This window comes from Lynx rufus, unplaced genomic scaffold (assembly GCF_022079265.1).
Source record: "Lynx rufus isolate CCGP_SWC_20201006 ecotype Redwood Valley unplaced genomic scaffold, mLynRuf1.p SCAF_1, whole genome shotgun sequence".
In the NCBI taxonomy this organism is placed as follows: Eukaryota; Metazoa; Chordata; class Mammalia; order Carnivora; family Felidae; genus Lynx; species Lynx rufus.
The window spans coordinates 218922646-219066824 of record NW_025814823.1 but is presented as its reverse complement, the minus strand read 5'-3'; the positions used below and the strand labels follow the sequence as shown (position 1 = coordinate 219066824).

The 144179-nt window shown below is 34.0% G+C and overlaps 1 pseudogene; it reads left to right on the top strand.

The window, feature by feature from the left end:
• The first annotated feature begins 38236 nt into the window (after positions 1 to 38236).
• Positions 38237 to 38875, top strand: LOC124510404 (GTP-binding protein SAR1a-like; annotated as a pseudogene).
• The last annotated feature ends 105304 nt before the right edge of the window (positions 38876 to 144179 follow it).

Genomic DNA, 144179 nt, shown 5'->3' with positions numbered 1-144179 from the left:
AATGAGGACAGACAATAGAATTTCTATAAAAGTCATATTTTACTCATGGTTACTCTTAAAAATAGATTGTTATAAGTTTGTTTAAAAGCAAATATATACCATTTCCATGTTTTGTAAAGTTTGTCCAACTACACACCTGAACATGAACATGTCAAAAACTAATGGGGCGCCTGGGTGGCGCAGTCGGTTAAGCGTCGGACTTCAACCAGGTCACCATCTCGCGGTCCGGGAGTTCGAGCCCCGCGTGGGGCTCTGGGCTGATGGCTCAGAGCCTGGAGCCTGTTTCCGATTCTGTGTCTCCCTCTCTCTCTGCCCCTCCCCCGTTCGTGCTCTGTCTCTCTCTGTCCCAAAAATAAATAAACGTTGAAAAAAAATTTAAAAAAAAAAACTATTGATAACAACGTAAAAAATCTGTCAATTAGTGTGTGATAAAAAGTAAACCTACAACTCCTCATATCTGAAAAGGATTCATTAATAATTATTAAAAGGATAAAATACCAGTACATATATCTTATGAAAAATAGAGGCTATGTATAATATGTAGTGGGTGGTATATAAGTAATTTTATTTTCTTGGTAAATGCCACATGTATTTATATACTTGCAATAATGTTCATTACTTAGCTTTTGGAAGGCAGTTTACAAAGTGTTTATGTAAAAAGTCTGGTTGAATAATCATACTATAAGCCTATTCTCATTTCATACACAACAATAAGTCAATTCCCCAAGGTCATATCATTAAGAACTATCAGTGGCAGGAATTTATCCAGGCCTTCTCTGTATCCCTCTATATAATATGTATATAGAGATGTGTGCAATATATATACTATGTCCCTGTATATCAAATATCTACTATTAACTCAAGGTCTTTGCTTCACAACTTCACACATCATAGCTATTAATTTTTTATTTGCTAATTTCCGTCAGTAACAAGATTATTACTATTTTTTATGCAAAATAATACCCAAGAAATAGAGTTTCAATTGTGGCATTCTATTTATGCCTAAGCTGGGGTTTCATTCAAATTTTTTTGCAAAATGCATACTTGCACTTAGACGCAGCAACCTATAAGAGTTCACAAAACTGTAATTTTTCTGTAGTGTTTAATCAAGCCAACAAAACTCATAAGAAAGACCAAATTATGACAATTCATGATTAAATTAGCAGCTCACATGTAAAAAAATGTATTTAATAATTGAGAAGCAGGGACGCCTGGGTTGCTTAATCGGTTGAGCGTCCAACTTTGGCTCAGGTCATTATCTCGTGGTCCCTGGGTTCGACCCCGCATCGGGCTCTGTGCTGACAGCTCAGAGCCTGGAGCCTGCTTCAGATTCTGTGTCTCCCCCTCTCTGCCCCTCCCCACTCATGCCCTGTCTCTTTCTCTGTCAAAAATAAATAAACATTAAAAAAATTGTTAAATAAATAAATGATTGAGAAGCACATAAAAATACAATACCTTTTTATAAAGGTATTTCATTTGTTGTAGCCCATTTTGCCTTCAATTCTGATTATTCAACTGCATTAAGGGTTGCTAATAATAATTTACTTATTAATATATTTTAATGAAATTCTGTTTTACATAGTTCTAGGTATTGCCACCAACTTAAGTAAATAAAAAGACCAAATTTTAATAAGTTAAATACTAATGTATATATCCTGAGAATAAAATACTCCCTAAGGAAAAAAAAATGTCTGGCAAAGTATTTAAAGTTAAAATTTAAGATAAATAATAAAGAGATAGGTAGGTGGATAGATGATAGATATATAGATGATAGGTAACAGATAATAGAAAGATAGACATCAATTATATATAAATATATTAAACTAGATGATAGTAAGACAGATACAGAGAAACACAGATACATATGCACATTCTTACATTCTATAAAACTCCCGTTCCTTTCCATTTTTTCAAACAATTTTATTGGGACATAAGTCACTGTACTGTGCACACATAGGCAGAGGAACCAATTAGACATTTTACAAAAAATACATATGAATGGCCAACAGGTATATGAAAAGATGCTCAACTTCCCAATATATGTAAATATTATTTAGTCATGAGAAAGAAGGAAACTTTGCCAATTGAAGAAAAATATAGATGGACCTTGAGGGCTTTATGCTAAGTAGATAAATCAGACAGAAACAGATATTGTATGATCTCACTTTTATGTAGAATCTTTAAAAAGGCAAATTCATAGAACCAAAGAATAGAATGGTGGTTGCATGGGGCTGGGATTTGGGGAAATTGAGGACGTGGTGATTAAAGAGTACAAATTTGCACTTAGAAGATTAATAGGTTCTGAGGATCGAATGCACACATTTTGATTATAGTCAACAATAAGTATTATATACTTGAAAGCTGTTAAGAGACTTGATCTTAAATGGTATCACCACTAAAAAGAAATGATAATGATGTAAGATAATGGGGTTGTTAATTAACACTAGTGGTAATCATATTGCAGTATATAAATGTACCAAATCAACATGTTTCACACCTTAAATTTAGAGAATGTTATATGTCAATTACATCCCAATTTATATATATTTTCTTCTTTTTTTTACTCATAACATTTTCAAGGTCCATCCATGTTATAAAATGTCTCAGAACTTAATTCTCTGTCATTTTAAGACTATTTTTCTAGAATGGTTTTGCATTTACAGCACAATTGAGAGGAAAATATGAAGATTTCCTATCTATCTCCTTCTCCCGTGCATGCATAGGTCCCTTCATTATCTCCATCCCCCAAGAGAGTGGTACATTGGTTGCAATTATTGATTCTACCTTGATACATCATAATCACCCAAAATTCATAGATTACATTATGATTATTCTTAGTGTTATAGATCCTATGAGTTTGAAAATACCTATAATGACACATAACCTTCATTAGAGTATAATGCAGAGTATTTTCATACCCAAAAACTCCTCTGTGCTTTGCTTATCATCCGTGCCCCCAACCCCCAAACTCCTGGTAACCACCGATCTTTTTACTGTCTCCACAGTTTTGCCTTTCCCATAATGCTTTATAATTATAATTATACAGTACGTAGACTTTTCAGATTGGTTTTTTATACCTTAAATATGCAATTAAGGATCCTGCATGTCTTTTTATGGCTTAATAGCTTATTTCTTTTTGGTGCTACACAATATTCCATTGTCCTGCTGTATCACCATTTATATATCTATTCACATACTGAAGGATATCTTGGTTGCTTCCAAGTTTTCGTTATTATAAATAAAGCTGCTATAACATTCATGTGTAGGTTTCTGCATGGGCATAAGTTTTAAATTCCTTTGGGTAAATACAAAGGAGTACAGTTGCTGGATCATATGGTAAGGATATGTTTAGTTTTGTCAGAAACTTCCAACTTGTATTCCAAAGTGGCTCTAACATTTTCCATTCCCACCAGAAATGAATGAGAATTCCTGTTCCACAACATATGATACAGTCAGAGTTTGAGATTTCGGCCATTCTAATGGGTATGTAGTGGTTCTCATTGTTGCATTTCCCTGAAGACATATGATGTGGAACATCTTTTAACATACTGTTTGTCATTTGTATATCTTCTTTAGTGAGGTGTCTATTAAGGTCTACCTTATTTTTTAATCAGTTTTTTTTCTTACTCTTGAGATTTAAGAGTTCTTTGTGTATTCTGGATAACATTCTTTTACCACATGAGTTTTATAAATACTTTGTATTAGTCTATGGTTTGACTTCTCATTCTCTTGATGTAGTCTTTCACAGATCATAAGTTTTTAATTTTAATGAATTTTAATTTCTTTTATTAATTGTGCTTTGGTGATGTATTTAAAAATCATCTCTGTAACCAATATCATGTAAGTTTTCTCCTATATTATCATCTAGGAGTTTATATTTTGTGTTGTACAATTAGTTCTGGGATCCATTTTGAAGAAGTTTTGGAGAAGATGTCAAGTTTTGTCTAGATTAATTTTTTTTTGGCAGGAGGATATCCAGTAGGTCCAAAATCATTTGATGAAAAAACTATTTTTTGTCCATTATATTGTCATTGTTTGTCAAAGATTAGTCAAATATACTTATTGTGGGTCTATTTCTGGGTTCTCTGTTCTGTTCAATTTATTTATGTTTATTTTTTTAAATACTGTGTCATGATTACTGTAGCTTTACAGTAAGTCTAATAGTTCAGTACTGTCAATCCTTCAAATTTGTTCTTCTCCTTCAGTGTTATGTTGGCTATTCTGGATCATTTGCCTTTCTATATAAACTTTATAATCAATTTATCAGTATCCACAAACAACTTGCTGGGATTTTCAATGGATTGCTGGAATCTACAGAACAGTTGGGAAGAAGTAACATCCTGACAATATTGAGTCTTCCCTTCATGACTGTGGAATATATCTTCATTTATTTACTTCTTCAAACTAATAAGCAATTCTGGCAAGGATGTAGGATACAAGTTATTATACAAAATTCAGTTGCTTTTATATATGCCAGCAATGAGCAACTATATCTATATCCATATATCTGTAGATATACATATCTATACACAAAATCCTGGTGAATGAAATTAAAGAAATAAATGGAGGGATAGTCCATGTTACCCTGTGAGTGTTGGGGCATGGGAACCAGGGCTAACATGGAAATAGAGGGAAAATTCTATACCATAGGGGAGAAAAAAAAACTTACATATAAATCTTGGAGTTTATATAGGAGCTTCTTAGTAGCCAACAGGAGAGAAGGAGAGAATGTGATCAAATGGCTCTGGGGAAATACACAACCTCTAACTTGCAAGGAATATTTATCATTCAACATTTTTTTAATGTTTATTTATTTTTGAAGGAGAGAGAGACAGAGTGTGAGTGGGGGGTGGGGGTAGAAAGAGAGACAGAATCCTAAGCAGTCTCCAGGCTCTGAGCTGTCAGCACAGAGCCTGACCCAGGGTTTGAACTCACAAACCATGAGACCCTAACCTGAGACAAAATCGGACACTTGACTGACTGAACCACCCAGGTGCCCCTATCATTCAACATTCTTTACCCTAGTTTACTTTCTCAGAAAGCCCTTAGAAATGTTTTACAAAATTCATGTAGCTTGGTTTCTTGATAGACACATGTTTGAAATATCAAATCTTTTAACAAACTATGAGATGTGTATTTACACATCTAAACTGTAAAATAAAATATGTAATAAAGGATACAATAAGTCCATGTGCTGTTAAATGCAACTATTTCTTTAAATATCTACAAGTTTCTCTAGATAGCTTTGAACTATCTTGAAGTTTTAAGTAAGGCTTAAGAAACTAATGAAATGAATACTGAAAAGCAAAATGTTTTGTACAGTATTTTTAGAAGAGTTTTTCCAAAGTAATTTTCAAGCTATGAAAATATTTATATGTTCTACATCATTATTTATGAATTCAGTTGTTATATTTATCTGTTAAAAGTGAAAATGATTTTTATGGAAAAATGCTTTACTCAGTAAATTTTAGAAACCCCTTGAGAAGTTCATTTTAACAGTGGGAAAAAAGGCAAAGTAAAACTTTTTTTTTTCCAAAATGTTTTTGCTTATTGTTTTCTGAAATAAGAAAAATACAAATATTTTTGGTGAGTGTGGGGATTTTATACTGCCTAAATTTTTATTTTATGAAATTTAGCCTATAATCTATTTTTTCATAACTCCTCTGAGTATTCCTGTTATTCAAATAAATACTCCATGCATTATATTGCTTCTCCTTCAGGTATCTTAAAAATAATAAGCCAAAATCCCTACCAGTTTACCTTTATTCAACAAGTTCTGTAAATTTCAACAATAAGGCATTCCATGTTTTAATAGTGAAGATTCAGAAAGCAATTTTTATGAGACTAAACTAAGGCTGTATACAATGGTGGAAGCTATTTGAGTTGATATATTTCTAAAGATTAAAGGAACACTTAGTAAACCCAGGCATGGTTTTCTTTTACATAAAATGTTATTTATAACATAGTATCATGAATTATTTACAAGCAGTGGAGTCACTTGCAACAGGAGTAAACAGAATTGATGATGACCTTCAGTTCACTGTACTGCACAGAAAGCAATTCTCTCATTAGGTTTACACTGGAGAATTAAAGAAGCCTTTGCCTCGTGAAAAACTCACTGCTTGCTCCCTCAATCCCTTTATTTCACCATAGAGTTGAAAATACAAGTGTATTACATATAGATTGCTTCCAAATATAATGAAAAAAACAATTGCAAATGAGTCTAATCCTAGCCCTCTATTAAATAGATCTGACCATGGTCTCTCTATTAGTATATCACTTAGAAAGATCCACATGGACTTTTGACCTGAAAGTAAACGTCAGATAAATGAATAGACATTTTTGCCATTGTTAATGAGTCTTTGGGGGCTGTTCATTGATTGGAGCATTAAGATTGTGATAAAAAAATTTCCTAAAGCCATCCTGAATGTTATTATAATGAGACATTTTCCTCCCAGGGATGAACGATTTTCAGGGTGACAAAGAGTTTCTTGACCAAACTTTAGTCACCCTCTTCTGAGCCCTCTGCTCACCAGGTCTACTCTTGAGCTTCTGTCTCTGTTCTTGTCCAGTCCAGTTTTAGCAAGAATCTTGCTAAATCAGTTTTGAGAGAATATCCACCCTAGATATCTGATCACCCTCAATATCTGACCAAATGTCTCATCCCTCCAGGATCATCCCACAGGGAAGAGCTGATCACCCTGGCCTGCCCTTAGCTAAAATCCTATTGGGTCAACTTATAGCAAAAGTTGCCTTAGTCTCTTGGTAATTTTCCATGCACTAACCCCTTCAATCTCTCTTGGCCATAAATCCCCACTTTTCTTTTTTGTATTCAGAGCTGAGCCCCATTTTATATTGAGGTATCCTTCCCCTACTGCAATAGTTCCTGATAAAATTTGCTTTTACTGCTTCCACTGCTATCAAGGCTCTCCTTTGTTTCTTTTGTTAGCCACAAGTCCTGTTCCCCAACTTGGGTTCTTGAGTTAAGCCAAGAAAGATTTCAGAGCAAAGCTCTTAAGCAAGCAAGCATTTAATAGCGGTCAAAGCGAAAGTGCACTCTTAAGGTGTCACACCCAGAAGAGGCAACTGCACCAGAGGTCAGGTTTATCTTGTTTTTTTATACTTTCATGAGTTATGGGTCATAGCCAGGCTGTCTGTGACTGATGTTGCCTCCAATCACCTAAAGAACTCCCCTGGTGGGGAGGGAGAGTTTTTTGTATCTGCATGGTTCTTGCCATGACTCATGGAAGCCATCCTCCACATCATAACCCCAATGTAAATGTGTTATAATGAAGCTATAGGTTACTTCAGGGCAGCTTTTATAAGAAAGAGTGCATACATGTTTTCTAGGGTTTTCCCCTTTTGTTAGCTTTCTGCAGGTGATTGGTGGTTTCTGTCTTTTTCAGTGATTGGCTAGTCCTGTTTCCTGCTCATATCTAGCTGTATATTAGTTTTTGTTTTGTTTTGTTGCTTATTTTTTTAATTTTTAAATTTTAATTTCAGTATAGTTAGCATTCAGTGTTCTATTAACTTCAGGTGTACAATATAGTGATTCAACACTTCTGTACATTACTCAGTATTCATCATTTTAAATGTATTCTTTAATCACCTAGTTCATCCATTCCCCCACCCTCCTTCCCTCTGGTTACCATCAGTTTGTTCTCTATAGGTGAGCCTGTTTCTTGGTTTCTCTCTCTCTCTCTCTCTCTCTCTCTCTCTCTCTCTCTGTCTCTCGTATTTCTCTTTTTTGTCTTTTTCTCTCTCTTTTTCTTGTTTGCTGATTTGTTGTGTTTCTTCAATTACACATATGAGTGAAATTCGTATGGTATCTGTCTTTCTCTGACTTATTTCACCTAGTATTTTACTGTCTAGCTCTATCCATAATGTTGCAAATGATAAGATCTCATTTTTTTTTATGACTGAATAATCTTCTTTATCCATCCTTCTTGTCAATGGACTGTTGAGGGTGCTTCCATAATTTAGCTATTGTAAATAATGCTGCAATAAACATAGGGGTGCATGTGTCCCTTTGAACTTGTGCTTTTGTATTTTGGGGGTAAATACCCAGTAGTGTGATTACTGGATTATAGGGTAGTTCAATTTTTAACATTAGAGCAATCACCATACTCTTTTCCACAGTGGTCGTACCAGTTTGTATCCCACCAACACGGTATGAGGGTTCCTTTTCCTTCTCATCTTCGCCAACACAGATTTCTTGTGTTTTTGATTTTAGCCATTCTGATGGGTGTGAGGTGACATTTCTTTCTAGTTTTGATTTCCATTTCCCTGATGATGAGTGATGTTGACTATCTTTTCATGTGTCTGTCATCTATATATCTTCTTTGGGGAAATTTCTGTTTTGTTTATTTTGTTTTTTGTTTGTTTTTGCTTTAACAAGAGAGAGATCTGTTTATGATTTGTGAAAATATTATTTATTATTTTTAGTAAAATACACAAAACCGCTATTAACACTAAGTGAATGTTCTAGTGGAAAACTCATGCACTTAGAGCAAGTTACTGAGTATCTGTGCATTTCAGTTTTCCATGAATATCATCTCTCTTTCTAAAAGGTTGCTATGAGGTTTAAGTGAGATGCCATGTAAAATAGTTATTCATACTTAAGAGATATACAGTACATGTTAAATCTAATTGAATTTTTTTCTGAGTTTTGCTCAAATTAGGGTAGCTAGAACTGGGAAACTTCTATGAAATTTAAGGGAAAATTATATGATCAATATATATTAGTCTAGGGATATATAGACATTATCTGGGAAAATAACAATTAAGCATATGATAAGAACACAGACACAATATTTGTTGAATTGAGTTAAACTGATTTTATGGCTTGTAAATATGACTTTTACATAGCTAAATATGGCTATTTTATAATAGACGTTGAATAATAGCTGAAAAAAGATGATTTGATAAGTTTTGGGGGAGAAAAGAAATGAAAAAGAGACATAAAGTAAGAGAAGTATTAAGTCTGAAGATGTAAAAGACAGAAGAGGTTAAAACAGGATTTTATTCTTACCTTCTTTTCTCACTGATTGATTACTATAATCACTCTCCTGGGTTTGTCTAGGTGGTTTTCTTATATTAAATGTGTTGTAGGGTCCCCGCCTAAGGGAAGAAAAAAAAAAAGAGGGGAAAAAAAAACCCTCAAGGTAACCTGACTAGGAGCATATGTGACAACATCCCTCATGACTTTGTAACATGAGACCACTTAATCAGATTACATGTTTGTGTGTTACCATATATGGGAGACAAAGAAATAGAAAATGTATAAAAAACTATGCCATGTGATGTTCGGGGCTCAATTCTTTGGTATGAACCCAACTGAGTGGTGCTGGCACGAGTAAAGTTGCTTCCTGGAAAGAAAAGCCTCCGTGTCACAACTCTGTGTGAGAATCCTGCTACAGATGAACATCAGTTTAGTCAGGGAGAAGGAAGATGCTGGCGTCAATTAATTAAGAGAGAATTGCCCAAATATCACCAAAAAATATTCTCTAATAATCAAATCATGAAATAGTTATTTCTAGAAAAAAACTATCTGGATGCCCATCATAACCAGAAAAATTGAAATGCAAAAAATATAACTTTTAATATCAAGATTGTCATTTAAAGATGGTCCATGTATATATAGTACTCAAACCATTAATGTATTTGAAAACCAAGTACCATAGCAGAACTCAGCTCCAAGAGGTAAGATGAGCCTTATTTTGTACAGTTTGTTTTTTTCAAATGAAAAGAGGTTTGTTGTTTCTAAATTTGCTGTTTTCTTCTTATTTATTTCAAATCTTGTATTTGTTGTGTATGTTTCTGGTTTTCTGATTTTTATAGTAGTGCGTTATACCATATATTCATGTAAATAATGGAAATATATGGTTTTTGCATTGAAGAGAGGTAAGATATGAATTTTACTGTTATTATAATATCCCCAAGCATCTAAAATTGGGTATGTATCTTTATTGACGTTATAACTTCATTTGTCTTGAATTTAAAATAGTAAATATTCATTCACTTTCATTAGCATATTTTCAAAAAGGTATGTAAATAGAAATCAACCTTGCACTGTTTCAATGATTATAGAAAAAAAAAATCATGTACCATATGTAACACTGGTGTGAGTCCTGAATTCATATTCCAGTAATCATATTTTTCACTCAACACATTTTGAAAGTGTATATATTCCAATTCTTTAGTCATGTATAATCCAGTGTCTAAACTACATTTAAAATTATTTTTCAGTAAAATTCTAATGTCAACTTCAAATATATGAGTACATTTCTACTTCATGTTATTCTGACTAGGAAAATAAATCTCAAATAATGTTCAGTGAAATGTGTATCTTCCAAAAGAAAATTATAAAAGTGCGTGCAACAAAACTTTATTAAACAATTGTCAATTCAGTTTTTTCTCACTTCTTTCATGAGAAGAATTTCCGTGTGCTTGTTTACCTGAAATTGTGGAAGACATGACATTTCCCCCATTAAACACAATATCTATTATTGTTGGCAGTGATATTAATACATTTTACTATTTCTCATAAACTGACAAAAATATGAGCTTTGGTTTGGTGATACTTTAATAAATGCTGTATTTTTATAATTACATCAAGACTGTTAAGTAAGGTTGTGCCTTTGTTTTGAGTGTGACAGTGGTGGGTATTGAAGAAATGAAGAAAGTGAGCAAGCAAAAATTTCCATTTCAGTAGAGATCACAGACCCAGGGAGAGATTTGTGTTTGAGCAGGAATGTAGTAGCTCTGAATAAAAATAGGATCAATTTTTAATTTAATTTGGGTTGAACTTTCTAATCATTGAAAATATAAAGTGACTATCCTGTTAGCTGGCAGAGATAACAGAAGGTATAGATCACTGACCAAGTGATCTTCTGGGAGTAGGAAAAAATAACCCATTTAATGATTCTTTCCCACTGAGTTTTTCCTATTTAATAAGCCAACAATGCTTTTTTTCAAGTTATAGAAAGTAATTTTAGGGGGGCCTGGGTGGCTCAGTCAGCTAAACATCCAGCTCTTGATTTTGGCTCAGGTCATGAATTCACAGATCATGAATTCAAGCCCCACTTTGGCTTTGCACTGACAGAATGGAGCCTGCTTGGGATTCTCTCTCTCCCTTCTCTGTCCCTCTCCTGCCCATCCTGCTCTCTCTCTGTCTCTCAAGATAACTAAATATCCTTTTAAAAAAAGTAAAAGAAAGCATTTTACTTTCATTAGTATTATGTGCTATAGAGTAAGTATATTTTGATTTTCCTCAGAAATCCCTTCTCCTCAAAACAAATACAGTGTGGTTTTTTTTTTTCTCATTTTTTACTCACATCAGGACTTTCAGAAAATGTTGATCAAACTGAGTTAAATACACATAATTAAAGAAAAGCAAATTACTTGTGTTCTTTTATTTGAAATTTATTAGACAGATATTTATGTTTATGGTTAATTCCACGTCTAAAATGTTGGTGGTGTTGTTTTTTATTTTTATTTTTTTTTACTGTTTGACTCAAACAATGCTTGTAAGGGGGGGGGAAATGCTATTTCAAGACAAAAATTTGTATCTGAAAGTATTTTGTGTAAAGAGCCATCACTTTATTTTTCTATGCTGCAAAAAAATATGAAAGGAAAATGTATCAACTGTCCTTTTTCCTTGACTCCATATAGGCTATCACAGTGTATTTTCACTTGCAACTTCAAGTTCCTAGTAGTTAGTTTTAACGTGATTTGGAAACCAAGGACAATTCTATTATTTTTGGTTGATTTCATTTTCTAGAGGCAAAAAAGTAAATGCTGTGTCTTAAAATTAACAATAAGTTATACCTAAACTGCTGTATAAAATGAGATACGACAAGAAAGAATTTCCATATACTACTCATTTCATAGGATAGGGTCAAGGTTAGATATTTGCCTTCTGAAAGTGACCCTCATTAATCTTGGGCTCCACCAGGGTTTTGGAATCTCCTACCTGTGTGCCAAGACTCCCATAAAGGCCTTTTTTTTCCCCCTGTGGATGGCTGACAAATTATGTTTCTATGGGGGAAGATGAGGAATGTGGACCTCCTATTACACCATCTTGCTGACATCATTTCAACATTAATTTTATTTGTTTTTTTTTATTTTTTTAACGTTTATTCATTTTTGAAAGATGGAGAGAGACAGAGCATGAGGGACAGAGAAAGAGGGAGACAAAGAATCCAAAGCAGGCTTCAGGCTCCCAGATGTCAGCACAGAACCTGATATGGGGCTTGAACCCACAAACTGTGAGATCATGACCTGAACTGAAGTTGGACACTTATCTAACTGAGCCACCTAGGTGCCTCTCAACATTAATTTTAAAGTATAAATTTACAATATTTATACTTTAAAATTAATGTTAGTATCACCTTAATATATTTATTTCTCTTTTAACCAGCTGAATAATTGAGAAGAACAATGTTCACTTTATTCTGCTAGAATGTTCACATAACATAACCTAGACTATTTATAAATTTATAAGTAGGAAATTATGCAAATAAAATATACTGTTATAACTTATATCATTTTCTCTATCCTAATTTAAGATCCATCAAAATGAGAGGTATAATTATTTGATGAGACACATCTCCATTACCTAGTTCTGTCCTCTAATTATGATATGTTTGCATTGCCACTGGTAATGGAGGAATTAGTTTACCCAAGCAAGAAATCAATAATTCAAACTTATAATTAAATTTTATTATAATGAGAAAATTCATACATTAATGTGGACTCAATCTATTTCTTCTCAATAGTTATTTTCTAACCCATGCATAATTAAATATGCAAATTAAAATATCTAGTATCAATGTTATTATATTTTTATTAAAATCAATAAGGGAAAACACATAGAATAGTTCTATAGTTTTATAGATATGCAATAAAATGAAATTAATAAACACCAAAGAATATTTTTCAAATGTGTCATTTATTGCAAATCAATGCCAATTAAGAAATGAGTTATCCATTTTCTTTCTGGAAGTCTTACATATTTTAATATGAGTTGGTTATTTCTTTATCAGTAATCATGCTTATCCATTGCATATAGGACTAACCAAAAAATTTGTGGGGCCTAGTGCAAAATGAACATCTTGGGGCCCTTGTCCCAAATTTATTGCTAATTTCAAGAAATGGACAGCCAGAACATTAAATTCAGTGTGGAGTTCTAAATGTTGTGCCCTGCGGTAACAGCAAACATTTTTTTTTAAGTCTTAACATCAAATCTTCCTCTTCCAGAATGTAGAATACATAACCTCTTCCAGAATGTAGAATGGGAGGAAGGACTTTCTTACTTATTATATGAAGCTACTATTACCTTGGTAGGAAACTACACAGAATAAAAGAAACATAGAGTCCAGTATCTTCATGGATGTAGATACAATTCTTATCAAAATATTGTCCAAGAGAACTTAGTAATATATAAAAACATTATACATTATTCCCAAGTGAGAATTATTGCAGAGATACAGGTTGGTTACTATTTAGAAATCAATGTATTTTACCCTAAAATTAAGGAAGAAAAATCACATGACTCTATCAAATAATACGAAAAATGATACAACTCAACACATCCTCAAGAAAAAAAAACTCAGAAAATGGGAATAAAGGACAACCTCTTTAACTTACAAAATATATAGTTACAAAAATATATAGTTACACTTACAAAATATATAGTTAATATATAGTTATACACTTACAAAAATATATAGTTAATATCACATTTAATAAAAGACTAGATGCTTTATTCTGCTAGTTACAAAAATATATAGTTACACTTACAAAATATATAGTTATATAGTTATACACTTACAAAAATATATAGTTAATATCACATTTAATAAAAGACTAGATGCTTTATTCTGCTAGAATGGGAATAAACCAATGGAGAATGGGAACAAGCCAATGATGTATTGATACACTCTTATGTAATGTAATCCTGGAATTTTAGGTAAAGCAAGAAGGAAAAAAAGACATAAAAGTTCTCTGTATCAGAAAGTAAAAATTACACTATTCTTATCTGTAAATTACATGATTATTTATGTAGAAAATCTCATGGAGTCTATAAAACTCATATTTCTAACTCCTATAGATAGTAACTGGGTTTAGCAACCTTACAGGATACATGATAATATACAAGGATCAGTTGTATTTGTCTATACTAACAATGAATTATGGATACCAAAATTAAAATATATTAATTAAAATACAATAAAATTTGTATCAATATATTTAATATAATTGCTTATAGTAACATAAATGAAACTTTAGAAATGAAAAGAGAGGAATCAGTAATCTACTTGACTTCAAGAATTGTTATATAGAGTTATCAAGACTGTGTGATATTGTTGAGACATAGATCTTTAGAAAAATGATACAGAATAAATAAACCACAAATACACACAATGAGGTTCACACCTTGTACATACACTATTTCAAAATGTATCATATAATTCAATGTCAAATTTAAAACCATAGAATATTTATTAAATAAATGGAAAACTTGATGAATTGGACTGCAATGAAATTAAAGGAAAAACAAAACTTTTGCTCTACAAAAGACCCTGTTAGAAGTTGAAATGGCATTGTCACGTAGTATTCCATTGTGTATATAAACCACAATTTCTTTATCCATTCATCAGTTGATGGACATTTAGGCTCTTTCCATACTTTGGCTATTGTTGAGAGTGCTGCTATGAACATTGGGGTACAAGTGCCCCTATGCATCAGTACTCCTGTATCCCTTGGGTAAATTCCTAGCAGTGCTATTGCTGGGTCATAGGGTAGGTCTATTTTTAATTTTCTGAGGAACCTCCACACTGCTTTCCAGAGCGGCTGCACCAATTTGCATTCCCACCAACAGTGCAAGAGGGTTCCCGTTTCTCCACATCCTCTCCAATATATACACAATGGAATACTACGTGGCAATGAGAAAAAATGAAATCTGGCCTTTTGTAGCAACGTGGATGGAACTGGAGAGTGTGATGCTAAGTGAAATAAGCCATACAGAGAAAGACAGATACCATATGGTTTCACTCTTATGTGGATCCTGAGAAACTTAACAGGAACCCATGGGGGAGGGGAAGGAAAAAAAAAAAAAAGAGGTTAGAGTGGGAGAGAGCCAAAGCATAAGAGACTGTTAAAAACTGAGAACAAACTGAGGGTTGATGGGGGGTGAGAGGGAGGGGAGGGTGGGTGATGGGTATTGAGGAGGGCACCTTTTGGGATGAGCACTGGGTGTTGTATGGAAACCAATTTGTCAATAAATTTCATATATATATAAAAAAAAGAAGTTGAAATGGCAAGTTACATACAATTTGACAGAAAACATTTTCAAACCACATATCTAACAAAACATTATAAAGAAATTTTATTAATCAATCATAGAAATTTCTGATAATTGGCAAAATATATGAAGAAATATTTCATAACGGAGGATATGTACATGGTAAACACATAAAAAGATTTTAAACATCATTAAACGTTAGGAAAATACAGGTTTTTACACACCTATAAGAATGTCTAGAGAGAGAAATAAATTGGATGCAGGCCTGGATCACTTAAACATTGTATGTGGAAATGTAAGGTGATCAGCCAAAAAACTAACTAAACATGCACCTAACAGGAGCCGGAAATTGCACTCTTTAACATTTATCCTAAATCAATGCAAAATTCATGCAAAAATGTGTACATACATGTTTAGCAGCTATATTCTTAATAGCCTAAAAGTGGAAGCAACCCACATACCTTCAACAGATGGTTGGGTAAACAAACTGTGATACCATCTTACAATGGAACACTAATGAGCAATAGAAAGGAACACACTCTTGATACGAAGTTGATGAACCTTATTGAATATCCAGGGAATTATATTGAGTGAAAAAAAAGCCAATATCAAAAGATTACACACTGTATGGCTCTATTTTATAAGATTCTTGAAATAACAAAATTTTGGAAATGGAAAACAGATTATTGTTTTTTAGAGATTGGAGTTTGGAGACAAGTAGATGTGGCTAATCTAGAGCAATATGAGGGATGTATGTGATGATGAAAATGTTCTGTGTCTTGACATTCTCAATAGCAATATCCTGATTATGATATCATTCTATAGGTTTACAAGATGTTACCACTGGGGGAAATAGTAACAGGTACCAAAAATCTCTTTGTGTTATTTCTTACAATATGATTCTATAATGATCTCACATCTTAATTAAAAAAAAAATAGGGTCATTTTGCTTATAAAAGTAAATGTGAAAAATGAATAGTATTTCTAAAGTTCATAAATTTATATTAATACCTGAATCAGGATTAAAGGAAAATTTGTCCAAAGAAAGAATGACTCAATTGTAAATAATCTGTCAATATAACTTATCAATGAATAAATTAAAAATCTGGGTGGTTATTTAATATACACCTGAAAGATAAAATTTCCTTCTGTTTCAACTTTAAAAATAAGTTCAATATATATAAATATATATGTATCTATCTATATATATGTATGTACATATATCTTGGAAAAACTCATCAGTTTGGAAACAGTAAAGGATTTCCTTAATTTGTTAATGTAACCAGAAGTCTATAGCAAATGTTGTAAGAACAAGAGGGAAAAAAAGGTAAGCAGATTATTATCGCTGCTTTTTTACTATTGCTCTAGAGGAGCTAGTATAACCTTACAATAATGTAAAATGAAATAAACAAATATTTTAGAAGAAATAAACCTGCAATTATCAGTAATGTAATTATCTATATAGAAAAAACAACAGAATTTATAGAAACTGATTACAAAGTTTAACAGTATGCTACGTAGAAGATCACCATATAATCTATACCAGCAATAATCAACCATTATTAAAAATAAAACAACATTCACAGTGATAACACTGGTTGTAATTTGAACAAATTAATTTAGCAAATAATACAGAGAAGCGCAATAGAGATAAATATTCAGCTCTATAAAATAGACTAAAATTTTATGTTAAGAATAAAACGTTGTAATGTGGGGGATGTAAAATTATATTATAAAATGTTAGGATTTATACACAAATTGGTTATGCAATGAAAAATCAATAAAAAACTCCACTATTTTCTGAACTCAGTACATTTCTTCTGAAACGTTTATGGTGTCCAAGTCTCTTGACAAACTCCTACCACATGAAGACTTTAGAGTGCGAAAAGTGTGCAGTGCAACGTAAGAGAGAACAGTCGGGTTGTAAACAATAAGATCATTCACCAAAAAAACCCAAAATTATGTATAAGCCAAGAGCATCCCTATCAGGTTAACTCAGGAGCAGAGGAAATGGAGTTCATGAGAAATGTGACACTGTGGGTGAAAACTGGCTGCCAGACTCTTATTGATTATTACAATGTTTTTTTTTTTTGGATGAGTGTTGACTTCTCTAAGTCTAATGTTTTTTTGTTATCAAAATTAACTCATAACAATGAGAATTTATGACCTAAAGAAACAAAATTAGAGCCATATTTACCTCTAACACAAACTCCTGATATTGTATGTGAAGAAACAGACGTGCAGGAAATTTAAGAGATTTTCTCAAGGGCACTGAGCTAAAATGTGACAGGTTTACAGGTTTGGAATTAGAACTTCTTTCTCCTGATACCTGTTTCTTTCTTCTTTCCACCAAATCAAATGATGTTGTTTTACCTTGTGTTCACATTCCTGTTTTTGCATACAATCCAAATAATTTATTCTTAGCTGAGGAGGCTGGGTGCAGTGAATCTTTTTCTAACTATAGGTCTTGTTGCCACAACTCCTAGTCTCTGGTCATTGCACCAAATGGTCAGATTCAATCATGTATCAGAATCTTTGGATGACTTTGATGGATACATTTATTGTCATCAAAATGAAAAGAGGTAAAATGTTTATTGAGTAATTTTTCACCTTTAATAAATAATTTATGTTAACTTCTAAAGTATACAATATTTTTTTTATGTTTATTTTGAGAGAGAGACAGAGTGCAAGTGAGGGAGGGGCAGAGGGGGAGGGAGACATCTGAAGCAAGTTACAGGTTCTGAACTGTCGGCAAAGAGCCCGACGTGGGGCTCGAACTCACAAACAGCAAGAAGTTGGAAGCTCAACCAACTGAGCCACCCAGGTGCCCCTAAAGTATAAAAATTAAATGCATCTCATTAATTCCTTCACTGATGATTTCACTCAACCCTTGGTAACTTTCTGTTGCTATGCTCACTGCTAGGCATACAAATATTAGAAAAATTCAGGGGAAGAGAAAAACATTGAAGAGAACCAAAACCAATCATGAGACTGTTTTTGAAGCTTCATTAAATAACACTTGAGTGATAAACTATTTTTTTAAATGAATGTTTATTCATTTTTGAGAGTGAGAGTGTGAGCAGGAGGGGGGAGGCAGAAGATCCAAAGCAGACTCTGCTGACAGCAGTGAGCCCCATGCAGAGCACGAACTCAGGAAACGTTAGATGGACCCTGACCTGAGGTGAAGTTGGGCACTCAAATGAGCCACTCAAGTGCCCCAGTGATACTTTTTAAAATTTTTTTCTCGGTACCAAGTTTCCTTTTTCTGTTTTGACAAATGTACCAGAAATGTAGTGGCTTAAAACAACATATGTTTATTTTCTTACAGTTTCGTAAAGTGGCACATGGATACCATTGGGCTAAAATCAGGGTGTCAGTCGGGCTGCATCCCTTTCTGGAGACTGTAGGGAAGAATGCAGTCCATTTCTTTCCCTTTCCTAACTTCTAGAGGCTGCTCACATTCCTTGTTCATCTTCTCCTTTGTCTATCTTTTTTCTCTAGCAACTTTGTATCTCCTTGACCATTCTTCTGTAGTCATTATCTCTCTCTCATCACAGCCATCAAAGGTTCTTTACCTTTTAAGGATTCATATGATCAGATTGAGCCTACCTGGAAAATACAGGCTAATTGCTTAATTTTAAAGTCCTTCAATTAATCATAACTATAAATTCTTTTTTGCCATTCAAGGTAACATAGGCATAATTTCTGGGGATAATGATATCGATGTTTTGAAGAGGTCATTATTCTTCCTACCATGCTGGGTGATTGGGGAATAATTTAATGAGCTGATGATTAATACATTTTCAGTTGAATGTTATGGGGCTCATATACAGGTTTCCCCACTTATCTGAAAGTTTGATTTACACCACTTTAATGTTAGGGAAGACCTACATTGGTACCTGTTTTTGCTAACTGAAAGAAATCGAAAAAGGATTTTCACTTTTACTTGTAATTACTTTGTTTATTCCATTTCAGCTTATGAAAGTTTTCATAAGAACGTTCTACTTTCAAACAGCAGGCAAAACCTGTACCAGTCCTTGTGACTGTTGCTATAAAACCAAAGAATCGGGAAGAAATAGTGATGTAGGGTTAAAGCAAAGAGTTAAAAATAATAAATGGTTATAGGTACAGTGGGCGGGACTGAGGTGAGACTGAGCCTGTTCAGGAAGTTTTAACTAGAATTGCAAAGAATACATTCAAACAATTAGAAATAAATCAGTTGTTATAATATGATTTCATTTCAGGAATTCTTCCCTTTTAGTTCACTTAGTCTTAGCGGGAGAGTCCTCCCTAGCACTGTTAACCTAAGATGGGAGAGGAGACCCAGCACGAGAATCAAACACAGGAGGTTTACAAAGTGTTCATTCTACACCCCTTTTTAATGTCACATGTTTGGATTTCAATTTTTGTAGTTCTAGCGAATTAATTTGGGGAAAAAAAGTCACCACTAATAAATAAATGAATCCTATTACCTCCTATCCTTCTATCTTGTAATCATCTTGTACATAGCTCAGCTCAAAATGACATATTAATTTCTGAAAATACAGCTGCCATTTTGATATTTATTCAGCAGATCTCCTGCTCTGTAGCTCAGTAGTTTGATTAGTCTTCTGAGTTGAAAGCATTTAAAATGATACAATGTCACAAATTTTCCAGCCAACCATGCAGCAAAAACTTGTTTTTGCATTTAAATATTTACAATTCATGCATCAGCAGGGAAATTTGCTTTCTTTAACATTGTATGAAAAATGTGACTGTAATTTCTGTATTGAAAACTGATCTGCTTAATCAAAACTAACCGCTTCTTCCAATATATCACAAATATATACACAATGAAATAAAGACACATTTGGATGAGACAGCTGGAATACTAGCTTTACATTAAATGCCCCTGCTCAGGCAGACATTTTAAAAATATATTTGACTTACAATTTGTTATTTAAAACTGAAAAATTAAGTCATTGATTAAGTCGTCTGCTTTGTGGAAGCAGAATTTAGGGCAACAAATATATCAACGTAGGATGGACTTAGAAGCTACAAAATTTTTTACATGGAGAAATCATGTCTAGACTTGGAAAAATGTCAATTCTACTACTTACACAAACACACTTATTAAGTGAAACTCTACAGAGAATTAGCACTTTATTTTTTTGTCACTGAGGCTAATTTTGCTCAGACATTAGATAATAGGAGTAATTGCAAACTTTTATCAGGATTTTCATTTTTGCCATGATGTGAAGCATATTAAAATCCTGGTTTCCAGGGGCGCCTGGGTGGCGCAGTCGGTTAAGCGTCCGACTTCAGCCAGGTCACGATCTCGCGGTCCGTGAGTTCGAGCCCCGCGTCAGGCTCTGGGCGGATGGCTCGGAGCCTGGAGCCTGTTTCCGATTCTGTGTCTCCCTCTCTCTCTGCCCCTCCCCCATTCATGCTCTGTCTCTCTCTGTCCCAAAAATAAATAAAAACGTTGAAAAAAAAATTTAAAAAAAAAAAATAAAATCCTGGTTTCCATTATTATTCTTGTCCTACCACATCTCCTTTTCTCTCTTGCTCTCTTACTTTCTTGCTGTCTTGCTCACTGTCTGCCCCTCCCCCACAAGCACACACACACAAATATGCGTATATGTGTGTGTGTGTGTGTGTATACACACACACGCACACACAACCACATATACGTATATTCCATTTCTTTAAAAAAATGCAATAAGCATCACATGTACTGGCAGAACATTTGCTATTTTTTTCTTTTCTCTGAAGAAATAAAACCTAGAAAAAAATACTACCTTAGACCACCATGTTTAAAGAGCTTTCCATGGACTTTTAAAGTTTCCACTCAAACATATGAATCAAAGATCCTTGGACAATTAAAGAAAAGTTCCAAATCTGAGAGTGGTTAATAATGCATATAAATTAAAAATAAAACTCTAGGGAGGATAGGAATAATAAAGGACTCAGAAGAACACTTGAAAAAAGTTTGAGTTGAGTAAAATAAAAGCATTTGGAGAGAAATTTTATTAATGAAACTATATCAGAATATGACATAAAATGAAGAGAATAAAAATTAGGCTTTAACATCACAAATATTTTAGAAAAAATTACTTAATAGCAAGGTTGGAATATAAAGTCGAATAAATGTAACAAAAGCTAGAACAGAAAGATAGCTGTAAGTTGTAAGGTCAAAGAATAATAAGATACCTAAAAGTAGGTCCAGAAGTTCTGAAAATTATATGTATTTCAGAATGTGATAGTAACAATAAAAATGTAGAAAATTACTTTTCTTGAGAAATAGTCCAAAGTTTTTGCAGCTAAAGGATGCATAGTGCTAGTTGGATGGTACCAATAAATGTCAAGATAGGTGAAAGGAAATGAAATCCACCAAATGATATCACAGAGAAACATCAGAAACCAGTTGCAAACAAAAATACTAAACCTTACAGAGAAAATAAAATTGTGTCACTTACGAGTGAGAATTAAAATGGCACTTGGCTATTCATTGATATAGTGGGTGAGCAAAAACAAGGAAGTAATTCTCACAAAATAAGGGGACACGTTTTTACTAGTGAATTCCATACTTGATATGTGGGTGAAATATATGCACATGTCATAATAAGTAAGTGACTGAGAAGAGTGTCTTTTCATTGTTGGGGTGAATATAAATAAAACATAAATAAAAGACAGTAACACAATTAGAGAGCTCTAATAATTATTAGTCTGACCCAAATTAAGACTAGTTATATTTGAAAAACTAGAAGACTAAGAAACATATAAGGTTATAAATAAATAAACACCAGGAATCTAAACAGAAAAGGTAATCATATTTCCCACATTTTAATACAGAAATATCAATATCGAGTAATATCCTAGTGAAGTTACTAAGATCTGAAGTAAGTGAAGAGTCTTTTGAAACAATTGACTGTGTGCACAGAATGTGTCTGCATGGATTTGTGTGTGGTGAGTGATGTCCTGGTGGTGCTGTTGGTGATGCTAATAGGGAAGAATCAGTAATCAGGTTGGTCTCACAATGTCAGAAGAAATGCAACAAATTTAATTCTCAAGGTAAGAAAGTGTAAGTGAAGACATTTATAGCCAAACAATTTTTATTGAAGTACACAGAGGCAAAAAAGACACTCTCACATATACAAGAACCTAGGTAATGGAGCACCGATAAATGTTTCTTTAAAAACAAAGAGATCTGCATGGTAATAAAATCTAGCTAACTAGTATATCTCCATGAATAATATAGGATAAGCCACCTGCTGCCAGGCATCAGGCACTTTAACAGAGAGAGCGAAGGTTAAGTAACTGAGAGAAACATTATCCTAGGAAAATGTCATAAACAATGACAAAAAATAGGTATAACAAAAAGGAGTGACAGCAAAAGTAAGAAAGAAGGGTGGGGCGATGCTGGAGAGCTCAAAAGGGGCTATGAAGTGTAGTGGTGCTCCTCTTACCTTCCTTGCAAGAATTTACTGTACATTGAAGAGCTGAACATAGAAAAATAAGTTAAAAAACATGTTTTTAAAAATTTGTTTTGATTGCCTATAAGTGTTGGTTAATTATCATCTTAAATTAATGATAAAGAAAATTAAAAACAAAATTAAATCAAGATGTAAAAAGAAAAGTACAATTGCATCAATTTTTATGTCATTTGTAACAAAGCCAATAGTTCCAATTCCAATTTGGGAATCAAAAATATACATGGATGCATGTTACACAAATATGGATATGTTGTACAAACTTTGAGGTTTACTGCATATTAAGTACAAACATTACACACAAAGAAAAAGTAATGTATATACTATGAAGTGGAAAATCCCATAGCATTAAAATAGAAATGCACATAAAATATGCTAAAAGTTACAAGCTAAATATTTGATGTTCTAACGACTATAAATGGGATAAATTTAAACTTTCAAAGAAAAGAGATGACTTTAGATTAGCTAAATAACTCATCCATATATATTTATGCCAGAAATGCATCTGAGAGAAAGTGTTTCAGAAATATTTAAACTAAGAGGATGATCCAGAGTTAAAGAGTTCTTATGTCACATAACTTATACACTTAAAAATGGAAATGTAAATATATATTTCAGAAACTATATGGAGATGTTTAAAGAAATAAATTATTTCTTAGTCACTCTGACCCATTTTTTTTGAAACCGTGGCAAATCAAGTGACTGAAATCGATCAAGTAAATCTAAATCAAATCTACCTTTAATAATAAGATATACAACTTTATTTTTAACGCTCATGAAATATGTTGTTTCTTGGCCCCAGGTCAAAATTCAAATAAATTTTAAAATAAAAATAATAATGATAACGGTTTCCAATTGCATTCTGACAAAAGGAGAGATATTAGCTGCAATTAACGTTTTCATATAAGATATAATTAGCAAATCAGAAAAAATAAATATTCTTAGAGGTATCAATAAAAATATAGCATCAATAAAATATAGCATCCAAGAATAAATTTAATAAAATTATACAAATTCTTTATGAAAAGGTTTAAGCCTTTACTGTAAGAAAGTTAAAAAATTTAAATAATCACATCTACTTGGCTCAGCATACACAGTATTACAGTGATAATATCTGTGATGAACACCGGGTGGTGTATGTAAGTGTTGAATTACTATATTGTATATCTGAAAATAATGTAACACCTTATATAAACTAATTGAAATTAAAATTAAGATTAAAAAATATCCTTTACAAGTGTCTTTAGTACAGATTTTTTGATGGTGAATATTCTCAGTTTTTGCTGGCCTATAAATGTGGGTTTTTTGTACCATTTTTCTTGAAAAATTGTTTTGATGGTACACATTTCTAGGTTGAGAGTTATTTCCTCTCAGTTCTTTGAAGATGTTCTTTTCCTGTGTTCTGTGTTCTATTATTTTGAAAAAGTCTACCCTCAATCTAATTGTTGTTTCTTAAAAGAGATTCTTTCTCTCAGGCCTTTTTAAGACCATCTTGTTTCTGGTGTACTATGATCAATATTTAAGTGAATTGAAGTATGAAAACAAAGGAACGCTATCTGATTGTAAGTCACATATGTCTACAAATAGGCTAAAGTAATCTATATGCGACTTGCTGAGAGGTGAACAAAACTTTCAGGGTTTCTTCCACTTTTATTCCATTATTCATCCCCATCCTGTATGTAAAAAGTGCAAGTAAAGGGTAAGAGTAAGCCAGTGCCTTTGAGGGAAATGATGGATGTCTTAGTTCAGGTTCCCATAACAAAATACCCTAAAGTGGAGGGCTTAGAAGCAACGGAAATTTATTTCCCATAGTTCTGGAAGCAGGAAGTGCAAGAACCAGCTGTAAGCACAACCAGGTTCTGTTGAAAGCTGTCTTCTTAGTTGTAGACTGTTGATTTCTTTTGTATCCATCTACATATAGCAGAGAGCAGAGAGAGGAAGCAAGCTCTCTCGACTCATATGAAAACTGATCCTATATATGAGAGCTCCACTCTCAACCTTATCTTAATTACATCCCCAAAGTCTCATCTTCTAATACTATCAGGTCATGAGGGTGGTGAGTGGGTAGGATTAGTCAAATTGGGTGAAATGTTACAATGGTCTTAGCCAATGTAAACCATAAGTGGTCACCACTATTGTCCATTGACATAGTTCATGCTAACAATGAGAGAGTACAGAAATGTGGGTATCATTCACACAGAAGACATCATTGCCAAATTGTAACAATGCCAGTGAAAAGAAACTTTGTTTCCTTTTATCATCCTTTGAAAATTCAACTCTAGAAGAGTTAGAAGCAGTATCTAGCACACGGGGGCAGTGTGGAATGAGAACGGTGAAAGATAATGTCATATTTCCCTGTACTTTTCTTCAACAAACAAATGGGCATGGGTCTACCTGTGTGTAGAAAAATAAATTGAATGGAATTGAAAAAGTTCATTTTGATTAGACTACACTTAGTAATAATTTCAAGTGATGTTTTCAAATACCTGTATATGTTTGGAAAACATCTGGGATCTACTTAGAATTCAAAAGGTATTGAAGGCTACAGGTTGGGCTGGAACATAGTGCTTGGGGAATTACATAGTTGTTTCCTGATATGTCTACTGATGAGGGAGCATGGAGCAAGCTGAGGGCAAAATACAGGGTGGCAGCTCCCCAACCCTACCTACCCACCCCCACCCCCCACTCAGGTGGACTATGTGTGATATTCCTCAGACACTCCTGGCTACCAAAGAACAAAGGGAAGGGGTTTAAGTGCTTGCCATGGTAATGTGGGAAACTAAGGCAAATGAAAAATTAATTCCCTTACTGCCTTCGGCCCATTGACAAGTCCTTGAAACAGGCAGAGTGACCTCCCTCCAGGACCTCAGCTGCCTTGTGTTAGGGGTAAAAGAGTGATATGCCCCGATTCGAGAGACCCCCCGAAAACAAACCACCACAGTCCAGAATCAAAGCCAAGCGGCAAGGGTCGTTTATTGCAGGTTCGAAACCGGTCCTCCGCGCACTCTTGCCGGTGACGCTAAGAGGCCCCGAGCAAGGATCTTACAGCTTCTTTTATAGACAGGCACAAACAAGTTAGGGATTTTTTTGAGGTTACAGAGCTGTTATTGGTTGACATTTAAATTTGAACGCTCAGCAGAACTTGTTTGGTTCCCGCCTTTATTTCAAACCACTCAGCAGAACTTGATTGGTTCCCGCCTTTAGGTCAGACTACAACTGGGCACACCCTGGCTGGTTTCGGGGGGGGGGGGGGTCTTTTCTCTTGGTCTCTCAAGAGAACTGTAGCTTAACATTATCCCAGACTTGAGGATCCTGTAAGTATACTTCCTTTATCTCAACTGCCCCAAGAGATATGCTGGCAATTATACTCCAAGTTTATTGTCCCCCGATATACATCTGAAGCGTGTCATGACAGTTTTATTAAACAGTAATATGTGGCGTTTCTCTAGCACAGCTAGACCCTCAAGGTCCTGGAAACCTTGCTTCTTCCAAAATACCTTAGAGACTTACCCTATCCCTGACCCCATCCCAACCTGAGGGTATAAAATGAGTTGCCCATCATGACCCAAGTGCAGCTCTTTCTGCCCATGGGTCCTGTCCCCATGCTTTAATAAAATCACCTTTTTGCACCAAAGACGTCTTCAGGAATTCTTTCTTAGCTGTTGGCTGTGGACCACCCCACGAACTCCCCATCACCCTAAAACTTCATCAATACCGAATGTGCCTCTTACCAAATTATCTTGCTTCTGAAACTTATGTATTTGGAAATCTCCTAATTTAAATTATAATGAAGTGACTTTAAATATTATATCGATATATAATGGGTATCTTGTCTTTCACTTTTACAAAAATCAGAAAAAGAGCATCACTTGATTAACGCTACTTTTGTTTTGCAGCTTGCAATATCAATCAATGTAGAGTAGATATATTTGACAGTCAACTGTGTTAACAATTTACAATCTTTTAATTGTTATCTTCTCTGATTTTTCATGCAGTTTACTTCCATACTCTTTCTGCTTCCTGGATTTACAGGCAATAATAAAAACTATTTTATGGGAAAAAATTACTGTTCTCTCATTCTAGTCTATAGATGCATTTCTAATATGTGTGTGTGTGTGTGTGTGTGTGTGTGTGTGTGTGTGTAAAAGAAGTAACCTATACAGTCACCTTTAGAAATTTTAGTCTGATATGGAGTGGTCAAAGGTTTGAGTTCTAATTAATCCAAGTTTTTACGTTTAAGATACAGTTTGCAAATGTTCGAACATCATAGTGTTGCTCTAAATAAGACTGACATTAATGCGGACTGAACAGAATTAATTGGTAATGAACGTTTTGTTTAAATGTAGATATTTGCAGAACTTGTCCAATAGATTGGAAGGAGTGACATGACATAATACAGAAGTTTTTGTATTCTACTAGAGAGGAATTCTGTCTCCTCTTCTTGCATGTATTTGGTTAACTTTCTATACAGTAATTCCCTGCTTCAGGCTGGGTTAGACCTAATGCTCTTCCTCGACACCTCAGGTATTTTTTCTAACATATAAATTCACATCTTTAGAGGCAGAGATTTAAGACTCCAGGGCAGTTTCTGGGAGAAAGAATTTTCTCTTTCCTTCAAGATCCCTCTAGCTGCACTAAGAATCAAATTGGCATGAGACAGATTAACAGGAGAAAATAAAATTTAATACCATACATATGGGGAATCCACATAGACATAAAATTCCCAAAGACAGTGAGGTAATGGGATGCTTATATGAGCTAAGGAGAGGGTTAGAAGTCTGAGGATAGAAAGCAGAAAGACCCTTAGCAGAAAGGTGAGAGGAGGTGTTTGGAAAACAAAGGTTGCCCTATTATGTTGATGAGTTTCTTTGGTAAACAGGAATCTCTGTTAAATAGCTCTCTTTCTGGTACAGCAGGCAGTTGAGGCAGTTGGTAAAGAATGTTTCCTGAATCTGTTGGCTTTTTATTGCTTTTAACTCAAAATGATGTTCATGCCAAAGTGGCCCATCTTAGGGCTGCCCTTGGCCTGCCTGCCCTTGGCCTGTCTAGTAGCGAAGTTTGATCACAGTATTAGAAGACCACCTAAAGTGAAGGGAATGCATTAGGCACAGACAGGTGAAAGAAATCAGGAGACATTGGTAGTAGCATGTCTGTGTATGATTGAAAGTTTACAGGTTTTCAGGTTTGATTGCAGGCAGAAGGGCCATCCTCTTTCAAAGTAATGCCTGGATTGTGCATTCTCCAGTATGGATTCTTGAGACACAAAGAATCCTAATCTGCAAATCCATTAGTTAGAATTGGGGGAAATGATAAGAATGGAATACCTCTAGCACTTTTATAGTTATGTATCAAATAAAAAGATTTCCTCTGCCGGTCTGAAGAATCTTTTAGAACCATATGCTATGAAGTTAACAAAATGGACGTGTTCCCGTTTTGCCAGGTAAAATTATCTGGAAATACTACAGAAATTTTACCCTGTGGCCTGAAATTTCTCATAATCAATCCTGTGTTATTCAGAGTGTCAGTCCAAGCGTGCTCTACTCCATCTTCAATCTGAAACTGATAATGTAGCGCATGTGTTGACTAAATTAGTATATAGTGTTGAGTCTCCAAATTCCTAGTGATAATTAAAGTATTCCTAAAATATAAACATTATTCTTCACATGCAGATACAAATTTCAATGTTTCCTTTTCAAGATTGGTTCAGCAGCTTTTAAGAGAATTTAACATAAGGATTGAAAATCAAATGTGATTATTAAAAGTCAAACACAGGTGCTAAAAGTATTAAATGTTTTCCAAAACAAGAATTAGAGTATCATATTACATAAACTTTAGAATGTGGCAAGTTGTAAAAATTGATTTCATTTGGAAAAAAAATACTTAACACTATGATAAGGTAAAGTTAATTCCATGATAATTCAAAGGGACCTAAATTTTAATAGGATACAATTTTATGTGCCATAAAGAAAATAGATAAGACAAGAGAAGGAACGATAACATATGTGCACTAAATAAATCTGAGAAAAAGTCAAAATGAGTAGAGCCTTCCTCAATGCTGAAGTTTTGGGGTGATAGTGGGGTGGTTTGAAGCTGATGGCCAATAAAGAAAAGAGAGGGAGAGAGAGAGAGAGAGAGAGAGAGAGAGAGAGAGAGAGAGAGAAAGGAAGGAAGGAAGGAAGGAAGGAAGGAAGGAAGGAAGGAAAGGAAAGAAGGAAGAGAAAGGGAGAGAAAGAATTCTTGAAGACGTCTTTGGTGCAAAAAGGTGATTTTATTAAAGCAAGGGGACAGGACTCTTGGGCAGGAAGAGCTGCACTGGGCTTGTGAAGAGTGGCTCCTTATATACTATAAAATTGGGGGAGATAAAGTCAAAAGGGAGGCCTCTAGAGGGACTTTGATTTGCTAAAGAGGATTCCTAAGATACCTGAGGCCTTGCTATTGTCAAGCTAAGGTTTTTCCTCTACTAAGGCATTAGGACGGTAAGGGGTTCCTGGAGAAATGTTATACTTGGTATTTTCTGCAAGTGTTGTCAATGGGCTGCAGGTTATAAGGAAATTTAATTTTACCTGTCATTTCCTTCATGCCTTTGTTCCCTATATCATTATGGAGGAGTGAAGTTGGGGCTCCAGGAAACGGAGTCCATTGGCTTCTGGAGATTAAGCTATTGATAAGATTGCCTTTTTCTTGTAATTTACCAAGACATTTGTAAACTGATGGAGACTATTTCCTGCATGACTGTGATCTCTATCAGTTAACAATTATTTTTTCCTTCCCTTTGTCCTTGGGCATCCAGGAGTACCTGAGGCATATCACACATATCCCACCTGGTCTGGCAGGGGGAGGGGGGAGGGTCTAGCTTGTATTTTGCCCGAAGCTTGCTCCACACTCCTTCATCACTCTAGGGAATAAAAGATAGCTTGTCACACTTTGCCTGAGAAGGAGAATGAGAAAGGCAGAGAAAACTATGTAGCAGAAAATGTGCTGTGTCTCTTCATAAAAAACTCATATGGTATTTCCAGAATCCAGAATTCTGCCAGCAACTACATTCTCTTAGCTAATTAGAATCAAAGGAAGTGTTTCAGGCCAGGTCTAGCTGATGTTAAAACGTCATTATTTCCATTATAATTCATTGCCTTGGTAGCTTTCCTAATGTGTGAAAATACTATTTTTAACTGAAAAAATAATGAAAATTTATTTCTTTTATTATATCTTTTTATTTATATCTTAAAAGTATTAAACACTTATGTGACATGTATATTTATATGATATTTCACTTAGAGAAAAAAGACTAGAAAAATTTCATCAAAAATATTGACACCATTGGGGCGCCCGGGTAGCTCAGTCTGTTAAGCATCAAAATTTGGCTCAGGTCATGATGTCACTGTTTGTGAGTTCAAGCCCCGTGTCGGGCTCTGTGCTGACAGATCAGAGCCTGGAGCCTGCTTCATGTTCTGTGTCTCCCTCTCTTTCTGCCCCTCGGCCTCTCGTGTTCTGTCTCTCTCTCTCTCTTTTTCAAAAATAAATTAGCATTAAAATATTTTTTAAAATATATTAACACCATGATTCTATGGGTATTTGGGTTAAGTATATATTTGTTTTTTGTGAAGAACATACCCTCTTCTGTTCTTGTTTCCAGTTAAGTAGTTAAGTAAATCCCCTCACCTGGTTCTTAATAATAATAATAATAATAATAATAATAATAATATGGATACTAACATGATTCCACCCTAGTTATAGATTTTGGTATACTTTTAAAAAAATTTTTTTAATGTCTATTTATTTTTGAGAGAGAAAGAGACAGAGCATGAGTGGGGAGGGGCAGAGAGAGAGGGAGACACAGAATCAGAAACAGGCTCCAGACCCTGAGCTGTCAGCACAGAGTCCAACAAGGGGCTCTAGCCCACAAACTGAGATCATGACCTGAGCTAAAGCCGGACGCTTAACCAACTGAGCCACCCAGGCGCCCCAATTTTGGTATATTTTAGATTGTGACTGCTTCTTCCTCTAGCTATCAATCAATTAAAAAGTTAATAAATTCAGGCACTTCTTAATTATTCTGGTTCACTCAGCATAAGCATACTTTTACACAGCATTCTATCGTTCTCCATTGCAAAAGGTGAGATTTAAAAAAAAAAAACTCTAAATGTGACATTTTGATATCAGAATGGACTCTTTCTTTCACAAGTTTATGTCACAAATTTGTGATGTTGTGCTAACATGATGAAAACTTTGAGAATATAGGTATTATCAGTAATCCATGAAATAAACGGGTACTACACATAGGCAGCATTCTTAGAATTATCAACAAAGCTTCAAAACATTCCTTTTCCTTAAAATTGTCCACAAATATAATTTACATAGTGAACCCTAGAGCTACAGAAACTGAATATGAAAATGAGTTGAAACCTTATTATTATTATAGAATTTCAAAATGAAAAAAAAAGCCATTAAATCAGTGTGCCCATCCTCAAGAAATGTAGAGCATTATTTCCTCAGTTATATTCCCCCACGATTTGTCCAACCTAGTTTTAAATGACTAAACCAATGAGGCTTCTTCTCTGCATCCTTTGGGATACTATCCCATAGCCTAATTCTAAGTACTATGAGGAATTTTGGTAGGTATGTGAATTCTCACGACATTTTTATGCCTTGTTTCAGCAAATTGCTGTTCACGGATGACTTCATCAAAAAAAGAAAAGGTGTCTGTGTATAGAATCAGAAGATTGAAAACTCATGCTGCATTTTGCATGATTTTTGATAGTTATTACCATCCTGAATAATGTGTACTTATTTCCATGACTCATTTTCTTCTATTATGATTTTATATAGTTTGTAAATAGAGTTACTGTGAACTGTCTCATGATGTCTAATAATGGAAGATGTGGAAGTTAAATGCAATCAAGTGAGAAAGATTAATTAAAAAAAGAAAAAATTGCACCCTCAGATAGTTATCAAAGATTTTGATCTTTTTATTGTTTCTGTGATGTGATTACTAATTGTTACAAATAATAGACTTGACATTCTCAGCATGTTGTTTCAGGAAATAGTGATCATAGGCCAGAGAGCAAATATGTATTTGTAGGTACTTCATGGGCACACATAGGTATATAGATACACACACATCTAAATTATAAAACTAATAAACATATACAACTGTATCTATCTATATATGTGTATTTATATATATTTCTTTTTCTGTATCAGTAATACGATAATAATCACTGCTATGTAGAGATATTAAGGAGAGGATCTAGGTTAAAATATAAGTTGGAACTATCTCCACATTAAAATGGTAACTAGAGTCATTTAAAATAGATGGGAATGTCCCAGAACTAATGTAGGATTGTGGGTAAAAAGGGGGGGAACAACAGGAAAGATTTGTGGGTGTACCACCATTGAAAGAAATTTTAAAGAATAAGGAGAGTCTACAAGGAAGTCAAAATGACTCATCAAGATGAGTTGCATCTGCACCAACTATCTAGCATTATGTAGGCATCCCAATGCCGGAAAGCTTCATCCTCATCCCAAGCAAAAGAAAGGCATAGTTAAGGACATTACAGATTTGAAGTGTGCATTAAATACAACAATGTTTAAATTCCTGTGAAGTGTAAAGCCATTTTGGATATTATTTTATTGTGCATCCCATTAATCCTATAATTAGATTTTTGTTGGAAACATCAATTTGCAATGACAAATGAAGAATAAATTATTATGGGAAAAATAGAATAATGTGTTCAACTGACACTAAAAGAAAGAGTCATCTAAGTGTATAGATTTTTGTCATATACATTACATGTGGTGCATTATGCTTACTATAGAATGCCTCCATTTTATACTTTTTTTGGTATTTAGGTCAACAACTGAACCCAGTAAAATATTCACATAAAAAGAAAAAGTAGGGGCACCTGGATGGCTCAGTAGGATAAGCGTCCAGCTTTGGCTCCAGTCACAATCTCAGAGTCTGTGAGTTTGAGCCATGCGTCCGGCTCTGTGCTTGACAGCTCAGAGCCTGGAGCCTGCTTCGGATTCTGTGTCTCCCTCTCTCTCTGCCCCTCACGCACTTGTTCTATGTCTCTCTCTCTGGTTCTCAAAAATGAAAAAATCATTGGGGCACCTGGGTGGCTCAGTGGGTTAAGTGTCCAACTTCAGCTTCAGTTCACAATGTCACAGTTTGTGAGTTCGAGCCCCACAATGGGCTGCGTGCTGACAGCTCAGAGCCTGGAGCCTGTTTCAGATTCTGTGTCTCCCTCTCTCTCTACCCCTCCCCCGCTTGCACTCTGTGTGTGTCTTTCTCAAAAATAAACATTAAAAAAATGAAAAAAACATTAATTTTTTTAAAAGAAGTAACATAATTAATTGCTACTACAAGCTAAATTTGATCAAAACATTTCACCACATTTTTGTAGCTAGCATCTGGAAATTCTTATTTTATTTTATTTTATTTTATTTTATTTTATTTTATTTTATTTTATTTTATTTTATTTATTTTTGAGAGAAAGCGTGAGCGGGGGAAGGGAAGAGAGACAGGGGTACCAAGGATCCGAAGCAGGCTCTGCACTGACAGCAGAGAGCCCGATACAGGGCTCAAACTTACAAACCATGATATCATGACCTGAGCCAAAGTCAGAGACTTAACCAACTGAGCCATCATGAACCCAAAATTCTTTTTATTTTAAATAGCAATAGTTTGTCCTCTAAGAATTATTTTATTATTTTCCATATATACAAATTTGAGAATGGTATAAATTTTGGTAAATAAATTATCCTGTTCACTACATCATTTTTGTAAATATGATTTCTGCAATTTTGTGTCCCTGCCATTACTACTTTGTCATTGTATATGTCCCTAAAAGATTGAACCATTAAGCTGAGTTAGCTCTGACCTTTAAGGTGAGATTAGGGGGAAAAAAAAGAATAGTCCAGTTAAACTGTTATTCAGCCATTTAGTTTAAAAAATGTGGGATTTAGGGGCGCCTGGGTGGCGCAGTCGGTTAAGCGTCCGACTTCAGCCAGGTCACGATCTCGCGGCCCGTGAGTTCGAGCCCCGCGTCGGGCTCTGGGCTGATGGCTCAGAGCCTGGAGCCTGTTTCCCATTCTGTGTCTCCCTCTCTCTCTGGCCCTCCCCCGTTCATGCTCTGTCTCTCTCTCTGTCCCAAAAATAAATAAACGTTGAAAAAAAAAATTTAAAAAAAAAATGTGGGATTTATTAATTTTATCATTATTATATATACAGAGTTTTTCTTATATAAGATTACTTTAGAATAAAATCTCATGGTATTTGTTTATATGTAAAACCTAGAAAGGTCATGCTTTTGGAGACCTTCTCAGTTATATTTCAGAATCATATTATTTACATTTTTTCATAATGTTAAATGTCATTTTGTTTGCAGGCAGAGAACCAACTTCATTCCTCCATTATATTAATGGAATGAATGAAATTAAAAATGTATCATCAGATTAATGAGCCAGAGGAGAATACCTATTACTACTTTTAGACAGCACAATACTATCGATTTAGAAGGTTAAATGTTTGCTACTGCTAGGTTGTATCACATAAAATGAGGAATAATGAGTTAAGACAAATTATATGTAGTCAATACAATAATGGTTTACATTCTACGTCTAGTTTATGGATTAAAGGAAATACATATATAATATGAAGAGTTGGTGTTATCTGAACTAAAAATCTTATAAAGCTTATCTATTTCTACTATTTTAATTCACCATGTAAATATTCCCTTCCCTTATCTTTTGTATCTTACCATCCATAGAGTAGCATATATTCCTAATTTAATTTTATAATTTACTGATATATAGGTATTGCCAGGTGAATAACTTATATTAATTATATTGAAAATAAGATATGTCAGGAACATATTGAAATAAAATCAGAAATAGTGACTTTCAAGTTTAAATTTTATTTCTCTATATATTTAAAATATAGGGGATAGTGAATACTTAATTTATGTGAAGACACTAAATATATTACCATTGAGCCTCATTTAGACTTCAGACATCTTTTATTTTGACCAACTATGTCCAAAAAAATGTGCCTCTAAATGCCTCCATGGATGTTGATCAAATTCCATTTTTCCACGATCCCCAATGCTCTTTATGTCTACTGATTGGTCTGCTTTCGATGAATACATTACCACCTTATTTATAGGTATTTTGAGTTTAGCAACCTCGTTTTTCCCTCAGCAAACTTGAAAGTATAGGTATTATTGTTGTCGTTGTTGTTGTTTTTGATTTTTTAATGTTCGTTTATTTTTGAGAGAGAGAGAGAGACAGAGCATGATCAGGGGAGGGACGAAGAGAGAGGGAGACACAGAATCCAAAGCAAGCTCCAGGCTCTGAGCTGTCAGCACAGAGCCCAGCACAGGGCTCAAACCCAGGAACCATAAGATCATGACCTGAGCCAAAGTCTGACTCTTAACCGACTGAGCTACCCAGGCACCCCAAAAGTATAGGTATTATATACATGCAATCAGATAAAAAATTTTATAACTGTGACATAAAGCATTGATGTATTTACAGTAAGTTAAATATGGTTAGATTGTTTGAACAAAAACTTTAAAAATAGTTTAAAAATTAAGTGTCTTCTGGAAAATAGATAAGAACTATTTAAAACTCTGCCAGTGAACCTAGCTAATCATTGAATTCCCATACATGATAAATATGATTTATTTATTTTATATCTACACATGACAAGATATTAACAAAGTTAACATTCAAACATAATATATGAAAGCACATGACCTTTAATATTGCTTTAAAATAAGCACATCCTCAGTGAACATCTTGGGAAATAGAAATCAATTGCTGCCAAGAAAATTCTCACTTTGTCAGCTTGTTGAAGTGCCAGAATTGTAACTTAACTGAATACCCTATCTCCAAATACAGTCATCTTATAAGGTACTAGGGATTAAGATTACAGCATATACATTTTGGGGGGATGCAATTCAGCCCATAATAACCCCTCTCCCCAAATCATTACATAAATCCATAAAATTACATAAAAGAGAATAGAATAGTGATTATGTAACACTGGGTTATAATCACATATCAAAACCAGGTTATAACACTTCAATTTATGTAATTTAGTTATAATACCTTTGTACTTTGTAAGTGCATTGGTTTTGTGTGTGTGCGTGTATGTGTGTGTATAGTATCAGAAAGACCACACTAGAGTCTCAACTTACAGAGTTTATTCTGTAAAAACTAGGTTATTATAGAGTTAAAATCTAATAATATACATGGTAGTTTGATTTTAGAAGCTGATAAAATTTACAAATTTCCTAATAAATAAAATTTACTTCCCGTTTTTTTCAATTCCAAACTACTTACTTCCTTTAGATTATTGAAACCAATGAGAAAACAAACAACTCCCTAAGACATAATTGAATTTTGTTCTCTTTTATATAAAAAGAGAAAAACCCCTGAAATTTACATGCCATTCCTGAACACTAAAACATTTTTGAATTGGTGATTTGAGTTAAGTTAGCTTTGTAAATTAGAACTGCAAGTAAAGACATTGAGAATTGAGTATAGTGAGCATATACAGGAATGTGTTGTATGTGTGTATGCTGTAAGTTGTTCCATAGTGTATATGTGTGTGTGTGCTATAAATATATATATATGTATATATATGATAATATATATAATATAACATATAATATAGATAAATAAGATATATAAAAATATATATAAGATATATTAAATATACATATATATATATATATCTTACATAAGTAAGAAAATAAAGAAGAAATCATTTCCTGTATTAAATATCAAATATCAGCCTTTTACTGGCCCAAAACGTAGCTTTCTAAGATTTTTGAGTAAGATTCATATTTAATGTAAGTACCTCAAGCTGTTGGAAATATTCTCAAGAAGAAAAAAAAACTGAACTTAGTGCAGAGCCCTGCACATTCTAAAGTGTTTTGTAAATATTTGTTAAATATAAAGATCTTTAAGAATTACTGTGATGCTGCTATCCAGTTTCCCAGAAATCTTCCCTCTCTAATTAGCTACAACAAAGTCTTCTCTTTTCTGTCTTCTGGGGTCAGCCCTTTGGTGAGGAGGGAAAAAGGGTGCACAATAGGAAACAGCATAAGTGGAATACTGACAACAGGAAAAAAGAAGCCAATAAACCAAACTGAAATCTAATATATCTTATGCTACTCAAGTCCCCTCCAGATCTAAAAGGGCAACTGCTCCCTGGCCCTCAGAAACAGGAGGAAAGGATTATTGTTTGGGTGGAGTGAGATGGCTGAAAGAAGTCCTGAAATATGTTTCCTAACATTCTGGGCTACTGTATTCCTGTTTCAGGTGGTATAGTAAACAATAATGTGCATGTCCCTGTGCTTCGCCTTAATTGATGGCATGAACAGAGCAGCCAGTCTAGCAATGAAGCTGAAGTGTCTCTGGAATGGGGAGGGAAAAGGGGCAAAAGGAACATGTTCAAATCTTTGGATGAATTTCACTATTTTTATAGCATGAATCAGGGTTGTTTGCTGTAGTGTTGACTGAAACTTATCAGTAATCATCAGACATTGTTTTAGTAAAAGTGTAGAGGTCATTTGTTGCTGTTATTTGGATGTAAAAATAATGACTTTATCTTTAAAACTGTAGACGGTACTTAGAGCAGATTGTGTCAGAAAATTGCCAAGATATAGATCAGTTTGGGAGTTGGTGGCAGGAAATTAGAATGAGATACACACGAAAGTGTCAACAGCAGCAAATGTGCATATCTCTGCCTTTTTATCAGTTATTTTTAAGCAGCAAAAAGAGACCTGGGTAAACAGATCTTTAGCAAAGAAAGAGGAAAATCCTACATAGGATTCACAGAAGGAGACATCACCTGAGGGAGTAATCCTAAGTCTTTCCATATTTGAACACATGTAGAACCTTAGTCCTATGACAGATTTTTGTAGAAAATGTATGTTGCATTAAAATTAATTTCATAAGGCTATGTTAGTAATTCTCATTTATATTTTTATATATAAAATGATGAATGTTTTAAGCAAACATTCAAGTAGTTTATTCACTCTTATTCCTAAAACAGATGAAGGGAACTCAAAGTTAGTCAACACTTACAAAAATTATATCTCCTTGTGTTAAAAATCAATTCTGTAGAAAACTGTACCATAGAGGACAGCCATGTTTCAGTTAGTGTATAAGCAAGATCTCTGAGAAGGTGCAGTTAATGAATCAAAATTAAGGTTAAAACCTTAATTGAGTGACACCAAACAGAGGAAAAGACGTTTCAAACTGAGTGAATGTGATCTTAGATTATCTGTTCTCATAGCTGTCAAGAGAAAGGACATGGTTAGAAATAAGAAAAGAGAAGCAGCTGGTGGTCCTGGTGCTGCTGGGTTGTGTGTTGTGTAGGAGGGTTGAACCCTCCCCCCCCCCACTGCCACCAGAGGAACCCCTTGGTCATAGTTAAGTATTAATGATGTCTTTGAACTTTGAGTGGATCTACAATGGCTTCAGCAGTGTGCTCCAGTTCCTAGGACTCTACAAGGAATCTGGAAAACTTGTATTGTTGGATTTGGACAATACAGGCAAAACCACTCTTCTCCGCATGCTCAGTGATGACTGATTCGGCCCATAGGTTTCAACATTAGATCCAACATCAGAATAGCTGACAATGGCTGGAATGACTTTTACAACTTTTGATCCTGGTGGGCACGAGCAAGAACACCAGGATTGGAAAAATTATGTGCCAGCGGTTAATGGGATTGCCTTTCTGTTGGATTTTGCATATCGTCCTTGCCTCATGGAAACCAAAACTGAGCTAAAGGCTTTAATAACTGATGAAACAATATCCAATATGCCTATCCTTATCTTGTGTAACAAAATTGACAGAGCAGATGAAATCAATGAGGAAAAACTCCATGAGATAGTTGGGCTTTATGGAAAGTCCATAGGAAATGGGAATGTGACCCTGAAGGAGCTGAATGTCCACTTCATGAAAGTATTCATGCACAATGTGCTCCAGAGGCGAGGCTATGGTGAGGACTTCCGCTGGTTTTCCCAGTATATTGCTTGGTGTTTGGACAGTGAAAATAAGAGTTTTATTTCTCTTGACTGATCCAAGAATAAAAGGAAGGAAAGAAGGAAGGGAGGGAGGGAGGAAGAAGGAGGGAACAAGGAAGGAAGGAAAAAGAAAAGTAAAAAAAGGAAGACCATGAAAAGTAAGTTAAAACTATGAGATAATGGGGTAATATTCAACTAAATTCTTCTTCTTACAAAAAGTAATCAATCTTCCCAACCCCACCTGTTTTCCTTCCACTAGCTATTGTATTCTGGAGATTTATTATGATGTATCTAGGAATTAATTTACTAGTATTTCTTATGCTTTGGATTTTCTGGCTTCTTGGAATTACAAGTTTGTGTCTTTCTTCAATTCTGGAAAATCCTCAGGTACTGCTCTCTAAATTTCACCTTCGACCTGCCTCTTAGAGTTCCAATTAAATATCTGTTAAACCCTTGTTCTATCCTCTATACCTCTTAGTCAGTTTTCTGTATTTTATATTTTTATGTTCTAACACACTGTGATCTGACAACATTTAATATTTATATTTTCTGTTAGTTGAATTTGATTTGCTGTTAAAATCATATTTTTTAGTTTGCTTATTTTATATTTCATTTGTAGGTCCTATTTTAATCTAGGTTCTTCTTTCTGGTTTTTTTTGTTTGTTTGTTTGTTTGTTTGTTTGTTTGTTTTTGTCTTTGTTCTTTAGTGAATCATCTTTCCTGGCTATAATTTCAAGCTGGCACTAAAAAAAAAAATTAATCCCGATAAGCCTCATATTTTATTCCTTTTCCCATTCATGGTGCTTCATTTCCTTAAGAGTTAGATCAATATTAATCCTGGTTATACAATTACTAAAAATAAATTCTTTTGAATTAATCTTAGAGTTAAGGTAAATGTCACTTCTTCCAGTGAGTCTCTGATAGGTTCTATCAGGCACTTATGGTTACTGTAAGTTACATAAAAAGTGAATTCATAATGGATCATAGACCCAAATATAAGATGTAAAACTACAGGGGCACCTGGGCAGCTCAGTCAGTTAAGCATCCAACTTCAGCTCAGGTCATGATCTCATGGTTCATTGAATTCAAGCCCTGTGTCAGGCTCTGTGTTGACGGCTTGGAGCCTGAAGCCTGCTTCAGATTCTGTGTCTCCCTGTCTCTCTGCCCTTCTCCTGCTCACACTCTGTCTCTCTCTCTCTCAAAAATGAATAAACTTCAAAAAAAAAGTTTAAAAATATATAAAATGTAGAAGTATAAAACTTATAGAAATAAAAAAAGACATTGCTTTGACCTTGGGTTTGATGATGAACTTTTAAATATATCACAAAAGTACAATATATTAGAAACTGATAAATTGTACTTTATTAACGTTCTCATAAGACAATGTACAAGCCACGAATGGAAAGAAAATACTTACAAATTGCTACTGATTAAGGACATTTTTCCTGGATGTATAAAGAACACTTAAAAGCCAATAACAAGAAAATCAGCCACCCAGTACAAAAACAGATAAATGATATCAATAAACACTTCATCAAAGATGATAGATACATGGAAAGTATGTATATGTAAATATTGTCAACATCTTTTGTCACTAGGCGGATACAAATTTAAACAATAATGAAATATCTTTATGCTCTATAGAATGGTTCCAAAATCCAAAAAGATTGACAATATAAAATGTTGTCAAGTTTTATTCATGACTGGTTGGAATTAAAAATTGTATAGTCACTTTGGAAGGCTCATTTGGCAGCTAATTATAAAGTTAAACATAGCTTTACCACACAGTATAGCAGTCATGCTCCTAGATAGTTAAGTGAAAACTTACTTTTGTACAAAAACCTGTACGTTCATGCTTATAGAAACTTTGTTCATTTATAATCACTAAGAAATGGAAGCCTCCAAGATGTCTTTCCACAGATAAATGAATATATAATTTGTATTGTATCTATATAATGGACTATTTAGGGGTAAAAAAGGAACAATTTATTGATTTATGCAATACCAACTATCTCGGTAGAGACAAGTAGTTCAAAGGGCTTCGAATTTGCCTTTTTGTCATTTTCTTTCAACAAATATTATAAAAGCAATGTGAAGGTTCTTCCAGATTCTAAGAATATTCATCATAATAACGAACTCAAAAACCAAGGTAGTGATCTCATGGTGTGTCTGTATATTCATTGGATCCACTGTAAGATGGGCTTGAAACAGACTGAATTAATTATGGCTTGCCATTTACCCTTGCTGTGCTAGAGCAGGGCATGATGGTGGTTCAGGTCACTTCATAACACTCTTAGCTGAGATTATGTTCCTATAGCTCTTGAAAGGTATAGAAATTCTCCTTTGTGTCAGAAAATCTCCAGCTTCCTCCTATGTTTATCCTTTACTACCACACTACAACCATACTCACAATACTTCTAATACCAGATGGGTGTTGTTGTTTTTCCACACCCAGGCAGCTCTCTGTAACAACGTGTAATTTAACTCAATTCTAACATTATCTACCTGGAGATGGCATCAAATCCCACAGGTTAAGGACTCAGTCCCACAAGACTGCCCAGCCTCCCCACTTCAGATGCCAATCACAAATCCAGGTTGTCATCTGTGCTTCTGACTAACCACAGGTTCCCACAACCCTCACCTTGGGGTTGATTAAATTGCTAGAGCATCTCATAAAACTCAGAAAGAGTTTACTTCCTGTTTACTAGTTTTTTTATAAAAATATATGGTAAAGGATACACATAAGAGATGCATAGGAAAAGGTCCATGGGAAGGGGCACAGAGTTTCCCTGTCATCTTCAGATGCCACCACTCTTCCTGCATGTTTTTGTGTTCACCCACCTGGAAGCTGTCCAAATCCCAATAGTGGGGCTGAAAATGGAGTTAATATTTGATCATGCCTACATGATGAACCCTACAGAAAGACCCCAATAATATGCATAACAGTACATCCAGGTGGATGAGTCTTAATAATTATTAACATTGTAGCATGCCAAAAGTTATTATAATGATTTACTACCACTGATGGAATCTGTAATCCTATCTGATGAACCTCCTGAATCTTATACCAAGATTGTGCTTTCTAAGGCCATGTCTAGTAGTAAGGTTCAAGTTAAAAGCAGACTCTGAGTCAATGATTATGTTGCAAGTAATTTATCTGGAAGGTTGTTTCCGGGTAGTACCTTGAAGAAGTGAGAGAATTGAGAGAGAAATAATAGGAAATTGATATTGGTTGTGTCATTATAGTGTTCCCTAGCTAATAACAGAGCTCTTATCTGCTCAGAAACTTCTAATATAGTATCGAATATACATCGATTTGTTTCAAAAAGGGTAGGGAGGGGCAGTATTTATTCACCATCTCCCATTCCACATTGATTGAGGGTCAATCCTAGAATCCAGAACTCTCTGGATCTTTGTCAGTAACAATGACATTTATATCAGGAAGCAAGTGTGAATATCAAATAAGGAGTATTTGCAAATTACTTATCAAAGTACTTAATTATATAATAAGCCTCAGTAATAATGTTTGGTATTATTAAACATTTTCAAATATCAGACGTTTGGTAGTTATCAGTGTCAGAATGTGAGCACATATGCATAACACTTTGCTCTTTAAACTGCTTTTCACAGCATCAGAGAAGTAGCTCTTTGGTGGCATGTATTGTTCTCCAAGCTTGTTATTAATGAATATTTAAGAATTTGAGTTGTTTTTTCAAGTTCAAACTTATAAAGCATACCTGCTATTACTGCAATTTTTATAATTGTCGATTTCAAGGAACAAGAGGAGTACAATAATCTTGAATCTTAAAACAGCAAATGACCTTTGGTTAGCATCTTGTCTAGGGTTTTTAGCCTCTAGGCTTTGTGACCTACTGAGAATAAAGTTGCCTTTTTTTAATTTATTTATACAGATTTTTGAGGAAAGCATTTTTAAAGTTTGTCTGAGTTAATATTCTTCGTCTCAAAGCTACATTACACGAGCACTTCAAAACCTGACCTTTTTGACCCCGAATCTCCTTTTCTCAGAGCAGTCAACATAGAACAATATCCACCAATTTGAAACCCACCATTTCTATTCAGACCATTATCCACTCTGAGTTGGATGTTAGTCTGTGTATGTTTACATTTTCTTTAGAGTGGAGGGGTTAATGTGGAGATTTATTAGGTTAAGATACCATAGAAAAACAAATAATATAAAATCAATTAATATTTGAAAAGAGTCTAGAAATCTGCAATCTTTCACTTTGTTTTATGAATGAAGAGATGGGGAAAATTGAGACTAAGTACATCTATAATGAAAATGTTCATCATAGTGTAGATTATATTATATTCCTTAATATGTATTCATTCTAATTGCTTTATAATATTTGAAACTAACATTTCAGAAATTGAAAAATTTTAAAGATCAGAATTTTAGAATAATGATACTAGTAACAATAGAAAGACACATCTATATTGAGCCAGATAATTCTGAAATCACTATTGAATTGTTTCAGTTTACAATTTTTGTGGGAAAATTACTTCCTCCATTTTTCATATTTTGCATATACATATTTATTTGGGTGAGGGTGAAATAATAAAGATTTACAGAAACAAATATTGATGGAAAAATATGAAAGAGTTGAATTCTTAATGTAATATTTCTGTTGAATTATGTCCTGTCCTTTGAAATGCTAGCATGCCCAATCTGATGTTCATTCTTGATAATGTCCGCAAAGTAAAATGTTTTTTAAAGAAGAAAACCACCTTTATCTTTTATAGGTGTGTGTTTTATTCACTTCTATTATAAAGTGGGGGGAAAAGGCAAGATGAAAGATATTATAATGCTGAGTGGCAGAATTTGGCACGATAGCTCTGGAGTGTGTAATAGAGCCTCCAGGGAGACTAAATGCATTAGGATGTATTTATATTGACAGAGGAGTCATTCTTTGTAGTGTTGAGAAGAAGGATTCTGCCATGACCCACATAACAAATTACTGTTGTCTGACCTCATTGAAAGAGGACTTTAGTGAAGTACGGCCAGTGGAGCTGATGCAGTAGAGGTTCTTTTACCACAGCACTGCTGGAGGGCCATGATTATACCAGCCCTCATTTCCTAGACTACTAAAACACTCGATAAAGAGTATTATCACCTTGATCCCAGAGCTCTCCTACCAGGAGACAGAAAAGAAGAGGCTGTGTTGCCACAGAGTGGCATGTTATTTTCTGAAGAGTTAAGATTGCTAAATGAAAGAAAGAACGCGTACACACTGAAATAAAAACTTGTTTTTGTTGTAGCACATTCAATCAGCAGTTTGCATTAAGAAGAGTTTTTTTTTTCCCTCCTCGTTTTTTTTTTCCTTTCCCTCGTTGTATTCTGTTATCCTTCCTGTCTCATATACCTAAAGTAACCAAATGCTAATTTCCCCCTTCATCTCACCTCCACTTAAGGGGTACAATTAATTAAAAACAGATACTCCGTTATTTTTTAAGATGTTTTAAAGTTTTTTTTTTTAATATTTATTTCACACACACACACACACACACACACACACACACACTGAGTGTGAGCCGGGGGAGGCACAAAGAGAGAGGGAGACACAGAATCCAAAGAAGGCTCCAGGCTCTGAGCTGTCAGCACAGAGTCCGACGCCGGGCTCAAACTGACCAATCGTGAATTCATGACCTGAGCTGAAGTTGAATGCTTAATCAACTGAACCACCCAGGTGCCCCTTAAGTGTTTTGTTTATTTGTTTGTTTTTAATTTTTTAAAGTTTATTTCTTTTGAGAGAGAGAGAGTAGGAGTGGGGTAGGAGCAGAGAGAGAGGAAGAGAGAGAATCCCAAGCAGTCTCCACATTGTCAGTGCAGAGTCTGATTTGAGGCTCAGACTCCTGAACTATGCTATCATTACCTGAGCTGAAATCAAGAGTTGGACGCTTAACTCACTGAGCCCCCCAGGCACCCCTCAATTCGTTTTAATAAAAAGAAGACATATATAGTTTGTTTTATAATGCATTACTATTTCTTATGGATTATATTTGTCTTTAAACAGCAGTGTTTTCCTTATAATATATTTATCTATGAATTTTTTTCTATAAATATTCATTATGGACTTATTAGGTACACATTTTAATAAGATTGACTGACCTGGAGCAGACACATTAGAAATGCCTTTTCAAACATTTCCAGGGTTAGGAGCTATTTAGTTGTGAAGATTTATTTTATATATAATACCAACATTTAAAAAAAATTTTTTTTCACACTAACCATACTCGACTGAAAAATTATAAAACAATTTTTCCAAAATGAAAATGTAAGAAATTTAGGTTTTCGTTAAGTACTTCCTGTCACTACTGCTGAGCAGGCGGTTCTGCATTCACTTAGAATAACTGACAAATCTTTGGTAATTTTTCTAATAGCCAATAAAGAACCGAATCTTGCACACCACCAGACAGCTTAAAAGCTAAGCTCTTTAATTGTTGTTCTTAATGTTCCGTTTAATATTTTATTGCTGAATGTAGTCAGGAGGAAAGTACTGATTATAATTTTCATTTTGAAGTGTATTTTGTGGATTTCATTCTTACTGAATTGATTTTGCAAGAAAGTTGTTTCAAGCACTGTTTCTAGAGTGGCCTAAAATTAAATAACAATGTTGGGGAGAAAATCCAGACTGATTGGTAGTCAAGGGGGTTATCAAGGCTGAAACTCACATATATGAAAAGTTCTTTCTCACTATTATAACATCTTTAATGAAAGGGTGGAAAGTATTATAGCTTGGGATTACTAATGACTTTTGATAGGTGAGAAAAAATTTTTAAAGGTGTATTTGTGTTTCCTACATATTTTTGAAAAAAATCACTTTTTTATTTAGATTAGGGAAACTCAAAACATTGAGTTTACAATGTTTTGTAGGTTAATAAAATACAATTTGGAACGTGGAAACGAGGCACAGAAGTAACTTAGAGATGGGTAGCAACTTCAATCAACCTAGAGAAATACATATATATATATATATATAATAATATTATAATATTATATAATATATAATATATATATTATATAATATTATATATATATTATATATATATTATATAATATATATATTATATTATATAATATTATAATATATATATACACCTGTTATTGACTGAATCATGTTCCCCTAAAATTTGTTTGTTGAGGTCTTAACCTCCAATTTCACTGTATTTGAAGATAGAGGTTTTAAAGAGGTAGTTAAGACTAAATAAGGTAATAAAGGGGGGGTGTGGCCCAAGTCTAATTTGACTGGAGTCCCTAGGAAAAGAGCAAAAGACAGCAGAGAGGTGTCTGTACAGAGAAAAGGAAGTCTGAAGACACAACAAGAAGGTGGCCATTTATAAGACAAAGCAGTAAGACTCAGGAGAAGTTAAATCTTCTGGCACTTTGATCTTAGACTTCCAGCCTCCAGAACGTTGTGAAAATGATTTCTCTGAAGCTACGCATTCTGTGCTACACTATCATGGCAGCCTGAGTATACTGATGCAATGCTATGCCAAGGCAGAAAAATAGCTATTTTCCATAAAGATTACTTTTAATTTACTTAAGTATATGCATATCAAAACACATTTATCCTAATTGTCTCTGTGCTAATTCAGAACTTTTTCATTAAACTTTGATAAAAGTGTATCACTATAACAAGACATTTACCTTACAGAATTTTCATGGCATTTTAATCATGAGTTACCCAGGATGAAAAATATAAAAAGCACTGGCATTTAGTAAAATGTTAGGAAACAATATGTTTCTGCCACTTTTTTTGTGTCTCTAAATGAAAGATGCTATTACTTTCTATATACCTAGCTTTTAATTAAAAAAAATATATATATATATATGACTAACAACTTGCCCACTTATGTGCAATCCTCACACTTGATTTTATCACCATCTCTTAAAACAAGCAACCTGGGGAAGAGCTAAGTCTAATACCTTTCAAGGAAATTGAAATTTTTGTGTCCATTTGGTTTAGGATTAGCCCTCTAAAGAAGTTCTGACCAATACTGCATGGATTAAAATCTGCTGAGATTCCTCAAGAAAGGGATAATTTTGTCATTGCAAAGAACAAATACACAAGGAAAAGTTACTCTTTCCCCTGCCTCTGAATGTGGTTAGGTAAGAACATGATTAATGGGACCATGACACCCATTTGACAAACATAAAAGTGAAATTCCATGTGCTACTAGGAGACAGTGAAAATATAGACAGAGTCTAGCCCTAAATGGCATTATTGAGTTGCTGACATAAGTGTGGAGCTGCCTGACATCCAGATTGGACATAATAGGAGAAAAACACAATCCTGAATTTTAAATAATTTTTACTTATTTTTTCTGCCTCTCATATTTTTTAATGTTTTTTTTTAATTTTTATTTTTGAGAGAGGGAGAGAGACAGAGCAAGAGTGGAGGAGGGGCAGAGAGAGAGAGAGACACAGAATCTGAAGCAGGCTCCAGGCTCTTGAGCTGTCAGTGCAAAGCCCGATGTGGGGCTCGAACTCACAGACTGTGAGATCATGACCTGAGCCGAAGTTGGACACTTAACCGACTGAGCCACCCAGGTGCCCCAAAGTTTTTAGGTGGACTTTTTTTTAATGTATTCATTTTTGAGGCGAGGGGGGCACAGACGACCCAAAGCAGGCTCTGGGCTGACAGCAAGAGCCCAATGAGGGGCTCAAACTCACAAACCTTGAGATCGTGATCTGAGGGGAGGTCAGACACTTAACCAACTGAGCCACCCAGGTGCCCCTGCCACTCATATTTAAATACCCTGCTATTACTAGCTTGAATATATTTAGAATTTACTCTATAACAAAAGTAGGCTGTGATTTTATATCTTACCTTAATTAGTCAACCCAAAACCAAAGTGCCCATAAAATATAAAGTATTTTAGTTTTTCTCTTACAGTTAAGGAATACGTAAACTAAACTTTAGACAGTTAAGAAATAAGGGGCACCTGGGTGGCTCAGTCAGTGGAGCATCTGACTCTTGATTTCAGTTCACGTCATGGTCCTGGGTGGTGGGTCAAGCACTGTGTCAGGCTCTGTGCTGAGCTTTGAGCCTACTTAAGATTCTCTCTCTCTCTGTCACTCTCTCTCTCAAATAAAGTAAATTAAAATAAATTTAAAAAGAGAAAGTTAAGAAATATAATACAGGTAAAAATCCAGTGCAAACTCAAATGGTTCTGACCATGGAGCTCCATTTTTATTATCAAATTTATTCTTTGTATTTCTTTATTATATGGATATTGACACATAAGCCATGATTTTGCTTTCTATACTTTCTAAACACTGATTTATGAGTGTAAAAGTATCAATACAAGTGTTTAGTCCAATCAGATGACATTTTGGAATAATTTACTACATGTAAATTGTGTGGACAAATGAAAAAAAAAAAAAAAGCTATCCTCATACCAGAAGATATTTAAAACAGAGATGAGAGAGAAGACAAAATATAGTATGTTGTAAGTTAATGAATATTTTTATAAAATTGTCTAATTATATGAAAAATGTGACATGTGCCTAGGGGTGGGAAGAATTAAGTCTAACCTTATGGATAAAATAGTTAAATGGATATGGAAACATTGTATGCTAGTGTAAAAGGAATGTTTACATTTTCAAAAGGTAAATGAGAATTTTACTGTCTGGTCAAGATAGAGTGACCAGGACCAGGTTTACCCTCCCACCACAAACAACTAAAAGAATGGGGAAAATATATATGAAATAATAGTGCTTAACATATCGAAGATCAGGAAATGAAAGACAGTTAGCTATCCCTGAAAAAACAGAAACCAATGAGTGAACTCTAGAAATGCCCCAGATTATTGACTAGAAACATTTTCTAGGATGCTGAACAAGGAATGAAAACCAGTGGAGCCCAGATATCTCCCTAATGTGATGAGATGGGCCTTGAAGTCCATGTAAGCCAAGGTAGCTAAAGTAAACAGGACAGAGTACCAGAGAAGAGAGAGATGCCCAAACTTCAGACATCTGCGGAGGGTTATTTTGAATACTCCTTATGTATTCACAGGAGTGTGATCAGAACATGTATTTGAAGAAACTCTCTAAGGCTGGAAAAAGGACCAACTAAAATAATTACAGAGAACAGAATACACAGGGGCTGGGGAAAGTGCCAACAGCTAAAATGGAAAACTTAGTAAGTCAGGTAACATCAGTACTAAAAAGGGCATTGTGTAAGTAGTGAGGAAATGGAGCTCTAGACACATGAAGCTCTGGGCCTGACTAATGAATCTTAAAATCAAGAATTGGAAGGATCCAATTGTTCCCAATTAGTCTATCCAAGTCCTAGAAAAAGAAATCTCAAGAATATTTATAGAAATGTAAAAGTATCAATACAAAATAAAGTTAAAATTCACAGTGTCTGCATCCAATAACAATTAACAGGCATTCAAAGAAGCAGGGAAATAAAATACATAATGAGGAGAAAATGAACTCAAACTGATCAGCAATAACACAGATGACAAAATTAGTAGACAGAGACATTCAAAGAGGCATTACAACTTTATTTCATATGTTTAGGAAACTAAAGATGGAACATATTTAGTAAATAAATGGAAGATATAAAATTACTTAACACTGTACACTGAGTGAGATTAAAACAGATAAACACTAAAGAAGAAAGATAAGTGAATTTCAAGACATACTAATGTTGGAAGATGATTCTTGGTAGTTTCTCACATTTATGTCTTTTGAGGTAAGGTCTAATTGCCCTTTCTTCTGGATTATCTTTCTTTTTTTTTAATTTTATAATATTTATTTATTTTTTGAGAGAGACAGAGAGCATGAGTTGGGGAGGGGCAGAGAGAGAAGGGGACAAAGGATCCAAAGCTTGCTCCTCACTGACAGGAGAAAGCCTAATGCAGGGCTCAAAACCATGAACCGTGAGATCATTACCTGAGTCAAAGGCAGACGCTTAACTGACTGAGCTACCCAGGTGTCCCTGGGCTATCTTTTTAAGGACAATTCAGTGGTGAACAGATTTTGGAGATAGAGATCATGTTTCCCACTGGAGCAAATAATAATAAATACAGTTGACCCCTTAACTATATAGATTTGAACTCCATGTGTCCACTTACATACAGATTTTTTTCAGTAAATATACTACAATACTGAAACTGTATTTTCCTTATGATTTTCTTAATATTTTTTTCTCTAGCTTACTTTATTGTAAGAACATAGCATATAATACACACAGTATACAAAATATGTAGTAGTCAACTGTTTATGGCACTGTTATGGCTTCCAGTCAACAATAAACTGTTAGCAATTGAGTTATGAGGGAGTCAAAAATAATACACAGACTTTTTACTACACTGGTGAGGTCCAGTTGTTCAAGAGTCAAATGTACTTTGAACTTCTTTCAGTGTGCTCTGAAATTTCAGAATTGGTCCTGCCCACCAAAAAGATTCTGATAGGATTACAATAGATTCTTATGACAGGTGGTTGCTTAACTCTGGAACAGGTGGTAGTGGCTCACACTTTTCTTTTTTAAATAACAGCATTATTGAGATATATTTCACACACCAAAAAACTTACCAATTTAAAGTATATAAGTCAATGATTTTTAGTAAAGTCCGTATTTTTAGTATTTGTATCACTCCTCAAAGAAACCCCCAACCCATTAGGGTTCAGTCCCTATTTCCTCCAACTTTCTCCTACACCAACTTTCTCTCACACCAGCTTTAAGGCCACCACTAATGTCCTATCTGAATGGTTCATATAAATGAAATTATATATGTGTGTTCTTTTATGACTTGTCTTTTTCACTTAGCATAATCCTTTCAGAATTCATGTTATGCTGTAGCATGAATCAGTACTTCATTCCTTCTTATGACTGAACCATATACCATGTGTGGATAGATATTTTGCTTATCCATTCATCAGCTGATGGACATTTGAGCTGTTTCTACTTTTTGGCTATTAAGAATAATGGTGCTGTGAACATTAGTGTACAAAGTTTAAGACAGTGCAGTCATATTGAGGGTACCTCTGTGTATTATGACATCTGCAGTCTCTTTAAAATGCATATTTTCTGATGTTTGTTATGAGAATTTAACATGTCATACTATTTTTTTTCACATGGTTTCCTCTCTATAGATTTTAAAACATACTTTGTCCCTCAACTATTTACATAAGGCATACTATCATTAATGATTTCTCTGTTAAGCAACTTAATCTACTTAAAATATTTTTAAATGTATTTTTAAACAGGAACACTGTATAAATTAAAAGCTCTATTCATCACCCATGTTGGCCACAGAGTAATCTTTCATCCTGACCATTGTCAAGAGTGCCTCTATTTGTCACATGAGACAGATGGTGACAGGAAACACTAGGCATAGGTGTTCTATATTTTTTACCAAAACAGAAAATGCTAAATTTGGCATTTTAAGAATCACTTTAAATCACTTTTAATTTAACATATATTTAGTGATTGCTGAATATAAAACATAATTCCATGGGCTGGGATATGAGTAAGATGAATCAAATATGGTCACTGACCTCATACAGTATCATGATGCAGTGCAGCAAATAGGCATGCATAAAATGAGATAGCCAGTTGATTGAAAAGGAGAAAGGAAGAAGTCTGAGTATGATTGAATATGAGAATATTCAAATTCATGATTATAAGCCTGATATTGAGCCTAAGAAAACATTTAATATTCTGCATTTCTTAAATATATTTGTCCATAGCTTTTATGGGGAAGAGTAATCTTTCATTATCAGTGTATTCCAGAAATAATTGTAAAATGATAAGATATATACATATATGTGTGTGTATGCACACACACACTCACACACACACACACACACACACACACACACACACACAAATGTTATTTCTCTTTATCCTTCCCCTTCTCCTTTGATGATAACTCTTCTTCCACCTCCTTTTTCTTCTCCTTTTTCTTTTCCTCTTCCTCCTCTTTCTCCTTCTTATTTAGTTTTGTCCAAGTACTGTGTTTTAAAGTAGAGGGTACTCTTGTGTTAGAAGATAGAAGAGCACACTGAATCACTGAAGCTATTTTAAATTCTATCCTAAGGACATATCAATGCAGAAGAGTCCCCAAGGGAATGAAAAAGTCTTATAAAGGGTTTTGAACACTTGGGTGGCCAGATAATCATTCAATACAATATATGAAAAATTGCCATATATACTAAAGGCTGTGGATATTCCATTTAGAAAGTATCGATACATAGAAATCTACACCAAAATGTATAACACACATTGTGGATAACACATGACTTACCAGGATGTTCAGTCTCATTATAAATTTTTCAACTACTCTGTTTTCTCCACATTTTCCCCAGAATCTCTATGAATTGCAAGGATTATGCTACCCAAAGAATATTTTAGAATTGTGAACATGTTTTTGATTACTGTCATTTGGAGGGAAATATTGCTAGACAACTTGCAATGATCATACCTAACTATCTTAAAAAGGATTTTCAATCATGTGTGTGAAATGTTGCTTACTAAGACTGGAAAATAACAATAATTCGCTCTCAAAATTCAAATATTTTTGCACTGTTTTAGTAAATAAGTGGAATTTTCCATGAATAAAGTAAAATCAAGTGTAGCTTGTACAGTTGAATCTTGAATAATACGCATGTGGACTATGTCCACTTATGCATTTTTTTATAAATACAGTATAATATAAAAAGTTTTTTATCTTCCTTAGGAAGTTATTAATAAAATTTTCTTTTCTCTAGCTTACTTTATGGTAAGAATGTAGGATATAATATATATAACATAAAATAGTTGTTAATTGACTATCCTATCAATAAAGTTTCCATTCAATGGTAGGCTATTAATAGTTAAGTTTTTGGGGATTCAAAAGTTAAATATGAATTATTGACCGCTCAGGGGGTTAACACCCATAACCCCCACATTGTTCAAGAATCAACTATATAGGGATGCCTGGGTGGCTCAGTCTGTTAAGCATCTGAAACTTGACTTTGGCTCAGGTCATGATCTCAGATTAATGAGATTGAGCCCCACATCAGGTTCTGTGCTGACAGCATGGAGCATGGATTTTCTGTCTGCCTTTCTCTGCCCTTCTCCAGCCCTAATTTTCTTTTTTTTTTTTATATGAAGTTTATTGACAAATTGGTTTTCATACAACACCCAGTGCTCATCCCAAAAGGTGCCCTCCTCAATACCCATCACCCACCCTCCCCTCCCTCCCACCCCCCATCAACCCTCAGTTTGTTCTCAGTTTTTAACAGTCTCTTATGCTTTGGCTCTCTCCCACTCTAACGTCCTTTTTTTTTTTTTTTTTTTTTTCCTTCCCCTCCCCCATGGGTTTCTGTTAAGTTTCTCAAGATCCACATAAGAGTGAAACCATATGGTATCTGTCTTTCTCTGTATGGCTTATTTCACTTAGCATCACACTCTCCAGTTCCATCCACGTTGCTACAAAAGGCCATATTTCATTTTTTCTCATTGCCACGTAGTATTCCATTGTGTATATAAACCACAATTTCTTTATCCATTCATCAGTTGATGGACATTTAGGCTCTTTCCATAATTTGGCTATTGTTGAGAGTGCTGCTATGAACATTGGGGTACAAGTGCCCCTATGCATCAGTACTCCTGTATCCCTTGGGTAGATTCCTAGCAGTGCTATTGCTGTCCAGCCCTAATTTTCTTACTCTGTCTCTCTCTCAAAAACATTATACTTTTTTTTTGTAATTATCAACTATATATTTACTGCCCATTCTAAAAGATTCCAGTTCCAAACCTTCTGTAATGCAATCCACCATGTGTGTAGTATTTCCCTTTCTATGTTACCCTTAAAGCACTGGGGCTTGGGAACTAATAAAAATGCTGACACACTGGCCATTGCTATTTGTGTTAAAATAACAATATTTTTGTTATAATCCAGGAGACTTGTGTTTTCCAGCAGCATCAAAATGCTGTGACAGGTTAAATTGTAAGCTGGCAAATGGGGCAACATTTCACATCTTTCACAGTTGTTGACAGTTATGGTGCCAAGGATAGAAAGACAGGATGCTGAAAGAAACATAAATTTCTAAAACAAGAAGGATAAGGGCTTTGAAGAACAGCCATTGCTATTTGAAGGAAATTCATGGAAACTGACAGTAAAAACATTCATCAAAGAGTATGATTAGCATACAGTATTGCCCATTAATAAGAAGGGAATGGGGGAGGTAATCACGGGTTGAGTGCTGGGAAGAATGTTTAAAGACCTGATCTTCAGGTGAGTGGACTTCCTTGCGCATTTGGTGCTACCCCAGATTCAACTTGTCCTAGTTTCATCCTGAATGGGCAGAAGTTTCTTCCCTCCTTCAGTATTTCAGTCAATAATTTCAGAGATACAAATCTACACTAAATGTGAAAGGAAGAAAATTTGTGGTCACTATTGGTAGAAACCAGGTGCATCGTTAGAAACTTGGTTGGTTCACTTGAGAGATGAAGAGTCAGAGAATATATTGCTTATTAAGGAAGAAAGACAATAGCTGGATCATCTCACTATTCAACCCCATCCATTCTCTATTTTGCCACCATAGATTTATATGTTCCAGGAGGTGAAACCATCATAGAGAATGAGAAACTGACCCAGAGAGATATAGAAAACTCTATGCATTTATTCCTACTGCTCTGGAAAATTCACCTAGCTTTTAGATGAAGAAATAATATGTGAAGAGTTTGTAAATTTGATGAAAGCCATAAACTCATATCTCACTGAAACCAAAGTATAAGAAACATAATCAAATTGCTTAAAAATAGAGGTAAAAAGGGGCGCCTGGGTGGCGCAGTCGGTTAAGCGTCTGACTTCAGCCAGGTCACGATCTCACGGTCCGTGAGTTCGAGCCCCGCGTCAGGCTCTGGGCTGATGGCTCGGAGCCTGGAGCCTGTTTCCGATTCTGTGTCTCCCTCTCTCTCTGCCCCTCCCTCGTTCATGCTCTGTCTCTCTCTGTCCCAAAAATAAATAAATGTTGAAAAATAGAGGTAAAAGGAAAATCTTTAAAGCAGCTACCAAAAAAAGAGACACTGGTTACAAAGGAACAAAAAAAGGATGACAACAGATTACTCACTGAAGACAATGTTAGATAGAAGACAATAAAACAGCATGCTTAAAGTAAAAACAAACTGTCAACTTAGAATGCATTACCCAGTAAAAATAACTTCAAAAACAAATCTGCAATAAATATTTTTTCAGACATACAAAGACCTAAAGCTTCCATCACCACTAGACCTCAAATGTAAGAAATAAAGGAATTTCTACATTAATAAGGAATATTGCCCATTGCCCTTGTCACCTGATGGAAGCCTGGATCTATACAAAAGAATGGAGAGTAGTAGCAAAGCTTGACATTGATAAATATAAAGTTGTTTTAATTTAATCTTTTAAGAAATAAACTATTTAAGGGGCGCCTGGGTGGCGCAGTCGGTTAAGCATCCGACTTCAGCCAGGTCACGATCTCGCGGTCCGGGAGTTCGAGCCCCGCGTCGGGCTCTGGGCTGATGGCTCGGAGCCTGGAGCCTGTTTCTGATTCTGTGTCTCCCTCTCTCTCTGCCCCTCCCCCGTTCATGCTCTGTCTCTCTCTGTCCCAAAAATAAATAAACGTTGAAAAAAAAATTAAAAAAAAAAGAAATAAACTATTTAAATACAAAGTGATAATATTACACATATATTGGTTAAATATGTGACAAAAATGCACAAAGACTTAGAAAGAACAAATAGTTGTGTACTATTTTAAGGTTCTTACATATGCACAGTTTTATACTTGCAAATATCACTTAAAATTAGACAGAGATAAAACAATGATGATTCTCTAAACTGTACAATATACACAAAGATAACACAAAATAATTTTAGTTAATAATCCATCAAGAAAAAGAATGGAATCATAAAAAAAATATCCATTTCTCCCAACACAAAGAAGAAACAGAGAAAAAAAGTACAAAAACAGATTGGACAAACAGAAATCAAAAAGCAAGAAAGGAGATTTAAAACCAGTGATATTGGGTGACTGGGTGGTTCAGTCAGTTAAGCATCTGACTTCAGCTCAGGTTGTGATCTCACGGTTTGTGAGTTTGAGCCCTGGGTCAGGCTCTGTGCTGACTGTGTGGAGTCTAGAGCCTGATTTGGATTCTGTGTGTCCCTCTCTCTCTTCCCCTCTCCCACTCATGCTCTGTCTCTCTCTCTCTCTCTCTCTCAAAAATGAATAAACATTAAAATGTTTTAAAAAATAGTAAAATAAAACTAATGATATCAATAATCATTAAATATATATGGTATATATATATATATATATATGCTATTAAAGAAAGGGATTTTCAGATTAGATAAGAATGTCATGTCAACTGTATGTTGCCTACATAAAGCTTACCATATCAAGATTCAAGAGGGGAAAAACATGTACCTCACTAATGCTAACCAGAAAAAGTTGAAGTAACCACTTTGTAATATTTATATCAGAGAAAGTATATTTAGTAGTAGAATATTACAAACTTTAAAGAAGATCATTTGATAATGACCAGAGGATCAATTCATTTGAGACCATAACAGTCCTAAAAGTTTGTGCGCATAACAACAGAGCTTCAAAATAAAACTGTTAGGATTGCAAGGAAAAATAGACAAATCACAAATATGGGCAAATTTAGCATGTCTTAATTTAGCATGTCTTCCTCAATGATTAAACATTCTATGTGATGTGATAATGATAGAACATTTCTAAGTGATAGAACAAATAGAAATCATAAGTATGTAGAAGACTTGAACAACACCAACAACCAAGTCAATCTAATTATCATTTTTGGAACCCTAGAATCAATACCAAAATTAACATTTTTTTCAACTGCACATGATATATTTCCCAAGACAGACTATATTCTGGGTCAAAAAAAGACTCAATAAATTTGAAATGTTTCAAGTCGAACACAATATGAGACATCACAATCAGTCTTTCTATATTAATGCAGAGGAGATATAAATGAAGTTAAATTCATAGAAACTTCCAGCTTTGCATTACCATATGCAAGACTTATCCTCATTCCATAATATCTAGAGTATCAGAATGAGACTGTGACATAAATCTAAACTTTTTTTATTCAAGAAAATCTTATTACTGGGACCTAAATACCTTTCTAGTCTACTAGACTTCAGAATTTAAACTTTTTTTCCAACATTAAGTACTGAAGAGAAGGTGTAATGCTTCAAAGGCAAATATCAGCTTCTCTACTTTAATAAAATGTGACTAGATAGATATATATGTCCTTCCAAAATCTGAGGAAACTGTAGGTCTGTGATTAATATTTACAAATTCAAAGACCTACACACAGATCCTATAAAATAATTAGAAGAAAGTCTGAGTTTATAAAAATAAGAAAAGCAAAGTCAGCCATTAGCCATTAAAAACATAATTGCCAGAATTATTTAATCCCACTATAAATACCTGTATCACTAATATTATTCTATTCATTATTTATGGTCAACTGTCATCTGATCATATTAAAAGTAAATTAACATTTTATTTGACCTAGGTTGTAGGAGAAATTATATTTGAAATTTGATCATATCATGTAAGTGATTATTTTGTCCAAGTCAATTTTATGATTTCATTTCAGCTAAAAATAAGTTAGCATAGCCTTGCTCTTGGAAATCAGTTTTTCTTCCTAACACTGGCTCTCAATTACTGAATTTGTCACAAAGGAAAATATATGTATTCAACCTTGAAAATTTAATTCATACTAGTTTGGAAAAATTAAATATCCACAATTTTCATAGGATTTTTCTTGATATAGATCAGACACAATATTTTAAAATATATATAATAAACATTATAAAGTGCATGATTTACAATAATTAATAATACCTTTAGAGTTGTTATAATCAATTTTTTTAATTTATAATTTCTGACCATGATGTAATTTACTTGAATAGGATGAGGAAATTCTGGAATGTTGAAATAATACTAAAAGATTCTATTTGAGGGGCGCCTGGGTGGCTCAGTCGGTTGAGCATCCGACTTCAGCTTAGGTCATAATCTTATGGTTCATGAGTTCCAACCCCCCCCCCCCACCCCCGTGTAGGGCTCCATGCTGACAGCTCAGAGCCTGGAGCCTACATCGGGTTTTGCGTCTCCCTCTCTCTCTCGCCGCCCCTCCTGCCCCCCCTCAAATAAATAACCATTAAAAAATACAATTAAAAAGATTCTATTTGAGATTAGTTTAGCTACCTTTTAGTAGGCTATGCAGTATAAAAACAATCTCAAAACTCCAATGCTCTCATCACCAAATATTTCCTGCTCATTTCACAAGACGTTTTCTTTTAATTATGTCTCTTCTAGACTCTGCTGGATGCTGTGAGCTCACCTGAGTTAGGCTTGATCTGATACAACATATCATCTCTTTTCATGATATAAAATAAAAGAAAAGCCACTACTTCAGAAATGTTGCTTTTATGGTAGAGGGTTAAAACCAGAAGGGTGACCTGAAATACATCACTCTTTGTCTCTTCACCTCACAATCCATTGGTCAAAAAAAAAATCATATGGGATGAGTATAACTCCAATTAGAAGTGAGTGAACAGTCGGGGCGCCTGGGTGGCGCAGTCGGTTAAGCGTCCGACTTCAGCCAGGTCACGATCTCGCGGTCCGTGACCGTGAGTTCGAGCCCCGCGTCGGGCTCTGGGCTGATGGCTCAGAGCCTGGAGCCTGTTTCCGATTCTGTGTCTCCCTCTCTCTCTGCCCCTCCCCCGTTCATGCTCTGTCTCTCTCTGTCCCAAAAATAAATAAACGTTGAAAAAAAAAAATTTAAAAAAAAAAAAGAAGTGAGTGAACAGTCATGGAGAATATTCCAATTAGTCACAAAGATAGTACAGACTTTTATAAATGTGAGTACAACTTGAAAGAAATTAGGAAAAGATCACCCTCTGATAATTGTTCAGATAAACTTTAATCCTCAGTTTGCATATTTATTCAATATTACAGATACATGTATAGTCTGTGCATTGTTGAAAATATTTGTTGAATGCGTTTAGGATTCTGATAAAATTTATGAGAAGATAAAGGTGAATAATAAGAATATTGGAAAAGTTAAAAAGCAGTCCTATGACAAGAGAAATCTAGACGAAAATAACTAAGAGCATGAGAAGATCGATAAAAGAACCAATAAAAGACAACCACTAAGTGTCCAGAATATAGCCTCTGAGTAAAAGAAGAATGGATGGAAGAGAAAGCCTTTGCAGTGCTTTATTAAGAGGTTCAGAAAAACTTTGTTTGCATAATTTTGAGTTCAGGACATACTTTAAGAAGGAAGGATTAGATAACACAAAATTTTAAGGCAGGCAGAGTTTACACTCTCCAACAAAACAAATTGATTAAACAACGGTTTACTGAGCAGTCAAATGTGTCAGAATTTTATTAGATATTGTGGGCAGAAAGATTAAAAGAACATCTCTGCTTTATTTACAAATGGTTGATTCTCATACATTCTCATAATCTATGAATCTCATACATTAGGTGAAAAAGACAAGGAAAAACTAAATTATAACAAAAATTATAAAAACTTATATTTTAATAAGCAATTTATTCTGGTTTTCTATAGATATAGATGGTATGGAACTGATTTTTCTTCCCAATGTGCAAATGCATTATGTAGCATGTACAGTCATTAGCTATTATATCTTTGATTGCCTTTAAATTATTTTGCCTGTATAGTTAGTAATTGAAACCATCTTAATTCTCATATTTACTTATAAAAATGAAAATTTTATGAGAACATTTGAAAATGTTCTTTCACTTATGTCTTTATAATAATCTACTTACATTTCCAGTAGTATTATTTGTGCATTTAACAGTAAACTTATGCAAATAAAATCTCCAAATAATAGCTATTATATTTAAGTATAAGAATAGCCTCCTCATTGTGATAGTATAAGGGAAAAAATTAGAAATTATTTATGTTCTGGCTTCGGCAACAGATCTCGTTTTATGTCCCATCGACATACAAATTGCAATGCTATTTCCTTAGATCAGGTATCTATAAACAAGTTCTAAGAATTCTCAGTCTCAGAGTTGTTGCTCAAATATCACTAACCACAATTCTCAACTTCAGGAAACACTGATATATTCGTTTCAGTCCACTACCGTGGTTTTCAACTGGGAAAGGGATGATTGCCAAGCCCCTAGGGGAAATTTGGCAATGTCTAGAAACAATTTTTGTTGCCACAATTTGTGGGTGGTGAGGAGTACTGTCATCTAGTGGTTGGAGTCCAGGGATGTGGCTAAACATCCTACAGTGCACAGGGCAAACTCCCAACAACAAAGAATTATCTGGCTTTAAGCAACACTATTGCCCAGGTGGAGAAACCCTGACAGGCTAACATCCCCTATGTGACTTTTGCTATTTAAACATATTACCCGCCTTGTTTCTCCACAAGTAGGCAATGATATTGTATGTGTCCTTCTAGCCATTCCATTCTTTAGTCCTTGATCCACATCATGCATTTGTTCAACACATTGATGGGTTCTGCTATTTAATTTTAACATAGCTCCTTTTGTCCAATGACTCTATATGGCTAAAATATTTACTCTATGTGATTAAACACACTTTATGACTATTGAATAATATTGTTACTGGACAAGATACGCCTATTGCAAAAAATAAAGAAAAAAATAAAACACTTTACTAACCATAGACAGATAAATATATTCCAGAGACTGTTCTAGGAATTTGCATGTATTTTTTTAACTGATTTCTTTTTTTTTTTTAATTTTTTTTTTCAACGTTTATTTTTGGGACAGAGAGAGACAGAGCATGAACGGGGGAGGGGCAGAGAGAGAGGGAGACACAGAATCGGAAACAGGCTCCAGGCTCTGAGCCATCAGCCCAGAGCCTGACTCGGGGCTCGAACTCACGGACCGCGAGATCGTGACCTGGCTGAAGTCGGACGCTTAACCGACTGCGCCACCCAGGCGCCCCTTGCATGTATTTTTTTTACCACACTATAAAATGTTTCCTATTGTTCTCATTAAAGTTTTTATAAGGAAGAAGCTAGGGCACGTGGTTGAATAATCAGTAATCCTGTATTTATTTATTTTTGTTTATTTATTTAAATTGTTTTTATTTATTTTTGAGAGAGACAGAGTGCAAACAAGGGAGGGGCAGCAGGAGAGGGAGACACAGAATCTGAAGAAGGCTTCAGGCTCTAGCTGTCAGCACAGAGCCTGCCGTGCTCAAACCCAGGAATCACGAGATCATGACCTAAGTTGAAGTCAGATGCTCAACCTATTGAGCAACTGAGGCCACCCCAGCCATCCTATATTTAAATCCAAGTAATTTGCCTTTAGATAGATTTATTTAGGTTATTGATTGAAGATAATCACAGTTAATCCCTCTCTCTTGCAGAGAGAGAGTTCTCTCTGGCAGAGAGTAAGTGTTCATTAATATTTCTGCTTTTTTTCCACTAACTTTTGTTTTATATATTTTGCTTTGATTACTCAAATTGCTGACTTTTTTCATCAGCTGAATCTTATTTAGAAATTATACTATTATTTCTCTACTCCAGACCTGTGTAAGTCATCTTGTATATGCTACAATTTGCTGCTGTGCCTGAATGTTGACAAACCATATCTAAATTTGCCAGTTGAGCCCCTCTTGGTTTCCCCTAACAGAAGGCACTAAATGCTAGGATCAGGGATCATTGGGATAGGGTTGTAGAATTTTGTGCTATTCCTATCTGCTTTATCTCATCAAAATCACGATAGCAGTTATATATTTTCTTTGCAGAAATATCTATTCAAGACATTAGCCCATTTTCTAATTTTGTTACTGAAGTTTTGGAGTTTGCTGTACATTTTGTAAATTAACCCCTTATCTTGCAAATACTTCACCCCCATTCTATAGGTTGTCTAGTCACTCTGTTGATTGTTTGAATATGCTAATCAAAGAACATTAGGTTTTAATTATGCAAGATGAATAAGCTCTATAGATCTGCTGTACAACACTGTGCTTATAGTTAACAAAACTATGCTAAAAATTTGTTAAGAGGTAGATCTCATGTTAAGTGCTCTTACTACAATGAAATAAAATGAAATATGCCCAGAAATGACAATTGATTCAAATGCCAAGCTTCCCCCACAAGAACGTACATGATATAGGGCACTTGGGTGACTCAGTTGGTTGAGCATCTGACTTTTGGTTTCTGCTCTGGCCATGATCTCAGGGTCATGGGATTACGGGCCGTGTAGGGCTCTATGCTTAGCATGGAGCCTAGTTAAGATTCTGTCTCCCTCTGTCCCTCTCCCCCACCCATGCTCTCTCTCTCTCTAAAAAAAATAATAATAATTAAAAAAGAAGATATGGCTTTAATAATAATAGTAGTAGTAGTAGTAGTAGTAATAAAGAATGTACATGGTATAGCCTCATTACAAATCCCCTCTTCATCCTGAGGATGGTGTCTCAACTCCATGGGGCCCCAACTTCAAAGTCCTGACATATCAAGTCCAGTTAAACAGTGCTCCATCTCCAGAGACCTGAATACTCATTACACAAGTATTAATTGAGGTACAACCTTGTCATAGTTATTTTTCTATATTCCTGGTGTGGATACATCAGTGAAACAGACAGAAAACACCACATATCACTATCTTGATCTTATTGACATTTTAGAATGAGAGGACAGACAACGCATCATAGATATGGAAAATAAGTAAATTATGCAGTATTTCGGAAAACAATACATTCTATGAAAAAAAAAATAGAGCATGGAATGAGGTATTGGGAAAACCAAATGTTTGGGGCAGGTAGAACCCTTGACACTTGGAATTTAAAAAGAAAGTTTTAATGTTTATTTTTGAGAGAGAGACAGAGCGTGAGTGGGGGAGGGGCAGAGAGAGAGGGAGACACAGAATCCCAAGCAGGCTCCAGTCTCTGAGCTGTCAGCACAGAGCCTGATGTGGGGCTCGAAATCACCCACTGTGAGATCAAGACCTGAGCTGAAGTCGGTCCCTTAACTGACTGAGCCACCCAAGCACCCCATGTAATGCATTTCTTTAGCGAGATGCCTGAAAGAAATGAAGATGTTACCAACATCGTATCTGTAAAAAGATCACTGCAGGCAGAGAAGGCAACTAGTGTAAATGTCTTAGAGTGTGAGGATGCTTTGTATAACAAAAGAATAAGGAGAACAATGTTGCTGGAACAGAGAAGGTAGTAAGAGTCCAGAAGGGTATTATAATGGGGATGGAGGTTGGAGCCAGATTATGTAGGATCCTAAATGACTTGATTTTAAAAGAATCAATTTCATTTCTCTGTTGAAAATAGACTGTAGGAAAGCAATAACCAAATTAGATTAGACCTGTTAAAAAGGTATTGCAATAACTCAAGTCGGACTTGATGATGTCTTGACTCATAGTGGCAATAGTGCTGACAGTGAGTGAGAAGTGGTTTGATTCTGGATATGTTGTAAAGACAGAACCAGCAATATTTATTAATGTATTGTATATGGATGATGAGAAGAAACGGAAAAGTTGTGAACGACTCCAAGGCATTTGGACCAAATACCTGGGAGAATATAGGTGTTATCATTCATTGAGATGGTGATGGAAGCTTAAGAGCCAGTTTGGAAGGGAAATTAAAGGCTCAGTGTTTTAGAATGTTTGTTATTCATCCATTCAAAAAAAAAAAAAGGCAATGTTTATTATCCATGCAAATAGAAGTGTCAAGGAGATAGTTGGATTTGTGAGTATGTTGTTCAGGAAAAACAAATCTATACATATAAACTTGGAAGATACTGATAAATAAATGATACCTAAGATCAGAAAATTTAATGGAGTAAGTGTAGACAGAGAAGAGAAAAGGGCATCTCCAAAATTAAGAGGTGAGGGAGAAGGAGACAGACTAAAAACTAATTAAATACATAGTTAACCTGATTAAGTATAGAGAAGGTAACAGAATGTAAGATAAGGTTAAAAGTTTAGAGGATCAATGGATTACAATGCCATTAATGTGGGAATTAAATGCAATTAAGTTATGAAACCAGATTAGTTGGAAAACATAAGATTTTATCAGAGAGTAGGACACATAAAATTGACATAAACATATGCATCCTACATAATTTCTAAAGTACAGGAAAAATCATTTTAAATTCAGAAATAGTACAAGAGATAAAATCTTCTAAATATGACTGGCATTCCTGTTTTTCCTTTAAAATAATGAGAAAGTGGATTGCTGGCATGATGTTCTAATATGATAAAGGATAGGTTATATATCAGCTGTGTAATCTATGTATTTGTCAAATGTTATTCTAAGGATGGAGTAACCTATTTGAAATTGCAAATTGGCAACTGATGAATAGCTTTCTACAATAGCATTATTATGTTTTAAAGAATTGGGGTGAAAAAACTTCATGAAAATGAATAAAATAATATATTCATTTTCTCCGAACTCTTTATTCTCTAACATAATAGACAGCTCAAATTCCATTCTAATAGTATCTAATAAAATGAACAGAAAAATAGAATGAATTAAAAATAGGCATAGCAGTAGAATTTTGAGTGTTAATTATGGAGGGTTCACATTATAAGTTATGTGTGCATATATAGAATGTGAAATGATATCTTTCATATGGAATAGGTTATATAAATTATATCTATTAAAATAAATATATTTGTAATATATTTATGATATAATATTTATCTAGAATGTACTTATCTGTAATATATAAATATAATACAAATTTATGTGTTAAGGGTCGATTCAAATAGACATGAAATGAAATGTCTCTATAAAAACATAAACTTTGGAAATTATTCCAAAATAAAAAAATAAAAGGGATGCCAGGGTGGCTCAGTGAGTTAAGTGTCTGACTTTTGATATCATCTCACATCATTATCTCACAGTTTGTGAGTTCTAGCCCCGCATGGGACTGTCCTGATAGTGCAGAGAATGCTTGGTATTCTCAGTCTCCCTCTCTTTCTACCCCTCCCATGCTAATGCTTCTCTTTCTCTCTCAAAATAAATAAATAAACATTTAAAAAAAAACAATTTATAAATAAATAAATAGAATTGAAAGTTAAGAAAAAGTTAAAAAGATATAGAATAAATTGAAAGCAAAATCATGAAAATAATGTAGACATTGTATGATTCAGTACTGCCAATCCAAACGAAACAAACAGTCATAACCACAGAAAATAAAACTAAAAGGAACAATGAACTACTTTTCATAACACCATTAAAATCCTGATAGTAAAACTGGAAAAAGTAATTAAAATAGGACGAGACAGTGTGATTTATTAAAATGTATTTTTTAGGGGTTCTTGGGTGGCTCATTCGGTTAAGTATCCAACTTTTGATTTTAGCTTGGGTCATGATCTCATTGATAGATCACGGGTGCGAGCCCCATGCTGACACTGGGGAGCCCACTTGGGATTCTCTCTCCCTCTCTCTCTGTCTCTCCCTCTCTAAAAATAAATTAATAAACTTTAATTTATTATATATATATATATATAACTCCAAGTCATATATTAGCAAAATACTAAAAATGATTTATCATTGTTGTAGATTAGTAGTAATTCTACACTGCTCCTCTCATCTCTTCAAAATTTGATTTCATAGATTTGGTCTTCAAAGTGTGGAGTCCATTCTTTCATCTCTTGAATATGAGCTATCCTTGTGACTTACTTTGACTCACACAAAATGGTGGGAAAGATGTGATATTGCTGAATCGAGGCTTCAAGAGGCCTTCTACACTTCCAATCTCTTTTTTACACCCATTCTCCACCATGAGCCAAAGTCCAGACTTGCTTGCTAGAAATTGAGAGAACATAGAGTAAGCTAGGTCACTCTGGTTGTCCCAGCCAAACTCCACACATATAAAAAGGCACGTCTTACATTAGCAAAGTCATCTTGATGACTTAGGCACCTGGATCAGCTTAAGTGAACAAAGAGCCCAAATAACACATGGATTTATGGAAATAAACATAAATGGCTACAATAGCTAATTCATAATATTGTTTTTCTTGTTTTTTTTGTTGTAGTGAAATACACATAAAATAAAATTAAGCATTTTAAACATTTAACTGTATAATTATGTGTCATAAGCCCATTCACATTACTATCCATTTCCCGAACATTTTTATCAATCAAATGATTAAACAATACTTTCCCTAAACCTTGTCCCAAATCCCAGTAACCTATATTCCACTGTCTAAGAATTTGGCTTTTTTAGGTATGTCATGTAAGTTGAATTATACACCTGTTGTCCTTATTTGTATGGTTTATTTCACAGAGCATAATATCTCAAAGTTCATCCATGTGGTAGCATGTATAAGAATTTAATACCTTTTAAAGTCTGAAAAATATTCCATAGTGTATGTGTGTGTGTATGATATATATAAAAGAATTAAGAAAAATGAATTAAGTAATATATATATATATATATCATATATATATATATATATATATATATATATATATATATAATATTTTGATTATCTGTTCACCTGCCAATGGATACTTGGGATATTTTCACCTTTTGGTTCCTATGAATAATACTACTATAAACATTGGTGTACAAATATCTGTTTAAGTCACTACTGCCTTTTGGGTATATATTTGCTGGATCATTTAGTAAGTCTATATTTATTTTTTTTAAAGAAATGCTATACTGGTTACATTCCCACCAGAAATTCATAAACATTCCCATTTCTCCACATCCTTGACAAACTCGTTTCCTTTTTTTGTTTGTTTGGGGTTTTTTTTGATAGTATTCATCTGAATTGGTATTTTGAAAATTATTAACACTTGTTGCCTAACTTATGGTCTATCCTAGAGAATGTTCCATGTGCACTGGAGAAAAGTGTGTACTTTACTCTTGTTGGGAAGATTGTTCTGTTTGTCTGTTAGCTATAGTCATCTTAGAGTGTTATTCAAGTCCTCTATTTTCTTATTGCTTTTCAATCTTGATCTATCCATTATTGAAAGTCAGGTATTGAAGTGTCCAACTTTTATTGTGAAAACTTTTCTCCCCTGAATTGTGTCAAAGTTTTCTGCATATATTTTAGACCTCTGATGTTAGGTGCGTATGTTTATAAATATTACATCTTCTTGGTGAATACTGCAATGATGCCCATTTACTGTACAAGATAAATAAAATTCACTTTTTCAGTGCCTCAATTCAATATTGTAACCAATATCTTAGTTATCAAAACAACAAGACATACATATTTTTTAAAAAGCAATAAAAATTGAGAAACAATACAACAGCTACAATGTATTTACAGAAGATAAGAGGACTATTACAGTGCCTTGTCAAAGTTATAGGACGCCAGTATGGAAAATTTCTTGAAGAGTAAGAAGGAGTGGAATCCAAATTCTGGGTAGAGGTCAGTTCTTTTAGAACAAGAGAAGAGAGTAAGATGAGTATGAATGTAGTGAGATTTATATGATAGGAAACAAGAAGATTTGCAAGTTTCTGAAGGCTTTATTTTTCTTATGAGGTTGTATGTTGTGATCAAGAGTGGAGATCTGGGAAAATAGAAGTTGGATAAAACTAGGTGGTATTTGAAAACTTGCTATAGAAAGTGGAAAAAAAATGGCCTGGCCAGATAAAGATAGTAGGCATCATTACCAAAGCTGTAGGACAATTTAAGTGTGCCTGTTCTGGATTTATAGTAGAAAATATCAAAACTTTCATGTGACCCCTTACATCAATATTAAATTATTTGAACATAAGTACAGGCAAAGACTTGGAAACATATAGATTTGAAATTTACAGGCAGAATTTGGGAAAAAGCCAGGGAGAGGGTAAGAATTTTGTACATTAGTAAAGAAAATAACTAGAATCATGGACAAGAAATGCTAAAATAGATTAGAAAAAATGAAGACAAAGTGGAAATAAAGAAGAAACACCAGTAAGCTGAAATATCTCGAGGTCAAAAGAGATATACTGTTATACTGTGTAATTGAACATTCATGGTGAAAGTTGGGAAAAAAACAAAGCTTCAGTTAGCAATGTTGTGGTCTAACAGTTGTATGGATTGGGGTAAGTGTGTGTGTGGTTGACTATTGTATATGATCATAAAACATTAGCAATATTCCTCTTAAAAACAGGAAAAATCACAATACCCATTCTTAGAACTCTGTTGGATATTGTATTGGATGTCCTAGGAAATCACTAAAATAATTAAATTATGATTAATGATACAGGGTAAAACATAGAACTCTCATTATATTTGTGATTTTGTCCATTGAAACTATGAGCATTTCTTTCTCTTTAGAAATAATAGAGTTCAGCCAAAAGGTTGGATATATAACAAATGTACTAGGAAAAAGTGAAATTTCTCATTTGTCCTAGCACTGGAATGTGTGCTTTTGGAGTTCCGTTTACCAGAAAATAAAGGCCTACATTTTTATGCCTGCATTTTCTGGATAATCGTGCCAATTGCATGCTAATTCTAAGCCAAACTATATCCCTTATTTAGTATTGAAAATATTCTTTGTTTTATTTTTGACTTTCAAAAGGTTTAGAATAAAGAAAATTAATAGGAGTACCCTTTCCAGGTATCTTTATTTTAGGGCAATAATCGAAAGGTAAGGATGTGTAGGGAATATTTAAAATAATTACATGTTACTATTTATTAGAATACTTCTCAATCCTTTAATTTCATTTCCATTAATTACTTTACTATGTCTTACGATTTGTAATTCTGTCCATAAAGTACCTGAAGTTAATCATGATTAGCTGTTGAATTAATAAGTGATTCAAATGTATAATATAGACAGTTCTGTAAGTCAATAATGGTGTTTAGTGATGATGCAAATATTTGTACAATGAATGAATTTCAAGGTAAAACATTTTGAAATGATGAAAATGATTTTGGCAGAATTTCTGGTAAGTAATAGAGACTTATCTTGAAATATTACATTTTTCCATTTCCTTCTCTATTATTAAAATGTGATTTACCACAGGGAAACATCTGTTTAGAAAATCAGAATAATATAAGTAATCAAGTTCCTTTTGTGTTCAACTTCCATCCAGCTGTATCATATTATGAAAGCATTTCATAAAGAACATGATGATGATATCATGAATTTGTCTACCTAAACCTTTAGGGCAGACTTGTCTGCTTTTTTTTCTGTTATTTCAAAATATTTTGAACAAGGAATATTACTTGGAGAAGATTTACTACATTAAGCTAAAAACTATTTTTTTAATAATATTATAAAGAAGACACATCTAGCTTACAACAAATGACAGGATGTATACAATGGTCAAAGTTTAGGCTTGAAATAACTGCTAAAACCTCAAGGAAAAAAATTCGTATGTAAAAATAAAGTCAAGATTGATAGATATATTTCACTAAAAATTAATGTAATTATATTCCCAGGTCTTTCATTACTTCCATAGACTTGAACTTTCATTAACCCCTTCTGATGTTTCCTTTCAGCAGGAATTCATAAAACATACTCAGTCATCTACAGTAAATAGGATATTTTGTCTGTGTGGAGTGTCTGATTGGAAAAAAAACCCTATATTTTAATTTTCCTTTTCAGTTTTTATGGCAGCACAGTAAATGATTAATTTGGCATTATTATTGTAAGTTGAGATCTCCCTGTACAGGTTGCTTTAATTATTAATCCCTGGCAACTTGACTCTTTCTATTCAATTCATAAGTGGAACCTGACTTTTATTACTTCCTTTACCTTGCATTTCTATGTCTATTTGATTATATATTAAAATATATATTTAAATATATTTATTATATTTTTATAATATAGAAAGGAAATTTCAAAGGAAATTGTTAAACTATTTTACTTAACGTCCTTTCCATCTATAATTATGAGTTTAAACTCTTGTTCACATGTATCTTTTTAAATTTGATATTTCATAAATAAAGGCAATATTTGGTTGGCAAAGAATTACTTTAAAAGTGGAAAAGGAACAACCAAATGGCCTTAAAAAACATTTTTAGCAATCAACAGCCCAAGTATAAATTTTGAAAATAGTTTTTCCCAAATATTGGTCTATACTGAATGTTTTCAATATATTAGCCCATTGAATAGGTAATGACACTCATTTTTTTCACTAAGAATTTGTTATTCTTTTGTGAATAGACAGGTCCTAACTCCTATCATTTGAAAATTATTTAGGATTTTCTTCTTTTAAGCAGTAGCAATTCAAAAAATAATGTTCATTTATATTTTATCATGTAACTCATTTCTTTATTGGTTTCATTTGTTTATTGTAATTCTCTCAAAGGGCATTTCATTTTAGGTCCAGGGTTTTGTATATTATTATAAGTAGTAACCTTTCAGTTTTTTTTAAATTTCATACTTAAAATTAATTACTATTTTATTTTTAAGTTTGGAGTACTGATTGTACTTTTATTCTTTTTTAAAAAAAATTTTTAATGTTTATTTATTCTTGACAAAATGAGACACAGAGTGAGAGTGAGGGAGGAGTCAGAGAGGGAGACATAGAATCCCAAGCGGGCTCCACGCTCTGAGCTGTCTGCACAGAGTCTGATGCAGGGCTCGAACTCACTAACTGTGAGATCATGACCTGAGCTGAAGTCAGATGCTTAATTGACTGAGCCACCCAGGCACCCCTGTACTTCTCTTCTTAATCAGTAGAACTGTAAAAATTAATTAAATGTGTCTTTTCAACTATTTAACTAGAGCATAACTTCCAGGGGCATTATCAGAGTCAAATAGGGAAGGGTAATATTCAAATCCAAGTCTCTCTAGTCAATCTGTCTCACATAAGGGGGTGGAGGAGTGAGAAAACTTGTGAATATATACGAAATACTTAAAACTTAGTAGTAAGAAAATAAGCACTGGTTAAAGAGTGGACCAAAGTCCTTAATAAACAGCTCACCAAAAAAAGATATACAGAAAACAAATAAGTATATGAAATTATGTTCCATACCTATGTCATCAGGGAAATGAAATTTAAACAAGGTACCACTCACTATACACCTGGTTAGTATGGTCAAAATCCAGAACTCTGACAACACCAAATGCTGCCAAGAATGTAAAGCAACAAGAACTCTCATATATTACAAGTGGGAGTCCAAAATGGCACAGCTATTTTGAAGGACATTCTGGTCATTACTTACAAAATTACATATATTTTACCATATGATCCAGTAATCACACTCCTTGTTTTTTACCCAACGTAATTGAAAATGTATGTTCAAACAAAAACTGCACATGGATGTTTATAGGTTTTGTTCAGAATTTGCTAAACTTGGAAGCACCCAAGATGTCCATCAGTAGCTAAATAAAGGATGTTATATCCAGGCAATGGAATATTATGCAACAGTAAAAAGAAATGAGCTATTAAGTCATTACAAGACATGGATGAATTCTTTTCAAATAATTTATTTATTTAAATTCAGGTTAGTTAACATACAGCATACTATTGGTTTCAGGAATACAACCCAGTGATTCATCACTTATATATAACACCCAGTGCCCATCCCAACAATAGCTCTCCTTAATGCCCATCCCCCATTTAGCCCATTCCTCTCCCCACCACCTTCCCTCCAGCCACCCTCAGCTTGTTCTCTGTATTTAAGAGTCTCATGGTTTGCTTCCCTCTCTGTTTTTATCTTATTTTTCCAATGCTCATTTGTTTTGTCTCTTAAATTACTCATACCAGTGAAATCATATGGTATTAGTCTGTCTCTGATTTGTTTTGCTTAGCATAATACACTGTAGTTCCATCCACGTTGTTGCAAATGGCAAGATTTCATTCTTTTTGATTGCTGAGTAATATTCCATGGTTCGCATCCTCGCCAACATCTGTTGTTTCCTGAGTTGTTCATTTTAGCCATTCTGACAGGTGGTTTTGATTCTCACTGGTTTTCATTCTCACTGTGGTTTTGATTTGCATTTCTCTGATGATGAGTGATGTTGAGCTGCTTGTCATGTGTCTGTGAACCATCTGGATATCTTCTTTGGAAAAGCGTGTATTCGAAGATATGGAGGAATTCTAAATGTATAAGGGAAAGAAGACAATCTGAAAAGACTACATATTGTGTGATTCCAACTATATTACATTCTGGAAAAGACAAAATTACAGACACATTAAAAAGATCAATAGTTTCCTTGGAGGAAGGCAAAGATGAATAGAGCACAAGATTTTTCAGGCATTGAAAATATATGATATTATAGTGATAGAAATATGTTATTATATAATGTGCATACCCATATAATATACAATGATGAGTGAACCTAAGGTAAACCATGGAATTTGGGAGATTATGACATGTCAGTGTAGGTTATCTTTGGTAAAAAATGTGTAATTTATGTATAATTCCAGTGTGTGGTGTTGATAATGAGGAGGCTATGCATGTGTGGGATAAGACGGTATATGGGAACTCTGCACCTTTCTCTCAATTGGATTATATATCTAAAATACTTATAAAAGTGTGAAGTAAAAACAAACAAACAAACAAAAACCAGACATTGGTAAAATTGTTAGCAGTCACTACTCCCTGGACCTGTGTCATGACTTTTAAAATCTTAGATGCATTTTTCCTGGTTTATAACTTGTTGTCATAGGAACATGTTTATGAATAAGATTATTTGTGCATGCATTGTAAATCATTCATTCACATTGACATATAATATACCATTTGGTGAATATAGAAAAATATTTTGCTGTTGATGGACTTTGGAATTATTTCCACATTTTGTCTGTTACAAATATTGAATCTCTAAACATTCTGGTACATATGTTTTGGTGAATATATGCATGCATTATAATTAGGTATCTAAGTAAGAGCAAAATTACTGGGTGATATGTTCAGCTAAGCAGATATTCCAAGGTTATCAAAAGTGAGTATATTTGTTTTCCAGGAGTTACGTGTGCAAGTAGCAATTACTCCATATTCTTACTAATACTCATTATTATGAGTTAATAAATATATATATATATTTTTTATTTTTGAGAGAGAGAGACAGGCAGAATGTGAGTGGAGGAGGGGCAGAGAGAGAGGGAGACACAGAATCCAAAGCAGGCTCCAGGTTCCAAGCTGTCAGCACAGAGCCCAATGCTGGGCTTGAACTCACGAGCTGTGAGATCAGGACTTGAGCTGAAGTCAGACGCTCAACCGACTGAGCCACCCAGGCGCCCCGAGTTCATAAATAATTTTTATCACTGTAATAGTTATAGTGATATCTAATTATATACCAAATTTTATTCTTTTCAATTTGGAATGTGTTGAGCATCTTTCATATGTTTATTATTTAATATTCTTTAAAACACTATATAGAGAAAATACAGGCATTGTCCATATCCAGTACAGTTATAATTGTGATATATACTATAGTTTTTGGAATTGTTAACTTTTGGGTTCTTTTTGCAAATTATCAAACTGAAATGATCAATACCTATATTCTACTAGTGAAATAATAGGGTAATTCAACTGAGCAAGGTGCTACTAATAGCCATTATACTGTAAATAAATATACCACTATAATGACAGGGGCCTACCCAGGATTAGGGTAGTATAGTTCATTATTTATTGACTCTCAGTATAGAAATATCCAGACAGAGATGCTCCTACTTATGTACTTCCCTCTCTACCAGTCACGTTCATTACAAACCTTCTACCTATCAAAATCCTACACCCCCATTAATGCAAAAACGTAAAATGAAATGTATCACAACTTCCTTTTTTAACTATTTTATAATCTCATTTTGTGTGTGCATAAAACATACTAAAATATCCACCTCCCCTATTAAGATTGGGATCCAAGATTATTTATTTACTTTATTCTTTTCTTGTCTGATACTGAAGAGTCCCTCATTAATTACATTTATTTAAATATATTCATTAACTCAATTAATTAAAAACATGCTCCGAGAGCATATAATACATGATTAGATTATAAAACTATGGATGGGATGTGTAAATAATAATTTTATTGCAGACAAACATACATACAAGTAATAGCAATAAGATGTAGAGACTCAGTGTAGGAGAAAATATCAGAGGCTCAGTAGGTTAAGGAAGAGAGGGCTAAATATTGTTACACAGTAGTGCTCTATTCTGGTGAGCCAGAGAGCTTATGCTCCGACATCTGTGTCTGTGTGTTGGTAAGAGTTACTTTGCTTGATTTCATAGACCTTATCAAAATTCTTGTCCTTATTCTAAATATGGTAAAACTGAAGCAAGCTCATGTTGCTTACATATTTTATGGAACCAAAAGCTCACATAGGTAGTTTTTCTAAAGGCTTTCAAAAGTTCAATCTCATACTCAATCAGTTGTCAACCCAACTTAGACCAGATTCAAAACCATTACTGTAGACAGATGAATATATAGTTAATTTAATATGTCCATTATCTTCCTGTTTTAAGTATTGACCTTCCTGATAAACTCACTGAATAAAAGTAAAAATATAAAGACTTAAAGGAATGTTGCTTTTAAATAATTCTAGTAAGTGACCCAGTGCAGTTTCTAAGGCAAGAGTGATTATTTTCAACCTAAATAAGTACTACTCTGATAATTGATTAAATATCAGGGCTAATGACCCTAATAGCCAAATCGACATAAAAATAATCATCTCAAAAATATAAAATTTCTTTTTTTATTTCTTAGAAGGTCATAGAAAAGAAAACAGGAAGAAAAAAGAACTTCCATATCCAAACCCCTCTTTTGAAAACTTTAACAAATTTTCACACTATATATTTTTGAGAGTGCTTCAAGTAAAAATTGTGAAAATGACCTTTACTTTTATGCTTTTATTTTCTTGATGTGCTAGCTTGGATCATCATTTTATGCACTATTTATACTCCTTTTTATGGGAAAGCTGACCTTTACTGGAATTTAGATATGAACAGAATACAAATGTGCAAGCATACTTCTTATGAGTTGGAAAAAAATCAAAGGAATGATAAACAGATGAGGAAAGTATCTGTGAAAGATGCCATATAAAGTGTATCTTTCAGGCTACGGTTTATGAAAACCAATTACAGTTTTGTAGCTTTCTAGATTATTTTATCCCCACTTAAAAATGAAAAAAGATGAAGCAAGTACCAACATGAAATATGCTTGATCAAATAACTCTTGAAATTGGTTTGTTCATATGAGCACAATATACTAATTACAAATGTTTTCTTTGAAATTCTACTAAATTGGGAAATATTTGAAATGTACAGACTTTCAACTTCTTTTTTTTTGAAATGTATCATCATACCTAATTTTTAATAATCTCTGAATTGGCTTTTTACTCAGTAACATATAAGTTGATAACTTTAACTCTGAAGTAAAAGTGATGAAATATAACAATGAAGAAATAAAGCTGATTTGTATACATATTAAAATTTTATTAATTAAATATTATTCTTACTGAGAGATGTTAATTAAGAAAGATCTTAGGCAGGCTCCAGAGTAACTTAAATCAGTAGATATGATATTGTGCTCAGTAATAAGTGTAACAAAAGTATATTATTTTCATTAAAAAGTGGAAGGTTTATTTGACTGATAATAAAATTCAATGGAATGTACTAAGCTGATGATTAACTGATGCTTGTAAATGTAAGATTATCTTTGCTAAAAAATATTATTTAATATGTAATTGTAAGTAAATAGATTAAATGAAATCGTCAGTTTCCTTACTTCAGTTTTCAGTGTGGCAAAGAATGCTATTTTCCCATCAGAATCCTTTCTGCTTCTCTATTTGCAATAGAAAACATTCCACAGCTAAAGTTAGACATGGCCATGTGAATAAATACACACCACTGGAATGTGTGAGGGATAATATATGCCTGTTTCAGGCTGGCGGCCTAGGAAAACAATGGCCAAAAGGACTTTGAGAGCGATATATTGAAGCTGGCTGAGAAACCAGCATAGGGCACTGTTTCCATGGACTTATCAACCTGGGTTTGCTATAGGAGAGACACATAAATATTTATCGTGTTTAGTGATTACACTTCTTGGTCCATTTATTATAGCTTTTCAGATTATCGTAAAATAAAATAAGACCCTAACTAACATAATCAGGGAGAAGGAAAAATCGTTTTATTCACTCAATTTCTAGAATCTCTCAGCGAAAAGTACAACTTAAAGAGCTGATTTGATTTTCTTAAACCACAGAATTAGAAATTTTCATTCATTAAGAAAAAGATGACACTGTATTGCCAAACAAAAGGTATGACATCTTTTAAAATCAAATGCATGCCCTGAAAATGGCTAGTTGTGTTTGGTGCTAGTAACCAAGAAATAAATTGGAATTAATGTCACTATCAAATCATGTCTTTCATTTTGGAATCACTAGTGCTTTTTAAAAAGTTGTCTTCTCTTTTATTAAACAAGTAATAAATGGAGAATTGCAATGAATGAAACGTCTCTTTTTGCCTTTTTTGCTAAACCTATCTTCTTTTATACAAGCAATTGTCATTAATTTTGTTGGGATTTCTCCAGTAATCTTGATTGACAGACAATATAATCATAATAGTTACTTATATTAGAATGGTAGCATAGTATTCACAGACTTAATTCATATATGCTCCTTGTCCTTTTAAGAAGCCTCAATTATTTTTATTTATCCAAAGGATACAGATGTGCTGTTTCTTTTTTTTTTTAATATTTTTATTTATTTTTGAGACAGAGAGAGACAGAGCATGAGCAGGGGAGGGGCAGAGAGAGAGGGAGACACAGAATTTGAAGCAGGCTCCAGGCTCTGAGCTGTCAGCACAGAGCCCGACGTGGGGCTCGAACTCACGGACTGTGAGATCATGACCTGAGCTGAAATCAGACGCTTAACCGACTGAGCCACCCAGGCACCCCCAGATGTGCTGTTTCAAAGGGGCACATGCACCCTAATGTTTATAGCAGTGCTATAAACAATAGCCAAAGTATGGAAAGAACCCAGATGTCCACTGACTGATGAATGGATAAAGAAGATGTGGTATATATACAATGGAATATTATTCGGTGATCAAAAAGAATGAAATCTTGCCATTTGCAACAACATGGATGGAGCTAGAGTGTATTATGAAGTGAAATTAGTCAGAGAAAGACAAATATCATATGACTTCACTCATATGTGGAATTTAAGATACAAAACAGATGAACATAAGGGAAGGGAATCAAAAGAATGTAAAAACAGGGAGGGGGACAAACATAAGAGACTTTTTTTAATGTTTATTTATTTATTTTTGAGAGAGAGAGACAGGGAGTAGTCAGGGGAGGGGAAGAGAAAGGGGAGCAGAGAATCTGAAGCGGGCTCTGCACTGAACCCTGGGGCCTGAAGTCATGAACCGCAAGATCATGACCTGAACTGAAGTCAGATGCCCAACCGACTAAACCACCCAGCGCCCCAAAACATAAGAGACTCTTAAATACAGAGAACAAACAGGTTTGCTGGAGGGGTTTGGGGTGGCAGGATGGACTAAATGGGCCAGGGGAATTAAGGAGGACATGTTAGGATGAGCACTGGATGTTATATATAGGGGATGAATCATTGGATTCTTCTCCTGAAATCATTGTTGCACTATATGCTAACTGACTTGGATGTAAATAAAAAACAATTAAAAAATAAAAAAAACGAATCCTCAATTATTTTGAATATTTGACTAAATATTTGAAACCCAGTATATTTATTTGTGCAAATGGAACTAATTCTTAAGTTCTTTGCTTTTTTAACTTAGTCCATTTGGTTTTCTAGTCCTCTCTCTATATATGTATAAATATATAACTATATGTATTTATTCCTTTACATGTGGGGAATAAGCTTAGGAATTCCCTGACCTTGCACTGATGGGTTAACAAGGCATAAAGAATTAGAAAAGCCATAGGGTAAACACACCCAAGTTTGGGTAAACAAGATTAGGTAAACAGGGCTAAGGCCCCCAGTATAGGACAAAGATATAGGAATAGAAAAGCCACAGGATGAGAACATCAAAAATGAGGTAAACAAGATTAGGTATTCAGGGTGGTAACGCCCCCCAACTTAGTACAGTAGCAGAAAACTACTTTCACAGAAAGGAAGGACCAAATTAGGTAAACAGGTAAACAGGGCTATAGACCCAGAAGGGCGAAGTTGCCCAGAGGGGAGCTAAAGATGCCTTGTTGACCCTGAAGTAGCAGGCTCAGTCTTTCTTGGCCCCTAGCCCAGTTTAGGTAAACAGAGGTGGTTCCTCATGCCTGCTGTAAACAACCATCTGCCCAGTGCCAAGACTTTTTTTGTATTGACCCAAACTCCTAACACCACATATTTTCAATACCCCCCACCCTTTCCCTCACACCCATGAGTTAATGTTCACGGTTTCATTGTTTCTTTGTGCACATCCATCACACTTGTAAGCCTCCTGATCTTAATAAAAATGGAGCAAGGATGCTTACTCTTGGCTCTTGGCTCTTACCAGACATTAGCCTCTCTGGCATTTAATCCTGTGTCCACTCTCTTGCTGAACAAGAGAGAACTCCAGACCCAGAGTCTATGACATTTACACACATGTTTATGTGTATTATATTGTGTGTGTGTGTGCATAGCATATACATACAAATATATAGCACATACACATATATATATATATATATATACACACACACATAGCATATGCCTACATGTACAGAGTAAATAATGTATATGTACTTAATTCCATGATCTACATTTTATCATTGTATTAATGTTTGGCATGTATGTCTCTGTTAAGAAGTGGTTTTCTTTCAAAATTCTGGTTCTGTTTGATCCAGTGTGTCCGATATTTCTACTTTCCATATTTGATGACTTTTTTGTGTTTCTCTGTAATGATTTTAGTTTTACTCAATTATTTGTTATGTGCACATGTTTGCATTTGAGGATTTTTTTCAAGCATTATTGACTGAGCAACTAGGAAAAAATAGTTACTTTTTACAAAGATAGGGAAGATTATTGAAAAAGCTGATATAGGGAGAAAAACAGCAAATTGTGTACTTTACACAGTAACCACAACTATCCTTTTAAAATGACATTTAGATTTGTTGCTCTTCTGCTCAAAACTCCATGCCTTATGATGATACTTTAATATTAAAAGCTTCAGGGGGGGGGGCGCCTGGGTGGCGCAGTCGGTTAAGCGTCCGACTTCAGCCAGGTCACGATCTCGCGGTCCGTGAGTTCGAGCCCCAAGTCAGGCTCTGGGCTGATGGCTCAGAGCCTGGAGCTTGTTTCCGATTCTGTGTCTCCCTCTCTCTCTGCCCCTCCCCCGTTCATGCTCTGTCTCTCTCTGTCCCAAAAATAAATAAACGTTGAAAAAAAATTAAAAAAATAAAAAATAAAAAAATAAAAGCTTCAGGGGCACATGGGTGCCTCAGTTGGTTGAGTGTCCGACTTTGGCTCAGGTCACGATCTCCTGATTCTTGAGCTAGAGCCCTATGTTGGGATCTGTGCTGACAACTCAGAGCCTAGAGCCTGCTTCAGATTCTCTCTGCCCCTCCCCTGCTCATGCTCTGTCTTACTCTCTCTCTCTCTCTCAAAAATAAATATTAAAATAAAATTTAAAATTAAAAGGTCTTTTAAAAATGTATCTTTAAAATTAAAATTAAAGGTTCTTTTAATAATGTATCAGCTACAGGGCACCTGGGTGGCTCAGTTGGTTAAGTGTCCAACTCTTGATCTTGACTTGGATCATGATCTCACAGTTCATGAGTTCCAGCCACACATTGGGCTCCATACTTACTGCACGGAGCCTGCTTGGGATTCTGTCTCTCCTTTTTCTCGGCTCCATCCCCCCCCATTTGTGCTCTCTGTCTCTCTCTCTCTTTCTCTCTTTCAAAAAGTAAATAAACTTAAAAAAATAATAATTTATCAGCACTACATGATCTTGCACCATGCATACCTTTGCTCATTTGCTATTTTTCTCCCTTTTGATCAGTATGCTTTGGCCGTAATCTCGTGCTCTATCTCTGGGCTTTTGTATATACTGGTTCTTTGGTTTGGAATGCCCTTCTCCGGATAATTACACCTCACCTCTTTCAAGTACTTTCTGTGTTCTTACTGGCAAGAGCTTCACGGTCCACTATTACAGAAAGTCCATTCCTCATCTACTAATTTTTTTCTTTCCTTCCTACCCTTCTTTATTTTTTTTTCTCCATTGCATTGCTCGCCGCCAAATATTTCCCATTACTTGTATATCTGTTTCCTACCTCTTGTGTATCTGTTTCATTAAAGCAGACTTTTTTATTTAGGGAGTCATCCCAGTTCTTAGAACCAAAAAATAATGCATAATAGACCAATAAATATTTTTCCGAAATTGCAAATGAAGGTAGGAGAAATATGAAGGTTAGAGTTGCACATCTCTAGAAATATAGGGGAAAATCCAGATTCAAAATTTGGAAGTTTTAAGCATCCGGAATGCTGAAACTTACCAATTCCATTGGCGATGCTGCCATCCTGAAAGAGAGGATAAAGGAGGCCTGTAAGTTTATTAAATATGCCATGCTGAAGACATGCTTTCACAGATACATTTATGGTTCATTTTTTAGATAGACTTTTACAAGACCGATATCTTACAAAGACTACCACTGCTTACAACAGCTTAAAATGTAAATGTGTATTTGCAATGCTTATCTCAGTTAATGTAGACAGTAAAAAATTAAGCTGATTGTGCAACTTATTACTTAATTGTGATGGGAATTTAACTAAGAAAGTCCTGGAAAATTTGATGGCAAAGCCAGCCTAATCAAGCTTAGCCAGCTAAAAGTGCTCTGACATCATCTGCTACTAGGGCCAGTGTTTTAAGCACAATAGTTGAAGATTAAGTTCAAAAATCTGAAAGAGATCCAGTAAATTTTTTTTTTCCTTCTTTTACTAGAGTTGTGACTTTGGGGAAAAATATCATTAAGCCATCTAACCTTTACTTTCTTGCAACAGCATCATCTTTACCAAGTATAAATCAACCAAACATATTTTTCTTAACACTGGCTTCAGTGTCATAACACAGATAAAATATCATTAAACAGTATTCTTTTCTGTCTAAATAATAATATAATCTGGTTTATTTAATGAGATCGCTAGTCTAAAACCTTACAATCTCTCCATGCCTCAGATTTCATCTCTATAGCACACATATACTATTTGATTCCACTGTTGAATATGTGAAAGATAAATGTTATAAGAAAAATAATAAAGTACAGAAGAAACAAAGTTAAAGTTTCATTCATTGAAAATTAAATTATCATTATTTTTATAAACCTGCATAACGGGCATAAACACCATTCATATTGAATCTAAGCTCCATACATAATTTCAAGGATTTAGATTTATTCAATGTAAATCATTTGGTATTTTTGAGAAGTAGCTTAAGCTTTCAAGCATTATTTTTAATTAAAAGGGGTTTGGAAAATTCAATTTGCTGTTTTATGAAGAGTCTTCTCTCAATTTCAATAAACATTACTATAGTGCCATGTGACAACATGTTAGTTTGGCTGACAGTTTAATGAAAACTCCCATTCAGGAAAAGAAATTGTCTTTATTTTTCAGAGTGTGTTTATGTTCAAGTTCTCCTTGAACTGTGATTATATATAGTTTTTCTTTTATGACTTGCACAGTAACATTTTTCTTTTTAAATACTCTTAAAAATTGTTTATTATAAAGTCCATTATTCTTTTTAAAAATCCTCTAAACCTGAACACAATTAAGAAATTGTTGACAGGGGCGCCTGGGTGGCGCAGTCGGTTGAGCGTCCGACTTCAGCCAGGTCACGATCTCGCGGTCCGTGAGTTCGAGCCCCGCGTCAGGCTCTGGGCTGATGGCTCAGAGCCTGGAGCCTGTTTCCGATTCTGTGTCTCCCTCTCTCTCTGCCCCTCCCCCGTTCATGCTCTGTCTCTCTCTGTCCCAAAAATAAATAAACGTTGAAAAAAAAAATTGTTGACAATTGCTCCTTCACTGCCTAAATGGAGGTCTTTCACCTCCATTGTTGGGTTAATTCAACAATCCTTGCCCAGAGTCATGTCTAATGCATGTTGAATTAATACAGCAAGGTGAGTATCCACACTTTAGCATAACCCCTTTGTGGATAGTTGTTGCTATTGCCTCAATATTCCTAAATAGGTTTTAAGGTTGGATAAATTAAGTCTTCAAGAACATTATATTTGTGACTAATAAAAACATTTTTCATTATCTTACATGTATAATTTTAACAAAACCAAGGAATAGATTTTAATATAAAGGAAGCCATGTCATGACAATAGGAAAGAAAAGGAAATATGTGGAGAAGGAAGAGGGGGTGGAGTAGAACATAGAACTATTTTTTTTTAAATGTGAATTGTAATTTGCCATTAAGAGTCAACAACTTTGTTATGTGTAACTAACAACAACAAAACCTAATAACTAAAATTGTGCTCTACTCTACTAAACTGAACTTACTGCCATTAAGTAAACAATGTTGGATGATAGGGTAGTTCTATTTTTTGTTTTTGAGGAACCTCCACCCTGTTTTCCAGAGTGGCTGCATCAGTTTGCATTCCCACCAACAGTGCAAGAGGGTTCCGCTTTCTCTACATCCTCGCCAACACCTGTTGTTTCTTGTGTTGTTAACTTTAGCCATTCTAACAGGTGTGAAGTGGTATCTCATTGTGGTTTTGATTTGTATTTCCCTGATGATGAGTGATGTTAAGCATCTTTTCATGTGTCTGTTAGCCAGCTGGATGTCTTCTTTGGAAAAGTGTCTATTCATGTCTTCTGCCCATTTCTCAACTGGGTTATTTGCTTTTTAGGTGTTTAGTTTAATAAATTCTGTATAGATTTGGACACTAACCCTTTATCATATGTACCATTTGCAAATATATTCTTCCGTTCTGTAGGCTGCCTTTTAGTTAAAAGAAATTTGGGTTTGAACTTTCACCAATATCCTTTCAAATTCAGTTTCCTTATATCCTAATAAAACAAAGTTTCATTTAATATATAGAAGTTTCTAGCAATATCTTTTGGGTTTTTTTGCAGATTATCTCAGAGAAAGTGTTCAATGTTGTTCAACATTATGTTCCTTGACTTCAAAAGACTTAAAATGTATATAAATATTATATATGTTGTTCAGTGTTTCACTAGGAGAAATTGTTCTTTATGCAAAAACTTTAGGCTTTCCACCACACCTTAATATTTTGAGTGTTTTGGGTTAATATATGTTACTTTGGTTAAAAAACACCAACATTTGACAGTAAATTTATTTCTTGCTGAAAATATATGGCAAAAGTTAAGGTTTTTAGAGTGAAAAGGTGATGATGCAGTGTGAATATTTATTTTTTCAAAATAAACACTTAAATCTAAATATGCATATGTAGTTAGCCATGTATATGTTGGATGGACATGGAAACATCAGGTTAAAGAGAAACAAAAGGAAATGAATAAACAAAATTATAAAGACCAAAATACAATTTGGGCATTTTTTAGAAAAAATACACTTAAGATATGTTTTAGGTTTGTATTGAAATATTATAGAAGGTTAAACTTATTCAGTCAGAAAAAATCTTTGATTAAAAACTGTAGTGCTCATTCCTTGGGCTATGATTAAATTGTGAAGCATGCTGGCATAATTTAAAATGAAGGTCTTAGTACTCAGCAGCAGCAGCAGCAGAGAATTATTAATTGCAAAGCCTTTGCATTTCTGCCCCGTCAATCAGCACAAGTCACAAGTCAATCAGTTGGTTAGCACAAGAATGAAGGTCAGAGGAAAAAACAATTTCTGTTTTAGCTATAATAAAGTATATTTTCTTCTTTTAGTGGAAAATAGTTATTGAATAGCTTTGATTATGACTAAAATTCAATTGGAATATACATGCCTACCACAAATTTAGTGATCCAGCACATGGTTAGTTTTTCAGCTGTTTATTCTGTGAATATGTTTAATTTTAACCATGTTCAATATCCATGGTCTTATCCATCCTACCATGTCAAACACCGTTCTGGTTTTTCTAAGTGGAAAAGATAAAAAATTATGCATAATCATTGCCTAAATTCAAAAGTTGGAGAAATTCTTGTTCTTCATAATAAAATATTATTCAGAATCTAGACAAAATTTTCCCATGAAGGGGCACTTGGGTGGCTCAGTAGGTTACGCCCCTTGACTTCAGTTCAGATCATGATGTCACAGTTTGTGAGTTCAAGCCCATGTCAGGCTCTGTGATGACAGCTCAGAGCATGCAGCCTGCTTCGGATTCTGTATCTCCCTCTCTCTCTGCCCCTTCCCTCCTTGCGCTCTGTCTCTCTCTCTCTCTCTCTCAAAAATGAATACACATTAAAAAAATTAATAAAAATAAAATTTAAAAAAATCCCATAAATATTTCTGTATTTTTCTCATAGTTATTTTTTTTTAATTTTTTTTTCAACGTTTATTTATTTTTGGGACAGAGAGAGACAGAGCATGAACGGGGGAGTGGCAGAGAGAGAGAGGGAGACACAGAATCGGAAACAGGCTCCAGGCTCTGAGCCATCAGCCCAGAGCCCGACGCGGGGCTCGAACTCACGGACCGCGAGATCGTGACCTGACTGAAGTCGGACGCTTAACCGACTGCGCCACGCAGGCGCCCCTCTCATAGTTATTTTTTGAAAGAACAATATTATTCAGAATAAAATCATTGAATTTTACTAGATACATTTTGTGTGATTTAAATTTTATCAAAATTTTTTCATGCTTAGTAAAGAATACATCATCTGATTTGAAATCAGTAGAAACAGATGTTAATGCCTTAAGCCTGTTGTAGACATCATTGTATTTTTAAGCAGACTACAATCATTTTATACAAAATGTATGAGATGTATTTAATTATACAACTGAATATATTTTTAATTCTCATTTTCATTTTGAATGAATTTAATGAATATGATGTTAGGAGAAATGAACACATTACTGCTAAATCTTTATGTTGAAATTTAAAAAATACAGAAAAGGGAAATGCTGCATATAAAATTGATATTTATTTTATTCATTTTTATTATTTACAATTTTTTAAAGCTGCAAATAATATAATAAAATATTTTAAAATTCTACCCTTTAATGACCTCCTTTGACTTCTGGTAATTTCCTGTGTATATAATACATTAGATCTACTTTTTAAAAAGGTTCAAAATAGATGTGTTGAAAATTAAAAAAGTAAGATGCAGGGGCACCTGGGTGTCTCAGTTGACTAAGCGTCTGAATCTTCATTTCTTTTTTATTTGATTTTATTTATTTTTATTTTTTTTCATGTTTATTTTTGAGTCAGAGAGAGAGAGACAGAGAGACAGACAGAGCGCGAGCAGGGGAGAGGCAGAGAGACAGGGAGACACAGAATCAGAAGCAGGCTCCAGACTCCCAAGCCATCGCACAGAGCCCGATTTGGGGCTCCAACCCACAAACCGTGAGATCATGACCCGAGAGGAAGTTGGACACTCAACCGACTGAGCCACCCAGGCGCCCTTGACTCTTGATTTCTCAATCAAGTCATGATCTCACAGTTAGTGAGTTGGAGCCCCATGTCGGTCTCTGTGCTTAGGAGCCTGCTTAGGATTCTCTCTCTACCTACCCCCCCCACTTTTGCTCTCTCTCAAAGTAAATAAACTTTAAAAGATAAGGAAGAAAGTTAAGATGCGTATGACAGTATTCAAAATTCTGTATCTATTATCTACTGACTTCATGGGTATTTAACAAATGTAATATAATAGGCGATCAAATGTAGGTAGATTAAATACATAGTAAAAGGAAAAAAGGAGCTAACATTGATATGCAGTTCCATTAGTAGTCACATATAATTAACTTAGCCTAATTTTATTTAATTTATGAGCTGAATATTCATATATTCTTTTAGCTAACAGTTCCAATATGTGCCTCTACCATGGAGCTCTATGAGTTTGTTCTTTTTCCACTTTCCACAGGATACATAAAATTAAGTGAATTATTGCACATCTCTCTAAGTGCAGTCTATGAAATGCTTTTCTAATGAATTCAGATAATGTCAATACCACATATATGTGATATTGTAACAATGCTGCTAATGTCAAAGAATGCACATGTGTTAAACTACTTTAAACAAGGGAAACAAATGCATACAAACCTTATTGTGCACTCTAATGTAAACATCGTGGAAGATTGTAGATTAATTTTTCAGTGAGCTGAGTACCTGACTTTAAACTAAGGTGCCATACTTTTATGTTAAAAATAAATTATGTTAAAAATAATTAGTTTGATTGCTTCATTTTTTTTAATAGTAAAACAGATTAAAAAAAACTGGGAGACATTTATAGTTTCAAATAGTCTCTAAATTGAATATGTTAGATAATATGACTGGTCATAATTTGAGAGATCCTAATGAATAACCCCAGAAGAGAAAGTTTTATTACTGAAGTTAATAATTATATCTGTTACTTTCTAATATCAACTTTTCAGGTATTTCTAAATTCCAGTGCAAAATAGAGGCTGTGGAAAGAGTTGGTATTTCTTTTTTTTCTTTTCTTTTCTTTTCTTCCATTTTCTTTTCTTTATTTTCTTCTATTTATTATTTCCAGTTTTTAAGCCATGGAAGTAATAATAGGAATAAAAGAGAAATAAGTCAATGATATACTAGAGGGTTTCTGTTGTTTTTTATCTAATTGACCAGATAATAAATAGACTTTGTAGACCATAAAATCTCTGTCACAATTACTCAATTCTGCAATTTTATCATAAAAACACATTGGTAGCACATAAATAAATAGATATGAGTGTTTTCCAATAAAACCTCATTTACAAAAAGAGATAGTGGGCCATAATTTTCTGACTCCTAATATAATAGAACTGACAGCAGAAACAACAACAAAACATTATGGCATGAAAAAGACAAAACAATTCAATTGCCTTGGCTTTCTCCTTTTCCCTGAAGCTTTCTGTCTGTCTGTCTAAGAATCATTTAAATAATGTATGTTAAATAGGGTTTACTTTTTGCTGTCATCTTCCTTGAACATACAACAATATACGTTTGAATATATTTTGAAGGTCTATGCACCAAATTGTAAATATAAATCTGTGTTATGCCCACCACCCCCTCCTAAATTTGTTTGTTGAAGTTCTAACCCTAGTACCTTAGAATGTGACTATATTTGGAAATAGGGCCTTTAAAGAAGTAATTCATTTAAAATGAGGTCATTAGAGTGGATCCTGATTCAACATTCCTGATGTCCTTGTAAGAAAAGAAAATTTGGATATAGACACATACAAAAGGAAGGCCATGGGAAGACAAGGGAACAGACTGTTTCCTATTACTCAAGAAGAGAGGGAGAGGCCTCAAAAAGAAACAACACTGCCAACATTTTCACAACTGTTAGAAAATAAATTTCTGTTGTTGAAGCCACCTAGTCTGTAGTACTTTGTTACAGCTGCCCCAGAGAGCTTAATATAGTCTTATTGCAATTTTATCTGAAGCAATAACATAAAGTTTGTTTTGTATTTTGTGAAGACTATATGCTATCTCATAATTCAAATACAACCATCTCTGGCTTAACAGATTCTTGAGGACCTTTATGTTAAATAAAATGCTTTTGTTAATTTTAACAGGAGAATATGAATGTTTTATCTCTCTTGAGGTGCTCAGGCAACTTTCATGTGTAGAAACATATCAATTACATTATGTGCACATATTTTATAAGTTATCAATACTGATATAAACAAATTAATTGCTTCAGTGTAAGATGCAGTGTTATGAAGGATTGTCCCACTCGCCATACTGAAACCAGAGGACCAGAATGGCTGATAGCTCATGGAGAAGGACTATGGGATTATCATTGTTTCAGTGGCGCATTCTTCTTGTTCAGTTTTACTCAACAATGTTCAAACTTCTGAGGACACGTGAATAACTTATACTGCACTTACATGTAAGTGTATAACACAAAAATAATTTCGGATTAAATAATGACTGAATATATGGGCCTTCAAAATCAAGGAAATAGCAAACATTCTCACATACCAAAGAACATGCAGACATTACTCGTTTTTACTTGTCATATACATGCAAAGCAAAAAATTATGGGTTCTGTTTTATTTCCTTCTGATTAGAAACTGCTGTGTTAAATAAATTGTTGGGTGTCTTTTTCTAAATCCATGATAAATGAAATGTCCCTTTTATTATTTGGTGTGTTTTGAGGTGAAAAAGTCATTAAAATAGCCCTATATTGCCTAGAGACATAATAACTTTTGTGGCTTATAAAATAAAGCTTCTTCTCCTTTTGACCCTAACCTCTCTCAACTTATTATCTATATCAAAACAGCATGAGGGAGAAGTTGAAGTTCCTTCTCCAGAATAAATATGTCAAGAATTCCAAAGAAATTATAGTCCTGGCTAATGTGTGCAGGCAGGAAAAGAAGGAATATGAATACAAATAGATTGGGGGGAATTAAGGAAGGGGACATGATGGCTCATGGGGCTGAATATAAGGCTAATTTAGAAAGGCATTTTATAACATAGGTACACTCTCTCATGAGTCAGAATTCTGAATTTTAGCAAAAAAAAACTTGGAATAAATTTTGCTGTGGACACGAAAGTGACAGAAATTATTTGGTATATTATTCAGGAAGGGGAAGGTTCTGGTAGGTGAAAATGTTAGAATGACACTGTGAAGTAAAATCTAAGAGTCTGTGCCTGCTTATAGTTTTTTGAGTGAGACCAAAGGACACTCCTTACAGGAAGATAATGAAGAATGTGCTAGTAAGACAAGACACTGGTATTATAAGAAGCTTAGTGGTAGCTGCCTATATAGGCTGCAGTTGGAGGAAAGAAATATTTTCATGGAACTGAGATTAGTGTGAATTTGGGAATTAAAAAGTCCAGAAGATATAATTAAATATTATAGAGGCAAAGTGGATGTAATTGTAATAATAAGTAGCAAAGCCAGAGTTAATAATTGGGGTGCCTTCATCAGCAAATATCTGTGGGAACAGACAATATGTTATGATATTTTCAAGTGACATAGATATAGATTTTATTTTTGTATTTTTTTATTTATTCATTTTTGAGAGAGAGAGAGAGAGAGAGACAGCATGAGTGGGGGAGAGGAAGAGAGAGGTAGAGAGAAAGAATCCGATGTGGGGCTCAAAATCATGAAACCATGAGTTCATGACTTAAGCCTAAACCTCTAAGAGTCAGACGCTAAACCGACTGAGCCATCCAGGGGCCCCAAATTTTAAACAACACATACTTAAGTAACCAGTGAGTTGAAGTAGATATCAAAATGGATTTGAGGAAAAAACTGAGACAAATCAAAATGAAGACACACCACACCTAACTTATAGGATACACTAAAGCGGTGCTTACTGAGAAATTTACAGCAGTAAATGTCTATAATAAAAATAAAGATCCCAAATTTTTCTAATTTCTTATATTTTAACTAATCAGTATTATAACTCACATAAAGCATTACTTATTCGTGGCTCTTAAAATCTAAATTAAAGAAATAAAACTGAAAATCAAATTCAGGTAACCTAAATTTATTTTCCTTCATAGATACAGTTAAGAAAATCTTTCAACTCCAGTTTATTGTATTTTAAAGCAATTAAAGATATACATGTCTTGCTCAAAATGCTGTTTATTCCTATAATTCAAGAGAGAATATAATGAATTTTCACCCAAGGCTCCTGTAATTTAACTAATGATTATGAATTTATATTTGCAATTTTTTATAGCTCATCACATTACATATCAAGTTTATTTTTGTAGCTGTCTGCCTTTATTGAAAGTAAATTAAAGTGTATAAAGATAAATATGATGTTCACTGAACAATTAGGCTGATTTAAATGTGCCTGACTAGTGCCTGAAAAAAATTCACAAATTAGAAGTGTATTGCCTACACATATCATTACACATTTATGTAGGCACTAGATTGCATTTTGAAGGATAATATAACCAACATGTATTAAATAGATATTGGATTTTGCTACACATACTATGAAATTTTAGGGTAAAGAACTTTATGAGCAGAGACATTCATGTCTCAAGCTCTTAAGTTGATGTCAGCATACTATCATTAGTGTATACAAGTTCCTTTACTTGCTTTTCTTATTTTTTATTCTGTTTATTCCTATATTCCACATCCATTATTCAGTATATACTATTGGATAACAATTCTAATGTACCTATTTTTACTTAATTTTATATTTTACTGTTCATCTAGAGTAGTATTCATTTATTGCTCCTAACTTTTGATTTATTGTCTTTGAAATTTATGTTCATTCAGTATACCACATTTTACCTATCTAATCTAGCTATGAACACACAGAAAGCTTCCAAGTTCTTACTACAACAAATAGTACTTGAGTATATGTGTGTGTGTGTGTGTGTGTGTACACACACATATATATATACACACACACATGTATATATACATTTATATACATATATATATACATACATATATTTATACATATATGTATATATGTATATATAGTTAATGAGTTTTGTGAGAACTTCTTTGAAATATACACATACAACATTCTCTAGTGAAGAGTATATACAAGGATACTTTCTTTTTTGCTCAAAAGGCCACATTGCACTCTGAATGACTACATGGTCTATTCCATGAGCATTGAATGAGAATGCCCTTTTCTTTCCTTAATATATTTCATTGAAGACCACAGGTTTTTAGGTTTGATGAAGTCCAATTGGTAATCTTATAATTTTGACTTCATATAAATTTGACTTTTCTAATATCTTTGTTTATATAATACCTCAAAAATTGTATTTCTTCTATCTTTTCTTCTAAACATTTTATACTTTTAGCTTCTATGTTTAAGCTTCTACTTCTCTACAATTGAATTTGTGAATAGTGTGAGATTATGATCAAGGTTTGCTTTTTTCTTTCCATATGGATATCTAGTTGTTTCAGTACTATTTGTTGAAATTAGTTTTCCCCCATTGATGTGTACTGACTGTTAACTCAGTTGTAAACCAGTTTACCACATATGTGTGAATTATTTTTACTTACGATCTTTTTCACTGGTCTATATACTATCCTAAAAATAATTAGACCATGCTGAGATCAATAGATTTGCAGTAAGTTTTGATACCACTGTCTCATTTTTGTTATTCTTTATGTTCATAACTCAAATTCATTACACTACCCTAAAAGGTAAATATTGCAGTATATTTCAATGTGCTCTTTGCAGTACATACACATACATATAATGTATGCATGCATCTTAATTTACATAACTTGTATTATATATTCCATTCTGCTTTTACTTTTACTGTGCACTCAAATTATATTGTTTTGATTCCCTTATGCTATTATAGGCATATTCAACCTATAGCTCCTAACTGCTGATTATTATTTGATGTTGTATTAGTTTCCTAAAGAGTCCATGAAAAAGTGCTACAGGTGGGTGGCTATGCCTGGGTGGAACTCAGTTGTTTAAGCATCTGACTTGGGCTCAGGTCATGATCTCATGGTTGGTGAGTTCAAGCCCCATGTCAGGCTCTGAAAGCCTGGAACCTGCTTCAGATCCTGTGTCTCCCTCTCTCTCCCTCCCTCTCTCTCTGCCCCTCCCCTGCTCAGGCTATCTCTCTGTCTCTCTCTCTGTCTCTCTCTCAATCTCTCTCAATCTCTCTCTCTCTCAGAAATAAGTAAACACTAAAAAAATTTAAAAAATAAAGAAAAAGAGAAGTGCTACAAACTGGATGTCTTTAAATTTAAAAAAATTGCAGCTCTCAAAGTTTTTTTGTAAGTTTATTTATTTTGAGAGAGAGAATACACAAGAATGGGGGAGGGACAGAGAGAGAGAGGGAGAGAGAGAGAATTCCAAGCAGGCTCTTCACTGTCAGTGCAGAGACTGAGGTGGGGCTAGAACTCACTAACTGTGAGATCATGACCTGATCCAAAATCAAGAGTCTGACACTTAACCAACTGAGCCATGCAGGCACCCTGAAGCTTTCATAGTTCTTGGTGCTAGAAGTCCAAAATCAGGACCATGTTCTTTCTGAAGATTCTAAGAGAGAATCATTTCCATGCAATTTTTTTAGTTCCTGGTGTTGTCCTCAATCCTTGGCATCCCTTGGCCTGTGTATGCCAATCTCTACCTCTGTCATCACATGGCATTCTTTCTGTATGCATGTCTCTATGTTTTCATTTATTACAAAGACACCAGTACTGTTGGATTAGGACCCATCCTGAGAATAGCCTTATCTTAAATTTATTACCTTTGCAAAGACCCTATATCTAAATAAGGTAACATTCACAGATATTAGGAGTGAGGACTTTAACATACTTTTTTGGAGAACACAATTCAACCCACAATAGATGGCAACCATTTTTCTCATTTTACATATCTACTCTCCTAGCAGTTGGCCCTTGGATTCTCACAAAACAGACATTTCTCCAAAGAAGACGTACAAATGTCTAACAGACATCTGAAAAAGTGCTCAACATCACACATCATTGGGGAAGTACAAATCAAAACCACAGTGAGATACCATCTTACACCTGTCAGAATGGCAAAAATTAACAACTCAAGACACAACAGATGTTGGCGAGGATGTGGAGAAAGGGGAACCCTCTTACACTGTTGGTGTGAATGCAAACTGGTGCAGCCACTCTGGAAGACAGTATGGAGGTTCCTCAAAAAGCTATAAATAGAACTACTCTATGACCCAGAAATTGAACTACTAGAAATTTATCCAAAGGATACAAAAATACTGATTTAAAGGGGCATGGGGCTCCTGCGTGGCTTGGTTGGTTACGCGTCCATCTCTTGATTTCGGCTGAGGCCATGATCTCACAGTTGTGGGATTAAGCCCTATGTGGGGCTCTGCACTAAGAGTGGAACCTGCTTCGGATTCGTCCCCTCCCTCTCCCTCTGCCCTTTTCCTGCTTGCATTCTCTCTCTCTCTCTCTCTCTCTCTCTCTCTCTGTCTCTCTTTCTCAACGTTTATTTATTTTTTTTGGGACAGAGAGAGACAGAGCATGAACGGGGGAGGGGCAGAGAGAGAGGGAGACACAGAATCGGAAACAGGCTCCAGGCTCCGAGCCATCAGCCCAGAGCCTGACGCGGGGCTCGAACTCACGGACCGCGAGATCGTGACCTGGCTGAAGTCGGACGCTTAACCGACTGCGCCACCCAGGCGCCCCGACTGTCTCTCTTTCTCAAAATAAAAATAAATTCAGAAAAAAATAAAGGGGCACATGCACCTGATGTCTATAGCAACACTCTCAATAATAACCAAATTATTAAGGAGCTCAAATGTCCATCAACTGATGGATGGATAAAGAAGTAGTGATATATGGAATATTACTCAGCCATCAAAATGAATGAAATCTGTCATTTGCAAAGATGTGGTTGGAGCTAGAATGTATTGTGCTAAGTAAAATAAGTCAGAGGAAGAAAAATGCCATAAGATTTCACTCATATGTGGGAATTTAAGAAACAAAACAGATGACCATAAGGAGAGGGAAGGAAAAACAAAATAAGATAAAAAAAAACAGAGAGTGAGGCAAACCATAAAAGACTCTTAACTACAGAGAACAAACTGAGGGTTGCTGGAGAGAAGGTGTGTATGGAGATGGATTAAATGACAGGGCGCCTGGGTGGCTCAGTCGGTTAAGCGTACAAGTTCAGGTCATGATCTCACGGTTTGTAAGTTCAAGCCCCGCATTGGGCTCTCTGTGCTGACACCTCAGAGCCTGGAGCCTGCTTCAGATTCTGTGTCTTCCTCTCTCTCTGACTCTCCCCTGCTCCCACTCTGGCTCTCTCTTTCAAAAACAAACATTAATTTTTTTTAAATGAGTTATGGGCATTAAGGAGGGCACATATGAAGGGCACTAGGTGTAATATGTAAGTGATGAATCACTAAATTATACTTCTGAAACCAATAGTATATTATAAGTTAACTAACTTGAATTTAAATAATACCTTTGAAGGAAAAATGTTTGAATTGAGCTTTATTTTTCCTATCTTGATAGCATTGGCTAGATTTTTTCCGTTATTATATTTAGCAGTAGCATTGATAGTCTGCAGCCTTGGCTTGTACCCATCATAAAATGAATGTCACCGTAATTTATTTTTAAGTATAATACCCATTAAGCAGAATCTCCATATGCCTTATGGATAAATTACATCACATTTTTGGTATATTTCTTCTAAATTATAGTAAGAAATTTATTTGGAAGAAATTATAGTAATAAACATTTTTTAAGATTTTATCTATTTTTCAGAGAGAGAGAGAGAGAGAAAACATGAGTAGGGAGTGCCAGAGAGAGAGAGAGAGAGAAAACATGAGTCGGGAGTGCCAGAGAAGGAGACAGGAGAGCCCAGGCAGGCTCCACACTGACAGCAGTGAGCCCATGTGGGGCTCGAACTCATAAACTGTGAGATCATGACCTGAGTCGAAGTCAGACACTGGACCAACTGAGCCACCCTTAACAGGCGCCCCTATTAAGAAACTTTTGAATGAATGATGACATTTTGAATTTTCAAAAGAATCCATTAACGTGATATAACTTTACTCTTAATCAACAATCACAAAATTTGCATTTCATTTAGGAGATGCAGAGAGCAGACTTGTATATCATTTCCAGCTTTACAAATGAAAGTCTGGACAAATGGAAAATGATCAGCTTTTCTGGAACCCAACAGAGAACTATGAATACAAGACCAAAAATGAAATCCACAGACAGAAACTCATGGGGAACAAAAGGGCATGAGCATTTTATTACCTGTGATAAATGTCATGAAGCATATATGCCAGTGTGATGATTAAAATAGAGATTGTGAGGGGTGACACTTGATTTCAGCTCAGGTCATGATCTTGTGGTTCGTGAGATCAAACCCTGCATTGGCTCCATACTGACAGCACAAAGTCTGCTTGGGATTGTCTCTCTCCCTCTTTCTGTCCCTTCCCATTCATTCTCTCTCTCTCTCTCTCTCAATTAAATAAATAAACTTTAAAAAATAGAGATTGTTAACAAAGTGCTAAGTATGTTTATAGATTTGAATATAACTGTGAAGCCCCTAGGGGATCATAGATGTGGAAAATTTAACACCTACTCCTAGGAAACACTATATGTTTACCAGGAGAGTCACCAAGAACACTGAGAAAACTTCCTGTGAGGCAATAGTTCTGGTTGAGCAAGGGAACAGCAGTACTGTCAACAATCTACTGTGACCTATCTGTCCTATTTCTGAATGATGGGGGGAGAAGGGGAAAGGAGGAAAAACTGTAGTTTAAGGGCAGTGGTGGAAACCACTTAAGCTGCATAGTGGGGGCAAAAGAGCTAAATCCAAGACTATGTCTAGGAGATGGGCTTGAATACATGCCAGTTAGCAGTATTATCAAGAACAGGTACAAAAATACTGATGAAGGACACATTCTATCACCAAGAGTCAGTGTGTCTTTCTAAGACTGATTCTTAATCAGAACATCAAAGAACACTCCCTTAACTTGTCCAACCACCATACTAAAAAGTATTGAGGAAAATTAGGAAAAAATACAACTGAAAGGAGCAAGAAACAGATTCTCTTTTAGGACTAGCACAAATGGAAACACGTAAGCAGGGAGAAGTTAATAGGAGACAACTTTAGGAAAATTAGCTCACCTCCAAAACATAAGACATCAGTATAATTTTGAAATCTCTGGACTTCAAATGAGAACGTAATGAGAGAAACAATAAACTTTAAAAATCAGCCCAAATTATGTTAACCTAAATCTATACGATGAAGGCCTAGAATAAGGAAGATATGTTCAAATCCTAGCATTGTATGTGTGTGTGTATATAATCAGCATCTACTGTCCTACATAACAACAAATTTTGAGGCATAAACTAAAGTAAGAAAAAACACAGTGTGTAGAGACAATGAAATTGTTAAAATCAGACCCAAATATGACAGATATTGGGGCTATCAGATAGTAAATAAGAAAATAAAAGAAACCAAAAACTAATTAAAAAATAAGGAGTATGCAAGATCAAGTCAGTAATTTCAGCAGAGAGATGGAAAGTTAACAAAAATCAAAAGGGAATGCAAGGAATTTGAAAATAAGATACTGAGTTAAAGTATATTAGGTTCATGAGTGGACTTACTATAGTCAGTTAAATAATTGGGTTGAACATGAATATATGTCAGTAGAAATATACAAACTCAAACACTGTGAAAAAAGAGTAAATAAATGAGAACAGGGCATCTAAGAGTTGTGGAATAATATCAAATGATCTTGCATACATGTAATTAGAATCTCAGAAGACTATAAAGAAATAGAGAAAAAGACAGAATAAATAGTGAATAAATAAAAAGAAATATGCAACAAAAATTTTCCAAAGTTAATGACAGACACAATTCAGATACAAGAACCTCATGCAGAAAGGATGAATGAAAAAAAAAATAATAAGACCCCAAATTTAGGCATATCAGAGTCAAACTATAGAGCTCAAAGACAAAAAGAAACAATTACAAGTAGCTAGAGAAAAAGATGTGTTATAAACAGCAGAACATGATTAAGGAATATAATATTTCTGATCAAAATATTGCAAACAGGAGACAATGGAATAACATTTAAAATTTTTTAACGTTTATTTATTTTTGAGAGAGAGACAGAGCATGAGTGGCGGAGGGGCAGAAAGAGAGGAGGACACAGAATCTGAAGCAGGCTCCAGTCTCTGAGCTGTCAGCACAGAGCCCGATGCGGGGCTTAAATCCATGAACTGGGAGATCATGACCTGAGCCAAAGCTGGACACTCAACTGACTGAGCCACCCAGGTGCCCCTGGAATAACATATTTAAAATGATGTTAAGGAGAAAGCTAAAATTTTTATGTCTACAAAAATACCTTTCTGTAGAGAAAAATAATAAAAGATTTTCTCAAATATAATGAGCAGTCATTGTCAGCATACCTATTCAAGAAGAAATGCTAACCGAAGTTCGTTACGTAGATGGAATATATAAACAAATAAAGATTATTGGAAATATAATAATTGAGGATAATTTTAAAAATAACTTGAATTACACCAAAATATTCCTATTTAAAGGAAAACTTTTAATAATGCATTTTGTGTCATACATTTAAAAAATGTATTACATTAATAGTAGAAGGAATTAGAGGGCGGAACTGAGAATATTCTAAGGTAGGTTCTCTACGCATGAAACAGAATAATACTAATGAAAGTAGCCTCAGATTATTTAAAATATATATTGTAAATGTAAATAACCATTAAAATTTTTCAAAAGAGAGATAATATCAATAAGAATAAAAATGCTGAATCAAACTTAGGGTAGGTAGAATAATAGAATAAACAAAAAGGAAATGACTAACGGGATGTTAAAACAGCAAGATAAATTTTAATCAATGTTTTCAGTAATCACTTTATGACTGATCTAAACACTCCAGCTACAATAGATTGTCAGATTAGATTAAAAATGAAAGATATTAATCCATGCCATCTACAAAAAATTCATCCTTTATATAATATTGTTACATTTAATTTCATAATACTTTATTCTGCATTTTACACCTATATTCAGTAGAATATCTGGTTATAGTATTTTATTTTTATGTTTTGGTATCAATTTTCTATTAATTTGCTAAAACAATTGACTACTTAACTACTTTTTTTATTCTCTAGAGTTGATTTTTCAAACTTAAAATAATTAATTTAAAAATATTTGATTGTATTAACAGTCAGGGCACCTCGGTTTGAAGATCTCTTGAGGGAAGTTTTATTATTACTATGTTTCTAATTATATATTTAATTTATATTTTATCTTACTGGTTTTGGTAAATTGTAAGTTTTCTTATATTTTTTCTAAATTTTTAAGTATTTTGACACAATGTTCATAATATATTCACTTAATTATAAAATTATTGTGATTTTTAAATATCATTGTCAGTTTTGAATGCTTTCTTTTTCATTCAAGTAATGATATCTTGCTTTTATCATTCTATTGTAGGTTTGTTTTTTATTTTATTTCAATTATTTATGTTCTTACAATTTTATTCATATTTTCTTTGTTTATTTAGTTTTTGAATTCTAAACATTTTTAGCTTTTCATCTTTTTTAATATACGCTGTTATGGCTGTAAATTTCCATTCACTCATATTTTCAACTTTATCATACTGTTGTTTATATGTTACATTTTAATTGCCATTCAGTTCAAAATATATTTTTAATATTTGTTTTGTTTTTTCTTTGACCCATATATTCCTTTGAAGTGTGTTGTTTAATTTCCAAATGTATGTGAACTTTCAGTTAGTTTATATTGCTGTCTAGCTTTATTTCACAAGAGTTAGAAAACACATTTTTATTTTTAAAATATTCTTTTCATTGTTAAGACTTGTGATCAAAGAGGAAACAACATATGTGTATTTTCTATTGATGTATATTTAATGACTAAAGTTGGATTTGGCTCTGTGAGTTTACTAAAAATATTAGTGATTTTCCTAGAAATTTCCTAGAAAGTAAGTTATTAGAAAGTTCCCAAGTCATGGGGTGAACATTCCTTGATTTCCTGACCTATTTTCCTTGGGATGGTTTATCCCCTAAATTGTAATACAAAGGGAAAGGCTGAATGTTGTGTTTTACAACCTCTATTCCAAGGCCTTGTACCTGGAGTCCTAGAAAACTCACTTTGGCAACTGTTTCTTCCCTTCTTTTCTTGTCACGTGACTCAGAGCACTGAGGTTTAGCTCAACTGAATTAGGGTCTTTCCCTAATTCCATGTGAACCAGCTACCTTAATGATGCATAGGTTGGGACATTTTCATTTTCTGTCATTTTTTTATTTGGGGTGGGGGGATGTTTACCTGAAACAATGGATTATAAGATTATTGCCCTTCTTTTCTAGGATTCATAGGCCAAGGGCACCTGAATATCCTTGTATATTGGCTCATGTAGCCTTATCTCTGGGACTTTGACATTTACGGTGAGAATCATGCTGTTATCATCCCTGTAATTCAAGAGTAATTTATGGGACCTTCACATGTTCTTCACTTACAACTGAGGGTTACCAGAGGGGAAGTGGCAGAAAGAGGGGTGAAATAGGTGATGGGGATTAAGATGGCCGAAGAGCCCTAGGTGTTGTATGGAAGTGATGAATTACTAAATTATACTCCTGAAACTAATATTACACTGTATGTTAACTAACTAATATTTAAATATAAACTTGAAAAAATAAATTAAAAAATAAAAATGTTCTTCACTTAATGAATTTTTAAAGTGCAGAAGAAACTCTAAAAATTCATTAAGTGTGGAATATTCTCATTTACTCCATTTCCCTTTCTCATTTAGTCCTATTACAAAGGTATTGCATTGATATGGTAACTATTGCAATCAATGAACCAATGTAAGTCCATACTAACATTAGGATTCACCCTGTGTTTCACGATTCTTTAGGTTTTATCAAATGCATGGCATGCATCTACCAATAGAGTATCACACAGAATATTCTAACTGCCCCTAAAATCTGTTGTATTCTACTTATTCTTCTCCTCTCTCTTCACTCCATCTCCTGCCACTCCTGGCAACCACTGATCAGTTTATTGTCTCTATAGTTTTGCTTACTCCAAAATGTCATATAATTGTAATTGTACAGTGTGTAGCCTTTTCAAACCAGCTTCTTTCACTTAGCAACATGTACTTAAGGTTCTTCCTTCTTTTTTTGTGGTTTGATAGCTCATTTATTTTTTAATAAATTATTTAATGTGTATTTATTTTTGAGAGACAGAGTGTGAGCAGGGGAGGATCAGAGAGTGAGGGAGACACAGAATCTGAAGCAGGCTCCAGGCTTTGGGCTGTCAGCACAAAGCCCGATGCAGGACTCGAACTCATGAATCATGAGATGATGACCTGAACCTAAGTTGGACGCTTAACCAACTGAGCCACCCAGGCATCCTAAATAGCTCATTTATTTTTATTGTATGAATAATATTCCATTGTATGAACACACCATGATTTGTTTATCCATTCTTCTATTGAAGGACATCTGTGTTGTCCCTGGTTCTGGCAAATATGAATAAATCTATAAACATTTATGGGCAGGTTCATATGGACATAAGTTTTCAATAAACATGGAGTAAATTTGAGTAAATAACTAGGAGTATGATAGCCAGATCATATGGTAACCGTATAGTAATATCAGTATATCATTTAAAAAAATTAATGTTTTATTACTTACTTTTATTACTTTTAATACTTTTGAGAGAGAGAGACACACACACAGAGTGTGAGTGGGGGAAGGGGCAGAGAGAGAGGGAGACACAGAATCCAAAGCAGGATATAGGCTTTGAGCTGTCAGCACACAGCCTGACATGGGGCTCAAACTCACAAGCTGTGAGATCATGATCTGAGCAGAAGTCAGACACTTAACCAACTGAGCCACCCAGGCGCCCCATCAGTGTATCATTTTTAATCCCCCAATATAAGGGGCACTTGGGTGGCTCAGTCAGCTGGGCTTCTGGCTCTTGATTTGGGCTCAGGTCATGATCTCACAGTTCATGGGATTGAGCCCCATGTTGGGCTCCATACTGACAGCCCAGAGCCTGGAGCCTGCTTCAGATTCTGTGTCTCCCTCTCTCTCTTTGCCCCTCCCCTTGCTTGCTGTCTGTCTCTCTCTGTCTCTCTGTCTCTCTCTCAAAAATAAATAAAACATTTGACATTTTTTAAATAAAATAAATAAGTAAATAAATAAGGTAATAAATATCCCCCAATATAAGTAGTAGTGACAACTAAGAAAATTGACAAAGCTTTATAAAGGAACTACATGGTAAATAATTGAAATTTCTGTCATGAAGTCAATCAGAAGTTATCTTCAAAGCAGAACAGAAGATGCCATTTTCTTATTAATCCCAGGATTTTCTGATTTAATTCAAAACTTCTCAATTTTCTATAAGTTTTACAATCTTATTTTTATTTATTTTTTTTTTAATTTTTTTTTCAACGTTTATTTATTTTTGGGACAGAGAGAGACAGAGCATGAACGGGGGAGGGGCAGAGAGAGAGGGAGACACAGAATCGGAAACAGGCTCCAGGCTCCGAGCCATCAGCCCAGAGCCTGACGCGGGGCTCGAACTCACCGACCGTGAGATCGTGACCTGGCTGAAGTCGGACGCTTAACCGACTGCGCCACCCAGGCGCCCCTACAATCTTATTTTTAAACATAGAAGTGCATGCTATATAACAAAATTATTTAATGGATAGTATGTAAAAAGACTCTCACCACTGGGGCGCCTGGGTGGCGCAGTCGGTTAAGCGTCCGACTTCAGCCAGGTCACGATTTCGCGGTCCGTGAGTTCGAGCCCCGCGTCAGGCTCTGGGCTGATGGCTCGGAGCCTGGAGCCTGTTTCCGATTCTGTGTCTCCCTCTCTCTCTGCCCCTCCCCCGTTCATGCTCTGTCTCTCTCTGTCCCAAAAATAAATAAACGTTGAAAAAAAAATTAAAAAAAAAAGACTCTCACCACTAACTTTATATCATTATATGTTGTAACAGTGATTTTAAACGGAGGATTACATTTAGCTTTTCAATCACATAATCACATAATGTACTGTGTCCTGAATTTTAAAGATGGAATAAAATAACCAATATTAGAATAGAGAAAAGTAGAATAAAATACCTAAGTGCCCTGATTTTATAATATATATTTCTTTATCAATTTATGATATGCAGCAAAAATAGAAAACCATTACTTAGTAGTTACCATACATAACCTGATGAAGAGCTAGGAACACCATAAAGAAACCATATTTATCCCTAATTTAAGGATATTTAAGGATATAATTCAGGATGTGTGTGTGTGTAGAATATAGATAGATAGATATAGATATAGATATAGATATAGATATAGATATAGATATAGATATAATATAGAGATATAGATATTGCTGAGATATTTTAGAGAATTATGAGGGGATTTCCAGACTTGGTTGACTCTCCAAATATTAAATGAAATAAACAAGCAAACAATATAATCACTAAACAGAAGGAGAAAGCAATACACACAACCAAAATAATGAATAAAATAGAACATTAAAAATTTAAAAAATGAGACAACAGGATTGACCACATGTAGAATATTTATACGTATATATAAAATTAGCATTAGAAAATAGGGTAGGGCACTAATGAATGGATAAAAAGAAGTGGTATATATATACAATGGAATATTACTCAGCCATCAAAAAAATGAAATCTTGCCATTTGCAGTGATGTGGATGGAGGTAGAGTAGATTATGGTAAGGGAAATGAGTCAGTCAGATAGACAAATACCATATGATTTCACTCATATGTAGAATTTAAGAAACAAAAAAGATGAACATAAGGGAAGGAAGAAAAAAACAGAAGGAGGCAAACCATAAGAGACTCATAACTATAGAGAATAAATTGAGGGTTGCTGGAGGGGAGGTTGGCAGGGGAAGGACTAAATGGGTAATAGGTATTAAGGAGGGCACTTGTTAAGATGAGCACTGGATGTTATATGTAAGTGATGAATCACTAAATTCTACTCCTTAAACCAATACTACATTATATGTTAACTAACTAGAATTTAAATAAACACTTGAAACAAAAAAAATGTTTGAAAAATACAAAAATTAAAGAAAGTTGGGTAGGGCATGTGTTGTTCACAATTCTTTCTGGAATGGTTTATATAATGCTGCACGGTCAATAAAAAACTAATAGATGCCATGAAGACATACTATAACACATATTCACATATGAACACGTGTTAAATTATTTCATGTCACTATAAATTACAGTATGGGATTTAAAAAATTAGACAGAATTGAAGTCTCATTTTCTTGTTAATTTGCTTGTGGGCTCACATTTTGTTTAAACCATTTCAATTGTAACAACATGAATCAATGCATATTAGTTCCAAGTGTAAACCATTTACCTATCAGCTATCTAATCCAGCAACACACTTCTGTGTCCACAGGGTGTAAGGGGTCATTCTAGGACAGGCCTTTGGCAAACTATGACTTTGGCCAAATGCATTCACTGGCTTGCTTTTATTAATATAGCTTTATTTGAACACATCCAAAGCCATTCCTTATATATTGTCTATTGCTACTTCCAGACTACAGTATCAGAATTTAGTGATTGTGACACAGACTCTATGGGGCTAGCAAAATAATTTTTTGACAAAATAAATTTATATACCCATGGTTTAAAAGCTGGAAATAAAGAGAAACACAAATTAGATACTTTCAGGAGCTCTCTGTCTAGATAAAGATTCAGGAGAAAACAATATCAACTTAATGCAATGAAGTATGTGAAAAAGACATAGGTAGATTGCAAACACAAGTTACCTGGGGATGATTCCTGAAGGACTTCAAAGCAAAAACGATGCCTGAAATTTTGTCTTAAAATTTATTAATATGAATTATTTCCTCTTATTTTTTCTTTTATAAACGTGCATTTTATTTAACAAAGAATGATTATGATTTTTCCCCGTATAAGATTGAAATCTGATACAGTGTGAAACAAGTCATTTCCCCAGAACATTATTTTGCCTTTTTGGCTTACATGGTTCATTCATTTTGGCTGAAATGTAATACTCATTTTGGGGATACACTGCATTTTATTCATTTGGCTGAGATGCAGTATTCGATATGTGAGTATACTATAGTTTCATGGGTGTTTTCTTCCAGCTCTCACAAGCTGGTAAATGTGCCTCTTAATACATAAGCAAACATTTATTTTAGATATAAACCTAAGAGTGCAATTGATGTGCAGGTTTTCTAAGTATACATCTTGACAATCTCTTCTAGAGTGGATATTGTATTGATCAAGAAATAAACTTGTTAGCTTGTTAAATTATTAAGATAATGAGGCTATTTGTTATCATATAATTCTTGTCATCCTAATGAAATGGTTTTGTCACTTAACAGTCAGCTAGCAGTAAATAAAAAAGACTATGAATTCTCATCTTCTTCAGCACTTGTTATTGGATACTGTGATAGGGAGAACAATGGCTCCCGCAAAGTTGTCCATATTCTTCTAATCCCCAGAACGTATGCATATGTTATGTTACATGGCAAGGAAGGGGGAGACATGTGGTTGAAATGGAATGAAGATAACTACTCGCTCACCTTAACATAGGAGATTTTTCTGAATTATTTGTAATATATACTGGTGATATATGCTGCCTGCAGTTGTCTGCAATTCAGTGTAATCACATGGTACTTTTATATGTGGACAAGGTAGGCAAGAGTCAAAGTCAGAGTGACGCCATGTGAGAAAGACCCAAGAAACATTGCTGTCTTTGAACACAAAGGGAGCTAATGAGCAAGAGTGCAGGTAACCTTTAGAAATTATATAGAAACTCCAGAAAAAAATATAACTCTACAAACCTTAATTCAGCCTGTGACACCCATTTCATACTTCTGACCTCCAGAACTGTGAAGTAATAAATATATGTTGTTGAAGTTACTAGGTTTGTGGTATTTTTTTTAATTAGCAGCAATAGAAAACTAATATAGGGCTTTCTATTTTTTGCCAATTAAATGGGTATAAAATTTTATTTGATGATTGTATTGTTTTGAATTTCTCTGATCATTAGACACATTGAATTAGACACATTGAATATCTCTTCAAGTATATATTGGCCATATGTGATTCTTTTTTGTGAGAAATGTCTGTTAATGCTTTTTAACCACTTTTTTACTTTTTTATTCCTTCTGATTTTCTTGTAAAATTGTAAGAGTACTTTAGATATTCTTAATAATAATTGGTTCTTTGTTTTAAAAATTGCAAATATCCTTAGCAAATGTATAACATCTTTTATGAAATTTCCTTAGGGTTTCTTTTTATGAGAAGAAGTCTTGATTTAAATATAATAAAATTTTCATACATTCTTCTTTTAATTGGTAATTTAAAGTAATACTTTCCTACCTCAATATTCACCTTTTTCCTATTCAGAAATTTGAAAGGTGGTTTTAACCACATTAGGTTTTAATATATTTTAAGTTTACATATATGAGTGTGTGTGTGTATATATATATGTGGTGTGCCTTCACTATATACATTTATTTTTTGCCACATAATCTTTTTTTTTAATTCCATGTGTTAAGAAACACTATGTCTCCTCACTGATAATGGCATGCAACACATTTCATAAGATAAAGTTCCAGAGAACTTAGGTCTTTGTATGCATTCTTCATACCACTATTTCTGGTTGTATGAAGAACCCATAAAATAGTATATCTATTTCTGCAATAGTAATACAACGGTATCTTAATTACTATAGCTTCACAATAAGTCCTAATTTCTGTAATAGCAAATCACCATCCCTTGTTCCTCCTGTTCAGAAGTGGCCTAGTTATTCTGGCCTATATTGTCGTTCACATAATATATTTAGAATCAGAATGTCAATTTTTGTGTAAAATTCTATTACGCCTCTTGATTGAAATTCCATTAAATCTATAAGTCAGTTATGAGATAATTAGCATCTGAATGGTATTAAAACTACCTATTAATTAATTATTTTAAGCTCTTTAATGTTTCTTAATAGAATATTATAATTTTGTTATAAAATTATTGTGCCCATAAAATAATGCCTCTGCACTTGAAATAAATTAGAGTTTCATATATAAAGGATTCTATCATCTGTAAATAATGACAGTTATTTTGTTATCATCTTTTATCATGCTTCTTAGTCCATACACTATAGACTAAAACTGTCTCCCCACCTTTATGAAACACTCAATTACCTTTTACCAGTGGCCCAGTATATCTTATGTAATTAATCAATATAAACGTGTCTTAATGTTCTACCAATCATCCAGTCACTGAGTTCCCTGACTACATTGTTTAAATAAAGTTTTTTTTTCCTCTCCAATCCAGATACTAGTAGCCACATCTACAACCTAAAAGTTTTGAATGCAGGTGGCAAAAAAATATGATGATTGAAAAAAATGGGCACAAGCTTTAACTAAAATATCATTAGCTTCAATTAAAATGTCCATCAAAATAAATTAATTTTAAAATATAGAGCAGTAGATTACTATAAGTTTTCTTTCTAATGCTGACCAGGTCCATGCCTGCTTCTAACAAACAAACAAACAAACAAAGCTTCTCCATCTAAAAATACCAACCTTAAATAAACCATAACTGCTCCACTGAGTTTGCCATGGTTCCTAATGCAACTCTCTTCACACTGATATCTGTTGAGTTAATTATTATTGCTTGTCTAGTCACTGGCAATCGTCTGTAGTGTGACTGAACACTACATGAACTGATCCAACATTAAGAAATTAGATAGGGACTTAACATTTGATATTAACGATTCAGATTTGGATCATTTTTCCCATCTATTATGACAATTCCATGGTTAATATCAGGAGAAAATATCACATAGTATTTCATTTAGTCATTCAATGGAGTTAATATAGAAGGGGTAGAAGGAAATAGAAGTAATGGGAATCCATGAGGGCATATGAGAAACTCCAATAACCTCCTTTGCAGCAGCCAGAGATCAAAATACAAATGCGAGGTTCATATGATTCTGATGAAGGAGGTAGAGTCAATTATTTGCTTTTTTGTAAACAGTATGACCGTTGCATCCCTTTCAGTGGGATTTATGAGGAAATTTGTGGTTCAAAAGTATTCATTAACTTAGAATATAAAAAACAATTAAAGCAGGGGAATAATGATTTGATAAGTACTCCTTTGCTTTGTTTAGTTGTTCTGTTTAGCTATCAGACCTCACCATCAACATTTAAGAAATTCTGTGGCCATAGTCTTCAGCTCTTCACAATTTCATAATTGATTTTCCAATGAGATTAAACAAGGAATATAGAAGCAAAAAACAATTTGCCACCCAGCCTTGAACAAAAGAATAAAATCATATGACTTCAACACAATTTAGAAATAATTAATCTTATTTTACAGCTGAGACAATGCATTTTATTTGCAAGTATTATTATAAACCATTGTGAATTTATAATGGAAATGGCCCAAAGAAATTGCCCCAGCAAAGGATAATTTATGAAAGTATTACTTTTCTCCTATTGGTTGATTGTCTAAATCAATTTCTTCATAGATTAAGCATTAAATTAATCTAACAAGAAAATATATGTTCACTCCAAGTATCACTAATTTTGTTGGGAACACAGTATTCAAAACCACTTATTGAACCAGCTGCCCTACCTCTATGAAAGCCTCAGCAATCAAGCAGTCTTGCCTTGCCTACCTATTTATTTTGTTCTACAACAGAAATCTGTTTTTCAGGTCATCTATTTCCCTGCAACTGTCATTCCCATACCAATGTGTATAGCACCTGATGTGAATCATTTCCCCAAGGCTTTACATCCTGACAAAAGTTTTACTGTGCTTTTTTAGACTACAAAATAAGTGATCCCCAAACTCCTCTATATTCTCATCCTCTGTTTTGAATCTTCCCTTTACCTATTTCACCCAGTTGAGAACTATGCACCATCCAATGTGCTGCAGTCCTTTCCAGTGGGATTTGTTTTATTAGTCATTTTTCACATGCTCCAGGGCAGGAGATGGATTACTTATCTTTATCATTTCTCCTTGGCACTTCCTTATTACTTTTCTTCCTCTATCTTCTCTTCTTTGAAGCTCATGCCATCTAAATATATTATGTACTGCTACTCCTATTGTTGTCATCTTCTCATGAAGTTTACAATGAAGTAGGCAGATAAAGATGATAAACAATGATTAATTAATAGGTTTGTTGGAAGATAACTATTTGAGGGGAAAAGTAAGATAGAACAAGGAGGATTTAATGTTGAAGAAGCATGATTTGAAATGTAAAATAGTGTAGTCTGTGTATTTCTTAGTGAGAAGGTACCTTGGAGCAAAGACAAGTAGAATGTCTGCATATTTCAGAGAAAGTCTTTAGTGTTGTTGAAACAGAATGAGGACAATGGAGTGGGACATGAAATGAGATAAGAGAACTATAGAGGAAAGATCATTTTGAGACTTACTGGCAATACAAAGGATTTTGGTCACTTCTCCCCTGCCTGATGTTTGTTTGTTTTTTTACCTGATTTTTGCCTCTTGGCTCAAGATTTCCTTCTCTTCCCCCACCCCAATTCTTGTTACCTTTCATAACAATTCTGGACTAAATATGACTGTTTATAATTTATGTGTTCAATTACTACCTTTACTTCAAAGATGTCCAAAGAGGGTTTTATCCCTCTCTCATACATCCACTCCTGGGGCCCTAACAGTCACAAACACATTTGTCTTTCTTCACTGAATCAGTTTCAATAGCTTATAAAACACATACCTTCTATCACAAATTAACATACTTACAATTAGAAAGAAAAAAATTTCCATGACCCATGGTCCCCTGTATCTGCTTCTAATTTTTACAGGCAAACTTCAATGCTGTTTAACATTTATTTCTTTGATATGCTCACCTATTCTTGATTTACAACAATCTGGTCTCTGGTACTTGCATTTCACTTAGTTTCTTCTTTAAAAATCTACAGTTGTGCATTGCCAAGTTTGCTATGTGCTTCTAATCTAAATTAAATGGGAATAAACACACCTGACTTCTCTTACCTTTTGGCTTCCGTGGCACTACATACTTCTGGCTATCCTTCATTTACTGCAAGCCTCACCCCAATCTAACTTAATGACTCCTCTTACTCTAACCAACCTTTCAGTGCCAGATTACCTCAAGGCTCTACTCTCATCATCTGCTGTTTTTATGACATTCAATCTCATGGCATGATATGCCAATTTTTGTTTTAAGTTTGAGAAAGAGAGGGAGAACGCGCATGCACGGGTGCATGAGCAGGGGAGGGGCAGAGAGAGACAGATACAGAGACAGAGACAGAGAGAGATCATCCCAAGCAGCCTCCACGTCACCAGTGTGGAGCCAGACATGGGGCTCCACTCATGAACCACTGAGATCATAACTTGAGCCATAATGGCATTTAACCAACTGAGCCGCCCAGGCTCCCCATGGTATGCCATTCTTTGGTGAGGACACTCACGTTTTCTCTTCCAGATCAACTTAAGAATGCTGTAATTCTGTCCCAAAAACAGTTGTTTTAGAATTTCAATTTGGTGGCAATTTTGTTATATTTTGAATTTGAGCCAAACTGACAATTTTCAAATATTATATATAGCCATGGAAACATGATATATCCTTCTACATTTTCAAGCTTTACTTTCATTCTTCGATAAGGTATCACTCATATAAATCTAATCATATCGTGTTATTTTTTCACACTTGCTATTTGTATTATTATATTGTGTTTCATATAAATCTAATATCGTGTTATTTTTTCACACTTGCTATTTGTATTATTGTGTTTGGGCAGTTAAGGAACTCATGTAGTTTTTTTAATAGACTAGCTTTTGCACATCTTTTTTGTTTTGTTTTAGTTTTAGTTTAGTAATTAAGTGACTACGACAGAGTACTCTTTAAGTTTGTTACAAGAAGAGTATATTTTACTTTATCCTTGAAAATCTCAAAAGTTTGCCAAACTGTCATTTTGTTGTGATTGGAAATAAAAAAGACCTTCACAGGTTTCATGTCAAATTTTCATACAGGACTCTCATTGACAATGTCTGGTGAACTATGGGCAAGATAATAGCTCTAGTCCATTAAGGTTATGTTTTCTTGATCTCAATGCCTCATTTTTTATTTACAGATTTAAAAGTATTCAGCCATTTTATTGGGTATACAGTTATACCTTGCTGTGGCTAAGTTGCATTTCCCCAGAGAACAATGTGTTTAGTATATTTTTTCTATACTTGGCTATCATCTGTATATATCATTTTCAAAGAGTCTTTTCAAATATTTTCCCAATATATTCTAAATTTGTCTGTTTTTCTTCCTTTTACTGAATAATAAGAGTTTCTTATATACTATTAACAAGTTTATTATCAAAGATATATTTTGCAAGTATTTTCTCTTAGTGTCTAGCCTGCCCTTTTATTTTAACAGTGTTTTTTTGAAGAACAGAATATTTAAATTTTGATGAAGTGAACTTTACATTGTTGAGGCCTGGATTTTGTATATTTCTGGAATGCTTGATTTTGTTCTAGCATGAAGATCAGTTACTTTGGATATGTTTAATCTTTTCATGACTGGTTTCTAAGTTTTGTTAGGGTGATTCCACTGTAATCTTTATTCTGGGCCTAGTTTCGTCCTTTTATTAAAATTTATTCTTTTGGGTACTCCCCAACATTTTATATGTTACAATGTCTCTCACCTTTGACTGGTTGAACTTGAACTGTTTCCAGCCAGCTATTAGCCAGCTATTAGCTCCAGAAATTATGTGGCCAGCTGCTTACAAGTCGTTCTTTTACCGTCCTCATCAAATTCTCTACTATACACAAACGAACCCAGTGCAAAAGATTCGAGGATTCCCAACAACTGATCTTTGTAGCCCTATCTCTTACGTCTCTTCTTTTCTCTGACATTCTGCCACAAAAACAATAGTCATAATAGCATCCTCAAAAAGCAATGTCCACTTCTCAGTGCAGTGAGAACCCTGGTAAGCCATGTTAATCACAGGGCTTGTTAAATTTTTTTCTTTCAGAGATCACAGTCCTGCTCTGTCTGTAGTTCAAGTCTAAAAACTTTTTTCATATATTTCCCAGTTTTCCTGTTGTTTTCAGAGGGAGGGTAATTTTTATAGACACATATCTTTTATGAACAAGCCATAAGTCTGTGTATGTGTATCTGTGTGCGTATATATATATATATGTGTGTGTGTGTGTGTATGAATTTTTATAATTGACCTAAATTTTGGTTATTCTTGAGAAACCCCGGAGGTTCAATCGGTTAAGCCTCCGACTTCAGCTCAGGTCATAATCTAACCGCGTGTGCATTCGAACCCCGCGTCTGGCTCTGTGCTGACAGCTCAGAGCCTGGAACCTGTTTCAGATTCTGTGTCTCCCTCTCTCTCTCTGCCCCTCTCCGCTCCCACTTTGTGTCTCTCTCTCTCAAAAATAAACATTAAAATAAATAAATAAATAAATAAATAAATAAATAAATAAATAAATACATTTTTGTTATTCCAAATAAACTTACAGTGTCATAATTTTCTTACAATTATTGTTTTACTTACATCTTCCAAAATTGCTTCTCTTAGATGAGAAGACTCATGGAATATGTCAAGAAATATTCAATTCAGCAATGGTATACAAATTTAATTCTACATATTGCCTATTATTTTATTAAACTAGGTAGATATATTTTTCTTCTATATTTTTTTAAGAAAATTATTCAAACTTAGAAACGTAAATTGAGTAGTGCCTGAGTGGCTCAGTTGGTTAAGTGTCAGACTATTGGTTTTGTCTCAGGTCCTGATCTCACGGGTTGTGAGTTCAAGCCCCGCATTGGGCTTTGTGGTGACAGCTCAGAGTCTGGAGCCTACTTTGGATTCTGTGTCTCCTTCTGTCTCTGCTCTTCCCCCACTAGTGCTGTCTCTGTCTCTGTCAGAAAAATAAATAAACTTCAAAAACAAAGAAACACAAACTGAATATACATATCCTTTAAGTACCATAAGCCCTCATTTAATAAGTTTTCCCAAGGAATATTTAAGCCTCTAGGAATATTTACCTCTGTTTGGGTTTGGAATTTATTATTCATTTATAATGCAAAATTACTTTATAAATTTTGTTTGAAAAAATAAAACTCAGAAAATACTGACATTATTGTCCTGAAGAATATTAACCAGATTGGTATGTAAGCAAATTAGTTTTAGCACTACTTTGATTGAGTTCTGTTTCTCTAATTCTCCCTGAAATGAAATTTAAACTGATATTTGTTCCATAAGTAACTGAAGCATTCATTAAGTTTTGACATGGATTTCTTCTATTTTATATGAGAGTCATGTTTTTAGAGTTTTGAAAACTATACTTAAGTAGTTTGAGAAGTTGTCTCCCAAGGTGCAACATCTTGACTGGACTTTGGATTTCTTGTAAAGGTGTTTTGGTCCATATATCATTGTTTAATTGATGTTTTTTTGGAGGACCAAGCACTAAGACTTCAGATACTACCATTTTGCTAGCAGAATATTTATACTAAACTTTAAAACAAAATTATCCTGACAGAACTTGAGAGATCAGACACATTTTTATATAGATATCTAAGTTTATGTACGTAAGTTGAATCTTTGGACAAACCAGACATGCTCAATATTTTGTTGTTGTTGTTGTCAAAAGGCAATAAATTAGTGTCTGTATTCCTTTGAAGTGATTTAATCAGTGTGGGCATTAAAAATATACATTTAATTTTTAAAATGATAGTTTTACCATAAAACCATTAGTTACACTAAACTTACAAAATGCTAATACTGGTTTATGAATTAGATAAACTGCAATTACTACTATATACTAATATTATAAAGCAAAAATTGTGTTGAACACAATAGAATTATAATTGTGACAAAATATGTGAGATCAATACTAATTAGGTTTTATAGTGGGTCAGAGAAAACATAATTTCCAAGATACTTAGTGATGCTTAAGACCTTTTAACAATGTTATATTCAGTTGCTCAATAATTTTTGCATATTTGCTTGATTTCTATATATCCTATAATTTTTAATACAGGGATTTTTGCTTCTAACTTTAATATGTCTATAATCTTTTAGTTCTGTTAATGATTGTTTTCAATTTTGCTATTTTAAACAAGTGGAAAAGAATTGTGCATGAATATGGATCAATTGATGTGTTCTTAGCTAATCTAATAATATATGTACGTATAATATATACATATGATTACATATTTTCTAGTTCTCAGTTACATCCATGCATCCTAGTTTTCTCTAAGAAAGGGAAGTTAATAACTTTCAGTGTGTTAGAGTTAGCATACGTGGTTGAAGACATACTATGAACAATCACAACAGTTAAAAACTTTGTATTTCCAAGGTTATAAGATGTGCTTTTGCATTGCAATGAAAGTGGTAGGAATCTTCACCTAAAGTTAAATGCTATCTTACATATAATATGAAAGAGATAGTGACAATTAAGACTTGAGTATTCATAGAAAAGTGTAAAATACTTGGGGGAGGCAAATTTTATGTAATTTATATCTAATATCTGAATATGAAAAGATGCAGAGTGTGTTAAAATATTGACGATTTTGATGTACTGCTAATGGACTTATTTATAAGATAAATTAAACAAAAAGAGTTTACTAATTTGTCTTTGTGAATGCTTTTCACCACATATCTTATTTTACAAAAAATATTAAGTCCTTATGAAATATTTTTATTATACCCCATAGAGATTGTTTTTCATTTTTGATAGTTGGTTACTGTAATAAATTAATCATTATTATTTAGTTGTATCATTTAGCAGGTGAGTTGTTTTTTACTTGGAAGTTTGCCTGGAGGCCCTGCTATAGCTCTAGGCAAAATTTATATCTTTGACAAGTGAAAATGGTGTCTGAAACCTGAAGAGGAAAATTCTCTTTAGTATGAATGTAGAGTCTGCGAATAGATTCTTGAGTTCTGTTTTATAGCAACAGTATAGAAAAACAACTAATAGAGTCTTTTGATCGTCCAATCACATTCCTGACAAAAATTTCTACACACAAGTTAACTCTCCTGCCTAAATTGTTCAACATGGTTCAACCTATTCCCTCACCTATAAAAATGATCACGTATAAAGCAAAATGAAACCAGAGGAGAGAGTGTGTGTGTGCATGATCAAGAACAATGTTTTGAAATTATATGTGGTCACAAAGAGGGCAAAGGAGGTGTTAAGAAAAAATTTCCAACTTCGAAATAAGAAATGTGTAGAAGTGTTTTCCATAATAATGCAAACAATTAACTTCTACTTATCAGTTTTTCACTCATTATCTGTAGTTAATATTTTGGGGTTTTTTTTACAGTTGTTGAAAAAAAATGAATATCAAAAGTTTGATATACAGAGTAAACAGGGTCTTACATATCTTACTGGGAACATGTTTGATAAGTATACAATCTGAATAGTACCTAATTTTCTAGGGCAAGATACCTACGTTTGACTTGTCATTTGCTGTTTGACTAAAGACCACTCACTATCAAGTTGCATACAAACTTATAAATATTTTGAGTTGAAAATTAGTCCCCAAATTTAAAGTTTGATGGCTCTTTTTTTTATTAGCAAACTTATTTTGGCATTCTCTGACAGACCTTTTAAAACTCTGTACCTTAGGTCCCTTTTTCTTTCTTTTTTAATACCTCGATTGAGATATAATTTAACACACACAAATCACCTACTTAAAGTGTAAAATTAAATGTTTTTAGCACATTCACAAACTTCCACAACATTGCAAATAATTTTAGAAATTTTCATGACTCTCCCCAAAAGAAACACCGTACACATTAGCATGAATGCCTTCCCTTTCTTTCTCATCCATTCCTGCCTCACTCCTAGGCAAACCTTAGTCTACCTTCTGTCTCTATAGACTTGCCTATTGCAGATATTTCAGAACAGAATATTAAAATATTTGTTTTTTTTTCCATTTGCTTCTTTCATTTAGCAAAATATCTGATGATTTTTCTCCTATTGTAATAGATATTAGTACTTCATTCCTTTTTATTACTGAATTTGAGCCAGACATAAAATTTCATGGGTTCCATTATTAATTACTTAGTTGAATAATATTTTATATGTTTTCATTCTGTTATTTATAAAAGTCAAGTTATTAATTGTATTTTGTAATTATAATGAAACACAATATTAAGAAGTATCTCTCAATTATTAGATTTTGTTTATTTATTATTTTGTGTTTTAAGGAATAGAAACAGGTGCATATTGCCAAAGAAAGCTTAGATTCAAATCTATTGAGAAAAAATGAAAAGCAACAATTACATAGCATTTTTTAGAAATATAAATAAATATATTATGTATCCAAAAATAATCTATTCTTGTCAAGAAGATAGCATTTTAAAACTTTAGCGTAGAGTCATCTAATTGATTCAGACATACTTGCTATAGTTTTATATAACCTTGGGAAGTAAAAAAAAAGAAATGTCAAGTTCACATTTAGATACATTTTTATTTTGATTCATTTTCTTCATTACAAACATCTAAAAGGCATTTGACAGTATTTGTATTTTGCAGCTGTTTTCATTAATTTGTGCCATACTGTGAAATGTGTTGATTTTGCCATGACCAGTCCATGAAATCATTGTCTAACTGCCTGATATACTGGTTTCTTACCAAAAGTGTTCTAAATACTGCTGAGAAAAAACAAACACCCACATATATATATATATATATGTATATATATATGCATAAATATATATTCATATATTATATATATGCATAAATATATATTCATATATTTCTCATATATATATTCATAAAATATATATTCATATATTTCTCATATATATATATGAAAAATAGCTATAAAACTATTTTTCATGAAAATTAGAGAATTAGAAATAGATCTATGGATGTTTTCATTCTAAGTGCATAAAAAGTGTTATGACATTTTGAATATGAAACTGAAATTGCAGGGAACTTTACACTTTAGTTTTTTGTTTGTTTAATAGTCAAGGGTTTAACTATCTCTCACTAAATGCATTTGACTTTAAAAACTTCTTGTTTTCTATATTTTCCTTATATCCCCTTTGTACTAATGTCTATGAATATCTGGTTATAAAATAAATATGCTACTTCTTTTTTTTTTTAAATATGCTGTTTTTAACATTAAGTTTAATACTTTAAAAGTGATGTACAATTAAAAGCAAATGTGTATTACTGATCCTTGTCACTTGATTTACAGTATTTACTCAGTATATTAATCTTTGTTTTGGTTAATGTTGAGTTAGCTATTACTCAGATCTGTCAAAGTGTTCTTATCATTTGTGTATTTATACAACCTGATTCCAAAAATAGTATTGATATGACTTATTGAATTTAGTTGCAAAGGTAGCTACATATTTTATGTGAAAACATAACAATAATTGTCTTATATCTTCACATTTGTTTTAAGGGTAGCTTGGAATTCTTGCCATGAGCCTTTCTAATAATTTTCTTCATTAAGTTGTGCATTAGACACACTCATATAAGGCAAGTGTTTCGAAATTATTGAAGTGTTGTTTATTAGAAATATATTTTTTGCCCACTCAGTTGCATGTGTTAACAATAAAAGACAAAGTGAGAACTAGATTTTGTTTGAGTCATTCTACTCAAAATGGTGTTTATCAATTTTATTAGCTAATACATCAGGTTAAATTGTTATTTTTGTTACTAAAAATGACAAATGTTCTATGAATATATTCTTAAATTTAATTTGAGTTTCCTTCCCTTTTCAGTGTATCTGGCACTAGATACCAAAGCTTCTTTTTCAGGAAGTTGTGAGTCTTCCTGTCCCAGGAAATGAAATAAATGTTTAAACTTTATCGACTTTCCATAATCTTGAACCACCTGTAATTCTATGACTGTCAAAGGTGTCTGCAAGGAGTAGGTAATCCTAAGAACATCACTGAAATATTACTGTTGTTTCTAATTCTCACAGAAATGATAATTTATGGGCGCCTGGGTGACTCAGTCAGTTACTAGTTTCAGCTCAGGTCATGATCTCATGGTTCATGAGTTCGAACCCAGTGTGGGACTCTATGCTGACAGTGTGGAGCCTATTTGGGATTCTCTCTCCCTTTCTCTCTCTGCTCCTCCCTGCTCACTATGTCTCTAAATAAATAAATAATAAAATAAATAAATAAATAAATAAATAAATAAATAAATAAATAAACTTAAGAAAAATAAATGATAATTTAATTATTGGAAACAGTAAATAGAAATGGCAAAGCATGTTATAAAATTATAGAGTTTAACAAATTCTGGATTACAGAAATCACATTTGAAAGTTTAGGATTTTGAATTGTCTCATAATCCTTACTATAAACTGAGAGCTCTTTTCTATCATCTAATTCTCACAGCTGGTATTTGAATTAGATATTCACATAAAAACTCACATCAGTTAAGGAAATTGAGATCAGAAAGGTTAAGGAAGCTGGCTAAATTTACTAAACTAGTCAATTGTGAAGAAAGGATTTGAGCCTGGCTAATCTGATGTGAGAGGTCACATTTTAACGCTCACATTGAGCTACTTGTTTTTGTTTTCACGGTAAGTAAAATGTTGCTGATTTTATTGGGCTAAAATACACAAACAAAATTCACTGTTTTAATCATTTCAAGTGTACAGTTAAGTGGCATTAACTACATCTATATAGTTGTACAACTATGACCACTATCTATCTCTAAAATGTACTCATCAAAAAATGAAACTATTTTGCTGGTATGCAAAATCCATTGAATTTCGAACACTGTAATATATTTTAAAGAGAACATCTGTAGAACAAATTAGAGCAATAAACACTTGAAAGTTTGAAATCACACATAATAAATACTGCCAAATGAAAACAGCACTTGATTATATAAAATGTTACCATTTTTTTTTCTTTCCACTGTTTTAATTGTATAATTATACTTTAGCCCCAGTGTGTCAAAAGATCCAGTTTTGATCACAGTTATGCTAAACCCTATGCTTTAGCTTTTCCAAGAACATGTCATTCCTGTTTCCATGAAAATTGAGTTTATATCATGAAAATGAGTATCATTTGACTGTGAAATAGGTAGCCATACCATATTACTGAGAAAAGAAACACCTACTTTGTTATGGAAAGACATAACAAACCTTAGGAAAAGTCATTGAAACAGCTATAGTTGTCAAATAAATTATTGTAGAACATTCGTGTTTGAAGTATTTATGTATGTTGATCAACTTCTTTTCTAGAAACTATGACAAGAGCAATAGGATTTCTTTAGCTCATGTGAAATGATAATTATTTCTGAATCAAATTTCTCCTGTTCAAGTAATTGTCTCTGTCAAAACATTTTAACTGGAAAGAAATCACTCACATTTTTAAATAGCTTTTGTGAATTTTAATCATATAGAGGTCTATTAATTTGAGAAGGATACCATTGAATATAAAACTTCAAAAGGCTTCAGAAATATAATGTTAATAATTGCATTTAATTCACGTAAACATATATACACTTTTGATCTTTAAGGTGATACCACAAATAAAAGTAAAATGTAAACTAGAAAAATATATTTTTTATTCTACTGCTAGAATAGGTGCACTGAGTCACTTCTTGAGAGACTTTTCTTGACAAATTATGCATTGTGGGTTTTTGTTTTGACAAACTATGTTAAAATGATCCCCCTTCATTTTGTTTACTAAGTCCTTCATTAATTTCTATAAAAATTTTTTTCACAAATTTTACAACAAATATAATTGTAAATATTATATTTAAGTATTTGCTTAATTTCCTATTGTCATTAGACCCTGCAATGTCAGATGTTATGTCTATTACAGTTGAATTCAGTAGACGTCAATAATTAATTGTCCTTGGCTTTTGATATAAGCAATGTGATATAGATATGGATAGATTGACATAGAAATCTTCTAAGTAGAGAAGATCTCCAGACTACAGGGTCATATCATGAAACCAGTGCCAAAGAATGAAATTTTAGTAGATTTAATATTAAAAATATTGACCAAACATTACTTATGAGGAACATAACTCACATTACCTGACCAAGGGGAGCATTAGTAATGCCAGAAAGTACAGAGAATCAGAGTCAATTTTGAGTTGTGTGGAATGGAATGATATTCATGGAGGAGTTCTCTAAATTATTTAATCAACATCTGAGGTTAGAAATTATGTGATATAATTGCTATTCTGCCATTACTCTGAAAATGATTCATGGGCAGATAAAGATAATTTGAGGCACTTTGATCAACATGTTTTTTGCTGTGTATTTTAATTTTTTTTATTTGTTAAATACTTATTTATTTGAGAGAGAAAGAGTGGGGGAGGGACAGAGAGAGGGAGAGAGCGAGAATATGTGCTACTTGTGCAGATCCTGACAGGAGTCTCAATCTTAGCAACCATGAGATCATGACCCAAGCTAAAACCAAGAGTCAGACACTTAACTGACTCAGCTACCCAGGTGCCCATGCCTTTTGTTTGTTTGTTTGTTTTTGTTTTTGTTTTTGTTTTAATGTGGGAGACGAATCAGAGTATTTGGGCTTTTACTTATATAGTTCAACTATAGTTTATGACAGACTAAGTATAAATATGGGGTAGAAGATGAAGCAGCATTGGTGGATATATAAAATTTATAATGTTGATTTCTTATATTCATCATCACCAGGGGAGCATCCTGAGAGCGTGGAAGGTTGTTCCTACATTTTGGCTTAAGGTAGACAGCATAAGGCAGTGCATTTTCTTTGTAGTAGCACAAAAGAAGTCCTGCACTATTTATTCAATCATTTAAGTGAGATTGTGTGGCAGGCTGGAGTTTTCACTCACCTGTCTAGAGCAGCTTTCTGGGCATCTCCATCATCCTCCTGAGTCCACCATCTCACTTCCCCATTAGATGTTTCAGGAGCTCTTGGAAACACTGTTGTGGTTGTTTCCTTTTTCTACTACTGGCAGATTCCATTGCTCAGCAAATCAAAATGAAAGCATTCCCAATATGAACAATATTGTGAATCAGAATTTAGAAATCAAGCTTTCACACGGTATTTTTGTGTGGATGGTCAATAAAATGATAAATGCACAACTCTTCCAACGGTGACACACTCCACCTCTTTTAAGTTGAGTGTGTCGCAGATGTCAAGGGTACTTGATATAGTGTCTCCAAACCTTAAAATATAGACTTGAGGATAGCATATCCTTTCTTCCACGGAAGTTTTTAACCTAAATTGTAGACTCTTTTAAGTCAAAATTTTGTCACAGCAAAAGAAGTCTTCGAAACTTGGTTCAGTCTGCAGGAGACCACTGTTACCTAGCCAAGTGTGTACGTGGCTTTGTTCAGGATGTCAGGTAAATAGTAAACTTATCAGTTATTTTAATAACACAGCTCTCCATGGATACCATATTCTTATCTCCCTCAGAAGTCTTTTTTCAAGGGAAGAAAGATGAAATATCGATGAATGAAACACTGGTGACTTATGAAAAATCATTAAGAATGATCACTTTTTTATTGACCTTGAGTTGTTAGTATTCTAAATGGATTAATACTTTATTGTTATAATTTTAACTCTTATTTTTGGAAAGGGGATAGCTCAGTAATATCAAATAAGAGTGGTCAAATATTATGTCATAAACTGTCATATATACAGTTATGATAGTTGCTATAGAAGTGATCAAAACTACTCAAACCAGGGTATTATGTAATATCAAATAACAGCAGTGTATAAGGATGTCAGCTAAGCAAACCATAAAATACTAATCCAACAGCCATAGAAGTTATTTCCATGGGCAAAATCACATCAAGATATATTTAAAGGCTTTGGAATATCATCTTTATTAACTGTCTTCTCAGAGAAATACAAACTCACACACAATTTAATATTATTGTTCAAAGCTCCTAGGGAGCCTGGGTGGCTCAGTTGGTTGAGCGTCCAACTTCGGCTCAGGTCGTGATCTCATGGTTCATGGGTTCAAGCCTTGCGTCGGACTCTGGGCTGACAGCTCAGAGCCTGGAGCCCCCTTCAGATTCTGTGTCTCCTTCTCTCTCTGCCCCTACCATGCTCATGCTCTGTCTCTCAAGAAATGAAATAAAATGTTAAAAGAAAGTTATTTTTCAAAGGTCCTTAGGCATAAAATTATTAGGTTTGAACTAAATAAATAGAGATTACAGTAGCTTAATACAGGAAGATATCCCCTGATATTATATATTCTTAAATAATATGTTAACCCTTTTTACAGGAGGAGGAAGAATTTATATAGCCCAGAAATAATGCTTTTTGATATATTTAGAAATTGGTATAGAACAAACTCTGTGCCACAAGCACAGACTTTGAACGTAGATCAAAAACTCAGTCATATGAAAAAGAGCTCATTGGCTCCTTAGCATCCTCATCTGATAGAACGTCCCCATGCATGGAATAATGGTAAAAATTCTGATCAATGAACAGTGTGCAGAACAAATACAGACAAAATAGAGACAGAGGTTGAAGTGAAAGGCAATGCTTTAAGTTTGGTCATGCAGTGGAAAACTGGGCCATGAGCCTTCAGATTGGAGAATATAATGACCACAGCTCTCCATGAGGGTATAGCTTTGCCAGTGTCCAAAATAGAAAGTCAGGTTTCCAAATCTCAACCCACTCTAAAGAAAGTGATATAATACACAAACAAAATTAAAGAATAAGTACTGTTTTTATACAGTGATTGTTCTAATTATAAAATTTCTAAAGCTTCCAAGCAACATAAACAAAAATGCAGAAAAATAACAGAATTAAAACTATTAATTAAAACTCTCTGACAAGCTTCTATAATCTTCTTATTCCCCTGCATTTTTTGCCTGCATACTCTTTTATCATCTGCTCAAATGACAAAAACAGAAGACAGGTGACAATTATCAAAATGATGTTTTGAATTTCCCAGAACAACTGGCTTTCTGTATTGTTTTATTCATTGCTCAGGTAAACACATACTTTAAAAAAACAATGTTAAGGTGTCCTAGTTGAATATGTGAGGCAAAGTAAGCACACATAAATTGACCTGTACCTCATAATAAGCCAAATTTAAAAAGAAAAAAAAAACATAAAAATAATGCTGTTTATTTGGACATCATTTAAGTATTAAGTATTGGGCATCATCATCTAACCAGAAGCATGTAAAAATAGGGGCGCCTGGGTGGCTCAGTCGGTTAAGCCTCCGACTTGGGCTCAGGTCATGATCTCACGGTTTGTGAGTTTGAGCCCAGCGTTGGACTCTGTGCTGTTAGCTCGGAGCCTGGAGGCTGCTTCGGATTCTGTGTCTCCTTCTCTCTCTGCCCCTCCCCCACTTGTGCTCTGTCTCTCTCTGTCTCTCAATAATAAATAAATATAATTTTTTTTTTAAGAAGCGTAAAAATAGAAGCATCTTTGATATACAGAGCTATTTTATTTCTTTTCTTTTCTTTTCTTTTCTTTTCTTTTCTTTTAAGCAATGTTGAGTGTGGTATATCCTTAAAGGAGTGCTTAAAAATATTGAGTCAATATTAAGAATAAAACAACAAAAATTCACAAAATGCACATCAAATTCCTTTGATTTTAAGACTTGATTCTGACATTCACTCATTAAGATTCATCCATTAATATTTGTCCACTAAGATATTTATAAATATTTCATTTTTTTCCTTTTACAGTTTATTTATTTGTTTTAGTGAGAGAGAGTGAGTAGGGGAAGAGCAGACAGAGAGAGAGAGAGAGAGAGAGAGAGAATCCCAAGCAGGTTCCACACTGTCAACAAAGAGCCTGGAGCAGGGTTTGAACTCACAAATGGCGAGATCATGAACTGAACTGAAATCAAGAATCAGAGGATTAACCTACTGAGCCACTCAGGTGCTTCTATAAATGATCCATTTTGTGGATAAAACACACACTGTAGGTCAGTCTATGAATGATAGGAAATAGATTGGCAGAATAAACATGAACTTTCAGAAATAATTGAATTGTGACAATTTAAATAAGGATGGCTATAGTATTACACTTTTATATTCTTATCCACACTCCAATACAACTTCTTTATAACTGGACATTTGATGTCAGGAGTGAGAGAAATCTGTACTTTGTTTTATCAAACTAATTTCTATTTGCTGAATTACTACATGGAAGTGGTGAACTGCAATATTTCTACTTTCAAAAGACATATTTTGGATCATTTGTTATGTTAGCATTAATTTTTCTTAAAATACTGTATTTTTTAATTTAAATTTTTATTTAAATTCTACTTAGAATACTGACATTCTTAATCTAGATATGGTTTTTCTGGACTTTATCTTGGAAGATTTATAGATATATCATACTATTGTAAAACATCTACACTACCACTAAGAGATATAAAAAGAATCTTAAGTAATCAGAGATTTATTCAACAAGGTGGATACATGTTACATTTCTTTAAAAAATGTTCCCTTTATAACATTTAATTTTTATATTTTTTCTTTTTTTAATTGAAGTATAGTTGGCATACAATAATTATATTAGTTTCAAGTGTACACATAAAGATCTGACATTTATGTACATTAGGACATGATCACCACAATAAGTCTAGTTGCCATATGTCATCATACAAAGTTACTGTAATATTATTTACTGCATCCCCAATGCTATACTTACATCCGCATCACTTATTTATTTTATATGTTACCTAATTTTATATTCCAACAGCAACATCACTCTGTTTAATTGATACTGTCAGTATTAACATGATATTTTCCAGAGTTGCCACACTGAGAAAAATGAATGTTCCCTGGGAGTGTATTGGAGAGTGAAAGACTTGATTTGAGAAAATGTCATCTACATGAACTGACATTTTTTGAAATATTTAACTTCATGATTACTTCTATAAATATCATCCAATTAGATCATTTCATTTCAATAAATGCCATATTATCTTCTTTTCAAAACCCAATATGTTTGAGCTCTTGTATGCAAGTATGTGTGCATGTGTGTGTGCCTTTATGTATGTGTGTGCATCCATATAAATAGTTTTGAAAATCACTGATGAGTAACATAGGGAAGGAAAAATTCTCCCTCTTCCTTTCAAAGTCTTCCAGCTAGACTAGGAATTAAATTTACATGAGACAGATTAACAGGAGAAAAGAAAAAAAATATATAAAACGGTTTTATTTTGTGCACAAATAATGCCAAATAATGCCAATAATGCCAATAATAAGACCAAATAATGATATTGAGACCCAAACAAATGACCAAGGCTGGCAGTTTTTATACTTTTTAGACAAAGAGACCATAAATTTGTGATGAATTGACAGGATAAAGAAAACAGATGGCTGGGAGGGTTAATTAGTTAGGGATGCTACGCAGAATTTGGGCTGAGGCAGTAGATTAGTAAAAAAAAAAAAAAGTAACAAGGTTGTTTATATAGCCTCTTTGGCTCTCCATTTCCTATCTCTGAGTGTCCTTCCATGGGCTATTTCCCAAGTAGCTTCAATTCAAAATAATTAATATGCCATTGTGGTACATTTAGTGGGGCCTTCTCCCATTGACCCCACAACACTCATTGCTCTGGAATATGAAAGTAACAAAATTTATTTTCTTTGTGTGATCTACCAAATGTTTCTAGGCACTTTATTACCCAAACCAAATAACTGGGGGATATGTGGAATAACTTATACTTTAGATTCTTCAGAGAACAGGAGCTAAGTTCTCCAATGTCTGAGCCTCAGAATTTTGATTAAGAAGTACTCTTGTAGAACAATGGGGTACCTGCTTGGCTCAGTCAGTTAAGTGTTCAACTCGGTTTCTGCTCAAATCATGATCTCACGGTTCATGAGATCAAGCCCCACATCTGGCTCTACACTGACAGCACAGAGCCTGCTTGGGATTCTGTCTCTTCCTCTATTTCCACCCCTCCCTTGCTCATGTGTGTGCTCTCTCTCTCTCTCTTTCAAAATAAATAAACTTTTTGTTTTAAAGAAGTACTTTTGTAGAATAAGATTGCTCTGATTAAAGTTCAGGGTCAAGAGAGCATACATAAGTCCCCAAACTAAAATTATGTTGAGGTAAGGGAGAGTATCTGACATCATATACTTCACACAAAGACCTTTGACGAAGTCTAGTCCTGAAACAACTTGAATTGAGGTTGAAAACCAGATATACCCACATAACCCAATAGATGCTATTTTGGATAAAAACTGATTGAGCAAGAGCAAAAGTGACACAATTAGAAACCCATACATATACCCAACCTTGTGGGCCATTTAACCACCTGACATGGGACATCATTGATAAAATTGAATGTGTCCATGAAATAATTTACATGTAGTAAGTATAACAAGTGTAACAACAAGCAACTTTTGTTGCTCAGGTCATGATCTCATGATCTCATGGTTTGTGGGATTGAGTCCCGTGTTGGGCTCTGTGCTGACAGTGCAGAGCCTGCTTGGGATTGTCTTTCTCCCTCTCCCTCTGCCCCTCCACCACTCATATGCACTCACTCTCTCTCTCAAAATAAATAAACATTAAAAAAAAAGTCACATTATGAGGTACTAGGGATTAGGACTTTGACATAATCTTTTTTGAGGGCCCAAATTCAACTAATAGCAAATAGATAAATGGATAGATAGATTGCTAGATAATATTAAAAGAGACATGTAAACTTATTTACTTTATTTTAATATTTATTTTAGAGAGAGAAAGAGAGAACACACAAAAGCAGGGGAGGACCAGAAAAAGAGGGGGAGAGAGAATCCCAAGCAGGATCCATGCTGTGAGTGCAGAGCCCAATGTGAGACTCGATCTCATGAACCATGAGATCATGACCTGAGCTGAAATCAAGAGTCAGATATTTAACCGACTGAGCCACCCAGGTGCCCCATTTATTTTATATTGTTTTAAAATTTTTGTTAAGTCTTTATATAAATTCCAGTTAGTTACAATATAGTATAATATTGGTTTCAGTAATTCCATACAACACCTGGTGTTCATCACAACAAGTATACTCTTTAATACCCATCACCTATTTAACCCATCTGCCCCCACCTACCTCCACTCCGTCAACCATCAATTTGTTCTCCATAGTTAAGAGTCTGTTTCTTGGTTTGCCTCAATTTTCCCCACCCCGTATGCTTGTTTGTTTTGTTTCTGAAAATCCACATATAAGTGAAATCATAATATTTGTCTTTCTCTGACTTATTTTGCTTGGCATATTATTTCAAATGGTGAAATGGTGATGAGTGTCAAAGTTGTCAACTATTTAACCAACATTAAATACAATAAAAGGGGAAACTTAAAATTTTTCCTTAATATATGTAATATATATTTTTTTCACATATGATGAATTAAAATGACAAACCATAGTGTCCATGATTTGAGAGGTAGAGGAGGAAGGTATAGAGGGAAATTTCTGTAATTGCTTCAACATATGAAACCACATGACAAAAATTAATAGTAAGTTTATAGTAACTTAAATCAATTAGATTATAAAAACCTATGAGAATATATATCATTCAAATTATATAAAGAAATATTGTAGATGTAAAAAATAATAATAATAGTGACTATCCTCAAGGAAAAAGAAGATATGGGGCACCTGGGTGGCTTGGTTGGTTGAGAATCCGACTTCTGCTCAGGTCATGATCTCACGGTTTGTGAGTTTGAGCCCCTCATCCTCACCCTGTCAGTGAAGAGCTGCTTTGGATCCTCTGTCCCCCTCTCAATGCCTCTGTCCCTCTCTCTCTCTCTTTCTCTCTCTCTCAAAAATAAGTAAACATTTTTAAAAAACAAAAAATAAAGATATTCAATGGAATCTTAGGGTGCTGAGTTTGCAAATTATTGCACAATTCATCAAAGCTTATGGGGGATTTTAAAAGGGAAATAATTTTAGAAATGCAAATCTGTAAGCTAGATCAATGATTATAGAATACAGAGAGTTTTCCTTGGAAATAACCTACAGAAAAGAATAAGCTAAGTGTTTTTAGATGATGTCTCTTTTTCCAAGAAGGAGTTACAATGGGGTTGATATTTACATTTCTGGTGCCTGATTACATGTGGGAAATGGAGAGGAACAAAAATGCCCAGGGCCCACCCTAACTCAAAGCTTAATCCTTGAATATAGTTACACATGTGACTGGGTTTTGTTCCATTGTGAAAAGCATGAACTTAAAGCTAAAATTCTCAAATCCAGAAAATTTAGTTCCTACAATTCCGTTGAAAGTTTTTATATATTTTCCTCCCTCCTTCCCTCTTTCCTTCCTTACTTGTCATTCATTCCTTATTCTCCTTCTTCTTCTCTACTTCCTTCATGTTCTTCTCTTTGTCTTTCTTCTGCTTCTCCTCCTTCTATTTAGAAAAACAAATAATTTTTTAATGTTTTATTTAATATTTGACAGAGAGAAAGAGAAAGCATGAGCAAAGGAGACACAGAGAGATGGAGACAATCTGAAGCAGGCTCCAGGCTCTGAGCTGTCAGCTCAGAGCCCAATGTGGAGCTCAAACACATGAGCAATGACATCATGACCTGAGCCAAAGTCAGACACTCAACCGCTGAGCCATCCTGGCACCCAAAAAGAAAAAAAGATTTTTTTAAGAAAAAAAAAAAACTGGAGGCTGAGGAAAGATGAAAAGACATAGGTCTTTTAACATAGGATTTAACATAGTCTCTGAGAAGTAAAGAAATGTTTAAGGTGCTCAGAGTGTCTGGGAGACAGGGTAAACCATACCCTAATAGCATAACAATACTGAAGAAGGAAGAAAAAAAATCTACTTATGCAAGGATTATTTTTTTACACAATATCCAAGTTAAAAGGTATGAAAACGGCAAATAAAAAGTCTTTATGACCAGCCACAAAGTGGGTATGATTTCAAAAAGCAACTAGAATAGAAAAGCAAAGGAACTTAATGGAAGGTAGTTTTGACTGTTACTTATTTTGCATTTTGATTTTTTCTGAAAGTTTTCCTTTACTGAAAAATCTACTTTAAAAACAAAATTTCTCCTCAAAAAAATTACATTTTTAGAAATCTCTCCAAGATAATGTTTGCTATTATTTCCTCAAATTAGTAAATCTTCAGTTAGTACCTAATCCTCATGACCAAAGGAAAAGGAAAATTTAAATTCAAATGCATGACATAAATTTAAACCCTAATCAAAGTCATATAAAGAATTCTGACACATAGAGTCCTTATTTTGTGAAGAAACAGTTCCTATATTTTGAAGCAGTGTTTTAACATTTTAATTATTGTTGCAAATATTAAAAGGATATAGATTTTTGTGGACCCAGCCAGCTTTAAATTTTTGAATTCAGTAGTTCATTACCAATATTAACCTTTTTATTCATTGTTATAAGGTCACCACTCTTAACTTTCTCTTCATTGTCTTTTATATCAGTGTCTGTTTTTCTCAATTTCATTTTGTGTTAGAGTCCTCTCTGTCAAGTATTTTCTGAGAGTTGCGTCTTGATATAGAATTTGAATTCTTACATATCTATAAATTTTTTTATACCCTGAGAAGGTGAAATATCTGTTAAAAAGATATCTGCCATCTTAACTTGGGATAAGTTAATTCCTGGGTAAAGGAATCTTTTCATGTATTCTTCTAGCTCCTGGTATTAGAGATGAGAAGTTTAATACATTTGAATATTTTCCTTTCTCGGTGACTTCTCTGTCAGGAAACTTGAAAAGATGTCCTTTCCTTTCTTTTAATACTTAGAATTTAGAGATTTTAGTAGGATATGTATAAGTGAGTAGCTCTTTTTGTTTTTTCTCAAGCTTGCCTGTATCTCAGTAAATGTTCATAAGTTTTAGGCTGAAGTGTTTTTTCAAAGCAAGGCTACCTTTCTCTATTATGTATTCAAATACTCTCTGTCCTATATTTGTTTCTAATTCTCTTTTTTAAAACTTCTATTATGTGAATCATAGGTCATCTAATTTTGTTTCACAGTTACTGCACAATGGAATGATTTATCAAAACATATTTTTATTGTATGAAACAAATTGTTAACAGTGGAATAATGCTTATATTGGCTTATTTGTGATTTAAGCAATCCCTATATTTATAGAGATAATGTTTAGAAGGTAGAATAAGTTATATTTTCTTGACAATTTCTATTGTCTATTATTTATTGTAGTGTAGATGTCATTCAATAAACACTACAAATGATAAATAAAATGCATTCACCATTACAATGAAAAGTTATGTTAACATATACTTATAATTGACACATAGTGGCCTCTTTACTTGTGACCATGAATGACTATCCATAACATGCAACATCATATTCTTAAGATAATCAATATGTGAGCTAATCTTTACCATGAATTAGTCAAAATATTTTTTTTTACAATCAAGACTGGAAATTCCAATACTTTAGAATTTTTTCAAATACTTTAAGAACTTTAAAAATAATAGTACATACATGTAGTGAGAACTAATTTTACAGCACTAAGTCATACAAGTGTTTTCTAGAAGACAACATTAAATGGAAAATTTACATAAATTAATGTCAGTAAACAAAAATATAAAATTAACTTTAATATACTATTTAACAGTATTCAATAATTAGATGAGAAGATTTTTTTCAATAATTCAAATCTAGTTCTATCCTCCGCAATTATGATTCGATAAAATGAGTGAGCTTCAGATATATGAATGTTTTGCAACTTCTCTAGGAGAATATGAAATATCTAGGGAGTATGTTTTAAGGGGGAAAAAAAACTGAAAGTAAAAAATGTATAGGCTCTTTAATTTGGGTAGATAATTTCTACTTCTTCACTTTACACAAACTTATTTTGTTCCAGATTTCCTCGAATTTTTAAGCATATATGACTCATAATATGTGCTATAAACTCATTTCGCTATTTATGAAGTAGAAAACTTATTAGAAAAGGCTGTAGAATACGTAGGATCAATAAAAGATTATGAGAATCTTTTGAGCCAGAAAATAGTTCAGAGAGCACAGAGCAATATTAATTAACACTAAAAGGAAATAAAAGTTTAGATGAATGTTTTAATTTAGTCCAAATGTAAAATTTTGCAAATGTAGAGAAAAGATGGGGAGCGGGAAGCTATAACGTGATACAATCTGCTAGAAACTACTTAATTTGAACTGGGTTTATTACATTGGAGAACCTGAATTGATAGTTTTATTTGCTTTTATTAAAGAGGCTTCAAATTGCTTTATTCTTTATTAACCATAAGTTACAATACAATTCCCAACATGCATGAAATTTGATGTCATATTAAAAGCATGTGAAAAATCTTATTGACCCACTTAATGAAACTTTACTTCTTGTACAGTGATCCAGTTACTGTTACCTTTCAGGAAATCATTGTGTTTGTTTTGTTGTTGTTGTTGCTGTTGCTTAGTTTCTAAAACCACCACTTACAGAAAGTAAATTAAAACAGTTACATTTCTACATATACATGTTCCGATGCTCCTCATCTTTCAACACCTCCTCCTATTAAGATGTAAAGTCAAGTTCAGATGTCAGATGCGGAATTAAGTTAACAGCCCCAAGTTTACAGAATGATCAAGCTACAGCACAAGTTTTAACATAGGTATATTTGACCCTAAAGTCTATTGTGTAATCTATAATTTATTATCTAAAATGATAGCTATCATGTATTGAGGACTTGTGTGCATTTTGGCAAAAGGATCATAAAGGAGGGCTACAGAAACTGAAGCTTAGAAATGGTAAATATCTTGCCCAAGACAAACCTGCTGGGGCAGCATGTAGCTCCACTGTTGTGCCAGGTGCAACTGTTACCATTCTCCTGCCAGGCACTATCAAGTTCATTCTTAGATATATTTTTCAGGTCACATTTCCCAGAGCCATGGGCATCATTGGCCTCAAAAAGTAGAGTCCATTCATCATTTTGTTGGGAAAACTAAAATATTTATAAACACAGAGTCACCAACCTGAATTATTTTTCTACCTGGCCAAGAGGCAAGTATGAACGCAAATTTAACTCAGGAATACAACATGAGTTAAATTTATGTATAATAATGTGATATAATGGGGTGGCCTGGGTGGCTCGGTCAGTTAAGTGACTCTTGTTTTCAGCTCAGCTCATGATCTCATGGTTGTGAGTTTGAGCCCTGCGTCAAGCTCTGCACTGACAGCATGGAACCAGCATGGAACCTCCCTCTTTCCCTACCCCTTCCCCACTTTTGCTCACTTTCTCTCTCTCTCAATATGATAATAACATATAATATGATGTAACATATGATATGATAATAACATATAATATGATATATGAATATACTATATAATGTATAACATTGTATAATACAGTAGAATATATATCATATATAATATGTAATATATAGCAGAACTTTATTTAAGTGCCAACATTTAAATTACCTACCTATTCTAAATTGTATCAGAAGACAGAGGTAGAATTAAGTGAAATTGAAAGAAGGGCACTGAGATTGAAACACTTTCTGTATTATAGAAATAAAAAGAAAAAAAGGAAAGGAAGAGAAGGGGACCCAATGATATGACAAGTGCTGCATTAGATATTTATACTCTTTAATTCCTCTAATGCTAACTTCCATCCTACCAAAAAAAAAAAAAAAGCTGAAGCATCTCAGAGAGTTTAGGAGATAAATATGATCGTGTTCCAGTAGACTCACTTAAGTCTGTCATCACCCAGAGGTCTCACTTTTCCTGGTTTCCCCTACTACAAATCTCCATAGGAAAACAACACAAATAAAATATTTTTTATCCATTGTTTCATGTTATGAGAATCAGCATAAGTAATATCTAAGCTTAAGGTGAGAACAAAAAACTGTAAGTCTTTGAGTTCAACAGTGCACTATTACAGAAATCCCCTTTTATAACCGGTTTTCCAAGCTCAATATATTTATTTCCAAGAAAAGAGATTTCATTACTCACAGAAGCAACACACTTGTTGGATATTTCATTTATTTGCATTGTCTTGTGCATAGATGTGAATTTTATCCTCCAATAAATTTTACCCATTTTGTTTTCTATCAAAGGAAATTTTCTCTAACAATAGTGTTTGTGGTATATAAAAGGTATTTAGAGTAACTGGGAAATAACTGTCAAGCTAGAATTGTGTCCTCATCTTTTGGAATTAAAGCAAAATGAAGTCATTTGCTAAAAAAAAAAAACAAAGACATTTTATCACAGGCAGTTTTAATTAAGGAAATTCTCAAGGCAGTGTTTTGTTTTATTTTATTTTAGTTCACTTTACTTTTATTTTATTTTATATTTTATTTTATTTTATTTTATTTTATTTTATTTTATTTTGAGAGAGAGAGAGTGTGCACACAAGTAGGAGAGGGGCAAATGGAGGGAAAGAATCTCAGTCTTCACACTCAGAGCAAAGCCTGATGCAGGTGGGGGGTGGTGTGGGCGGGTGGGGATTCGATCAAGAGTCAGATGCTAAACTAACTGAGCCACCCAGGTGCCTTCAAGGCAGTATTTTAGAAAGGAAAACACTATGCCATTAATAATTTTCTGAGATGTAAACATTGATTAAAAAATGATAAATATGTACATAAATCTAAGGAAACTTTGACTACATAAAGGTAATGATAATAAATTTCATTGGGAGGATTATTAAAAGAATCATAGAACTCAAATACTGGATGATATTAAAATGTAGAGCAGAAGAAGATTGCTTAAAGTTAAAGAATTTTGGATTTTTTTTCAGTAAAATTGATTTATTATACAAATTTCTTTAAAAATGTATAATGTAGATACTAAAACAATAAAAGTTTACTTCAAGAAAGTAGATGGAAAATAACATAATAAAGCTTAACAAATAAGAATGGCAAAAATTAAAAAGTAGACATAGATAATTAGGAAATACAAAAGGATGCTGAATATATCAAGATATATCTAGATTCATACTAGTGATTATTGGTTTAAAATTATCACTTAAAAGTAGATTGGAAAGGGGGGCCTCAGTGGCTTAGTTGGTAAGCATCCAACTTCAGTTCAGGTCATGGTCTCGTGGTTCCTGGTTCAAGCCCTGCATCTGGCTCTCTGCTGTCAGCGTGGATCCTCTGTTTCTCTCTCTCTACCCCTCCCCCACTCACACTGTGTCTTTCTCTCTCTCTCTCAAAAATAAGTGAACATTTTTTTAAACATAGATTGGATTAAAAAAATGTATAAAATATAAAGAGACATTTCTAAAAACATAAGAGCACAGGATTTTTAAATAAAAGAAAATGATAATGGATATATCTAGGAAACATCAGCAAAATAAATATGGTGTTTTTATCTGAATAATTTATACTACACTTGATCTTAGCCAAAAGTCTGAGAAGTGATATATATATGTATATATAAAATATATATAAATATAATAAAAACACCAAATTTAGGAGGTGTAAAAAAGGATCACAGGATTCTTCAGTTGAACTGCCAATACTTTAATTTCCAATTTTACACAAAGATATCACTTAAATATGTGAAATGCAAACTATAAAAGAATAGTATTGGGGCGCCTGGATGGCTTAATCAGTTGGGCGACCTACTTTGGCCCACGTCATGATCTTGAGGTTCATGAGTTCGAGCATCGTGTTGGGCTCTGTGCTGACAGCTCAGAGCCTGGAGCCTGCTTCAGATTCTGTGTCTCCACCTCTCTCTGCCCCTCCCATGCTCATGCTCTGTCTCTCTCAGTCTCTCAATAATAAATAAAACATTAAAAAAAAAAATAGTATTGTCACCCACCCGGCTAGCAAAGAACAGCAAATTAATGGCATTGCTACTTTGCTCTCTCATTCATTACTGGCTAGAGTAAAGTCTGGTATCCTTCTTATTAATAACATAATATGTATTAAAATCAGCAACACACATGCATTTATATCAATTATCTATTGCCATAATAATGCTGCATAACAAACCATCCCAAACTCAATGGCTTAAACACAGTTAGCTTTGTGAACTCTCACAAAACTGTGAATCGGGGATTTAAGGAGGTTATTTTTTCTGGTCTTGTCTGGCCTCCATTGCATTTCAGGGAATAGCTAAGCATTGGCTGCCTCCTCGTTAGGGTTACTTGGCTCTCTTTCACGTATCTCTTACATCACGGCAACAGGCTTCTTTGAGCATGTACTCACGGTGAAGGCAGAAGTACAAAGGCAAGCAAGCCTAGTTGTGAAAGTCTTTCAATATTCTGTTTACATCCTGCTATCCAACACTGCACTGGTCCACAAACCAACTACATGGATGAACTCAGAATTAAGGTGTAGAGGAATAAGCTACATCTCTTTATCCAGATTAATTTGAAAGCCACACCTCAAAGGGCATGGATTCAAGAGAAGGTAAAATATTAGAGAGTAATACGATCACACCCCTGGATATGGTTATTAATACATAGGAGTTCTTTCTACATATATACTTGGACATGTGTGGCATGACCTAAGTATAATAATATTTAGTATAATATTCTTCAAACCAAGGAACTAAGATATATCCAGTATGAAAAATATTAAACATGTATCAGTAGGGACATACTAAATAATTGCATAAATTCTGAATGGTTATTCTGTAGGTGATAATTATTTATGGGGAAAAATATTTTTAAGTGAAAAAGCAACATGTAAATGGGTATTATATGCTACCATGTTTTAAAATAAATGAAATTGGGGCGCCTGGGTGGCGCAGTCGGTTAAGCGTCCGACTTCAGCCAGGTCACGATCTCGCGGTCCGTGAGTTCGAGCCCCGCGTCAGGCTCTGGGCTGATGGCTCAGAGCCTGGAGCCTGTTTCCGATTCTGTGTCTCTCTCTCTCTCTGCCCCTCCCCCGTTCATGCTCTGTCTCTCTCTGTCCCAAAAATAAATAAACGTTGAAAAAAAAATTTAAAAAAAAATAAAATAAATGAAATATGCTTTGATATCTGGGAAACCAATAATTAAGAGCTAAAGATAATGCTTGACACTTGGAAGAAAAAATAGAAGGACTGAGCAACTAAAGTGTTCATAATCTTACTGTACATAATATACTTTTCAATATTTTTGAAATTCTGTCCCACAAGCATATATTACCTCTTTTACTTATCACTTGTTTGTTCATGCAGCACTTTGTGAATAGTTTTTTGTACCTCACATCAGTTGAGAAGGCAACTATGTAATAATTAACCAAAAGAAGGAAGTATTTCCAATACGTTTTCCAGTCTTCAAATTATTTTCATCTGAATTAAGATAAATTGTACTATGTAGAATAAAAAGAGTACTAAAATATGTAAATTACATGTAATTTATATGAATTGCCAACAGTTTGTGTGTCTAGCACTTGAATTAGTGAATATGGCTTGTGTACTTTCTCAGTTACTAATTTAGGTAATTTTTCCTGTATTTAGTTTTCCTTATAAGATGACAATTCTTAAAGGAAGAGGCAATGATTTTTCTTCTGTCCTCTAACTTGTTGTTGGGAGTGAAAAGCAATAAAAAACAATAGAAGTGCAATAATATTCAGAGAGAACTGTCACAAATTTACAGTACTTAATGCCATTTCCTTGTAAGCAAAAAAAAAAATACACACACACACACATATATATATTCCTTTATGGTTTGCTCAATGTATATGAAATATTTTATTTTTTAATATATAAACAATAAGTTTAGTAAAAATGAATTACATTAGAAATATTTTAAGCTGGTCTCTTGCTATTTGTGAGACAGATGGCAACATCTCTAAAGTTATAAATTTAAATTATATTGTATTGCCATTGGGTATTCATATGCATAATTTCAGATACTTGACTACTTATTTTTCATAAATATGTAAATATTTTGTTTCATCTTTTGGGACAAAATCAGTGTATTACATCCAAATAATAATCCAAAGGGAACAAATATCTATTGAACTTAGTTCCAGAATTTATAATGAATATAATTTGCCAACGTAAATGACTTTCAGGATCTGACTTTTCAAAGTGAATATCACACTGCACAGAGAAACGATAACTGATGTTAGAAGTTAAAGATATGGCAGATTGGCTTTAAAGTGAAAAAACAGAAAATTTAAAAAATAGAGAAAAGAAATAAAGGACTGAATTGAAAGAATACCTTAAAATAAATAAAACATAGGATGAGAAAAATTGTACTGATTTCCAAAAAAAGTATTATTTTTCCCTCATTTATCATTTTTTTTCTTAAGGGTTTAATTTTAAAAACTCCCTTTAGTGAAAGCTACAATTAAATTGACCTTTTCAACATTACTTAATTTTTATGTGAAGGGAGTTTACAGGTAGCCAAAATCAAAGATTCTGTTAGAAGCTAATGATAGACTACTTGCTGTGCATCTATATGTGTTCCTATAAATCAATTATATTGTAGAATTTCTGAGTTCAACAAAAGTTGACCTTTAATGAACTTTATCTAGCGTTATGTACACAATGTCCTCACATTCCTACCCAGATGACAATAAGTCTTATCAGATCTTAATGAAAATCAAATTCCTCTATATTCAGTAATTAGCTAGTAAAACTAATTAGTTGAGGACCTACAAAACTAGTGTTAAAGGTGATTAAGCCAAGTTAATGATTACAAAAATAATTATACTTCCACAGTGAACCTCAGAATTATAATTGGACTGTCTATCCCAGTTAATTAGATAATTAGCACACCAAGATTGTTGAAAAACTTTGAGCAGTTGGAAAAGTGCTTTCTTTAGAAATCTCACAATTAGATGTGCTCTTTAGGATAATGTGATATCACAAATCTTCCAAAGTTAAGAGAAGACGATGTAATTTTTATTTTCCCAATAATTAGTAGTTATCCAATTAATGTTATTGCTATTAGTTTCTTTCCTTTCCAAACCAAATTTGATCAAAAGAGCAATAAATTTCAACCAAAAGTACAAACTAGCATTAGGTGAACTTATTGGTTGATTGCTTCTAACAATGGACTAAATTGTGGAAGATTATATTTTATGTAATTCTTTAAGTGTTCCAAATGTAAAATCAAACATTTATACTAAACAATTCAATGGCAATATGTATATATAGAAAAATATTGTATTCTGATCATTTTTTATTGTTTTTACAACTCATTATTTTAAGTACCTATATGGAATCATTGCCTTTATGTAAGATCATTTTCATGCTGCTTCTTTAAAAGGCTGAAAAAGTGGAAGGGGGGCAAGATGGCATAGTATCATGGAAATTCTTGGCTCCTCTTATCCCTGAAATACAGCTAGATCAGCATTAAACCATTTTGCACACCTAGGAAAATGATCTGAGGATTAACACAACAATCTACATAACTGGAGCCACAGAACTTGGCAGGTATGTGGTGCAGAGAGGTGAGCTGGGGGAGAGATAAGTTGCATAGGGTAAGGAGCTCTTTTTTCAGAGAGAGGGCAGAGAAAGTGGGGGGAGGCTGCAGCATATTGGGAGAAGACAGGACATGCAGTACCCCCAAAAGTAGCTGGAGAAAAAGAGAAAGAGTGGAAACATTCACAAGGGACTGATCAAGAAATCTCTTCCCCAAAACCATTGATGGGGATAAAGGAGAGGGTTTCAAAACCACTAGGACTCTATAAACAGGAAAGTTCAGAGTCAGAAATTCTGAAGCTCAATACCTGGTGGTGCTCTGGTGGGGAGGAAGAACAAATCCCCAGAAGCAGGCAGCGAGGTTCGAGGGATCCGTGAGCCATATGGGGAGAAGGGGTTCCCTGCTTGGAAGGCATTTGGTAGAGGCAATACAGCTTCCCCACAGGCAAAGATCCAAGCAGACACCAGAGAATAGCCACAATAGCTGGTATTGGAACAAAGATGCCAGAGTGCAGTGAAAACTGTCACCAGATGTGTGCTGTGATTTGCCATAATCTCTGAACCTTTGCTGTTGTGTGATCACACCAACTTTTTCTGGAGCAAGCTGGCACCTGGCCATTGCTCAGTGAGACCCTCCCCCAGAGGGTCAGAGTGGGTCCAAGCTGCATGATTCCCAGAAGTGAGATGTTTGTAAACACAGTCCCATCGGAGAAAAAATTTGGGAGGGAGATGCCACCTGGCTGGTAGATAGCTTGCAGACAGACAGTGTAGAAGCGGGGAGTGGACAGAAACCTGAGATAACAGAGGGGTGCTCGATTGTGGTTCAGTAAGAATGCACAGTTCCTGTGCCAGAAATTATGAAGCTGGGTGACACCATTTTCACCTCTCCCATGCATGGGCATGCACGCACATGTACACCACACCAATCCACACCAGTAAGCTAAGCAGTGCGATCTAGTGGAAAATGAAGCCATTATACCAAGCCCCATCCAATTGTGCCCTATAAGCATATGCCCTAGAGGATCACCACAAGTCGTCTGCCTGCTTAGTATATGAATTATAGAGTGCTTCATAGTTTGAGTTCTAGGGGAAACTGGCTATAACGTCATTCAGGTTTCATTCTGTTTGATGGTTCATCTATTCTTTGTTTTCTTTATTTCCTTTCCTTTCTTTGTCTTGGGTACGAAAGATAAATTTATTTTCTTTTCCTTAAAATTTTTTAAGTTCTTTTTACTATGTTTTTTATCTTTTGTAATTTTTTAAAATTTTATTTCACTTTCATTTTATTTTATTCTATTTTATTGTATATATATATATTTTTTTAATTTTAAACTGTTTCTTACTTTTTTTTCTTTTTATCTTTTCCTTCCCTTTTTTTCTCTATTCTATCAAACTTCTTTCAACAACAATACCAAAACACACCTAGGATCTAGCTTCCTTTATTTGATATTTTGTGTTGTTTTAAATTTTTAAATATTTATTATTAATTTAATTTTATTAATTATTTTGCTTCCTCCAAAATGACAAAATGAAGGAATTCACCCCAAAAGAAACAACAAGAGGAAATAATGGCCAGGTGCTTAATCAACACACATATGAACAAGATGTCTGAAATAGAAAGTTAAGTTAAAGTTAAATTAAAGTTAAGTTAAAATCATGATAATAAGAATACTAGCTGGAGTTGAAAAAGTATAGAATCCCCTTCTGTGGAGATAAAAGAAGTAAAATCTAGTCAGGACACATTTAAAAATACTATGACCAAGATGCAATCCCAAATGGATGCCACGCTGACAAGCATAGACCAAGCAGGGCAACGAATCAGTTATATAGATGATAAAATTATGGGGAATAATAAAGAAAAAAGAGGGAAATTAAGGCAAAAGATAATATTACAAGAATTAGAGAACTCAGTGACTTATTAAAAAGGAATAACATCCAAATCATAGGAGTCCCAGGAGATGAATAGTGAGAAAAAGGGGAGAAGGTTTATGTAAGCAAATTATAGCAGAAAACATCCCTAATAGAGTGAAAGACACAAACATCAAAATCGAATAAGCACAGGAAACTTGCATTGGATTCAACAAAAACCAACATTCACTAAGGCATATCACAGCCAAATTCACAAAATATGCAGAAGGAAAGAATTATGAAAGGAGCAAGGGAAAAAAGTCATTAACATATAAGGGAAGACAGATTAGGTTCTCATTAGACCTATCCACAGTAACTTGGAGGCCAGAAAAGAGTTGCAGGATATATACATCATGTTGAATCTAAAAAATATACAGCCAAGAATTATTTATCCAGCAAGGCTGTCATTCAAAATAGAAGGAGAGATAGAGTTTCCCAACAAAAACTAAAGGAGTTTGTGACCACTAAACCAGCCCTACAAGAAAAGGGGGACCCTTTGAGTGGATAAAAGACAAAACAAAACAAAAACGACCAAAAGCAACAAAGACTAGAAAGGAGCAGACAATATCACCAGAAACACCATCTATATAGGCATGATAATGTCACTAAATTCATACCTTTCAGTACTCACTCTAAATGTCAATGGGCTAAAGGCTCCAATCAAAACAAATAGGGTATCAGAATGGACAAGAAAACAAGATTCATCAATATGCTGCTTACAGGAGCATTTTAGACCTGAAGTTACCTGCAGATTGAAAGTAAGGAGATGTGGAACCATTTGTCTTGCAAATAGTCATTAAAAGAAAGCTGGAATAGCCATACTTATATCACACAAACTAGATTTTAAAATAACAACTGTAACAAGAGATGAAGAAGGCATTATAGCATAATTAAGGGGTTTGTCCACCAAGATCTAACAATTATAAATATTTATGCCCCCAATGTGATAGCACCCACAAATTTAAATCAATTAATCACAAACATAAAGAAACTCATTGATAATAATACCATAATAGTAGGGACTTCAACACCCCAATTACATCAATGGACATATGATATACGCAGAAAAGCAACAAGGGAACAATGGCTTTGAATGGCACGCTGGGACAGATGGACTTAACGGATATATTCAGAACATTTCATCCTAAAGCACCAGAATATACATTCTTCTCGAGTGTACATGGGACATTCTTCAGAATAGATCACATACTGAGTCACAAATCAGCCCTCAGGAAGTGCAAAAAGATTGAGATCATACCTTGCATATTTCCAGACCACAAGACTATGAAAGTCGAAGTCAACAAGAAAAAATTTGGAAAGACCATGAATACTTGGGGATTAAAGAACATCCTTCTAAAGAATGAATGAGTTAACCAAGAAGTTAAAGAGGAAGTTAAAAAGTAAATGTAAGCCAATGAAAATGAAACCTAACAGCACAAAATCTCTGAGATGCAGCAAAGATGGTCATATGAGGGAAGTATATAGCAATCCAGGCCTTCCAAAAGAAGAAATAAAGGTCTCAAATACATAACCCAACTTTACACCTAAAAGTGCTGGGAAAAGAACGGCAAACAAAGTCCAAAACAAGCAGAGGAAGGGAAATAATAAAGATTAGAACAGAAATCAATATCAAAATAAAAAAAATTACATAAACAAAACAGCAGAACAGATCAATGGAACCAGGAACTTTTTCTTTGAAAGAATGTACAGAAATTGATAACTGTAGCCAGATTGAACAAAAAGAAAATAGGAAAAGACCCAAATTAATAAAATTAAGAATGAAAGACGAGAGATCAAACCAACACCACAGAAATACAAACAATAATAAAAGAATATTATGAGCAATTATATGCCAACAAATTGGGCAATCTGGAAGAAATGGAACATAAAAACTACCAAAACAGAAATAAGAAGAAATAGAATTTTGAACAAACCCATACTAGTAAATGAATTGAATCAGTAACCAAAAATCTTGCAACAAACAAGAGTCCAGGGCCGATGGCTGTCCAGGGGAATTCTACCAAACAGGTAAAGAAGAGTTAACACCTATTCTTTTGAAGCTGTTCCAAAAAATAGAAATGGAAGGAAAACTTATAAACTCATTCTATGAGTTCAGCATTACCTTGATTCCAAAACCAGACTAACACCCCACTAAAAAGGAGAACTACAGACCAATTTCCCTTTGCACATGTATGCAAAAATTTTCAACAAGATATTAGCAAACTGTATCCAACAATGCATTAAAAGAATTATTGACTACGGTAAAGTGGGATTTATTCCTGGGATGCAGGGCTGGTTCAATATCCACAAATCAATCAATGTGGTACATCACGTTGATAAAAGAAAGAATAAGAACAACATGATCCTCTCCGATGCCAAAAAAGCATTTGAGAAAATACAGCATCCTTTCTTAATAAAAACCCTCAAGAAAGTAGGGATAAAAGAATCATACCTCACGCTCCTAAAAGCCATATGTGAAAGACCCACTGCTAATACCATCTTCTATGGGGAAAAACTGAGACCTTTCCTCCTAAGATCAGGAACAGATAAGGATGTCCACTCTCACCACTGTTATTCACCATAGTGTTGCAAGTCCTAGCCTTGGTAATTAGACAATGCAAAGAAATGAAAGGCATCCACATCAGCAAGGACGATTTCAATCTTCACTTTTCACAGACGACATGATACTCTATGTGGAACACCCAAAAGATTTCAACAAAAAACTGTTAGAACTGATATATGAATTCAGCAAAGTTGCAGGGTATAAAATCAATGCTGAGAAATTGGTTGCATTTCTATACACAAATAATGAAGCAACAGAAAAAGAAATCAAGGAATCGACCCCATTTACAATTGCAACCCAAACCATAAAATACCTAGGAATAAACATAACCAAAGAGGTGAAAAATCTATACACTGAAAACTATAGAAAGCTTAGGAAAGAAATTGAAGACACAAAAAAATGGAAGAATTTTGGATTTCTTCCAAATAGAAGAATGGATTGGAAGAACAAATATTGTTAAAATGTCATTACCATCCAAAGCAATCTACATATTCAATGCAATCTCTATCAAAATAACATGAGCATTATTCACAGAGCTAGAACAAACAATCCTAAAATTTGTATGAAACTAGAAAAGACCCTGAATAGCCATAGCAATCCTGAAAAAGAAAACCATAGCTGGAGGCATTACAATTCTGGACTTCACAATATATTACAAAGCTGTAATCATCAAGACAGGATGGAACTGGCACAAAACAGACACATAGACCAATGGAATAGAATAAAGAACCCAGAAATGGACCCATACACATATGGCCAACTAATCTTTGACAAAGCAGGAAAGAATATCCAATGGAAAAAAAATACAGTCTCTTCAGCAAATGATGTGGGAAATAAGCTTAGGAATTCCTTGGGCTTGTACCCATGGGTTAACAAGGCATATAGGAATAGGAAGTCTCAGGATGAAAGCATCCACAATTAGGTAAACAAGGCAAATCACCCCAGTATAGAACAAAGGTATAGGAATAAGAAGCCTCTAGGTGAAAGCGTCCAAGATTAGGTAAACAAGATTAGGTATTCAGGGCAGAAACACCCCCCAATTTAGTACAATAGCAGAAAGCTGCTTTCACAGGAAGGACCAAAATAGGTAAACAGGTAAACAGGACTATAGACCACAGCAGGATGAAGTTGCCCATAACAGAGATGATTAGCAAAAGAAAGGTGCCTTGTTGACCCTGAGGTAACATGCTCGGTCTTTCTTTTCCCTTAAGCAAGTTTAGATAAACAGACATAGCACCTCATGTGTCCTGTAAACAACCATCTGCCCAGTGCCAGGATTTTGTTTTGTATTGACCCAAACTCCGAACACTGCATATTTTCATGCCTATGATTTAATGTTCACTGTTTCATTATCTCTTTGTGCACGTTCATCATGCTTGTAAGCCTTCTGATCCTAATAAAAACAGAGCAAGGACCCTTACTCGGGGCTCTTGTCTCCTCCCAGACATTAGTCTCTCTCACATTTTAATCCTGTGTCCTCTTTTTGAAGGACAAGAGGAAACTCCAGACCCAGAGTCTATGACAAAATGGTGTTGGGAAAACTGGATAGAGTTCATGCAGAAGAATGAACCTAGACCATTTTTTTACACCATAACACAAAAATAAACTCAAAATGGATGAAAGACCTAAACGTAAGACAGGAAACCATCAAAACCCTACAGGAGTAAGCAAGCAAAAACCTCTTGGACCTCAGCCTCAGAAACTTCCTACTTGACTTGTCTCTGGAGGCAAGGGAAACTAAAGCAAAAATGAGCTACAGGGACCTCATGAAGATAAAAATCTGTATGGTGAAGGAAATAATCAGCAAAACTAAAAGGCAATGGATGTAATGGGAGAAGATATTTGCAAATGACACGTCTGATAAAGGGGTAATATCCAAAATCTATAAAGAACTTACCAAACTGAACACCCAAAAAAACAAATAATCCAGTAAAGAAATGGACAAAAGGAATAGACACTTTTCCAAAGAAGACATCCAAATGGCTAACAGGTACATAAAAAAATACTCAACCTCCCTCATTGTGGGGGATAAGATTAGGAATCCCCCAGGCTTACACCAATGGGTTAACAAGGCATAAAGAAATACAAAGTCATAAAATGCTCTCACCTGAGTTCAGGTAACCAAATTGACACCCTGAGAATAGGGGGTGCAAAGGCACCCCGAGAATAGGGAGGCACAAAGGTGCCAGGAATAGGGAGGTGCAAAGGCACCCCCAAATAGAGAGGGAGTGCAGAGCCCCAAAATAGGGAGATGGAAAGGCCTAAAATAGGAATGGCGCAAAGGTGCCCAATACATACATATGTGAAATAAACAAGATTAGAAAACAGGGTGGAAGCACCCCCAATTTCGTACTATAGCAGTAAAGCTGCTTTTACAGAAGGATAGGGCCAGGTTAGGTAAACTGGTGAATTGGACTATGGATCCCTGCACTTGCAGGCAAAGCAGCCCAGAGCAGAGTTGGTTACCAAAAGAAAAGGTGCCTTATTAACCCTGAGGTTATTCCCCCTATCTGTCTCACCGCTAGGCTGGCAAAGATAGACAGGCACGGCTCCTCCTGTATCCCATTAACAACCATATACACATCTGCCCTATGCCAGGATTTTGTTTTTTATTGGCCCAAATCCCAAACACAGTATATCTTCAAAACCCCTTTTTTCCCCTCACATCCCCAAGCTAATATTCACAGTTTCTTTGTCTCTTTGTACACGCCCATCACATTTATAAGCCTTCTGATCTGAATAAATATGGGGAAAGAACCCTTATTCAGGGCTCTTGTCTTTTCCCAGACATTAGCCATCTCTTGCTTTAATCCTGCATCTTCTTTTTTGCTGGCCAAAAGAGAACTTTAGACTTAGAGTCTATGACACCTCATCATCAAGGAAATACAAATCAAAACCACAATGAGATACCATCTCACACCAGTGAGAATAGCTAAAATTAACAACTTAGGCAATAACAGATGTTGGGGAGACTACAGAGAAAGAGGAAACCTTTTGCACTGCTGGTAGGAATGCAAACTGGTGCAACCACTCTGGAAAACAGTATGGAGGTTCATCAAAAAATTAAAAATAGAACTACACTGCTACCCAGCAATTTCACTGCTAGGCATTTATCCAAAGGATATGGGAGTGCTGATTTGAAGGGGCATATGCACCCCAATGTTTATAGCAGCAGCACTATTGACAATAGCCAAAATATGGAAAGAGCCCAAATGTTCATGTATCAATCAATGGATAAAGAAATGATAAAGAAAATGTGGCTTATGT